The following is a 144,179-nucleotide window of genomic DNA, read 5'->3' on the forward strand; positions in this document are numbered from 1 at the left end:
TTCCTTGGCTCATGACCGTCTTCCATTTTCAAAGTGAGAAATGGCCTTTTGAGTCTTCTCAAGTTACGTCACTCTGACACTGACTCTTCCACTTTTAAGGACCCCTGTGATTCCATTTTGGGCCTGCTAGATTATTTTTTTTAGATAATCTAGAGTTGTCTCCCTATTTTAAGGTCACCTAATCAGGAACCTTAATTCCATCTGCAACCTTAATTCTCTTTTTCCATATAATATAATGTATTCATGTGTCCTGTGGATTAGAACATGGACATCTTTTGGAGGCCATTATTCTACTTACAACACAATCATGATGTATTTTACTTTGTATATATCACTGGATCCAGCTTTCTAAAGTTTTGTTAAGGCTCTCTGCCTCTAGGAGACGCTGGTGGTGTAGTGGTTAAGAGCTATGGCTGCTAACCAAAGATCAGCAGTTCAAATCCCCCAGGCACTCCTTGGAAACTCTATGGGGAAGTTCTACTCTGTTCTATAGGGTCACTGTGAGTCAGAATCGACTTGACGGCAATGGGTTTTTTTGGTTTACTGCCTCTTTGCTCCTGAAGGATATTGTTCCATACTTTTCTGTGCTTGTAATGCTCTTGTCCAGTTTTGATATCAGAGTGACTGTGGTGTAATAAAGTATGTTGGACAACGTTTCCTACACGTATATTTTCTGGAAGACTCTGTTCATAATTGATGCTATTTCTTACTTAAATTCTTGGAAGAATTTGCCAGTGAAGGTATCTGGGCCTGAAGGTTTGTTGCTGTTGTTGCTTCCATTTGTTTGGAGGTTTCTAACTATGGATCTTATTTCTGCAGTATATGTAGGACCTTTTGAGTTTATTTCTTTCTGAGTGAGCAATGGTAGTTTCTTTCAAAGAATTTGTTCATTTCATCTAAGTTATCTAGTTAATTGGCTTAAGTTGTTCAAAAATAGTTCTTTGTTATCCTGTTTAATTTCTATAAGATCCGTAGTGGTGCTTCTTCTTCCTCCTGAACACTGGTAATTTGTGTCTTCTTTTCTTTCTTCTTTAACCATCCAGCTTGAGGTTTATAAATATTATTGTTCTTGTCTCAGAACCAGGATTTGTATTCATTGATTTTTATTGTTTTTCTCTCATTGATTTGTTTTCTTTATATTTTCCTACCTTCTGCTGGGTTTTGGGTTTAATTTGCTCTTTTTTCTAGTTTCTTAAGCTAGAAGCATAAGTTATTGATTTGAAAGCTTTCTTCCTTTCTTATATAAGCTTATATGCTATAAATTTTTCTAAGTATGTTTTATGTGTGTCTCACATATTTTGATATGATGTGTTTTCATTTTGATTCAATTCAAAATATTTTCTGATTTTGTGACTTCTTTGACCCATGGATTTTTTTTTAGAATGGTGTTATTTAAGTTCCAATAATTGGGTATTTTCCAGAGTATCAATTTATAGTTTAATTCTGTTGTGGTCAGAGAAAATACTTTCTGTGACTTCAATTCTTTTATATTTATTGTGTTTTCTTTTATAGCCCAGGAAATAGGTTTTTTGGTGAATGCACCCTATGTACCCGAAACCAGTGCGTATTCTTCTGCTGTTGGGTGGAGTGTTCTATAAATGGTAGTTAGGTCAAGTTTTTTGATAGTTTGTACAGGTCTTCTATATCCTTATTTATTTTCTGCCTACTTGTTCTATTGTTAAATGAGGGAGAAATGTTGAAGTATCCAACTGCAATCATGTATTTGTCTTTTTCTACTTTCAGTTTTAACAGTTTTTATTGTGTTTTGGAACTCTGTTGCTAGGTACATATATATTTAGCATTATGATGCCTTCTTAATGAATTGAATCCTGTATCATTATGTAATGCCCCTCTTTATTCCTGGTAATATTGCTTGTTCTAAAATCTACTTGGTCTTATATTAATTATTACAGTCATTTCAACTTTGTTTGGGTTAAGATTTCATGGTATATCTCATTTTCTTTCATCTTACATTTCACTTACTGATATTTATATATTTACTGTGGGCTTCTTGTAAACTGCATATAGTTAAGCCTTGCTTTTGTATACAATCTGACAATATTTGCCTTTTTTGTTTAAACCACTTACATTTAATTGAATTATTTATATAGTTACATTTACTTCTATATCTTGCTATCTCTTCTCTATTAATCTGATCTGTTCTTTGTTTTTCCTCTTTTTTTGTCTTTGAGCAATATTTGTGGTTCCATTTTATTCCTCTATCGACTTATTTATACCTTTTTTCAAAATTTGTTTAGTGATTTCTCTAGGATTTACATTATACATCTTTAATTAAAGTCCAACTTCAAATAATATTATACAGCTTCACATATAGTGTAAGAACCTCACATCAATATAATTTCAATTTATCCCTCACATCTGTTGTACTATTGTTTTCATACATTTTACTTATACATATGTTATAAACCTCATAATACATTGTTATTATTTTTTCTTGAATTTGTCAATTACCTTTTAAAGAAATAAAAACTCATACCACTCAGAGTCTGAACACTGCCATTCACTTCTGCTTATGCATGGTCGGGGGTTGCCTTCTCTGAATCAGCCCCTGGGGGATCATAGAAGTACATATACTTGGAAGGAAGGACCCTTTGGTTCTGGTTCAGCCTATCTAAAGCTTCCTGAAGGATCAGGAACAAATAAGTACCTTCCTGCTCTGGATCTTAGCTCTACCCATTAAGAGGTTGGATGTTAAAGATCTCTAAGGTCCCTTCCACTCGGACATTCTATGATTACTGCTAAAAATGATTACTTCAAGTCCAACTGGATTATCAAGCACTAGGGAAAACACATAATAGATGTCTTCTCTGAGAAACGGAGTCCTTGTCATTTCCCTAGAGATTTGAAAAGGAAGAGAACTGACATTTAAAGAGTGTGTACTATGAGCCATGCACTCTCTGGTGGTACAGCGGTTAAGAGCTATGGCTGTTAACCAAAAGGCTGGCAGTTTGAATCTGCCAGTAGCTCCTTGGAATCCCTATGGGAAAGCTCTACTCTGTCCCATAGGGTTGCTATGAGTTGGAATCCACTCAATGACAATAGGTTTTGTTTTTTTTTTTGGGGTTTATTGTAATAGTAATACATAACTTGAAGAAATTTTGGGAGGTTAAAAGGGGTGTATATATGAAGTACCAAGTACAATGCCTGTCAAAAAGTACACACTCAATAATTGTGATTCCTTGGCTCATGCTTTGCCTCCTCTCCACCCACCTCATCACCCTTTAAAATGAGGGAGAAACGGAAACTCAGCAGGCATAAGTAACTTCCAAAGTTACCCAGGCTTTCAGCTCCAGAGGCCATGTATATCCTGTCATATTAAACTTCCTCTGGAGTTTAAAGTCTGCAGTTATTTCCTGTAAGGTCCTACTCTATTAGCATATGCACTTTGAAGGGTTTGCAAGGAGGCCTCTTACTCCGTGACCCAGTTCCCTTTTTTGACCCAAGGTCCGTGTTTGGGAGGTGGCTGCCCAGAAATTTCAGAGGCAGCACAGATTTCCCTATGCAAAATTATTGCTGGTCCCACGGAGCTTGAACTCTCCACCTTGGCCTCATTAACATCAGACTCTCAGCTTTGGGCCAACCATCCCCCAGGGAAATCCTCAGGTCACCGAGCAAGAATTCCCTGGAATGCCATACTTCTTTCATTTCTGTTACCCTGATGCAAGTATGGGAAGATGGTCTTGTGAGGGGAAAAACCAAAGGGACAATTTTGAAATAAAAGGCAAAGTAGGTTTACTTGCTCAGGAATGAATTCAGAAAATCATATCCATGACTGGTGGAATATTGAGAATTGGAGCAGGGTGGAGGATATGTGAGTAGCTACAGCCAGAGAAGAAAACGACTGCTGACCCTAGAGAAGAAAGTGGACTGGGGCTTGCCCACTCAGATGTGTGGTCTTTATGGTCTTTGGCCTATGTATTAAAGAAAAAAAAATGTATTAGTAGGGTTAAATGGGGTATGTTGCTGAGGTGAATTTCCATAAATTATCTCAGTAAAGGTTCACAACTCCCCTAGGAGACAGATACCAGGAGTATCCCTATTTTATAGATGAGGAAAATGGGGCTCGAAGAGGTTAAACTGATTTGCTCAACATCATAGAACATCCACTAATCTTGGAGGCAACTTTGTGACTTTAAAATAGTCTTCTTACGAGATCCATCAAGTCTATTCATTCTACAGTAACCTTTCTTGTATTGCCCTTCATTTAGCAGAAAGGGCTTTGGAGTTTTATCTTTAGTAGTGAAGAAAGATGGTTTTGCATGGGGCTTGCCGCACTCTGGTCTGTTACCCACTGAGTGCACACAACAGTCCTGCATTTAGAATGGCATCTATATGTATGTTTAGTACGAGAGTAGGCAGGTAGTTCAAAAATGCTGTTGCATGAAGGAGACTGCTAGACTTGATGGTTTCTTATGGTCCCTTCTGCCTTCAGAGTCACCAGATTTGAGCACTTCTTTCTCTCTGTCTCTCTCCTAGGCTACAGAGGTCAGCCCACTATTAAGTGGGGACCAGCACTCTGGGCTTCCTAGTGGTATCCAAGATGCTCCATCCAATATGACACATTGCTTTGCATTCAGAGGGACACAGTTTGCCTTCCAGAAGTAGCACAGTATTCTGGAAAGAGTGCATTCAGGCTTCAAAGACAGTCAAACCTAATTTGAAATCCAGGTTCTGCTATTTCCTAGCTCTGTGATGTGAGGAAAATCAATTTAACCTTCTCTAGTCCCATTTTCTTCATCTATAAAATAGGGATACTCCTGATATCTGTCTCCTAGGAGTGTTGTGAAGATTTACTGAGATAATTGATGGAAAGAATTTAGCATAGTGCTTGGCACAGAGCATGTGCTGAATGCATATGTGTTGAGTGAACGCAGGAGTGAATATCAGTGTCTTTCTTACTCTCACTTCTTTTTTTTTTTTCCTATGATGTGTTGAAGTGCTATTAAAAAGGCTTTTGCTATCCTTTAGTTAAGTGGCAAGCATATAGACGTAGAATTCAGTCAACTCAGGGTCTGCACTCTAACTCCATCATCTACTAGCTGCATTACCTTAGTTAGCATTAAAAAATTGCTAAGCCTTAATCGCCATGTGCATAAAATCTAGATTGTAAGGCCAAGTATGCAGAGCTCTTGTGGAGATTAAAGAAGATAATGTATGTGATAGCACACAATACAGGACCTGCATTGTACGTGAATAGTAATGCTAGGTCCCTTTCTCTCTTTTCCCCTGGGTACTTTCACATATGTGGGCTCATTTGTTGTTTTTGCGAGATATGTGTTATAATCATAACGAGATAATGTATGTGGATGAATCTGGTACAATACAATGCAAGTCGTCAATAAATGTTTGTTTCTTTCCTCTTCTTTCCCTTAATTAAGCCAATTATTATCCTGCCAACAATCGTGCTTTTGCATGAACCATGTGAATATTTTAAAGAATGGGGTGCTAATCTTATGTTGTTATCAATTTAGAAGGCAGTCTGGACACCTGGCCTATAATCAGAATTATGTTAATTTTAATAAGTGGACAAAAGATCACAGAGTTTATAGATATAAAGTGTTTGTGTAATTCCTGTTTTATTATTCTGAATTATGAATGGATTAATTTGATATTTCAAAATTTAACAATCATTAGGAGAACATTTTCATATAAATTATACTTTTACATATTAATGCCATGATTTCCTTAACATCTCAAAATGTTTATTGCTCACCAGGAGAAAAAAAATTTTGTTAAACTGGGGATTGGTTGGGGTTGAATACTTCTGACTTTAATCTGGCCTGTCACCTGGTCTCCCACCCTCCCCTTGAATCTGCACTATTTGGTGTGCTAGAATATGATTTGGAGAGGGCCACAGAGCTGCTTATATTGGTGCTTGGAACAAAGAACATCAGGCTGAAATAGAATCTGATCTATGGTTGCAAAAACCAAACCAAAACAAAACTGTTGCCGTTGAGTTGATTCCGACTCATAGAGGTTCTATAGGACAGAATAGAATTGCCCCATAGTGTTTCCAAGGAGTGGCTGGTGGATTTGAACTGCTGACCTTTTGGTTAGCAGCCCAAGCTCTTAACCACTGAGACACCAGGTCTCCAAATTGACTCTGAATGGCTCTGTTAGTAACCACAGCCAAGACATTTAAAATGTTTTTGCCTCAGTTTCATCATCTGCCAAAAGAAGATATTATACTTACATGGTGGGGTGGAAACCCTGATGGCGTAGGGGCTAAGTGCTACAGCTGCTAACCAAGGGGTTGGCAGTTCGAATCTGCCAGGAGCTCCTTGGAAACTCTATGGGGCAGTTCGTTTCAAGGATTAAGTAAAATAATTTATAAATAAATTAGTCCATGTAAAGACTTTATCATAGAGTTCACCATAGAACGAAAACTCAATAAATGTTAACAGTTGCTTCTGCTACTACCACCCACCACTGCCTCTACTATTACAATGACAATGATGTGGCAGAACCATTCCAGAATGGTTACAGAATTGAGTGTTCTGATTGAGCAGCATTCCAGATCTCTGAAGGATGGGCTAAGAACCTTCTTAATTTCAACGCCCATTTTTGAAACCTTCCCAAGGCAGCTGAGTTCACATTGCTTGAGTTACTGTGGAGTGTCTGGGCTCATCACTGAATCTTAATCCACTGAGACTCTTTCAGGAACATAGGAGGATCATTCATACCCTTTGTGACTATTGTCCAGTCAGTCAGCTGCAGAAAGTGTAGGAAACTGGGCTGAATGAGTTTTGAGTGAAGTTCTTTAAAAATTTTATAATTTGAATTGTGATTTCATCTTCTATTATATTTTTTCTCCCCTCAAAGCAGAGTATATTAAACTTTCTTTGTTGAGTCTCAACTAATCAGAATTTCATAAGAACTATTTCCATGTCTCTAAATAGACCAGAGAGCCTGTTATGCAGAGAGATTTCTCTAGGTCCCATGTATATGCAAGGAAGTAGAATGAAGGGAATACAAATAGGTTGATTGAGTTCTTTTGAAAATTGACCAGTTGTTTGGCTGCTCCGGGGACTGAATTAATCCAGGCAAATTTCCTAAGTAACATATTGTTAGCTCGGGTGGGAACAGTGAACCTGGATGTGTAGTCTGGAAATTTTCAATAAGTTACAGACCAGTGTGCAAGTATGACTTTACTGGCAATAAAAGTGGAAGGCAAAGGGAGCTGTGGAGCCTTTTGAGTGGTTCAAATAATCTCCTGTGAGAATGCAGAGGCCTGGACACCAGTGGTCTCTTATTGAAGCTCCAGGGCCTTAGGTTTCTAGAATGCCTTACTCCAACAATATTCCTTCTTTAGATGTTTTTCTTGGGAACCTCCTTCCTTCCCCCCTCCCTCCTTCCCTTCATTCCTTCCTTATAGTCCTTATACTTCTTTCTTCCCAAAATATTTACTGAGTGTGCATCAAATGCCTAGGCGCTGTACTAGCCATTGGGGTATCGTGTAATCAAGACAGACACGGCTCCTACTCTCAATGAGTTAAGGATTTATAATGTTCTGGGATGGATCTGATCGGATGGTAGGAAAAAGATAGCTCCTCAGTTGTGTTTGGGCTTTATACTATATATGCAAATTTCTTATGAATGAGTATTTCATCCTTTTCTTGAACTTACAGGCTTTAAGATCTTAGACAAAAGGAACATTTGTAGACTGGAGCTGACCAGGTTGAGGTAGCAGAGAACTGGGGCTAGTATGGGATTGAGGGTACGGACTTCTTGCCTCTGACCCAGCCTCATAACTGAAGCAGCTTAGGCATCTCTTGCTTGCTATGCTTACCCAAATTACAGAGAGGAGATGAGGTGTGTATAATTAAAACAAACAAGAAAACAAACAAACAGAATCACAAATTAAAACAAAACACCAAACCAAACAAAACACAGAAATAGAACAAACACACAAAACTCTTCTTTGTAGCTGGCCCCACAGAAGGTTTCTTTGTTTGGCTTTGAAGGGCTCACTACATTTTTTTAAAGTCACTTGATGTGGGGTTGAGACTGCAGCATTAACACCTAATAAGCAAATGAGAAGATCAACTCACTTGTGTCTAAAGGAGAATTTAGGACCAGGCTGCTTGATCTCCACCAGCCCCCTTCTCTTGGGGGGGAAAAAAAAAGGTTTATTTTGGCATCGCTTAAAAAAAAATTTTTTTTTTCCTGGTACTGGCCCAAAGAGCCTCAGGGTGCTGCCAGTCCCCTGAAAGTTTGTAAAATCTCCTCCTGGAAGACTAGAGGGACAAAGCCACGTGTGTCAGGATAGGCTGGAATCAGGCTTAAAATTCTGGGGCTTATCGTGCTAGAGCCATGGGACAGGACTTTGGAACTTAAGGCTGTCATGCTTAGGAAAAAGAAATTCTATGACAGATTTTCATCCACTGGGGTTATTCATGAGTACATCAGAAGGGTGTTAAAGACTGAGTAGTACTGGGAATAAGAGCGCAAACCCAAACGTCTTCTTTCACTTTTACAGACTCAACAAATACCATTTCTATGTTTTAACAACCTCCAAAGGGGACAGTAGCCATCAGTCAAGTAAACAATAATGTCGGGAGCAGAAGTTTCAGTTCACTGGTATTGTCCTTTTCCTCTTATTTAAGATCTTGTAAATTGATTGGTTTTCTTTTAGCCCAGAGAAGAGAAAATCTAGGTGTGGGGACGGAATGGGACCATGATCTCTGTCTTTGATGATATGAAAGGCTATGATGTATAGGATCAACAAGTACACTAATGACAAATGGGTAGAATTGAAAAGAATTTTGATTTAGCAATATTCCTAATAATTAGCTGTTCAACCATGGAATAGATGATCTTGAAAACTAATAATAACAAGAACAATAATAACTGTTATTAATGACTGTTATTGTCATTTCTGATGTACTTTGTATAGTGCTTTAAATAACTTAAAAAAAACATTGTGTCTCATTTAATTCTCACTACTAATTTCATATACCTAGTATAGGTAACATTATTGTTATTTTATAGACGAAGAAGCTGAGGCCCAGAGTGGTTAAGAATACTACTCAAGGTCACACAGCTAATATGGGATAAGCAGGAACTCAAATGAATATCTGATGATTGATCTTAAGGGGGTGCTTAAGGAAAGTTTCCCTTCTTTGGCTTGTTTCAGAGTGTAAAAAAGCTGTTTCCAGACAGAAAAGAATCAAATGGTGGCTCAGACTTCCAGTGAGGTAAGACCCGTTTACCAAGCCAGAGTCCAGTGTAGAAATACACTCTGCAAACCAGTCTGGATGACAGTGAACTATTTTGTTTATTGCCATTTCTATTTAAAGGTTGTGTTCTCTGATTTCAGTGTGAAAATGTAGGTCTTGGCAAGGGGATGCCATCAAGTACACCTTTCCCCTGATCTTTACAGTGACAACCCCACTGTTTCCTATGTGTACAGATATATGTCACTGAGCTCATATGAAATTACTTTCCAGTGCCTGTGAATACTCACAGGTTTCACAATTTGCCTAAAACAGTAAAGGTTGCCTTCAGAAAAGAACCAGGTTTTGCCCTTTTGTGCACAAAAACGAACAACCGAAATAATTCATTTGATTGACTTGTCCATTTTCCTAGTAGTTTTTTTTGGCATGTGGAAGACAAGTCCTCTGTGAGTGCAGCCCGGATGTGTGTGTGTGTGTGTGTGAGAGAGAGAGACCACCCTATAGCACTGTTTTAACATTTTCTCTTTTCTTTTAATATGTTTTTTAAAGTTCTGCCTGATAATCATGGATTGTATCTGGAGGCCCACTTGTTAAAAGCAGGTTGAGTCATAAGCAGATTGTAAGAGTCCAGGAGACCTGCAGTGATGACTAAGAGAGTCATTATTCGATAAAAAGGGGGGAAAATAGGTATTGGTTTGAAAGGAAGGCTGGGGGAGCATGAAGAACTTCTTGAACAGGGGAAAAAAAAAACCCACTTGGAAGCTAGCTGGCAGGGTGAGTGGGGACCGGAGAAAACCGGTCTTGTGCGGTAGGACTTGCTGCTGCATTTTAATCACATCTCTATGTGACTGTTTTTTTCCTCTCTCTGTTTTTTCATCAAGCGAAAAAGGCCACAGAAGGGATTTAGCAGTAACCTAGCTCTTCAAACTCTGTACTCTACTCCCTTGCACATTTTAATTTGAAATCTAACATTCTTCATAAGTTCAAATAGATGCCAACAGTATATTTTTGTCACCTTGTAAATATTGACAGTTTAAAATTAACCCTTACACCACTCTTTTAACTTCTTCAATGGATTTTAAATGCTACAGTATTTTTGATATTCCCTCTAATCCATTAATATATAAATGGACACATCCTCTAATAGTCGGACATTTAACACCATTTCTTTGTTTCTTGGGCTCATATTTCCATTAACTGTCCCGCAGGATTTTATTCTAATGTCATACATATTTTTATACTTGAAAGTCTTTTCTTGATCATCCCATCATACACTTCAACAAAAATATGCCTATAAAATGAAAATTTTAACTAAAAAAAAAATGTCATATGAAGATAAGGCTCCAAAGTGTTAAGATAGATTAAATAGATGATAGACAGCTAGCTAGCTAGGTGATAGGTACTTCCCAAAATTATACAGCTAGTAAGTGACACAATGTTGTTTAGAATCCTGGGTCTAAATTCAAAGTCCAAGATCTTATCCACTCTTCTGTTCTCTGAGGCCTCAAAGAAGAAAATGACTGCAGCCATGGTAAGACTGAAAATGGCAGAGGGGTAGATCTTTCTCTTGTAAAGTTGGAGAAGGGTAATTGTGAAAGGAGAGGAGAGAAAAGAGAACTGGAATGACTCTTCGACCTCAGACACATTCACAGCAGATCAATTTTAGAGAACAGTCCATATATAAATTGGAAATTAATTCTCTTAAAACTCTCCCTGTTGCCACACCTCCTTGAGAAGTCATTGTGTATCTCCAGGGCATGGTTTCTCAATCTTAGCACTATTGACATTTTGGGCCAGATAATTCTTTGTTGTAGGGGGCTCTCCTGTGCATTGTAGGATGGTTAGCAACATTGGTGGTCTCTATCTACTAGATGCCAGCAGCAGCCCCTTAGTTGTGACAATCAGAAACGTCTCTAGACATTGTCAGATATTTCTTGGGGGGCAAAATTGTTCCCAATTAAGAACCACTGATCTAGGGCTCTGCATACCCCACTTTGAAGATTACTTATCTAGCTTGTTAGGAACGTGAAAAAGGCCCAAACAGTCAAATGCTTTATTTGGGTTTTATTCAGAAAAAGAACAAAACCTGGTCATTTGCATTTAAATTCTCTTCCTGTTTTAAGGGTATACAATCCAAAAGTTACACACATCATTGCCATTCACACCCCACTGGCTCAACCTAGCTGCAAAGAAAATGTGGGTTTGGCTAGGCAGCCATGTATCCAGCTATGTTGTTGTTAGTAGCCACTGAGTGGACTCTGGCTCGTGGCGACCCCACGCGTGGGGGTCAGCAAACTACAGCCTGAGAGCCAGCAATGTTTTCGGATAAATAAAGGTTCATTGGCACACAGCCATGTGCATCTATTTATGTATGTCTATGCTGCTTTCTTGTGACAGAGACTTTATGACCATAAAGCCTGAAACACTATCTGGCCCTTTAAGAAAAAGTTTGCTGACTCCTGCTGTAGAAGAAGGAGAGAATGGATATTTGGGGACAACTTTAATAGGCCCTGTCACAATTCTTATTTAACAGATGAGGGAACTGAAGATTATAGGGGTCAAGTGAATTACCCAAGATCACATACTAACAAGTGGCAGAGCTAAGATCTGGACATGGCTCTGTTTGGCTCCAAAGGCAAAGCACTTTTCATTGTACCATACAGCTTCTCTACTTCATTCAGCAAGTATTTATTGTGTCTACTATGTACCAGGCACTGTTCTAGGTGCCAGGGATTCAGTAGTGAACAAAATAGAGGAAATTCCTGCTTTCGTGGAGCCCACATTAAAGGAGACAGACTATTAAAAAGAATCAAGTAAAATATAAGTCAGAGGTGATAGATGCAATAAATAAAAATAAAGCAGGAAACAAGAGAAGGCAGTGATAGAGCAGAGGTAGGAATTCATTTTTAAAAGGAATGGTTAAGGATGGCCAAGATAATTGTAGAAAGAAAGGAAGATGAGTCCGAGCCAAAGTTCTTGAGGAGGAAGGGGGAACCTGGGCTGAGGAGATTCCCCCTCAACCCAGCAAAAAAAAAAAAAAAATCCTGAGTTGCCCTGGAAGGAGCAGGGCCTAAAAGAAGAAGGTGAACCAAGAGCAGGAGCTGGGCAGGAACTGGAGCTAAAGGAAAAAAGAGTAGTAGGGGTGCCCATGGTTGGTGTGTGGTGGTGCAAGGTAAATGCGTAGGAAGAAGGATGGCTTAAAGGTACAAGATTAACGTGGAGAGTTTCCCTTCAATGCTTTTAGGCAGAATTGTAAAAGCCCTTTTCGCATAGACAAAGATGAGTATGCATGCATGTACACACATACATGTAAACAATAGCAGGCAGCGACTCAGCTTGGTGTGGTGGAAAGATCATGGGTGTTGGAGTCACACAGAGCAGTTTGAATCTCAGCTTTGCCACCTGCCTATTTGATGACTTTGGGCAACTTGTTAGTTCTACACATTATTAATATTAGTCATGATTTATTGAACATTTCCTATGTGACAGGCACTTTATATACATTATCTCATCTAACCCTTGCATAGCCCTATAGATCGATACTAGTGTTATGTTAAACTGTCTTTAAGTTATAAATTAAGCGGTGAAATTAAGCAGTGATAGGTAACACTGGGTTGGAGGTAACACTTAAGAAGTAATGAGAAATGTACAACTTTCCTTCAGTGCATTTACGGTGCTTGATATTATTTAAGTATATATATATATATATATAAAGATTATATATATATATAAATAAAATATAACTGGACAGCACTGGATTTTTTAAATTTATATATATAAAATATATATATAAATAAAAAAACAAACCCAGCGCTCTCGAGTCGGTTCCGACTCAAAGCGACCTTATAGGACAGAGTAGAACTGCCCCATAGAGTTTCCAAGGAGCACCTGGTGGATTCAAACTGCAGACCTTTTGGTTAGCAGCCGTAGCACTTAACCCCTACGCCACCAGGGTTTCTAGTTTTAAGTATAACAATTAGTGATGTTGTGTAATGCTTCTGTGGAGCGGTTTTTATAGATAATTTTATTATGTAAACGAAAACCTTTGATGCTTGTTTAGTGCTTACTTTGTGTCAGACAGTGTTCTAATTAGTTTACATGCATTTACTTCTCTAAACAACATTGCCAGGAGATGCTATTATTATCCTCATATTTCACGTGAGAAAAGTGAGGGACAGAGAAGTTAAGTAACTTGTCAAGGTCACACAGCCAGTAAATGTTGAGGCTGGAATTTAATCCCAGGAAGTCTGGCTCTGGAGGTCATATGTTTAATTATTAAATTAAACTGCCTCACAAAAAAAGGGCAAGAGTAAAATTGAACGAGAAAACATGCTGTTTTCTTTCCCACTGTCAATGATGTATATGGAAAGCCTGGTTATTTGGACCTTGTGATCTAACCCAGGGTCAATACCTCCCTAATGTTAGCATATCTGAATTACAAATATCTCACTTCTAGAAGGCTGCCCTGGGAAACCCAAATTTAAAAAGTGATGGCAAAGATGATGGCATGTGTGCCTTTTCTCTATGTATACCTATCTCTACCTGACTATGTAGTTTCAGATCCAGATGGGTGTGCGTGTGAGTGCATGTGCGTGCTTGTGCGTGTGGCTGTGGGTGTTTAGATATGTGCATGCGAATCTAACAAGTAGTTTTGGATGTCAGCTGCTGGGCTTTCTCCCCAGAAACCTAAAATCCAGCCTTTTCATGAAACTAGATTCAAAAATAAGAAACCCTTATTCCCTTCTAGGTTTTCCAGAATCTACTCTTTCTACAGAGGCTGCTGTTCTGTTATCTCAGGAATGTAGCCACCAAACAAGTATGAGTAATCCCGTAACATCAATGGAACGATTCTCTGCTTCAGTCTTGGCATTTCAGTCCCATCCCATGCTCTGATCACAGAAGGTTTTATGAATATGTTTTGCTATCTAGCCTGCCATTGCTTGAATTTTCTTAATATTTAAAAGAACATTCTTTGGGAATTTCTTTCGTCCAAAATGGCATGAAGAATTCCCAGCATGTGCTCTACCTGTATTCTTTGAATGATACATTTGGGGGTCTTGACTTGCCACCAAAGGAGCCCTGGTGGCACAGTGGTTAAGCACTTGGCTGCCAACCCAAAGCTCTGTGGTTCGAACCCACCTGCCACTCCGCAGGAGGAAGATGTGGCAGTCTGCCTCCATAAAGATTTACAGCCTTGTAAACCCTATGGGGAAGTTCTACTCTGTCCTATAAGTTCGCCATGAGTCGGAATCGACTTGATGGCAGTGGATTTTGAACTACCACCAGTAGGGTGGCACTCTGGACTGTTCCCTTAGGGATGGGGACATATTTTCACTGAATCATTCCTTCTCCCATTTAGTCTCCTCATTCCCCCCTCCACACCTTGACCAGATGATAGGTTCAGCTGATTCCTATAAAAGAGCTTTTCTGAGGGCAAATTTAACTGCTATGATGACGACCACCACAAGAAATGCCCTCATCGGCACAGAGCTCTAACCGCTGATAGAACTGGGCTATGTGAGAAATGTAAGTGGTAGAGTGACCGGACACAGAGTATGGAGAGGCTGACACTTCCGCTGGAATTTTTGTCTTCTGTGGGGCCAGGAAATGCCACTATGATGGTGACTGAGTTTATCATGCTGGGGTTTGGAGACCTCAAGAAACTGGGTCCTTTCCTCTTCCTGGTGCTTGGCATTGTATACCTAGCCACCATATCTGGGAATCTCCTCCTCGTGGTCCTGGTGAGCACTCAGCAGGGACTCCAGACACCGATGTACTTCTTTCTGGCAAACCTCTCATGCCTGGAGGTCTGTTATACATCAAACATTGCGCCTAGAATGCTGATGGACTTGCTGAGAGAGAACAAAGTGATTTCCATGGTAGGTTGTATTATTCAACTCTACTTCTTTGGGGCCCTGGGCAGCACTGAATGTTATCTTCTGGCAGTGATGTCATATGACCGGTACCTGGCTGTCTGCCGACCCTTACACTACCCAACACTAATGCATGGGATGATGTGTGTGGGGCTAGTAATTGGCTCATGGGTCAGTGGCTTCACAGTGGCAGCTGCATTCCAGGCTGCTATGGTGTCCAGCTTGACCTTCTGTGGTGACAATGAGATTGACCACTTCTTCTGTGACTTGGAACCTCTGCAGAAGCTCTCCTGCTCAGATCCCCATCTAGTCAGCCTGGTCTGCATGAGTCTAACAGTACTGGTAACCCTGGCCCCCTTTGGACTAACCCTAGCATCCTACTGGAGGATTCTTTCCACGGTGTTGCATATACCTTCCATGACTGGTAGGCAGAAGGCATTCTCCACCTGCTCCTCTCACCTAGTGGTTGTGACCTTGTTTTATGGAACCTTGATCCTGGTCTATGCTGTGCCCTTGGCTGGCCAGGTGCCAGCTCTCAACAAAACCTTCTCCTTGCTATATACAGTTGTCACTCCCATGTTTAACCCTCTTATATACAGCCTCAAAAACAAGAATGTCAAGGAGGCCCTGAGAAAGCTGAGAAGTTGATCCTACAATGATGAGCTGCATTCAACTCACAACAGTTATGGCAGTATGAAAGTCAAGGCACTTTCCCCATCCTCTGGGGACTCCCAGTCTGATTAGAAAAGCATAGGATAGATAGTAATTTTTATAACCCCAAATATTGGCTAATCCCGAAATCATCTCTTTATTTGATTTGAGGGAAGAGTACCTTTGTCTTGGTTAAAGTCTCCTTAAAATGATTGGGTTTTACTTGAACATATTTACACTGTGGGAGGAAAGAAGGAATTTCTAACTGATTGGAGGGGAACCATTCTGGGATAGATAATAAATAATTTCTGCATACAACCCTCCAAAAAACTCAATACTGAGGGGAAGAATTTGTAGGTATGCTTTAGTTGTGTTTCTCTTCCTCTGTGTGTGTGTGTGTTCTTTTTAAAAATAATTATATAATTAATGGAAAACAACCTAATGTAAAGACCTAACGAAGTTTATAGTAGGAAATATGAACAAACACACATGCTCAAAATGTGTTTTAATGCCCCTGCTTAGCTAAATTCACCCCATTTTGTCCTTCATGGCCCAGCTCAAGCCCTATCTTCTCTTGGAACCCTCCCTGACTTTCTGCTTATGCCATTTCTTCCCCAGAGAAGTACATTATTCCTTTTCATTTGACGTGTAGCTCTGCCCTTTTTATGTATATATACTATCATCACAGAAAAAATGTAAACCTTTCGATGGCAGAGACAGGGAGTCATTTCTATCTGTATCTTCAAGTACCCAGCATAATGCCCTACACACAATAGATATTTAATTCCTGACTTCACAGGATTAAAACCCAAGCTTCTCAGCATAGGATTTGAGACTTTCCATGACCTTGCTCTTGTGTCCTTCTCCAATCTTATCTCCCACTAGGCTCCATCTCACAACTTACCTTATCACACCTGTGTATCCTTACTCATGCCCTCTGCCTGGAAAATCCTGCCCCTACTGGTTTTTCACCTGGCTAATGATTTTTTGTCCTTTACTACTCAGATCCACCATCATCCTCTCCAGAAAGTCTTGCCTGACTGTCTTGTCCCATCCAAATATATTGAACCAAGTGATGCTCTCCTGTGTCTCCATAGGATTCATTGTGGACCTGGGTTTAAGCAGTGTCATGGATTGAATTATGTCCCCCCCAAAATGTGTGTATCAATTTGGCTAGGCCATGATTCCCTGTATTGTGTGATTTTCCTATATGTTGTATATCCCTGCCTCTATGATGTTAATGAGGGAGGATGGATGGTAGTTGTGTTAGTGAGGGAGGGCTCAGCCTACAAGATTGGATTGTGTCTTGAGGCAGTCTTTTGAGATAGAAAAGATAGAAGCAAGCAGAGGGACAGGGGGACCTTATACCACCAAGAATGCAGTGCTGGGACCAGAGGGAGTCCTTGTCCCTGCTCGAGGAAGCTCCTAGTCCGGGGGAAGATTGATAAGGCCAACAGAGAGAGAAAGCCTTACCCTGGAGCTGATGCCCTAAGTTCAGACTTTTATCTTACTTTACTGTGAGGAAATAAATTTCTCTTTGTTAAAACCATCCATTTGTGATACTTCTGTTATAGCAGCACTAGATGACTGAGACAAGCAGTTATCACATTATCTGGTTATTTGCCACTTTGTCTTCAGAGCCTAGTTGAGTGCTTGGCATATAGTAGGCACTCAGTGAATGTTTGTTGAGTGAATGGCTGAAAGGTTATGTGTCTTCCTCCCTTACCAGACTGTGGTTATTTCTTCAGCTGCTAGGAAGGCTTATAACAAGGATATCTAAATCGGTTTGAGTTGGGAGCATCATAGAAGGCTTCTCTGAGAATGTGACAGGTGAACAGGAACCTGAAACATAAATAGGAGAAACAGGCCAGAGAAAGACAGGCTATAAGAAAGGGTAGGATAGGGAAGGATTTCAACAGAGGGACTAGCTAGAAGCAAGGCCTTGCAGTGGTAAAGATCTCGGAGAGTTTTGGGAACATAGAAAAAGGTGGTGTGGTTGGAACGTACCGATTGAGGGAGAACATCTCATAGATAGGGCTGGGAAGGTAATTAGGAACCAGATAATGCAGGACATCACTGGATTTCATTATAGGTGAGACTGGAACTCTTTGGTTTTCAGTAGAGTGACATGACTCATTTAATGTTTTAAGATCACTCCAGCTGCTATGTGGAAAATGACTTTTGAAGAAAATGGAGGGCTACTGAATATTGGGAAATCAGGACACTATTACAATGTTACTGGTGAGAGGTGATAGTGGCATGAAATAGGAGAGTCATGGCACAGATGATGAGAACTGAATTGATCTAGATACATTCAGAGGTAAAACTGAATGGATTTGGTGATGGATTCAGAGGAAGGGCATCATTAATAATTTTCAGGTTCATGAATTTCAGGTTCATGAATTGAAACTGTACTTGTATCACTCACTAAGATGGGAGAACCCTGGAATAGGGCCAGGTTTGGAGGAAAGAAGGAGAAATAATGAAATCAATTTTGTACAAAAGGATTCTGAAGTCAAGCAGGTAGTTACATATATACTGGTTTGGAACCCAGAAGAGATATCTGGGATAGAAATATAATTTTAGAAGCCATCAGCATGTAGGTGGCATTTAAAATCATGAAAGTAGGGAGTTTAGGCAGAGAAACAGTTTAGAGGGAGAAGAGTAGAGAGCCCAGAATGGAACCCTGGGAATTCCATCATTTAGAGGTCATGTAGATGGAAAAAAAAAAAAAAAGTAACCAGCAAATGAGACTGAGGAGGGGATAGAGAGACAGGAGGAAAACCATGAGTGTGTAGGCTCCTGCAAGTAGAGGCAAGAGAGTGTTTCAAGGAGGGGAGCCTGGCAAATTATCCTGAAGGCTATTGACAAGAGGAGTAGGCAGAATCCATTGTATCTGGTAACATGCAGGACATCGATGACTTCAGTAAAAGGACCTTTGGTAAAGTGATCAACCCAGAAACCATATTGGAGTGAGATAAGGAATAGAGAAAAGGTGAGGAAGGGAAGTCACCAAGTGCAGATAATTCTTTGGAGGAATCTGGCTCTGAAAGGAAATAGATTTGCTGAGAGCTTGAGCATGGAGCTTAAGGGAGGCTGTTTGTTTTTACAATACAAAACAGTAAAAAATATTTGAATACTGTTAGGAAGAAGGATTCTTTAGAGAGGGAGAAGTTGAAGATGCAGGAGACAGGAGGGATATGGAGTTGTATCATCCCTGAGAAAACAGGAGGGTCCAGGGTCCAGGGTCCAGAGCACATGTGAAGGGATTGGCTGCTGATCAAAGGAGTGACATTTCTTTTACTGTAATAAATACGTACTTGGTACCTATTATGTCTTTGGTTTGTGTAAAGTACTAAGGATGCAACAGTGAATAAATTATGGTCCCTTCCTTCAGAGCTCACAGTGTGGTGAGAGAGACAGATAAGTAAGCAATTACAATCAGGTTGATTAGTGATATAATAAGTACAGGGTCCTATAGAAGCAATGGGGGAAACGCATCCAAACCAATCTGGAAGGGGGGGTACGGTCAGGCTAAAGGAAGGCTTCCCAGAGGAGGTGTTATCTGAGTTGGATCTATATAAATGAGTAGAATTTCATGGGTGAGTCCTGGGGAGGCCATTCCATGTAAAGTTAACATCATCTGAAGTGGCTTGGATACTGCAAGTAATCCTATGTGACTGGATGTATAGGGTGTGGGCCATAGTGATAAGAACTGTGACTTGAGAGGCTGGAGCCAATTCATGAGGGACCTTATATTCCAAGTCAAGAAATATTTATTCCCTTCCCCTCTTTATTCACCTGGATAACTCCCATTTTTTTTCCCAGAAAGCCTTCTCTTACATCTATCGTGGCACTTCTCACACAGAATAGCGAACAAGAATTTGCTTGTTGATCTCCTTAAACATACAGCAAGCTCCTTGAGGGCAGGGGCTGTGTCCTGTTTACTGAGCTATGCCCAGTGCCTGGCAAATGTTTGGCATATAGTGAAAATAGGCCCTCAATAAATGACTGGTATGTTCTTTGGGGCAGCATTGGAACTTCCTGTCTCTCTTGGACTGATAGTCCAGGACACTCCATATTTTGCATTTACTTTTCTCTTCGCTTTGTTCCTCTACTGATGACCCAGTACCCTCAACACTTGGCTCTTATCCCATTTCTCCACATGGTTTTCCCTTTGGACCAAGGCCCCTGGGAGCTTCAGGTGTGTTTACTTTCACCCAAAAGCAGCAGTCCCCCACTTCAGGCAGCCTCTCATGTATCCAGGTTCCTGCTGTCCCTAAGGAAGCCTGGTTCATACCATGTGAAGTCTTGCAGTCCAACCTTGTCACCTTGCTTCTGCCCCTGGTTCTGCCAGGACTAGTGCTTAACTTAGCCTAAGCAGGGTCATTAGGTCAGTTTCAAGGAAGTAGCTCTGGCTGGAATGGACCAAAGAACAGGTGGCAGCTCTGGCAAAAGGATGCAGTTGAGGCTACAGAATGGGGTAATGGGGTTGCTGTGCTCAACAGGTGGGCAGGGTCAGATAATCCAAGAAATCTCCAACTGAGCCAAATTTGACCCATGGGATGCCTGTTGAAGAAAGCAACACAGGGCAGTAGAACAAGAAACCAGGAAGAATGATGGTCAAAGCCAGATGAAGGGCAGAAACAATGTGTTTGCATTAGATTCAATTTATTTAAAAAAAAAGTACATTCCTTCACACCTGCCCATTTCTACATGCATGAACAACCCCAACTTGAGCATATGTATGCACGTGCACGCACACAAACACACACACATTCCAAAGACACAAAATGCTGACACAGACCTATACCCATGCTGGCAGAACCTAGTGTGACATGCTTTTCTTGGCAGATACTGTGACACCTGTTTGGCATTGGCAGGGAAGGAGGTGTTGTTCTTATGCAAGTGTATGTCCCGAAAATAATAGAAGCATCCCTTGAAGCTACCAAGTCCTTTTCATTGTAATTGTTTCAAATGGATAGCTTTCTTTCTTCTTATATAAGTGAACTGGATACAAATTAACTTCTTCTGCATGATTCCAAGCCATCTTTATGGACACTGATTATTGGGCTGGGCTGAGATATAGGGTGCTATCTTGAGGTGTATTGAACTCTTTGCCCCTCCACTAAATGGCTTCATTGCAAACACCCTATTTACACAGAGACACATTTTACCCATGTATATGTGTGTATATACATATATGTATATATATAATATGAATATACCCCCTAAACATACACAATCTTTCATGTAAATGTCTCCATACAAGATGTACACACAAATCATAATAGTATAGATACATACATAATCCAGTTACTTACAATCTACCTATGCACTCCGCGCAGCTAAGCACATAAGTGTCTCCCTTTTCTATAGCCAATAGCCTGCTTCTTTTTGTCATTGCCCTTCCTTCCTTTGCACACTAATTGTTGAGAGTGAGAAGTTAGTGCCTTATCACTGCGGAGCTGATGATTTTAATTGGTTGCACCTGACATAGTTAAAGAGGCATTTTAACTACAAAGACATTCACTGGGGGATGGGCCCAGGGGGAGTTATTAAAAGCAAGTATATAAACTTTTTTTTTCTATATAACAGCTCCTTGGGAGGCCATTATTTTGCATTTCTCCCCTCCCTAGTCCCCCTACCCCCTCAGAGGATCATCACAGGAATGTTTCTTATTGGTAACAAGGTGAGAGAAAATTCCCTGACTTCGTTAGAAACCTGGAAAAATGACTTTTCCTTGCCAATACCTTCCTTTCTTACTGGAACATATTTCTTCTGGTAGATGCTATGGCAAAATGGCCTGCCCCAAGCATCGTTTTTGTTTAAAGGGCAGCCTTAATAAACTCCCTGGAGCTTCAGAACTTATCCCTGAAGAACGTCCTCACACACATGCACACCCACACCCACACCCACACACAAAACAAAACAGTCACCTCATTAACTTAAAGTTGGAAATAACTAGGCTTGTGACATTCGCATGTGTGCCACCTGGGACATTCACAAACATTTGACTAGCATTTGTTTTATATGTATAAATGTGCTCATCACAAATTCTTATCTGTTCATTGAACCCAGGCTGGCAGAACCTAGTATGACATGCCTTGGTTGGCAGATACCATAACACCTGACCTGTTTGGCATTGACTGGGAAAGAGATGTTTGCAAATGCATGTCCCAAATAATAGAAGTTTCCTTTGAAGTGGTCACGTCCTTTTCATTGTAATTATCTCAAATGGATAGGTCTCTGTCTTTCATACCAAGTAAACTTGACACAATTTGGTCTTTCCAGGTTGATTTCATGTCATCTTTACCAACACTAATCATTGGGTTGGGCTGGGATGTAGGAGTGTCCTTAGGAGCTATCTTGAGGTGTATCAGACTGTTTAATTCTCCACTAAATGGCCCCGGGCTGTCAATTTTTTTTAAGAAGTATTCTATCTTCTTTTTAAAGTCTTTGCTTGCTGATAACATTGTTTATGTCTCCAGTAATCCTTTGACATTTTCTCTTCTACCCTAGGCTCAGAAACCATACTGTGTAACAACTGTATGTAAAGTAGTATTGAGCACTTTAGGAATTTTCTGTAAGTAGTCTGCATGAGTTTTGGTGCACGGATTTTGTATCATCTCTTTCAGCTGCTCTAAGGTCTTAAAGGTTAATTCTTAGTTTTTAGCTCTGTGAGTACTAGACAATTCTGGTTTCCAGAAAGGGAACCTTCAGCTAAGTGATATCATTGTTTTTTTTTTTTTAAGTGATATCATTGTAGTTAGGATTAACATACATAAAGTAAACCTCATTAATTTCACTTCACTAGTTCAGAATGGACTGTCTTATTCATGGACTAGACTTTGTAGTTTGCCATTTCACCAACTACAAAAAGAAAGGGTATGTTTGATAGACTAATACCTTAAATAAAACTACAAGAGTAGAAAAGCTTCATTACATATGAAACACTGATGTACTTATTTATTCACTAATATGGATCCCATTAAGAATTTGCTTGGCAATACAATTCACTGTATATATTTGGAAGTAACGATAGCAAACAACAATAAATACTTCAATTAATAAATCCATTGAGAACAAGTTCATTTGGACAAAGTCAACCCAGCTACACAGAGAATTACGGAAGCTCTTTGTCCTTTTGTCCTTTGTTAAAAGTGATGGCAGCTTAAGAAGAGAGTCAAAGACTTTTTAGTGGGAAAGCTACAGGTCTTGCTTGGGTGCCTTCAGTTCAGGATTAACTGGGTATGGTATCATGTCCCAAGGAAATAGAAATATATCCCACAGGCCTGAGCTCTAGAGCCACAGCCTCCCCTTGGACATGGCTGAAGTGGAATATCGTTTCACGTATCACTCTCTGAAGGCAGTTTCCGAGCAAGAAGAACCAATATTAATAATTGTGTTACTTTATATAGCTTTGAAAAATATTCTGATTTTTCACTAATAGTCTCACCAATTAATAGTAACTAATAAAGACGCTTACATTTACTAAGTGCACAATATGCCAGGTACCATGCTAAGTGTTTTATATGAGTTATATCATTTAGGTCTCATGAACCTTGAAAGGTGGATGTTATTTCCATTGTAAAGATAAGGAAACTGTGGCTCAGTGAAAGCAAATGATTCACTTGATCAAGTTAGCGAATGGTTGAGTTTCCCACCCAATTTTAAGTTCAGAGTCGACGATCTTCACTACTACCATATACTGTAATTACTCAAGATATTGGATGACAAATATTCTAGAATGCTGTAATGGGTACATGCCAGCAACTAAGCTAAGACTCAGGCCGAGCATTCCTCCCAAAGATGTGGTAATCTGCTTCTGTAAAGATTTACAGCCTCGGAAACACTGTGGGGCAGTTCACTCTGTCTTATAGGGTCGCTATGAGTTGGAATCAACTCCACAGCAATGGGTTTTGTTTTGTTTTATTATTTAGAGCAAAGGATCAATATCAAATATTATGTGAAATGAATTTGCAAGTGAGATACTTTGTCTTAAGAGACACTTATGAGGGGATGAATAATGTCAAGAGCAAGAATTGGGACTACCATGAAATGTTTAGGAAAGGTGTCTATGATGATGCATCATTTGGTCATCTAGTCATCCACAGGACTGATGAAAATATTGAAAAGGTCAGAGATTTGCTTCATTAAATGTCTTAATGCCTTGAAACTGTAAGAATGATGGCTGAAGAATCCAATTTGAATGAAGAAGCTGACTTGTTCTCATAGAAAACCTAAACAGAAGCGAAGTTTCTGTAAAGATGTCAGTGCATTTTGAGTGATGAATGAAAACAGGGAAGACTTGACATTTGTTTTGAACTTTCAAGGGAAGCTGGACAAAATAAGGTGTTTTTGAGCAGAATAGTAACCAGGGTGAAAAACGGTTTTCCTAGTATGACCAAGCGACAAAAGTGCTAGAACCTTCACAGGCTAACTTCAGCGTGACAAGAAAAAAGAAAGGAACCAAACCGGTTGTCGTGGAGTCGATTCCAACTCATAAGACTCAGGGTAGAACTGTCTCATAGGGTTTCCAAGGCTGTAATCTTTATGGAAGGAGACTGATACATCTTTTTCCTACCAAGTGGCTGGTGAGTTTGAACCACTGACCTTTCGATTAGCAGCCTGAGCGCTTAACCACTGCCCCACCAGGGCTCCTTAGAGATGCAAGAATGAGTGCAAAACCCAACTACGAATGAATATAATGGAGTTGTGCTCTTTGCTAACAACAATGATGATGATGCTGTCAGAGCAGAATTCAACTCACAAAGGCAAACAATCAGGCTGATAGTATAGATATTCTAAAGCACTAGAGAGATTATTTAGTTGGCTTCTTCAATACAATAGCGGAGCAGCGTTGCAATTTGCAATTTTAGTTGTGTCTGGGGCCACTCAATAATCCTTTAGGGTTCAGCTCTATCCTAGGCTCTTGGAACAATCATAGCCTTACACAAGGGAAATATGAGAAATTCAGGTTATTCTGACTTTGTTATCTTTACTTTGTTAACTTTACTTAGGGTCTTACATGATTTCCTCTACCTTTCTTCTAGAACCTGGATATCTTGTTTGGTTCCCCAACTGATCAGCTCCAGTCCCCCTGAGACTAGGGCTCTGATTTGCCTCTTTACAGGCCTTTTAATCCTTACTTTGACACTCCACCTCTATCTACTCTTAAGACTCCTAGATTTCCTCTGCCTATTTCTTGCCTTGACCTCCACTATCGTCCCTCTTGAGCTTGCTCCATAACACTTAGGTCTCTCTTAGAGCTTATCCCAACCCTGTTGGTCTAACTGATATTTAGATCCTGTTTATCCCTGATTTGACCCAAGGGCTTGACTAACTTTTACTGGTTTATAACTGTAAAAAAAAAAGTATGAGCATTGGTGGTTCAGTGATAGAATTCTCACCTTCCATGTGGGAAATCTGGGTTCAGTTCCAGGCCAATACAGCTTGTGTGTAGCCACGACCCATCTGTCAGTGGAGGCTTACATGTTGCTATGATGCTGAATAGGCTTCAGCAAAGCTTCTAGACTAAGATGGACTAGGAAGAAACGCTTGGCAATCTACTTCTGAAAATCATCCAATGAAAAGCCTACGGATCACAAGGGTCTGACCCTCAGCCAATCATGGGAATGATGCAGGACCAGGCAGCATTTTGTTTCCTTGTGCATGGGGTCACCATAAGTGCAAGCCAACTCAATGGCAGTGAACAACAACAACAAGGACTGTAAAAAAAAAAAAAAAGGTAAATAATCCAGCATTTTTGAATGGTACTGCTCAATTTAACCTCCAATGTTATTTAACAGACCAAGCTAAAAAAGACTTTTGGCAATTCTAGAATGCAAATCCATTGTCAAAAGATGAAAGTCAACCTCAACCGAGGAGATCTAAAGAAAATGTTATCTAAGAATCTAAAGAAAATACTTAAAAAGAAGCTCCAGCAATTTTGTGATTTTTTTTTTTTTTAGCATCAATGGAATAAGCGTACAGTTTTCCAGGGGACTTGAGTGGAGGAATAACTCTCAGTTAAATATATAAACTCTGATGGGTTTGTCACACAGTCCCTTCTAATTACTTTAGTATTATTGTGAAACACTGTTCAATATCAGCTTTGTTAAACCCAGGAGCCCCGGTAGCATAGTGGTTAAGAGTTTGGCTGTTAACCAAGAGGTCAGCAGTTCCAATCCAGCAGGTGATCCTCAGAAACCATATGCGGCGGTTCTACTCTGTCCTGTAGGGTCTCTATGAGTCAGAATTGACTTGATGGCAACAGGTTTGTCAATGAGTTTTGTTAAACCCAATCTTGACCAGCTAAAAGAGTATTGAGACTGTCTTGGTCATCTAGTGCTGCTATAGCAGAGATACCACAAGTGGATGGCTTTAACAAGGGGAAGTTTATTCTCTCACAGTCCAGTAGGCTAGAAGTCCAAATTCAGGGCGCTGGCTCCAGGGGAAGGCTTTCTTTCTCTGTCAGCTCTGAAGGAAGGTCCTTGTGATGCATCAGTCTCCCCTTGGCCTGGGAGCATCTCAGCACAGGAACCTCAGGCCCAAAGGATGTGCTCTGCTTCCAGTGCTGCTTTCTTGGTGGTGTGAGGTCCTCATGTCTCTCTGCTCACTTCTCTCTTGTATATCTCAAAACAGATTGGCTTAAAACACTGCCTAATCTTGTAGGCCTCATTGATATAATTGCCACTAATCCATCTTATTACAACATAGTGATAGGGTTTACAACATATAGGGAAATCACATCAGAAGATAAAATGGTAGACAATCATACAATCATACAAGGGAATCATGACCTAGCCAAGTTGATAGATATTTCTGGGGAACACAATTCAGTCTATGACAGAGACCAAACACCATGTCCCCATGCTCTGACTCTCCATTCATATTTACCCCTGCAATGATCTTGTACTACAGATAGAATTAGGGATAGGAGGGAAACTTGTGGAGCCTGTAGATATTTATAAGAGTAAGAAATAGAGAATGGATTAAAGTTTAGAAGTCTTAGAATCCTCTGCAGTATGTCCTGAATGTAGTTAGCCCCTATTCAAAAAAAAAATTCTTTTTTTTACTACAATTATCCTCTGAACTCCAATTCATTTGGCACTATTCCTGATACCTACCTAGCTCTCGGCAGTCCCTTCTTACTAAAGGCCTGGTCTCTGCCTCTAGGCCCTCTCTCTGGAGTTCTCCTTCCAAGTACACTGCTCTGGAGCACAATTATAGCTTTTCACCTGAAAATGAATAATACCACTGCCCTGAAAGCCATATTATCTTCCCTATTTCCCAGACTGGTAGTCCCTTTGTATAGAAATGCTACCATAGATGGGCCCCTTATGTTGACAGATACTGTAGGCAATTCTCATTTAGGTCAGGTCTGAAACCCATTTTGCCTCTTCTTACCACAGACTTGCCCATTCCAGGTTTCTTCTCCCTCTTTCTTGAGTAACCACTGAGATACCAGCAAGCCATGTGGCCAAAACAGTGGGGGTTATGGTTGAAACAATTTGAAACTGGAGTTCTTCTAATGTTGTATGACAGCTTGTACTGATCAGGTCAATGGGCATAATTTCTCTTTGGCTTTTACAGAGACATGAAAATTTAATCTGATTTTCTGTTAATTACTCTGTCCAATCATTAATATAATGTTTTGCTAAATAGAGAAAAATCTATTCACGTTGCAGAAGGAAGTATATCAACCAAAGCACAATAATAGCCAAGTGTTGCCGTTTGTATTCAGCAGGGAAGCTGTACTACCACTGTGAGCAGACACACACTTTGACATGTTTCTCACCAGTAGGGCTGGGCTTCCGGAGCCATCTCTCCTCCAGTTCCCTCAGGGGAATTACATTAATTTGTGACATGACTGGCAGGGGATACAGAGGTAGACTGTAGTTTTGAGAACAGAGTGAAACTAATTGGCCCACAAGATTGATAATCATATCTTGAGTGATAGCAACATAATGCCTTATCAAATAAGTGAAATGATTTTAGATAGCTTTTTTTGTTCTTTTATTAGTAAGTGTTGGTTGAACAATTTTTCAGTGTTAAGTACGGCATTGGGTGCTGGGAACGTTGTCTTCAAACAACATAGAAACAAGTCCTGGCTTTGTGGAGTTTACAGTTCAGATAGAGGAGAGAGACATAAAATCATCCAGCTAATTATTTAATTACAGTTGTGAGAAATTTATAAAGAATAAGTCAGGGTGTTTTGAGAGCATATCCTAAGAGAATTGGATGGGACCCAAAGAGTTATTCAGGTGAAAAGTGGGGTGGAGGAAGGGGAAAAAGAACAACATTATAGGAAAAAAGGGGCCCAGTCAGTGGGTTTGAGGAACTTAAAGAAAGCCAGGGAGGCAGGTGTTCAGAGAGCAAGAAAGAGGCAAAAGAGTGGAGATTTAGACAAGAGTTAGATCTTTGTAAGCCATGAATGCACTGTAAATGGGCTACATGCCCTTGGATGTTGTGACAGGTAATATTTGTCACTTTGGTGGAACACTTGGACTTTATCCTAAAAACAATGGGAAGTCATTAAAGGTTTGTAAGTTTAGTTGATCTTGGACTAGTAGATATTTTTAAATTTCCCAGTGGACAACACACTAAATAAACCCTTCAACCTCCCTCAGAATCCTGGAGTAAAAAAAAAAAAAAGACATGTATGGATGGAGCAGATGAAGCTTTTCTACTCTGCATCCACACAGAAGGCGAGGCAGAACCCCTGAGAGCTGAAAAGTAATTACACTTCTACTCTGGATCCATGTCTTAACCACAAGGAGTGTGTTCTGCAGGATCTATTTCATAATTGACGGTAATTACAAGAAGTTAAAACTAGATTAGAGACAATTAGACCCTATACAACAGGGAGCTCTGTGGGTGGTCGGGAAAGGAGTAGGAAGAACCAGAGGGGAAAGAGTTTCCCAAACTGCTTGGCATTCCTTGACTTGCATGGTAGGGGTGGGGATGTTTTTTGGGGGGTGAGGGGTTCTACCTGTGCTTCTATTGTCCCTTCACAGCTAGAGCACGTGGGCAGATGAAATGAGGTCAAGAACCACAGAACTGACAGCCAATCAAGGTTATCTTTAACCTCAATTCAAAGTGTTTCATAGATCAGAAGCCAATATGGAAGCAAAGAGGAAAGGAAGGTGAGGGTTGCATTTAAATTCGATTGGAGAAGTCTTATTTGGGCAACTATGCTTTTGTCCTGTTCTAGATCTAGATATTATGAAGGAAGCATAGCAATCATATGATTTTTTTCTTCAAGAAACTTCTAAGTCTAGTTAAGAAGATGATTTATTTCACACTCTTTATCTACCAAACATCCATTGCTTTGACTAGTCATTGATTCATTTAATCAAGAAATAATGTTGCATCTACTCTGTGCAGATAGCCTTTCTAGAGGACATTAAGAGAAGTAAGGATGATATTATTCCAGTCTTCTAGGGGCTGGATTAACTGTTAAAGTGAGTGGAACAGTCAATAGCTGCCCTAGGGATAAATGGTTCTGATCTGTGGAGAGGCATATGATTGAAGAAACAACAGACAGTGAAGTGTAGTAGCAGGAATGTGCGTGAACTCTGAGGAGAGGCATAGTGAAGAACACTGCTAGGCAGAAGCTGAAGGGTCATGATAGGAAGTACTAGAGGATAAGGGTGAATGGGTACAGCAACATTATGTGCATGTAGATGTATAAGTGGGAGGGTGTGTGCAAACATGGGCATGTGTACATAACGCAGTCCCAATCCCGGGCACCAATAGATATTTTTGTATTGCACACACACACACACACACACACACACACACACACACACACAGAGGCTTTTGTGACACAAAGCTATTGCTGCATGGGTGGGTCTTTCTAATTTTTCCTTAAAAAGTATCTATATATGGTAGTGTAACTTGATGGATTCACATTTGTCTTGATAATCTTACCATGTAGGGATTAACCTGGAACTCCCAAGGATATTATGCTGTAGTACCTGAGGGAGGGCCTCTGCTCTGCTGCCCATTTCCCTGGAAGGAGAGAGCAGCAGTAGCCCCAAGTACTCAGCTAGTGATCGGCCTCCTTAAGAGAATCCTAGGAAGCTCTGAGAAAAGGGACTCGCTGGGGACGGTGAGGGCTATTAGGTCCCCTTAGCATATGCCCACTGATTCGTGAGCCTCCTCACTGCCTTAACATCCTTGTTTTGCAGGCTGCACACAAAGGGGTTGATCATGGGGGTGACAACAGTGTAGAGTAAGGAGAAAACTTTGTTAATGTCAGCAGCCTGAGTTGCTGTAGGAATGGCATACGCTGTCCCCAGTGTTCTATAGTACAGCATGACCACAATACGGTGGGAAGAGCAGGTGGAGAAGGCCCATTGCTTTCCTGCAGCTGATGGGATCCTGAAGACAGCAGCAACAATGTGGATATAGGAGACTATGGTGAGCGGGAAGGGCACCACTGTGATGAAGGAAGCCAGGAGGCAAGTGGTTCTCTCCACTGTCTCAGGATCAGAACAGGCCAGCTTTAGCACAGGCGCCAGGTCACAAAAGAAGTGGTCAATCTCATAGGCTGCACAGAATGGCAGCTGGTGACAGTGACAATAGGGGTTAGGAACCCATCCAGCCAAGATCCACTTGCAAGCAGGATACATGTGTGGAGGTTCATGAGGGCTGGGTACCGGAGGGGCTGCAGATGGCAAGGTAGCGGTCATAAGACATGGCAGCCAGCAGAAAGCACTCAACAACTGCCATGGAACCAAAGAAGCAAAACTGGGCCACACAGCCTGCAAAAGACAGCACCTCAGGACTTGATAGGAGGGTCATCAGCATCTTGGGGGCAATGGAGGTAGTATATCAGATCTCAAGGAAGGAGAAATTGGACAGAAAGAAGTACATGGGGGTTTGGAGGCTGTGGCTGAAAGAAATGACTGTAAGGATGAGAATGTTTCTAAGCAAAGTCACTACATAGATTTCCAGAAATATCCCCAAAAAGAAAAACTGCAACCGATGGAGACTCCCAAATCCCAGGAGGAGAAATTCTTTGATTGTGGTCAGATTTCCCGTATCTGTGAGAGTCAGGCATCAGACCTGAGAAAAAGAAAGAATATAGCCAATTGGAGAAAAGGCCGTGCTACTGAAGGGGAACAATACCACCAGGAATGCCACAGAGTAAATAATTCAAAGGTCCTGTCTTTTCTCTCCTGGAATTCGTTTTCTGGTTTGTTCTACTAGGTGTATTTACTGAAGAGTTGTAGTGGAATCCGAAACTATGCCCTGGAGAATGAACAGAGGTTTCCTCTCTGTTCTTTCCTATTCTTTCCCTTGACATAAGTGGTGATGAATCTACCTCTGGGGGGCCTCACAGTGAGAGTCAAACACCTCCTAGTAGGTGCATGCCCCAGAAGCTTCTGTGAACCTAATATTGTCTGAATTTCTGAAACTTGACCTTTTAGACTCAATAGAAATGTGAAGCTAAAATCCTAAATAACGGTGGAATCAGACCACCCCATGTCCCACTGAACCCTTAAATCAGGGTGGGCTTCACTAGGAACATTATTGGAAGGAGAAGGGAAATTCAGAGCTATTGATCTTCAAGTACCTGTAAGAAAAATAAGAGTTTCTGCCAGGCTCAGGGGACGTGTAGCTGATTGCTTCCATGGCATCAAATTCCTATGGAAATTGGCGGGAAATGTATGTAAAGTTATTCACTTGAAATGTTAGAGAAAAATAATGTTCCATCCTTCATAAATGAAAATGACATTCCTGACTCACAGGCAGTAGGATGTGCATTTGGAGTCATTTTTTTTTCCAGCAGCGGGGATGGGTTAGTAGTGAGTCATGGATGCATCTCCCCCACTCCCCACAAGCCCCCCATGGCACTTGAGGACCCAGATTTGTGAGATGGCTGTCTGGCCTTAGTATCTCGGCTGTGAGAGAATTACAAATCAGTCCATGCTGTGGTGTAGGTTAGGGGTAGGTGTGAGGCCAGTGTTAGGGGCTCAGTTCAGTTGGTATTCTAGGTTGAAGACTCAGTCTATGGCCAGGAAAAAAAGTAAAGCCATCTTTGCTGCTTTGCTTTGGATAATGACAATGCGCCCCTAAAATGTTGCAGTTATGTCACAATTTTGCCAATAAAATCCTATTTTAAATCCATTCAGGCAGCTGGCTATTCAAAGGAATATTACTGAGAATACTTCTGCGAAGGAAAAGAATTCCTCCACAATTTACCCTTTTAAGCCAACCTGGATTGTTAATACATACGCAAGGCTGCATAAAGGAAAGTCCACCTCTAATGGGAGTAGCCAGGACATTTAGGGTGCTAAGGCGGTTCTGAATATGATACAGTGTATAAAGAAAATCAATAAGCAACTAGAGCTGCCCCTGGGGGCGACAGCTGTCCCCTAATTAGAGAATTAAACTGCAGTGTCCCATTGCCACCTTACCTTGTCTTCAGAGGTGCCAAGCCAACACTCAGAACAGACATTAACATCGTTAGATTTTATCATTCAGTCCCACGTCTTATTAATTAATAATGGAATAAATTTGATTTTCCCTTTTGGCCTACAGTTGTGCTCCGTGGAGCCTCCAGATTCAAAGGCACACTATCTACTTTTTTGCAGGGAGGAAACATTAAGGTACATGCAAAATAGAGGCACCCACTTGGGACTTCATTCATTCATTTATTTACCACATAGTTTCGGATACGTACTATGTGTCATGTTTTGCACTAGATAGGCATTAGGTGGAGGGCATTGCTAGTTTAGTGATAGAATTCTCTCCTTTCATGTGGGAGACCTGGGTCTGAGTCTCAGCTAACGCATCTCACGCACAGCCACCACGTCTGTCAGTGGAAGCCTGCGTGTTGCTATGATGCAGAACAGGTTTCAGTGGAGCTTCCAGACTAAGACAGACTAGGAAGCAAGGCCTGGAGATCTGCTTCTGAAAGTCAGCCAATGAAAACCCTATGAATCTTAAGGGTCTGATCCACAACCAGTCATGGGGATGATGCAGGACCAGGTTCTGTTGTGCATGGGGTCGCTCTAAGTTGGGGGCTGACTCTAAGACAGCTAACATCAACAGGCATTGGGGATAAAATCATGAATAAGAGAGACATAGCCCTGATGTTTCCAGAGCTTGCTTTCTAGTGATGGAGATAGATATTAATCATGATTTCACATATAACTGTGAAGTTACTATTGTGATAAATGTGATGGAGGAGAAATACAGGGTCCTGATACAAAGACTGATATGTGTGTAGGGAGACCTAGTTTTGATGGAATGGTCAAGGAAGATCTCTTTGATGAGAAAGTAATATTTAAGCAGAGTTCTGATGAGTAAGGAGTAGCCAGCTATGAGAAGGATCCAGGGGAAGTGTTACAAGTAGAGAGACAGCTGTGCAAAGGTCCTGAGTGGGACAAGCATCTGGTCTAGTGGAAGAACTAAAACCAACAACAAAACATCCAATGTGGCTGGAGGGCAGCAGGAGAGGCATGCGGGTAAGGTTGTAGTATCAGGCATGATCTGATTTACATTTTGAAGAGCTCCCTTGGGCTTCCATGTGGAGAATGGACTTTTAAGGGCTAAGAGGGAAAGCTAGAAAACTGGTGAGGAAGCTAATACAGTAGTCCAGGCAAGAGATGGTGGCAAAAATCAAGCTGGAATGGAGTGAAATGGATTAATTTATTGTTTTCTACCTAGTAGAACTGACAAGTCTTGGTGTGCTTTTCTCTATGCATATTATACCTTAATAAAATGTTTGTTGTTGTTATTGTTGGCTGCAGTTCACCCCCAACTCATGGCGGCCCCATGCACAAAGGAACCAAATGCTATCCAGTTCTATACCATCCCCATGGTCAGTTGGGGATTGAACCATTGTGATCCATAGGATTTTCACTGGCTGACTTTCAGAAGTAGATCACTAGGTCTTTCTTCCTAGCCTGTCTTAGTCTGGAAGCTCCACTGAAACCTGTTCAGCATCATAGCAACACGCAAGTCTCCAATGACAGATGGGTGGTGGCTGTGCTTGAGGTACATTGGCTGGGAATCAAACCTTGGTCTCCAGCATGGAAGGAGAGAATTCTACTCTGAACCACCACTGTCCGCAGTAAAAAGTTAATTTAACAAAATGAAATGTATTGCAGATGAATTGCATTAGGAAAGAACATGAAGGAAAGGAATGAGTTAAGGACAAATCCCAGATTTTTGGCTTGAGCAACTGCATGGGTGATCGTGCCTTTTGCTGAAATGGGAAAGACCAAGTAGGTAATTTACTTTTGGGGAAATTTTTCTTCCCTTCCCTTTATCCTTTATTTCTTCCTTCATACTTTTCTTTCTTTCTTTCTCATTATTCCTTCTTTCCTCCATTCCGTTCCTTCCTTCCTCCCTCCCTCTCTTTCTTTCTCTCTCTTTCTCTCTTTCTGTCAGATCTAGTGGGTTAAAATCCACTGCTGGGATGACAGGGTTAATCCTCATATTCGTCAGTAACCTGGTAAGAGATAGAGCCCCAGCCCTGAGAGACACAGCTCTCACTGAGCCCGCAGAACAAGCTCTTAAGCAAAGGTCTCACAGATTCTTGCCCTTGGTCTCAAAAGAGAACGGAAAAGAGAGTGGATGAGTCAGTGCACCCTTTACTCATCCTTTGTAAATTGCTCAAACCTCAGGCGTAGCAACCGTGTATGAGTATAGTCTTTGCATATGAAGCACAGGAAAGCACAATTGGATGGGGATTGTTGTACTCACTTTGATGTCAGTCTCTAAAAAACCTTCATTAGTGGCAATCGAACTACCCAGAGCTTTCAATTATCTGAGATTTTTTTTTAAATTGTGTTTTGTCCCATTTTACTTTTGCATGAAAGAGACGACAATGAAATGAGCTCAGTCAAGAAAATAATTTTCAGGGGCTGTCCTGGGGTTGGAATACACTTAATCCTACACTTTCTCCCTTCTCCATCTTTATTTATAGTTCTGGCCAACCCGAGCCAATGCTCAGAATTATGGCCAGAGGCTCTGAAAGATCCTCAATCAGTAAAGAGTGATTCAAATACATTATTACACTTGATTACTAAGTTGGGCCAGTGGACTCAGATATCTTAACAATTTTTTTTTTGTCAATAGCAATGAAAACAGTTTTGTTCTTAACCTTCAATTATCCAGAAAATCTAATTAACCATATCCCCTCTGCCCCTTTTCCTTGGTGTTCCCTTAATCTGGATTTGCCTTGGTATTAATTTTCCTATGTCATTATAATCACCAAAAATTATTCATTAGCATAAAAAGCTGTTTGATGGACAATGTAAAATAAGATCCCAAAATTCTACCTCTCGCCATCATCTCTGACATGTTTACAGTTGCAAAAGTAAAATCATAAATTGGAAAGTATAACAGCATAATTAGGGGGTGAAAGACTACCTATAGAAGACCAAACTCATTACCTCTTCTATAGCCAATCCAGGGAAACCTCTTGGAACAAGGGGTAGTAAAGAGGAATCCAGAGAACAGGTGAGGGTTGACTGCCAGAAGGGAGATGTGTACAGTTTGATAAGAAAAGTGATGATCTGATGGCACCAGTCAGGTACGTAGTGTTCTTCCTCCCTTTCAGCCTCATCTCTATTCATTAAAAAACATTAAATGACAAACAAATAACATGCAAATGTGCTCATAGATCTTTACTCCCCCCAAAGTGCAGATCAGCAAAAGCTGGTGAGTACAGATCATCTTGGTACCTCAAGCTCTCTGTTTAGGTCATCTCTTGCTCCAAATATATATCAGCCTGCTCCTGAAAGTGATCTGTGAGAGAGGCTAGTCTGGTGAGCAGAAAAAATACCCTGAGACCGAGGCTTTGAAAGAGCAGAGAGGAGAAGAATATTAGCTCTCCTACCAGTGGAGGAAGTTGATTTTTGGTCAACTCTCTAAAAGTAGTATTTTTCTTAAATAATTCAAGTTGGTGTCATGCAGCAGGATAATTTAGCAAAAAGTTTCTTCTTCCTTAGAGCACAGCTTGTGGAATATTGTAGACAGCTCACCCTTTAAAGCAATTACACATAGATATGAGAAATCCTTTGGTGTCCAGGGTAATGATTTTGTTATTTGTGTTTTTGCACCTTGAGACCTGAAGACAAGCATTATTGAAACCTGGAGACAGGCATTACTGAGATGCCTGAGACAGACATTATTGAGACCCAGAAACAGACTGGGAGATAGGCATTATTGAGACCTGGTGACAGATACTTCTAATTCAACTATATTCTTTGGTGCCAAATACTTTTTTTTTTTTTCCTATTCTGTTCCATTTGTCAACATGACAGACAATGAAACAGGCCAGGAAATATCTTGGGCCCAATGATATGTGATGTGTCATTATGTGACATGCCTAGCCTAAATGTGAAGAATGGCAATAATTATCCAGATAAGTTGTGCAAAGGGTAATGAACTCATACTTTTGATCCCAACTGTCTAGATATCTCATATAAAAAAATTTGGGGGTCTAACTAATCTGGATAAATATCTAAGGTTATCTTATTAATGGTTACCAGGGTTGGGAGGGAAGGGGAAAGGGAGAGTTATTGCTTAGGGTGTATTGAATTTATGTTAATTGTGGTGGAATAATTTGGAAAAAGATAGCGAGAACGTTTGCACAACTTGAAGAATGTAATCAAAGCAATTATCCATGTAGAGATTGTTGAATTAGCTTATGTTTTGTCATGCATATTTTCACAGCAATTTAAAAAATAAACAAACCTGGTTTATCATTTACCCTACAAATATAGACTCCAGTTCTGGCAATTACTTTATAGCAAAAAATTCAAAATAGATTGAATTCAGAAAAAAATCCAGTCAATAAACCATTCTAGAAAAAAATTGGCTTGCACAATGCCAAATACATAGTTTGAATGAGTTTACTTTTTAACCAGTTATATTTTTCTAATTGGCTTCTTATGCTCATCTTGTCCTCTTAGTCAAGAAATAGTATTTGCTAGACTTTATATGCCTGCTGCATTTCCTTACATTCATGAGAACTGAAACAGTTTGACCCATCATTCTAATACTTATCTGCTCCTATCCTCATGATGTTAGGCACCTGAATAGTGGGGAAATTTATTTTCTTGTATCTTTCACTCTTTGTCCTGGTGTTTGGCTATGACAATAGAGAAAACCTCAGCACCCCTCCTACTTGATGCTCTCTAATCGCCACCCTGTAGTACTCAAGAGCTCTATCACCACTCGCATTTTCCTTTTGAAGCTTTCTGCTAGACTCTTTTTCTTCCCTGATGGTGTCAAGTTTACAGTTGGTAGGAAGCAGCAATAGTCATAGTAGATAAGGTTAATGGTATTTTGGTCTCTACTAGATGGTTTATCATGTCACAGGGAAGTCGTAAATTGTAGCATTTAGGAGCATGAGCTTTAGTGTCAGGTAGACCTGAGTTTGAGTTCTGGTTCCACCACTATCTGTGTGACTCTGGGAAAGTCACTTAACATCTCAGTGTTTCTGATTTCTCAGCTGTAAAACAGAGAATAATTAAAATAATATACCTTATAGTGTTATTATGAATATTGATTGAGATAGTCCATATACAATGCTGACAAGGTACCCAGAACTCTGTAAGTGCTTAATCTCATTCTTGTTTTACAATTTGTGTGTTTATGTGTGAACACTATTAGTCTTAAAACATTTCATGTGTCTTTGCCCTCAGAAGATTTTGAGTGTCTCAAAAGTAGGTGCGATCTTGTAGTTATTCTATTGTTCTCCTCTGGTTTTCTTCACATATACAGCACAAGAAATGAGTTCTCAGTAGTAGCTTAGTAAATAAATGTTTATTGGTGTTACTTTTTTTCCCCCATCCCAGCTAAAATCTGTATTATTATTATTTTTTTTGGTTACTGTTGATAGAAATCCAGATAGATTTTTCTTACCTTTTATTGCCCTTTTCTTTCCCAGGAGGGCTGGCCGCCACAACCTATGGTCTGGATGCTTTGTTCATTTGGACAGAGAATCAGGATCCACCTTCAAGGGCATTCTCAATCTAACTGCTGCTCTAAATGCCCAACTTAATATTCTCCTATTAGGGAATCAGGTCCTGCCTATTTGCTCAATATGTTGCTCTCATGAAAATCAATTTCCCTTAAGCCTGTTTCCCAAGGGTAATATTTTCCCCTTCCACAGGGAAAGTTAAATAAAATGGTAGAATATACAAAGAGCATCCAGAATGTTTCTCCCTAACAGATTTCTCACAAGACCTTGAGCTCTGGAGTTTGTGAGTTTAGAGGAGCCAATTTCTACTCTGAAAGTCAACCTTCCCATTTATAATGAACATGGCCAGCCCTTAGCAACACAGAGGTATTGGGGAAGTTTATCTGCAACTGTGTTTCCTCTCTCTTTCTCCACCCCACTCCGCCTTAGAAGATTCTAGTTTCATGCTGTGCCTGAACCCTTTTCTCCTGTCTCTACCGCAAGTTCACTACTCCTAGGAGTTCCTTTCCAAATATTATTTAGTCTTTTATTTGTAGCTAAACGTATATCCATTTATAAGAAATACCCTTTTATAAAACTGAAGATATATTTGTGGTGGAAATCTTTGCCTATAGTAGGTACTCAATATTTGCTGACTATATAATAAAACAAAAATCCAGAAATAGAATTATTCCTTCTTGAGTATGCTCAGTAATGAATCAAGAATTTAAAAGCCTGTTTTCAAACTCCCACACCCCTTCCTCCCATCACCCTCAGTTCAATACTCTTAGGAAGCTCTTTCAAACAGGCTTTGATTTGTAGCTAAATTTCTTGAATTTGGGATCCTTTAAACGAGGAGCTACAGAGCCTCATGACTGCACTGCTTAGCTATGAAAAAGAGTTTATTGAGCAAATTAATATTGTAAACAAGGTTAAAGGGATCGTGCTTAACTTCCTCCAGAAAACTGAGCACACCTAATATAAATCAATACTGATGATTATGATTTATGTCTATTCATTAAAGCAGATATCACAGGTCTTTGACAACCTTTCTTAAGTTGTTAATTTAAGTTATTGAATATACTCAAGAGGAAAATCACTGCATTTTAGATTCTCATTCTATTATTCAATCAGCAAATCTTTACTAAATGACTGCTACGTGTATAGCATATGCATAGCATATGGGCATATCTTGAATTGTATAATAATTGTGCCCTTTAAAAAGTGTATATCTTTCAACTTTTATAAAACAGCTCCAATTTCAAATGAAATAGGAGATCTTTCTAATAAAAGAAATCCTGTAACAAATTTTGGAAGAGAGAGGAATATTTTCTAATATGATTACCTGTCTGCTTCCTAAAGTCTCAGTTTTATAAGTTTAGATTTCTATGTTGTAGAGCTTCTTAAAGTGAGTTATCCCTTCAAGTTAGACAGGTCTTCATTCCCAATTATTATAATCTGGTAAGGTGGGTGTTGGTAAGGTGGGACCCTAGATTTTCTTAGGGTTTCAGATAGTATTAGGGAAACATCTAACAATATATCCGTAAAACGTTTTTGGTAAGGCTGATTCAAAGAACATACTTCCATTCCGCCAATACAGGAAGAACTCTTCTTCTAAGGAAGACATTAGGAAGAAACGCTGGCTTCATTCTTCACAGAATGTGTCACTGGAGAATTCACTAAACAGTGCTAGATGCATTTTTTTCAGAGTCTTTCCTATGTCCTTGTACCTTACAGTAAAAATGAGAGGATTCAATCTGGGGGGTAAGCACAAGTAGATAAGACAGACAGTGAAGTTCCCAGATGGGATGCCCATACAGAGGACTCAGCTCAGAGTGAATGGAGAAAGCATACTGACCCAGTGGTGATGGGGGATCACAGGATGGATGGCGATGCGGACATTTGATACCAGCGACTATAGGAAAGTGCCCACATCTACTGTACAAAGTGTCAAGAGAAAGGGATTGCCTCTGGAGTGCAGGTATTGATATTGATTCACATCAGGATGGCAGTGAATGCAGTGGCGTGGAGAGAGCACACACTTTGGGGGCAGAAAAAGCCCAACAAATCCCAACTTGCCCTATTACTAGTTGAGCGATCTTGGGCAAGATTTGTAAGCTCACTGCATGTCAGCTATCTCATCTGTAAAATGGGCACAGTATCCACCTCGTAATGTTGCTGTGTGGTTTAAATGCAAGTGTCTGGTATGTAAAGTGCCTACTAAAATAGCTTCTCAATAAATGATAGTTCCCTTCCCTCTCTCCTCTTCTGTTTATTTGATAAGAAAAAAAAAGAATGGACTTCACTCATAGCAAAGAAAGGCAGTTGGAATGTCAGAGTGACGTTGATTGAGATTAGGAGTCAGGAATTGAGAAAACCAATATTTTTCAGCAAGTGGCATGTAAAGTTTTGAGCTCATAAAAGTCTCATTTACTAGACTATACATTTCTTGGGGACAAAGGGCTGACCATATCTTATTTGTCTCTATATTATAGCAATCCCACAGTGGGCATAACTTTGCACTTAGCAGGACTTACTTAGGGGACACCAAGGAAGGAAAGTTTGAAAATTGGATGACTAGTTCTCAAAGTTTAGTCTGTGTTCTAAAAGGAAAGTTTAGGCTAGGCAATCTTCAAGAACCAAAAAATCTTACTGATATAGAGTGATGACTGGTATCTGGGCAAGCTAGTGAGTGCCGTTACATAAAAGAGTCTAATTTCCTGCTCTGTATTTTCATCACAGGTTCCAGCTGGAGAATTGGATCATAAGTTTAATGAACCCCTCTTGTAAGAATTTGTAATAGATAGAAGGGTGGTTTTCATCAAAGCTTAAGTGGTAAGGACAAAGGGACACGATCTGAGGTTGTCATAGGAACCTCTTTCTCCTCAAGGGCCATCAGCAGGATTAAATAATGGCCATGGGACACACTGGCAAGATGAAGGACCATGCAGTCGTGAGAAGAACAAGGCAAAAAACAAAAACAAAAACAAAAAAAAACGAGTGGGAGTAGGAGACAGGGAAAGAGAGGAAGAAAAGAAGAGGGGTGCTAGTGCCATTACTAGCAACTTTGATCACTCCATAGTCCTGGTTTACCAACCTCTGAACCCTCTCTGTCTTCTTTACTTGCCACTCGAGCATTAATTCTCCAGCCACAGTCAGGTAATGGATATTTACGAAGTGCCAGGTACTGTGGTGGGTCCTGTGAGTGATACAGGGATGATAAGAACATGGTTAGCATAGAAACGGGTCTTGAGCTTGTCACAGAAGACAGATGGTTTTATTCCAAGGTGAGATAAAAATGCCAAGAGAGGAGTTCAAGTAAAATGCTGGAGTTAGAGAAAGCAAGAAAAAGCTTCCTAGAGGAGGTAGTATTTGAGTTGGGCCTTGAGAGGCGCAAAGGACTATAAAAAAAAACCAAAAACCAAACCGAGTGCCGTCGAGTCGATTCCGACTCATAGCGACCCTATAGGACAGAGTAGAACTGCCCCATAGAGTTTTGAAGGAGCGCCTGGCGGATCTGAACTGCCGACCCTTTGGTTAGTAGCCACAGCACTTAACAACCTTGCCACCAGGGTTTCCGTAAAAGACTGTAGTAGATGGTAATTAGGAGGACATTCAATGCAGAAGGAATGCATTGGGCAAAGGGACAGAGTAGGAGAGTATAATATGAAAAATATTATAGCAAACTTTTTTGGTTGCTGTTGCTGTTTTCAATGCACCAGGAACCCTGCTAAGCACTCTAGATGCATTACCTCATTTAATCCTTGTAACAATTCCATGAGGCAGGATTCCATTATTATCCCTATATTACAGATAAGAAAGCTGAGGCCAGAGATGTTATATAATGTGCTCAATGTCACATAACTATGAAATGGCAGAGCTAAATTTCTGACTGGAGCTATCTGAATCCAGAGCTCATGCATTCAATGAGCCAATACACTATATTGCAAACTGGGTCATGGAAAAGAGTGGAAGCATAGTGTGGCCGAGCACAGATTTTATGTGGAAAGCAGGAACGGAAGAGGAGTTTGGAAAGGCAGCTGCGACCAAACTGTAGAGCATCTTTCCTGGCAGCCTAAGGAATGGGATCAGGGGTGTGGATTATGCAACAGGCAAGGTAAACACACTGCTTACCTTGCTTACCAGGTCATCTGTAGTGAACAATTTCACTACGGATTAGTAAGCAAGCTCAATTAAGGCCGTGCTTACCTTGCTTGCTGGGTCATCTGCCCCTGTCAGGGACTGTAAATCTAAAAAGAACGTTCGGTTCTGCAGGAAGGGGCTGTGGGGTTGGGGGAGAGACAGATGCCTGACATAGAAGCAGAGCCTTTGATGTGGTCAAAAAATGTGAAATTTTTCACTACAGACAATCTGGTAAGCAAGGCAAACACTGTGTTTACCTTGTCTATTGGATAATCTGCCCCCAAATGGGGGCTGGGTCTTCTCAACAATGGGAAACTATTGGAAATTTTTAAAGTAGTAGAGTGACAGTCAAAGTGGTGCTTTAAGAAGATTAATCTGTCAGCAGTGCGTAGGATGGATGGGAGAGGGGAGAGACTGGAGGCAGTTAAGAGACTACTGCAATACAATAGTCCGGGTGTAAGGTAGTGTATTAAGCACTTGAATTAGGAAAGCCATAGCAGGAACAGACAGAATAGAGACATTGTGAAAGGAAAATAAATAGAAGTTCGTGACTAACTAGATGTGGGGGTGAGAGAGGGAGAGAGAGGTTGGAAATGAATAAGGGCCACTGAGGTTTGGAGCCTATGAGACTAAAAAAACTAGAAGAATGATAATGCCAGTGAAGGAGTTGTGGGACTGCTGTCTTGGAGAAAAGTCTGGACTTGAATAGAAAATGGTAGATATTTCTAAAAAGTGGTCCTTCCAACGATGGCAATGAATGAGATCAACTTGGGAAGAGAGGAAGTCTAAAGGCAAAAGCTTGGGGTGTGCCTTTTTGGAGTTGGCGGGACAAGGAGGGACAGTAAGTAATGGGGCTAGGCAACAGAAGTCAGACAGGGGAAGAAACAGGAAATTGTGAGAAGGGAATTTCAAGAATGTCGAATGATCAGCACTGCAAATATGGTTAAGGGGTCAGAGAAAAAGGAGGATGGGAAAACACTAACGATTTTGGTGATCTGCAAGGAGCGGTTCCAGGATAGAGCCAGATATTAGAGGGTGAAGAAGAAACAGAATAGGGGTGACAAATTAGAGACAGTGAGTATATAAAATGCTCAGAATAATTTTGTGGTGAAATTAAAGAGCAAAACACACTTGTAAGGGTGCTAGGACCACTGAAAAGTCTCCTTAAGATAAGGATAAAGTAAGCACATTTGTTAGCTGAAGGGAAGAGTGGAGATATAAAGGTGTGGGGTAAGGGCAAGGGTGATAGTGGCTGGAAGAAGATCCTGATGAAGGTGATAAGGAATAGGATCAAGAGCTAAGTGGAATATTTGCTTTGGCAAACGTGAGGGTGGTCTCTTACTTGGAAAATGAAAAGAGAAAAAAAGGTAGACTGATGATACAGAGGAAACCCTGGTGGTGTAGTGGTTAAGTGCTATGGCTGCTAACCAAACGGTCGGCAGCTCAAATTCACTGGGCGCTCCTTGGAAACTCTATGGGACAGTTCTACTCTGACCTGTAGGGTCGCTATGAATCGGAATCAACTTGATGGCAATGTGTTTGGTTTTGTTTTTTTGATGATACAGAAACATTTGCAGATGGAGATGAGGGTATGAAAGTAGAAACATGGATTTTCAAGGAAGGAAGTCTGTGGTGTATGCACTGGTTGGTTTTGCAGTAGATTATATGCAGAAGGGAGAGAGTGAACATGGGACTGAGAACTTCAGGAGCATGTGTCCTCAGAACCTGGCACAGTGCCTGGCACATACAAAATGTTCAATAGATATTTGTTGCATAAATGAGTGGATATGATTTAGAACAGCCAGTATGAGACCTGAGCTATTCTGTTATAGAAAGTGAATAAAAGGATTGCAGAACAATACTCAACCAGAATGGCTAAGATGGTAAAGATAAATGATACCAGAGTTGGCTAGGATGTGGAACACCTGGATTGTTCATACAATGCTGGTGGAAATGTAAATTGGTACAACCACTTTGAAAAACTTTTTGGCGGGCAATGTCTACTAAAGCTAAATATAGGTAGGCCCTGTACCCCAGCAATTCCGCTCATAGATATGTTCCCAAGATAAGTGAGTGCAGAAGACAAAAGACATAAAAAAGAATTTCCATAGCAGCTCTGTTTACAGTAGATCCAAACTGGAGGCAATCTAAATGGACTAGCACCAGTTGAATGGATGAAAAAAATGGCAGGTCATATTCATTGTTGTAGTTAGGTGCCATCAGGTCAGTTCCAACTCATAGCGACCCTATATACAACATCCTCATAGTCATTGTTATGCTTGAGCCATTGTTGTAGCCACTGTGTCAACCCATCTCTTTGAAGGTCCTTCTCTTTTTCACTGACTCTCTACTTTACCAAGCATGATGTATTTCTCCATGGACTGGTCCCTCTTGACAACATGTCTAAAGTGTGTGAGATGAAGTCTCACCATCCTTGCTTCTAAGGAGCATTCTGGCTGTACTTCTTCCAAGACAGATTTGCTCATTCTTCTGGAAGTCCACGGGGGTATTCAATATTCTTCACAAATACCATAATTCAAAGACGTCAGTTCTTTGGTCTTCCTTATTCACTGTCCGGCTTTCCCATGCATAAGAGGCTATTAAAAACACCATGACTTGGGTCAGGCGCAGCTTAGTCCTTAAAGTGACATCTTTGCTTTTTAACACTTTAAAGAGGTCTTTTGCAGCAAATTGGCCCAATGCAATGCGTCATTTGATTTCTTGACTGCTGCCTCCATGGCATTGATTGTGGATCCATCTAAGGTGAAATTCTTGACTTTAATCTTTTCTCCGTTTATCATGATGTTGCTTATTGATCCAGTTGTGAGGATTTTTGTTTTCTTTATGTTGAGGTGTAATCCGTACTGAAGGCTGTGGTCCTTGATCTTCATTAGTGCTTTCAAATCCTCTTCACTTTCAGCAAGCAAGGTTGTGTCATCTGTGTATCACCGGTTCTTAATGAGTCTTCCCCCAGTCCTGATGCCCTCCCTGGTCTTCTTCCCATAGTCCAGCTTCTTGTATTATTTGTTCAGCATACAGATTGAATAAGTATGGTGAAAGGATACAACCTTGACACACACCTTTCCTGACTTTTAACCACACACTATCTCCTTGTTCTATTCCAGCAACTGCCTCTTGGCTTATGTATAGGTTCCTCAGGAGCACAATTAAGTGCTCTGGAATTCCCATTCTTCACAATGTTATCCAAAATTTGTTATGATCCACACAGTTGAATGCCTTTGCATAACTGATAAAACGCAGGTAAACATCTTTCTGGTATTCTCTGCCTTCAGCCAAGATTCATCTGACATTAGCAATGATATCCTTGTTCCAGGTCCTCTTCTGAATCTGGCTTGAATTCCTGGCAGTTCCCTGTTGATCTAGTGCTGCAGCTGCTTTTGAATGATCTTCAGCAAAATTTTACTTGGTGTGTGATATTAGTGATACTGTTGGATAATTTCCACATTCTGTTGGATCACCTTTCTTGGGAATAGGCATAAATATGGATCTCTTCCAGGCAGTTGGCCAGGTGGATGTCTTCCAAATTTCTTGGCATAGGCCAGTGAGAGCTTCCAAAACTGCATCAGTTTCTTGAAACATCTCAACTGGTATTCCATCAATTCCTGGAGCCTTGTTTTTAGCCAATGTCTTTAGTGCAGCTTGGACTTCTTCCTTCACTACCATCAGTTCTTGATCACATGCTACCTCCTGAAATGACTGAACATCAACCAATTCTTTTTGGTACAGTGACTCTGTGTATTCCTTCCATCTTCTTTTGATGCTTCCTGAGTCTTTAATATTTTTCTTGTAGAATTCTTCAACATTACAACTTGAGGCTTGGATTTTTTCTTCAGCTCTTTCAACTTGAGAAATACCAAGTGCGTTCTTCCCTTTTGGTTTTCTATCTCCTGGTCTTTGCACATGTCATCATAATACTTTACTTTCCTTCTCAAGCTGCCCTTTGAAATCTTCTGTTTAGCTCTTTTACTTCATCATTTCTTCCTTTGGCTTTAGCTACTTTAGGTTCAAGAGCAAGTTTCAGAGTCTCTTCTGACATCCATTTTGGTCTATTCAGCATTGTCATTTTTAGACGATGAAATACTCTACAACAATCAGAATGAACGAACTACAACCGTGTGCAATAATTTGGATGGAGCTCAAAAACAAAATGATAAGTGAAAGAAGCCAGACACAGAAGAGCACATCCTGTATAATTCCTTACATATAGAGTGCAAAAACAGGCAAACCTAACCTATGTTGTTAGAGGTCAGGATAGTGGTTGGCCTTTGGGGTTAATGAATAGGAGGGTGCATGAAAGGGATTCCTGGAATGCTGATAATATTCGGATTCTTCACCTAGGTGCTGGTTACAAGTGCCTGGTCAGTTTGTGGAAATTAAATTGCTTATTTTTCTGTATATAGTGTTATACTTCAATACTTCTTTTCAAATGCAGAACATTTGATGGAGCCCTGTTCAGTTTGGAGAGCACATGGTGCATGGATCCAGTGTGGTGTGCTGGGAATAATGTAGCCATATTTAGACTGGGCTTGGCTACTTACTAGCTGTGAGATTTGGGTAACTTGTTAAACTCTATAACTCTATCCCCTTGTCTTTCTAATGGAGGTAATAATAACAGCTACACCTTATATAGCACTGGCTACATGCCCGACATTGTTCTAAATACGTTATTAACTTGCTTGCACCTAACAACAACCACAACAATAATACCTCACAACAACCTTATGAGTTAGGTACTATTCTCATTCTCTAGGTGAAGAAATTTAGGCATGTTGTTGTTGTTTTTAGATGCCGTCAAGTCTGTTCCGACTCATAGCTACCCTATGTACAACAGAACGAGACACTGCCAGGTCCTGCACCATCCTCACAATTGTTGTTATGCTTAAGCCCATTGTTGCAGCCACTGTGTCAATCCATCTCACTGAGGGTCTTCTTCTTTTTCTCTGACTCTTTACTTTACCAAGCATGATGTCCTTCTCCAGGGACTGGTCCGTCCTGGTAACATGTCCAAAGTACGTGAGACATAAGTCTCACCATCCATGCTTCTAAGGAACATTCTGATTGTACTTCTTCCAAAAAAGATTTGTTTGCTCTTCTGGCAGTCCATGGTATATTCAATATTCTTCACCAACACTGCAATTTGAAGGCATCAGTTCTTCTTTGGTCTTCCTTATTCATTGTCCAGGTTTCCCATGCATATGAGGTGATTGAAAATATCATGGCTTGGGTCAGGTGCACCTTAGACTTCAAGGTGACATCTTTGCTTTTGAACACTTTAAAGAGGTCTTTTGTAGCAGTTTATCCCAATGCAATGCATCATTTGATTTCTTGACCTCTGCTTCCATGGGTGTTGATTGTGGATCCAAGTAAAATGAAATCCTTGACAACTTCAATCTCTTCTCCATTTATCGTGATGTTGCTTATTGGTCCAGTTGTGAGGATTTTTGTTTTCTGTGTGTTGAGACATAATCCATACTGAAGGTTGTGATCTTTGATTTTCATCAGTAAGTGCTTCAAGTCCTCTTCACTTTCAGCAAGCAGGTTGTGTCATCTGTGTATCATAGGTTCTTAATGAGTTTTCCTGCAATCCTGATGCCCCGTTCTTTTTCATATAGTCTGGCTTCTCAGATTATTTGCTCAGCATACAGATTGAATAAGTATGGTGAAAGGATACAACCCTGACACACACCTATCCTGACTTTAAACCAATCAGTATCCCCTTGTTCTGTATAAACAACTGCCTCTTGGTCTATGTACAGGTTCCTCATGAGCACAATTAAGTGCTGTGGAATTCTCATTCTTTGCAATGTTATCCATAATTTGTTATGATCCACAGAGTCAAATGCCTTCGCATGATTGATAAAACACAGGTAAACATCTTTCTGGTATCCCCTGCTTTCAGCCAGGATCCATCTGACATCAGCAGTGATATTCCTCATTCCACACCCTCTTCTGAATTTGGCTTGAACTTTTGGCAATTTCCTGTTGATGTATGGTTGCAACCGCTTTTAAATGATCTTAAGCAAAATTTTACTTGTGTGTGATATTGATGATATTGTTTGATATTTTCCACATTCTGTTGGATCATTTTTCTTTGGAATAGGCATAAATATGGATCTCTTCCAGTCAGTTGGCCAGGTAGCTGTCTTCCAAATTTCTTGGCATAGACGAGTGGGTACTTCCAGTGCTGCATATGTTTCTTGAAACATCTCGATTGGATAGGGAGATTATCCAGGTAGGCCTGATCTAATCACATGAGCCTTTAAAAGGAGAGAGCTTTCTCTGGATGGTGGCATGAGACAAAGTCAAAGAAATGGGAAATCTGAGGAGGATTTGATGTGCTATTGTTACATTGAAGATGGAGGGTGACATGTGAGAAGGAATGTGGTTGGTGTTTAGGGGCTGAGGGCAGATTCAGGATGACAGCCAGCAATAAAATGTGGGCTTTGTTCCTATATTCACAAGGAACTGGATTTTTCCTGAAGGATCTTGAAAGTGGATTCTTCCCCAGAGCCTCAGATAAGAGCACATCCCTGCTAGTACCTTAATTTTGGACTTTTGAGGCACTAAACAGAAAATCCAGCCAAGCCCACACAGACTTCTGATCTAGAGAAGAAATAATAAATGCGTGTTGTTTGTGTGGTAATTTGTTACACAGTAATAGAAAACTAATACACTATTAGAGGTTAAATTGCCTGCCCCAAATCATGAGTAGGATTTGAAATCAAGGCTTTCTCACTGCAACACCTATGTATTTGCTTCTAAATCACATTGGCTTCCATTTATTATGTCCAGCAATTTATGTACATTGTTGCTAATCTTCACACTCTTGAAATATGGGTATTGTTACTCTCATTTTATGGATTAGTAAACCAAGGGCCAGAGAGATTAAGGTGCTTTCCCAAAGTCACACAGCTAGCAAATGGTGGATATATTTTTTCCAAAGCTTAGATGTGAACTCAGGTTTTCCTGACTCCAAATTCATGCTTTTTCTCTTTCATCAGGGAATGGAGGATGTTCTCAAGCTTTGAGAAGCTTGAAGAAGGATGTGCAATGGGCAGGTAGGGCTCAGTGAAAGAGTCCTGGCTAGCCTGGTCTTCATTGCCCAAAAGACAAAGACCAAAGCCATAGCGAAGTAATGTCCACGCCTTTCTTCCATCTGTGACCATTCAGAACACTCACTTTATTATAAGACCCTGGGAGCCAAGGCTCTAGACATATCGGTGAAATAGAAAACTATTGTTTTAGCACTAACCACTCATCTTTTTCAACCCTCTCACCTAGCGTAGATAACCCTCTCACAATATATTTCACACATACACACACACACACACACACCTCTAAAACTGTTTCCTTAACAATCTATCTCCTCATTGCAGAGCATTTGTTAAATGCACAAAGGAGTGCTCATGCTGAGGTGACTTAGTGGCTTTTGTCATCCAGTACAGGGATACATATCAAGAACTATCTCCACTCACCCGAGTTTCAGCTCCAACTCCCTTTTTTGGGAAATTTTTGGCAAGTATCTTGAACCGTCATGGTGATCACATATGTGTCGTAGTAGAATTGTTCTCCATAGGGCTTTCAATAGCTAATTTTTTGGACTCCCAGGTCATTCTTCTGAGGCACCTCTGGGTGAACTCGAACTTGCAACCTTTCAATTAGCAGCCAAGCACATTAACTGTGTGTACCACCCAGGGACACATGGGGTTGCCATGAGTTGGAACAGACTTAACAGCAACTGGTTTGATTATGTTTTGTTTTGTTTTTATTTCAGACTCTAGTTCTTCCTCATACAAGAGAGCCAGAGCACCCCTAGTATAACCCAAATTTCCCAGAGCTTAATATCTTCTCTGCCCAAATCCCCTCCCAACCTCTAATTATTAGTATCTAATTTTTAATAAAATGGGAGGAGAGATCCTACCAAGGGGGACTAATCCCAACATGGCAAATCAAGTTCTGAGGACATCAGTTGGGTGCAGAGGCTCTGACCTTTGCCAGTTCTTCCATTACTCGTATTTTCCTGCAGTACAAGCCCTATTGCTCTCTCTATTCTTCCCTTCTCCCTCCCTCCCTCCCCAAGAGTCAGGTGTTTCAGACTCAGAAGATGAGAATTAGTTGCCATGGTAACCTGTAACTGTGCCCAATAGCTTCTTCTCTCAGCCAGTTCTAGGCCCCGGACATCTGTTCTGGGTTCACCTCTTCTAATGTTCCGAAACCTAAGCCGAGGGGTATATGCCAAGTCGCACAGTATTTGTGTGTAGGTGACACAGAGGCCCTCACCCACATCCAAGGCAAAAGAAACAAGAAAGGAGATAATGGAGCATCAGGAAAGCAGAGTGCTTCAAAGGACTTCTTAGGACAAGGAGGCCAGGGCCACTAATTAAAGTTAATTGCGGATCATTCGCACTAATGCCACATCCCTTATTTCATTTAATTCTCTTCAACAACCATATAAAATATTATTTCCACTATAAGGAGGAGGGAAATGGAAGCTCAGAGAGACTATGTGACTTGCCTGACATTGCACAGCTGTGATTTCAGCTCAGTCCTTTTCTTAGTTTTCAAAACTCAATCTCTTTGCATTACACCAATTTTTAGTTCTTCATTCTTTTGAAAGAAATGTAAGAATTTCAGAGCACTCTTTCCTCAGTCCATGTGCCTATGAATCCTTCAGAGCCTTCCTCCAGGAATAGGCTCTGCCCTTCAAACATAGCCCCTGTTCAGATACCTCCTTCTCCTTTGTAGACTCTTCCTTCTCTCTTCGGTAGCCACTTTCTACCCTCCAGAGGTTCTCTGCAATTTCCCTCTGGCCAAATCCTCACATTTCCCACATTTTCAGATAGATCCTTAGCTTTTTCTTTCCTACGGGACATTTTTTTGTGGTGTGGGAGGACGAATGAGATGGGTTCATTTTCCTGACACAGGCGGCACAGAGGGCATCTGTATTAGTTTCCTATGGCTGCTATAACAAATTACCACAAAATTAGTGACTCAAAACCACTCAAAATTATTCTCTTACAGAAGTATGAAACCTGTTTTACTGGGTTAAAGTCCAGGTGTTGGTAGGGCCATGCTCCCCACAGAGTCTCTAGTGGAGAATCTGTTTCTTTGCCTTTCCAGCTTCTAGAGCTGCATTCCTTGCATCCCTTGGCTCATGATCCCTTCTTCCATATTCAAAGCCAGCACCACAGCATTTTCAAATCTCGCTCTGTTACATCACACCACTTTCTCCTCTGTGGTCAAATATCTCTCTTCCTCCTTCTTACATGGACTCTTGTGATTACATTTATGGCCCACGTGCATAATCCGGGATAATCTACCCATCTCAAGATTCTTAACTTACTCACATCTACAAAGTCTCTTTTGCTGTATAAAGTAAGAGTCACAGGTTCCAGGAATTAGAACCTGGATATCTCTAGAGGCCATTATGCAGCCTATCACAGCACCCAAGACACACACTGCTAGGGGGAACTAAGGAGCCTTGGTGGCACAATGGTTAAGTGCTCGGCTGCTAACCAAAAGGTCGGCTGTTTGAACCCACCCAGCGGCTCCATGGGAAAAAGACCCAGCAATCTGCTCCTTAAAAGATTACAGCCTAGGAAACCTTATGGGGCAGTTTTACTCTGTTATATCGACAGCACTGGGTTGGGTTATAGGGTCTCTATGAGTCAGAATCCACTCAATGGCCCACAAAACAACAACAGAGGGAACTAGTTGTTCTCCATTTCTAGAGTGAATGATACAGGACCTCAGGAGTCAAATATAGAATAGAGGGCATAAGCATGGGAAAACAATATAAACTTGAATTTTGCTGAAAAGAGGCTGAGCATGCAGCAAATGATTCCTTCTCTCTGGTGAGAGGTCTCTTTACTTGCACACTGCCCCTGTATAGAAAAGAAGGTAAGACTTAGAGGTGAAGGCTTCTTCCCCTCCCCTTTTCAAAATTGTTGTCTTATTATTCTTCTCTCTTGTCTGGGCGGTTTCTCTGGCAGAGGAAAGTTGAGTAAAGGGTGAGACTCTGGCTCCTAAAACAAGGGGAGGAGGCTAGATTCTCTCCCTAGTTGACCTCTACTCTCTCTTGCCACCTCCATATTCAATCTTCTCTTCCCCTCCTTGGTTGCCCGTTGGACACCTCGTGTTTTTGGGAAATGAAGCTACAGTAAGAGAAACCCCCTTGTCCATACACCTCAGACCAGAGAAAGTCTTCCCCTTTAGTCAGGCTCAAGATGTGGGGCATTTGGGATGGTTGCCAAGCCAAGTGACCAAAAGTTACAGGGCTGTTCCTAGGTAATCATTAACTTCTCTTCCTTGCCACAGAGTATTGACTAGATTTTTGCTATCTAGAATGTGTAGACCCTAAAAAAACTCCTTTCTACAAGGTTCTAGCTGAGGAACAGTTTTAATTATACCTGAAAGGCCTGAGATAAGGCCTGGTAAAGAGGGTGAAGAATGGGCATTTGGAAGTTCAGATTCTGAGAAACATGGAAAGGCTTGTTGGGATGGGAGGGTGGGGGCATGCCTGACCCTGAGCTAAATTTTCATGGTCTTGGAGTGTAAGCCACAGCAGCAGAAGCTCAGCAAGGCTTTGATTTATGAGCAGCAGATGCAGAGTTGTGAACCAATGTTTTGTAGAGTTAGCAGCTGACTCCCATATTTTGTTCCTGTTCCAGGATATCATCTATTATATTGTTCAATGTTCCTCCTTATATAAAGACTCATGACAAATTCTTCTCCAATATTGGGGCCAGGAAAGAGTTTGTTTCTCCTGGTGAACATGTCAGATTCTGCTAGACAATGAAAGCAATGAAACTGGTCATACAGAGGCATCGCCCCTCTTCCACATTCCAGCCAGGGGGTTGACATAACCTCTCCAGCTCTATGAGTTTTGAGCCTGCTGAGAAGAAAAGTGTCAGAAGTGAGGAGGAAGCCAAGGGGAACTCATAGAGCTCACTCAAAATTAGAGGAAGTCTAGCAAGTCACAATTCCTGAAGGGATGGACGGTATACCAAGACCAAACAGAGGATCAGAGAGCTCCCTGGCAGGCATGAGCACCAATAATGGCACCATCAACTTCTAAGCTGAACCATGCTAAGAAATTCTCTAGCAGAAAAATAGGAGCTAGACCTGGCTGCTGTGGTTAGAGACAGCAGGGAAGTGTAGGAAACACACCTCAGACAGGTCTTCCCCTTGGGTATCACTGGTCTGGAAGACAAAGAAGGTCTTGAAACTGATGGTACTTGGGCAAAGAGAAGGCCTATTTTTCCATTTTTCTGATGGCTCCGTAGAAGTGCACTGAACCTTCTGTGACTGGGCCCGAGAAAGATTTGGCTTTCTAAATCCTACTAACTCCCTAGGCCAGTTTGAATTATACTTTCCTGCTACTCTTTTTAACTGACCATGAGACAAATATGTTATGTTTTATAGAAATCTGTGTGTAGACAAGCACGAAAGGTACAATTACACACAAAAACAAGGCAGTGGTTAACACCGTGTTTGGATTTTCACCTTGGTTTCCAGGAAACTCAGTTCTAAATTGTATGCTCAATTGTTTTAACATTCTAGAGGCATGAAAGGAGAGTTCAGTATATTTTCTTCCCTTTGTGCTACTTTTATAGTTTGTTAACCAAGTTTGCTCTAATTGTATCAAGAATTTACCAACTGTAAGTTTCATCAAATCCTTTTTGAAGATAGGTGTGAAATAAATAACCATATAGCTATATGATATATGATATTTTCTTTGTAGGCTTGTCAAATTCTTCATATGCCCTTTCTTGGGTTTAATGTGGTAGGGCTATTGACCTTGACTCAAGCTATGCTCATTTTTGTTCTGAAGCCCTGTTACTATTGACCATGAGGGGGCCTGGGCCAGTGTATGTCCTGCTAGCTGTCCGTGGAGTCATTGTCAAAAAGGAAAGAAAGTACCTCATTTTGTTAGATGCTTTTATTTTCCATGGCATTGCAATAACACTTTCCTCAGGTTCCTTGCCTTGGGAACACCTAATGGCAAGATGCTTTTGGTACTTCAGTAACTAAAGCTCCTTTAATGGGGTCCATGATGGACCTACCTTGTTTTGTTCTGTAGTGAAAAATGTTATAAGGAAATCTCAGTATATATTTTGTTGGAAACGATGCCTTAAGCTATTAAGGCCATTTGTTATTTTCTGAAAACAAGAGAGATAATGCTCACTAATAAAATTCACTGCACTGCGGGTAGCTCTAAGTTCCTTTCTTACAAAGTGCTCCAAAGGTCTCATAGGTCAGCCTCCCTCCTTCATCTTTCTTATGTCCTGTATAAGATGGGGAGGGGGCACAGCTCTTTTAGTGCTAGGGAAATGGACTCTGTCTAAATCAAAAATAAGTCATGAATAAGAGCCAGCTTAATGCAAACTCCACCTTCTTTTGAAGTCCCCTCTCCTGGCCCTGGCTCCTCTGTTTGCCTCTCCCTGTCTCCAGAGTCCAGCCTCCCTGGGCCACTGATTCTGTCATCTCCTTGAAGACCCTGTCCCTCACTCAATTCCTACTCCCTATCTACGATTCAGGCATTGAAGTTCCCCTTAACCCAATTTCTCCCCGGATTGAAAATGCAAATGTGTCTGCTTTGTTGTCTGTACATATTAAGCGTCTACAAGAGGCTTTGTGCTAGGCACAATGCTCTGTATGGGGAAGTACAGGAAGGTGGGGGTAGGGGAGCAGAATGGCCTCTGAACAGCCTGGGGTCAGCAGCAGGAGTGTTTTGCACTATTAAGGCCTCTGATTCTAGAGGAGAGCAGGCGAGCTGGATGGGGACAGAAGCAGGGAGAAGCACTGTGAACTCCTTCATGGGAAAAAAAAAATGGAGCCAGGGTGAATTGAGAGCCATCTCAGGGAAAGGAAGCTGTAATTTCCATCTTATGACAAATCTCTGGGCGTAAAATCCTCTTCACAATTCCAGTGCTATTAGGACTTCAGCTCCTAGTAATGAGAGAAAAGGTTGTGGCGGGGGAAAAAGGCTGTGGGTTTCCCACCTCCCTTCTATACCAAATCTAAGACATCAGAAAAATGTACTTTTCCTCAGATCCAGTGCTGTGTGATGTTACACACAGGGACCTATGGCCTGTTTCACATGGGCAGGACTCTCTGACAACTTTGTGTGCTAATAGGTCTCCTGCAATACTGGTATTCATTCAAGATGTTTGTTTTTTCTAGTTTCTACTTTAAAAAATGACTGGAAGTTTGACAATATAAAAATTTGAACTTTGACATCTGAAGGATTAAACTCACATTAAACAAAACAAAAAAAAATTTTTTTTTATTTTAAACCCATTGAGTAGATTCTGACTCAGAGCAACACTGTAGGACACGGTACAACTGCTCTATAAGGTTTCCAAGGCTGTAAATCTCTACGGAAGCAGACTGCCACATCTTTATCCTGTGGAGCCTCTGGTTTCAAACTGCCAGCCTTTTGGTTAGCAGTTGATCACTTTAACCACTGCGCCACCAGGGCTCCTTAAACCCCACATTAAAAAAAAAAACCCACATTAGAGGGCTGTAATTTTATTCTTGCTATCTGACTGGACTCAAGTGTCTTAAAAACATAGGTTTTCACAGGGACAGGCAGAGATGGTAGCAGTATGCAATACATGGATCAACAACCAGCTTCTTTTAACAAAACATAAAAGCTATTTCCAGCTGAAATTCTCAGAAACACTATAGGAAATTAGTATAACTGATTGATGTGCTCTCATCTAATAGAAATGGGAGTTGAAGCTTTATCCCTCTAGAACAGGTGATTAGAGGCAAATGAGGGGCAGGTTCCCATGGCAACCATTTGGCTATCTCAGACCTGAAGGAGGCCTCTGAAGGGGAAGCTTTGAGAAGGAATATGGGTTTTCAAAGGGAGGAAATATTAGACCTTTGTCTTTTAGGGACACACTGGATTGCTTAGGGTATTAAGATGATGTGGGAACAAAGTCTAGGCTTTTTCTGTGAGTGTTGGAGAAAGATCTTAGATGTTGTTCCAGTCACTGGAAGCCAGGGGGATTACTCTTCCATTTGGTTTCTCTTCTCATTCCAACCTCTAGTGAAAGGAAGCAGGTTGTCTCCGGACATAAGATGACATGACTTCCAGTGTGGTTGTGGTCATGGTGGGTGTGGGGGTGTCAGGTGAGTCCGTCGTAACCAGACTGTTTCATTCTCCCCATAGATCTGCCCTCTCGTGGTGAAATCATAACCAACTATTCTAGCCTATGATGGATCTGGAGAATCTTTGAGGTGGCAGTGCTTGGGTTGAGGGAGGTGTGGCAGGATATCGAACCTCCTTTTGTGAAGAGGTGTGGCTGAAAGCTTCCTGCTGACTGCCTTTTAGTAAAGGTAAGGCCCTACTTCTCGACAGCCCTTAGGGGATAGGGGTTCAAACCAAAGTCAAGGAGTGTTGCTCTTACTCTGGAGACTTTTCCAGCCTAAGGTACAATCTCTGCCTGACCTCTCTCTCCCCTTTTCCTCCTTTCTCTCATAAATAAAGTGTTACAAGGTCTTCTGTTATTTTCTTTCCCTAGCTATTTTTACTTCTCCTTGGTTCCATCCCCCACCCTAGCCCATCCCCCTCCCCACCCCCCACACTCCCAAGGCCTTTGCTGATACCAGAGATGTCAGATTTGATGAAATGTCTGTCTGCCCCTGGAATCACAGAGGACCTAAGAGATTCCTTATCTAGGCCAACAATACCAATGAAGGACAGTGATAAATAGGGACAGAGTATAACATTTTTTAAATCCCTACTGTGTGCTTTGATATATGCTGTCTTGCTGAATCTGCAAAATAGCCCAGCAGAGTAGACTTATTAATCATTCCCATTCTGAAGGTGATGAAACTGTGGCTCACAATATTCAAGTGACTTGGACTAGTGATTAGAGCTTGTAAGTGGCAGAATTAGGATTTAAAACCAGGTCTTCTGGCTTTAAATCTGGTTCTTTTTCCACTCAACTAGGAGAGTGTGGGAGCTTGAGGACCACATGTTCCTGGGAGCTGATGTTGTGGGCTCCTGGAGGCTGTTGGAGAGTAGAAGGGAGCCTTTAAAGATTCGATTCTGTTTGGCTGCTACAACCCCAGGGGCTTTGCAACCTTGGCGTTTCTGATCTGTTTTTACACTGAAAAACACCTCGTTTCTACCACAAGCTTGGTCATTAGGATGACATAAGCCAGAATTTCTCTCCACCTTGGGTTCTTTATTTCCATCATTTGTTCTTCCACCAATTCATTCATTCACTCATTCATTTATTTGTTCAACTTTATTGAGTACCTCTTAGGTGCTAGACACTATGCAAAAAGCTGAGGATCTATTGATGATGAAGCCATAGTTTCTGTTCTTCTGTAGCTTGTAGTCTCCCGGAGAATTCAGAGACTCTAAAAAAAAAAAAAAAAAACAACCAAACCCACTGCCTTTGAGAGACTCCATAGATAGTGGAATTGCAATATGGTAAAAGCAGTGATAGAGCTATGGACTGATTTGTAGCATGGAAGCTGTGACCAGAGTGGGGCAATGAGGGTTTATTTTTGTAGGGATCAACCTTTCCTGGGTCCTAGTTACCCCCTTCACATTATTTTCCTTCCTTATTTAGGTTCCAGAGAGTAGCAAATACTAGAAGTTGCCATTATTGTTGTTAGGTGCCGTCGAGTCATTTTCAACTCATAGTGACACCATGTGACAGAGTAGAACTGCCCCATAGGGTTTTCTTAGCTGTAATCTTGGAACAGATCGCCAAATCTTTCTCCTGCAGAGCCTCTGGGTGGGTTCAAACAGTCGACCTTTCAGCTAACAGTGCTTTGTCGTTTGCACTGCCAATATTCCTTTACAATATGTATAATATATGTTTAATATAGATAGAAAGAAAGATAAAACCATAGGCTGCTCTAGTAGCACAGGGTACAGTCCCCTAAGCCAGACTGTAGATTGGAGTTGGACGGGGGAGGCTTACTGGAAGGAGGTAGCATCTGTAATGAATTTTGATATATGAGTAAGAATTAGGTGAAAAAGACAGGTACAGTGGTTATTCTAGGTAGAGGGAACAATAACATATAGAAGTAGTTGCTTTGGGCTGGAGTGCTGTGTACCTGGATGAGGGTGGTGAATGGGGAGTGAGAGCAATTGAGGCTAGAGAGGGAGATAGGGATTAGAGATTATGAAGGGCTCTGCTTGCCGTGCTAACTACATTAGACCAAAATCTCAGAGACTAGTTTTCTTGGAAATGGTGAACTAAAAGATTCACACTGTGGTGTAAATGAATCAAGACAGGTATTTACATCTTAATAAAGGACAGAATGTTCCAAAGGTCAGATTTCAAGCATTAGTAATTAGGAAAGTGGAATCTCCCTCATGTCCCTCAATTCACACATTTATGAGAAAATGACACATCTGGTTGTCTGGGTACTAGACTGTTCTACTCAGTGGGGAATCTGCCACCCTACTGAAGATGGGTTTCTATTTTCCAGAGGATTCTATATTCTAGAAGCCCCTTTGTTCAGGATTGGTGATAAGAGTCTGGGGAGAAGGGGTAGCTCCCATGATAACCAGTCATTTTTGCCCAGAACTCTGCGGAACTTGTCACTGAGAAGGACTAGAAGACAAACAGGTGCCCTAACCAGCTAGATTGGCTGGTTTCCCTCCATTGCCACTGCATAATACAGGGGAAAGTGCACAGGTTTGGGAGTCACACGGACCTGGATTTTCATACCAGCTTTAACACTTGCTAGCTCTGTGACCTTGGACATGTTACTTAAACTCTCTGAGTCACGATTTCCTTGTACGGCTTTGTGAAATAATACATGTAAAGCCCTTAACACAATGAACATGCACGGTGTACTCAACAAGTGTTAGCTCTTATTATCATGATTATTCCCTCTTCCACGTGAGCCTGCTAAGGATTACTATTACTGTTGTCTTATTAGGGTTATAACTATCATTTCCCCTTCTTATCCCGTGAGTTCTCCCAGACTATTGTTGTTGCTGTAGTTACTTCCTCTCCCCCCATGGGCCCACCAGATATTACTATTATTGTTATTGTTATTGCTATTCCTTCTTCCTTATGAGCCTCCCACAGATTATTGTCCTTGTTGCCATTATCGTTATGGGTGTCATTGATGTTATTATTTGCTCTTTCCCATGAACCCTCCTAGGATTAGACACCTCACCATCTCCACATAATGACTTCTCCAGGCCCTGCCACTGGAGGGAGCTGCAGATCTAAGGCACCACATCCCGTGCTCCCTTTAAGAGCTGCCCAGCTAGCTTTCACCAGGTGGAGGAAAAAGAGAAGGGGCCAAGAAGGCAGAATTGAAAGAATTCCCTCTCTCTGCCTCCCACCCTGACCCTCCTTCACCCCTCCCCTTCAGACTCTCAGGGTCTCCAAAGGTTTGGGGTTTGTTTCCTCTGGTCCTTTCCTCCTTGGTGGAGTGATTGAAATAAGTAAGCTCGACTGGTAGGTGGAAATAAGTCATCTTAAGTTTTCCCAAAAAGAAAAGGAGAAACTAAGAGTAAAGAGAAGGTGAAAGGACCAAAGGACTCCTCAGATGTGCATGGAATCCATGAACACCAGATCCAGAAATCTCGAGAAGTGTTGAGCACAAGATAATGAGAACAACTTCTTTTTACCGAGCTCTCGTACTGTGCTAAGCAAATTACATCCTTACCACACTGATATGAGTTAAGTACTCTTATAGTCCCCTCCAGCAGATGAGGAAAATGAGGCCCAGAGAAAGTACAGGACTTGTCCAAAATCATGGAGCTGGTAAGGGACAGTACTGGGATATGATCCCAGTCTCGTCTCACTCCTGGACCTGGGGCTTTAACCTCTATGTTAGACTGTAGATTTAAAAGAAAAAACTTGAAGTCGAGCAAGTCTGGGGAAGAGACAGCTCAAGGTTGTTTCTATTCATATTTCAGTGATTACCACAGGTTGTGATTATTATAATTTTCCTCTTGTAGTTTTCTTTTAAATTGTTGTGACTTCGTAGCCTTCACCTTTTGTTTGCCGTTAGTACGGTTTAAACCTCACTAGTTGTTTTCTCTATAATTTCTAGTGGAAAAGACTGTAGAAAAAAAAGGTAAAGCCACCATTTATTAATCACCTACTGGATGCCAGGCACTTTACATACATCATAGCTAATCTTCATGAAATGCCTTGGAATTGGGTACTGTTATTATTCACTTCCATCTTACATAAAGAAAGGCTGCGATTCAACAAGTTTTAGTGATTTGCCCATGCAGCCGGTAAGTGGCAAAGTGGGGTTTCAAACCCTGAGCCCCCTCACTCCCAGGTTAGTAGCCACCACATCATACTATCAGCTGCTTGCGTACCATGTTGCCTCAAAATGATTCAGGGCTTGCTTTTGGCCAGAAAAGGTGAAAGAGAAGTATCATTTTTCATTAGCCTTGGGAGAATGAGTGGGGACAATCTAACTGAGAGCACAGGACAATGCCTAGGGCCCGTGGAAGAAAGGGGGTGAATGGTGAGCAGACTAAGAAGTCTCCCCAGGGGGTTTGAGTCAACAAACTCCTCAGCCTGATCCTAGAACCACTGAGTGGCATCTGGAACTAAGATGTGGTGCAAGGAGTTTTCTTTCTCTCTGAGACTGCCAGGTTGAGAGATTTGGAAGAAGTTTTGAAGGAGGCAAAGACTAGGGACAAGCTCAATTCCAGAGTCTTGTTTTTTTTTTTTGAATGAATGAATAAATGAATTTTATTTCTTTTTTCCCATCATCAATATTTATTGCCCATTTACAGTGTACTAGGCACAACAGGAAACCCTGGCGGCGTAGTGATTAAGTGCTAAGGCTGCTAACCAAAGGGTCGGTAGTTTGAATCTACCAGGTGCTCCTTGGAAACTCTATGGTGCAGTTCTACTCTGTCCTATAGGGTCGTTATGAGTTGGAATCGACTCAACGGCACTGGGTTTGGTTTTTTTTGGTTTAGGCACAACAGGGTCACTATGAGTCAGAATTGACTTGATGACAAAGGGTTTTTTTTTTTTTTTGGCATAATAGAACATACAGAAAGCAAGCATTGTCCCTGCTCTTGGGGAGCTTACATTCTAAAAAAAAAAAAAAAAAATACGCCTCTTAAAAAAATTTTTTTTTTCTTGTGTTTTCTGCAAGGTACTGAGGAAATATTCTGTAGGGTGAGCTTTGAGTATAACTTAGTCCCATCATTATTTGGACAATAGAGCTAGAGAGGAAGACCCGCAACCAGATGGGCTGATACAGTGGCTGCAACAATGGGTTCAAGCTTAACAACAATTGTGAGGATAGCATAGGATTGGGCAGTGTTTCTTTCTGCTGTACATAGGGCTGCTATGAGTCGGAACTGACTCAATGGCATACAACAACAACTACAACAGAGCAAGAGAAAAGATTTAAAGGCAGACAATGACAGACCATTGAGGATAAAAAAATTGAGGATAGGTAGGGTCAATTCTGAATTCTTGTCTCTTCTTTTTCTCCAGGAGGTTTTCCAGGAGAAGATGAGTTATTAGAAACCTTCCTGTCAGCGGCCTTGCTGAAAAGCACTCAAGGAACCACAAATTCTCCCTACCAGGTTGTCCCTTTTTGTAGACCCACTGATGTATGACCAGTGTGTAAAGAGAAGGGAGTTGCTGAAAGTTGACTCTCTAGTGTTGGAAAATGAGCAGTAGTGTAATAATGGTGACCCTATTAGCATGCCTCGAAGTGGCCCTTTTACATGTTGTCCCAAAGGATTGTCAGGTCTGGCGCCAGCAAGAATTGCTGGCGAGGGAGGATTCTTGCCTAGAACTTTTTTGAGACCTGCCACCATCCAGTCTGCTCTTTGTTCCCCTTTGAGCTTGGCCTCATTTGGCTGTTCTCCCTCTGGTATGCCCCTAGCTGGAGTGCCAGCCAAGCCGTTGCCCTTCACACACCCCACCCGCAGACCGATATGCTTTCTCCCTTTGCTTGGCTGCCAGGGAGAGGATTTATATCAGGATTGCTCAACTAAGAAATGCCTAGCTCTGTAAAATTCCGATGCTTGCTCTCTATTACATTTTTGTTCTTTAGTAGTGTTGATCCTTAACCTTCATGTTGGGGAATCTTCACGAAAGATTCTACCGTTGAATGATTTGTCTTTGAGTCTTAGGTTTAGTATTCTGTGTCTCAAATTCTTTTAGTTGCCTGGGCTATCCCGCCTCCGCACTCATTGACCCACTGTCAATAAAGACAGGGTTTGCTTAATAAAGCATATTCTGTTTTACATGTGTACTCACTCTGATCAAAGGAGGCATGTTTACTATAAGTGGAGCTGTCTATGGGGATTCAGATAAACCACAACCAGGCCATGTCTATAACACTTTCTAAATTGTTGTACAAGTGGTGGCATATAAAATCACCCACTGGAGGAAAGTGAGTTTTTATTTCTACAAAACTATTTCTAACCTAAACTTCCTCCCAGGCATGCAGCAGTAGGAAAGCAAAAGTAACCCCAAAATCGCCAACATTGAAAAGCAGTCTCTTATGGCTTACAATACTCAGTCCTCTTGGTTAACAACTTTTTACCAAAAAGAGGGTGTCTTTATGCAGGGGCCTGTACTAGGCAGATGAGAAACTTCCTTTGAGTGACTTCAGCAGCTGCAGGAACCAGGGAATAATTTTTGAGTTCTTCCGAGGACTATTAGCCAAAAGATTAAAGCTAACTAGACTTAGAACAGCATTCTCAAGCTTGCCTGCACATTGGAATAACCTGAGGAGATTTACTAATTCCTGGGCCCCACACCCAGAGATTCTGCTTTATTTGTTATGGGATGCAGCTTGATCATGGGGATTGTTAAAAGCTCTTCAGGTGATTCTATTGGGTACTCAAGGTCTAGAACCATTCATTGATCTAGCACCTCGCTACAAAAAGTGTGGTCTGTGTACCAACAGTATGGGCATCATCTGGGAGCTCGTTAGAAATGCAGAATCTTAGTCCCCACACCAGACCTACTGAATCAAAATATGCCTTTAAAGAAGACCCACTGGTGATTCATATATGCATTAAAGTTTGAGAATCACTATTCTACAAGTGTCTGCTCTTGTAAAGCACTCCTTGGGAAAACAAACAAACAAACAAATGCTTTTGCATAGTCAACAGACCAATAACAAAGCTGCCCACTGACATTCTGGATTGTCTAAAATATGGCATATAAACCATGTGACCTCAATTGCAGGGAGTCATGTCTACAACTGCCTAACAAAGATGAATTCTCCTGCTTCAGAAAAATGAAGAACAGCGATGGACAGCCTGTTGTCTAGCATTGTTTCTTCTGGTCTGTCTTATAAGCTTGGAACCTCTGTTAGTCGTTTTTGAGGATTTATGGATAAAAAGAGAGGTGCCAAAAGACTAAATAAAACAATGATTTTTTTTTCCCCACAAAGCAAGGAGAATCCACAAATGTGATTTCCAGAAAACGTCTAGGGTGGATTATTAAGAAGATGATTTCTCCATTCTCTCTTTTCGTGTCTATTCGGCCAGCTTCTGACCCCTCTGCCCTCCCATCTCTCCTCCAGACAGGAGATGCCAACATAGTCTCATGTGCCTACTTGATCCAAGAAGCTCACTCTTCACCAGTATCATTTTCTATCCCATTGTCCAGTCCAATCCCTGTCTGAAGAGTTGGCTTTGGGAATGGTTCCTATCTTGGGCTAACAGAAGGTCTGGGGACCATGACCACCGGGGTCCTTCTAGTCTCAGTCAGACCATTAAGTCTGGTCTTTATACGAGAATTTGGGGCCTGCATCCCACTGCTCTCCTTCTCCCTCAGGGGTTCTCTGTTGTGTTCCCTGTCAGAGCAGTCATCATTTGTAGCCGGGCACCATCTAGTTCTTCTTGTTTTGGGCTGATGGAGTCTCTGGTCTTATGTGGCCCTTTCTGTCTCTCGGGCTCATAATTACCTTGTGTCTTTGGTGTTCTTCGTTCTCCTTTGCCCCAGGTGGGTTGAGGCCAATTGATGCATCTTAGATAGCTGCTTGCTAGCGTTTTAGATCCTAGACGCCACTCTCCGAAGTGGGATGCAGAATGTTATCTTAATAGGCTTAATTATGCCAACTGACTTAGAAGTCCCCAGAAACCATGGTCCCCAAACCCCCACCCCTGCTATTCTGGGCTTTGAAGCATTCACTTTATTCAGGAAACTTCTTTGCTTTTGGTTTAGTCCAGTTGTGCTGACCTCTCTTGTATTGTGTGTTGTCTCATTAGGGGGAGAGCAATTAGGAGTATATAGCAAGGTGTGTATAAATTTTTGTATGAGAGGCTGATTTGATTTGTAAACTTTCACTTAAAGCACAATAAAAATTAAAAAAAAGATGATTTCTGAGCCCTTAGAAGGGGACTTACTAATCACTAGGAACCAGCATGGGTTCATTAAGATTAAGTCATGCCAGACTAAACTCATTTCCTTTCGGATGGGCTTACAAGAGGAAGCTGCAAAAATTATTTACCTGGGCTCCAGCAAGGATCTTGACAAATACTTCTGTAATGGTTCTTTCAAACAAGGTGGCGAAATAGGGGCTAGTTGACAGTATGGGCATTGTATGTTTAACTGGTAAAATGATCATATACAAAATGTATAGATTTAACAAATTATTGTTAACCTAGAAAGAAGTGTACTTTTCAACATTTGGATAAAGATAAGGATGAGATGTTGAGAAAACTTGGCACAAAGGCCAAGCTTACAAGGATATTGTATTGTATATATTGTACAACAGAAAATAACAATCACCATCGAGGTCATCTTCAGGCCTTATATTCACATGATACGTTTTTAATTACAAAGCACTTTCATACCTATTATTGCATTTGATTCTTAGCACAACCCTGAAAATTGAAAATAGTGATTATCTCCATTTCACACATATGAAAACTGAAGTTGAAAGATTCAGTAACTTGTGAAGGGGTCAAATAGTTGTGAAGGTGAACATAAAAAAAACAACTCTTATTCTAATGTAGTTGGGGCAAACATGAAGTTTTATATTCTAGCTCTAAAGTTAACTGCTCAAACTCAGAGCGAAGGCAAGGCTTAACAGCACTTCTGTAAAAGGCACAGGGGTTTCACTTAGCTCCAAACTAAGTATGAGTCCATAGGGTTAAGTAGTTGCTAAATATGCTATTGAGATCTCAGGGGTGTATTAATAGAAGTATAGTGTCCATCACATTGGAGGTGATAATTTTTCTGTATTCCACGTTGGTTAGAGCATCTCTAAGGTATTATGTTTCACTGCATTTGAAGAAAATGGAAATGTGTCACTCTACTTGAAGAAAATGAAGATGTTTTATTTGACTAAAAGAAGACTTAGGGAAGGATTTTGTGTTAGACATTTTCTGTGGGCCAGTGGGTGGAAGCTGGAAAAAGGCAGCTGTCAGAACATTCTAAGCATTTCCTCACCATTATAGCTACCTGATAATTGAAAGGGAAACCTCTCCTCATAGGTATTAAGTCTCCCATCCCAAAAGGTTCAAGAAGAGACTAGCTGCCTAAGGACTAATGTAATTTTAGATGGCATTAATAGAAATGGTGAGTTGAGATTGCAGAAAGTAATCGCTTCACTGTACTGTGTGCTGGTCAGATCATTGCAGACATACAGGACTGCATGTTGCGTACATTATTTCTGGATAAACAAACTGTTATGGAGTCAATCTATCTCATTGAGGATCTTCCTCTTTTTCGCTGACCCTGTGTTCAGAGGCAGTGAACTGGGTGGTTAGGGATTGGAAAACATTTTTCTTGAGGGTAAGATTAAAATAAACCAAGGAAGGAAACACTAAGGCAATATCTGAAACAGTTCTTTCTCTTAATGAAAATGTTTGTAGAACACACCCCGTATCCAATCTGCCAGCAAATCCTGTTGGCTCTTTCTTCAAATTATATCAATAATCTATCCATTTCTCATCACTTCTTCTGCTATTATCCTGATGTAACCCACCCTCTCTTTCCTGAATTGTTGCAATAGTTCCTAGCAGATCTCTCTGCTTCCCCCCTTGCCATCAGTCTATTCTTCTCTCAGAATTCTGGATGGCCCTATTAAAATGGGAGTCCAATTCAATCATGTCACTGCCGTGATTTCTTATCTGGTTGAGAGTATAAGTCAAAGTCCTTACCATGACCTATAGGGTCTTACTTGGCCTAGCCAACATTACCTCTCTGACCTTATCTCCTTCTACTCTCCCTTTGCTCCCTCTGCTCCAGCCATGCTAGCAGTTCCCAAAACCAACTAGTCATTCTTCTATTTCAAGGCTTTTGAACTTGCTGTCCTTTCTGCCCAGAGCCCACTTTCCTTAGATATCTGGATAGCTTGTTCCTTCATGTCTTTCAAATCTTCCAGCCATATGTCACCTTCTCAGTGAGGTCTTCCCAGGGACCCTCTTAAAATTGCAACAATCTCTTCCCCCAGTGCACACACCTCCTTACCTTCTTTCTTTGCTTTATTTTTAAATAATTTATCACCATCTAATATCCTTTTTTTTTAAATATCCTATATAGTTTGCTTATTGATGATATTGTCTGTCCTCCCACACTAGAAAGGCAGAGATTTGTGTCTGTCTCACTCACTATTGTATCCCCAGCGCCCAGAACAGTGCCTGGTACATAGAAGGCAGCCAATATTCATCAGTAGAAAAACTGATATATGAAATATATAAAAGAGCTGCCGCTGTTCTGGTTGGATCTGGCAGGAGTGGGGTAGTCATGAACTCTGCCCTCTGCAAAGCCTGGATTGTTGGGAGTTACCATTGAGATAGATTTCCAAACAAACCTTCGCCAGACCCTGAAAGCACCCCGGAAGGAGATCTATGGACTCAGGGAGGGTAGCCCACATTTTCAAACTTTGTATGCACAATGATGTGTAAGAAGTAGACTTCATCTGAGTCAGAACTAGAGCCAGAGACTACAAAAGAATTACACACAGGCAGATATGGGATCAGTAGAACAATGTGAGTTTCTCAGGTCGTCTCACGAAGTGGTGCGTTCCCATCCCTGGAGGTGTACAAGAAGAGGCTATGTGCTTACCAGTCAGTTCTGCTATAAAGCAGATCCTGTACTGTGTGGGGAGATTTGACCACATGGCCTCAACAATCTTCGTAGCTCTAAGACGCTAGGACCAAAGGTGTGTGAGCCCAAGGATCAGGGGTAATTTACACTTGTTTTTTAGTACTGGGGAGAGAATCTTTGACCTTTCTTCCTGGAGTACCAGAGACAAATTCTCTTTTCAAAAGTCCATTCCACCCTAATTGAGATTCCATTTCCCAGAATTTACCTGATGCTGGGCTGATGATTAGAGCCCAGCCAGGGGTAAAGGGACTGATTCCCATGGCAACCAGGTTGAAAAAACAAACCATGTGAAGCATTGTCAGCAACAAGCTATGTTTGCATTATAAATAGATATTTAATTCATTGAGATAGTTTGTGATGACTTCTGCATTAAAAATAGATATTTAATTCATTGAGATAGCTCTGACAGGGAGCAGGATAGTTAAATCCCAAAGCCACTCTTTCTCTTTAAGTATTTCACCGTTAATTGACACCTATTTTTTCCCTTCTAGTTTTTTAAAACATGTAGAACTTGGTTTTCTAAGTGAAAGAATGGTATATGCGAGTACTTTTAGAAAGCCAACTAACAGTCCAGTGTCACAGTATTTCTCACTATTTGTTTCTCACTGAAAGGTTTATCAGAATTTTCCTTGATTGCGTCAGTATCTTTACTTGAAGCTTTTGGACACAGGAGTTCCCAGGTTCAATGTCTGGATTTCACAAGAGTCTTTTTCTGTCATGTTTGCCTCATCCTCTTGCTTTTCTAACTCTGAGGCTTCTCTCAATTTCAGTCCTTGGCCCTCTGCTCTTATCTTCCCACTTCTCTGTCCCTTGGTGAACAGATAAAACAATCAGGCTAACTTTCACAGCCCTAACACTAGCCTTGACAACATATACTTTGGAACACCCAGCGATTGGGAAGCAAAATCAGACCTGTTCAAAGGACTTCTATCCTGAAATCAAGGACCAAGGGCGGGCCTCCCTCCTGTGTTCAGATTGTACAGCTTGATTGAGGGTTAGGAATGGAGAGTTTGAAGGCAGAGAGTGTGTTCAATAGAAAGCAGCAATTAGGTTTGGCTAAACTCAAATAAAAAAGCACTTTTGAAATTCAATTTTTAGAATCACTTTTTTATAAGAAATTAGTATGAGCGACTAATATAATCTCAACAAATGGAAATTGGAGTGGGACTTTGTACCTCTACATTCCAAAGAGTTTAATACAAATTAGTCTATAGTACTCAGAGTGTTTCATTCTGTAAGGATTAAGGGAAGTGGGATGCATTTTTTCAAATTAAGTTTCTGGGTAAATAAGCTTCCTAATGCCAGAAATATAGGGGTTGCTCTCTAAACTTTACAACCAGGGATAAATAACTCACTGTGTTTGGCAGTCTTGTACCTTGCTTTTTTGAACAGTGTTAGCCTAAAATTAAATAGTGTAGAAGACGAGGAACTTTAGGGACAGGTTTGAAGAGGTTATAACCTTCTCTAGGACCCATAGTTCAACTCTTCTGAGACCTTGGACAGGTTCAAGGAATTAGGTAAATCTCCTTCCTCAGTCCAGCTTCCCTAATGTGTACTGAATTTATAATGATCAAGGACTGAAGGTTCCTGCTCAAACCACCCATCTCACCTACTTACTCACTCCTTGAGATCCCATCACTAGAGACCCATTCTTTTGGGAAAACAGGGCTTTCTTTAAGGAAGGTCAAAGTATTCAGCTTTAAAGTGTGAATGAATTTATACCCTATAATTGCCAGGTAAAGGCCAGCCACAAAGCTCAACTTTGCCCGTTTCAAAGTTTTGCAGAGGGGTGCTCCTGATGTTTTAAATCAGGTATACTGTGGACTTAGAAGTAACATGTAAAAACATGTAACTTCAATGTTTGTCCTCAGGCTCAGCTTGGAGACAACATTGCTGTTCATTCATTCATTCATTCATTCAACAACGAGGTGGAAGCACAACAGGAACTCTGTTCAGTGGCCATGTCTCAAGCCAAATTGGGAAGTAGCTATTTTGGAGCCCTCCGTCCTTCTCCCTCCCTCAGTTCCCATCCTTGAGCTCCTTTCTTTGCACCAATAGCCCTGTGCTGTTTTGTTTTTCCATGGAGATCAGCTCCAATACACCGTTCTCACTAAGTTGAAAGTAGAGAACAGACCAATGGAAGACCACTGACATAGTTGTTGCAGTTAAATAGTGAATACTCTCTTTATTCAGAAGAATACATTTTTAATAGAATTTCATGCACCAGTAAATCAGTACAGTGAGGAGTTATAGGGTAGGGAACCTCTCTTCAGGAAACATCTCACTCTGGGAGAGCCCTCACCTCCCAGAATTCCTTTGACCCAACTCAGGTGATTACAGGCCAAGGAACAGTAGGTGGGGCTATCTCCCAGGGAAACCAGTTGGATTTGTAGGTAAAAGAGAGGAGAGGAAAGTTCTTGTAAATGAGGAGGTTATTATATTGGGACTGGCAGTTCCTCTGAGGTCCCCTGAGAGATGGATGAGGGAGAGTTGGTAGTAGTGCCTAGTTCTATTTCTTGGTTACACTCTTCAAGGGCTATGGACTGGTCTCTTCCATCTGTGTCTGAGCCCCTGCGTAGAGAAAAAGACAGGACTAAGGGAAGATCCAGAACCATCAATCTGAAAACAGGTTGCATTGTGGGACTTAGATGCTAAGGGAATATTTGGACCATTAAACCCAGCAGCTCCATGTTCACAGAAGGAGGCTGAGATATGACATTTACCTGGTTCGGAGTCGGGGCCATTTCTTCCACTCTATGGCTAGCACCACCCCCAATGCTACAACAACCACCACAATCAGGGTACTTCGCACAATGTTACCCACAGTGCACTCCTGAGCAACAGGCCCTGTGATGATAAAAAAGCAGAAACAAAGGCCGTGGAGGTCAGCACATATATGTTTCCCTTGATTTCTTGTTGACCTCTTACTCTGGTCTCCACCAGGCTTCATTTGGGAGCCATGTGTTGAGACTGAAAAGAGGGTGGTTAGTGGCAGTGCTTATGCTGAAGCAGAAGCAGCCATCTTTTTTTTTGTGGGGAAGGACCGTTGAAAGCATCCTGCTCACTTTCTCTGAGTGAATATGAGGTCTCATATCTTCATCACCCCTAAGAGAAAGATGACCAAACTTGAGGGCTCTGACTCCAAAGCACCCCTCCCCTCTCTGTGTTTGGGCTGTCTCTATGAGGACTGTTTCTGAGATTCCAGGTGTGTCATGGCAGGCTCATGGAGGGATTATTCTCTCACCTGCTGCCCCCACCAGCTCCAGGGGATCACTAGGTTCTGACCAGATGTCAGGGTTGGCCTGGAGGCGGTAGCTGCAGCTGTAGTTTCCAATGCCTTTCCCTTCCACGTTATTGATGACAAAGTCTCCAATCTCTGAGAATTGCTGGGGTGCTTCTTCTCCATCATGTTCCAGGACAAATTCAACACCTGGCAGGGGTCCTCGGCACTGAAGGGTGATATCTTTCCCCAGCTTGAACACAGTGCTGGGCCACGCTGACAGAGAGGGTTTGGGGGGCTTATCTGCAACCAACCAGGACAGAGAGTTAGAAGTAACCCTGAGTCCAGCTCTTTCCCCCTTTATGGCTAACTACTAAAAACCATGAAATATAGATTCTTACTGATGTCCCCAGAATCTTACCAGTCACCCAGATCTCCAGAGGATCACTGTGATTGGAAGCTACGAAGGGAGCAGAGTCCAAATAATAAACACAGCTATAGATTCCAGAATCTTCACCTCTCACTGCTGGCATCCAGAAGTCAGCCCTGTACCCGCTTGGCCTCTGTTGCTCTAAGGGCTGTTGAGCCCCCTCCTTCACCAGAACAAATGTTGAGTCTGGCAGTTCCCCTTGGCACTGAAGAGTTATGTTTTCTCCAGGAGCCACCATGGGACCAGGCTGGGCTAACAGGCTGGGCTTGGGGAGCAAACCTGGAAGAAATGAATAGCTAGTCAGAGAGTAGAGGCCCCTTTCTAGTACATTATCCCTGAAGTCTCTGTTCCTTAAACAAGAAAGACTATTGTTTTGCCCTCTTTGAGATCTTTGGAAACCATCTCCCATGATCCAGGCTATTCCTTGCTTCCACACTCTCACCCCCACTGCAGGGCATCTTCCCCTTACCTGTGACTATGAGTTCCAGAGTGTTGCTAGGCTGTATCTTGATAGGGCTTGTCCAGTCAGGGTGGTAGCAGCAGCTGTAACGCCCAATGCTAGCACCAGATATATTGGTGATGAGAAATGCGCCATCATCACTGCTGGATCCCCACAGCTGCATTGAAGTGGCCTCTCCTTCCTTGTGCAGAATGTACCCTACTTCATGGACTGGCCCTTGGCACCAGAGAGTAACATTTTGCCCCAAGGGAATCACAGAACTGGGTTCAGCATATAACCAGGGCTTGGGAAATGTGTCTAGGAAGAGGCCAAAGATGTAAAGTGGTGAGTATGGGAACTTATCGCTCCCTGAATTAACCCTTTATCTTTCTCCTCCTGGATACAGCAGTTGCCCTCCATGACTTAGCCTAGCCTTCCAGGAGGGATCATTTTCCCTAACCCCTACTCCGATTGTTTCTATCCTAGTCCCAGATCTTGTCTGTCCTTACCAGTTACCCAAATCATGATGGGCATGCTGAGATGTGATCCCCTGTTGGACATGGTCGTCTCATAGTAGACACAGCTATAGTTTCCAGAGTCCTCTGCTCCAACAGTGTGGAGGATGAAGTCAGCCGAGTTTCCTGAGGCACTCTGGAACTGTAAAGGATCCTGGGTTCCCTCCTGCAAGAGGGCAAATCTCATACCCTGGAAGGCCCCTTGGCAGTGCAGGGTCACATTCTTCCCAGGAAGCACCACAGGACCTGGCTGTGCCAGGAGAGTGGGTTTGGGGTAGAATTCTGAAATTAAAGAGACCACAACATGAATGCCCTCCACCCCACCCCCCATGTTTTGCAAAGAACAATACATATTTATTGTAGAAAATTAGAAAATACGGAGAAAACCTAAAGAAAACACAATTCAACCACTCAAAGATAAGCACTCCTTAAATATTTTCTACATTTCCATTTTTTCTTCCTCTATATGCCCACATGGATACAATGAGAACCATTTACATAATTGGGATCCTACTGCATGCACAGTTGTGTAGTTTGATTTTGTTCACTCAACTTTATGTTGTAAATATTTTCCTATGATGTTAAATAGCCTTTGGAAAGTATCATTTGTAATGGCAGCATAATATGCAGCTGACATTTCAAGGTCTTCTCCCTTTCTCTGAGGGCCATCCAGCCCACCAATCTCTCACATTCCAGCTAAAGACAAAGTAGACATTGAGTCTAAAGCTCAAGGGCAAGCCACAAAAGGATTTTAGAAATAGGGCTGCTGGAGTGTGGCTCTTGGGATCGGACATCCCCCATCTTACTCTCCTCTTCCCCCTGTGAATGACTTGCCCTCCTCCCTCTCCTTCGTCTCTTTTCGTAGTAATATAAGCAGCTGCCTAGAGTGAACTGCTTACCAGATGCCAGGCACTGTCCTAAGCCCTTGCTGCGTGTCTTCTCATTCCGGAAGGAACACTTCTCCCTTTCCCACTGACCACTCTTCCACCCACCGTCCCAGGGTCAGCACTGCCTCTACCTGGATTCCCCCTCCTCCTTCTGACCTGTCACCACAAGCTCCACAGGGTCGCTGGGCTCAGACCAGACAGCAAAGTCGTAATAGCGGCAGGTGTAATTCCCCCCATCGCCAGTGCCCACGGAAACGAGCAGAAAGTGAGCTGCACTGGCCCCTGGACTTGCCCAAGACCCATCACTGGATGCAATTTCACTTCCGTCTTTGTAAAGAATAAAGCTCATGTGCTGCTGGGGAGTCGAGCAATTGAAAGTCACTTGGGCACCAAGGGTGACCACCGGGCTGGCCCATGTCTTGAAGAAGGGTTTGGGGTACATTTCTAGAAAGCAAAGACAGAACACAAAACCAAATTCAGGAAAAAAAAAAAAGGAAGAAAGCAAATATAAATATTGGTTCTGGGAAGCTGCTCTGCTTTCTCTAGTATCTCATTAAAAGTGTGTGCACTAAAACCCGAGGTGACTCCACCTTGCAGACGGACTTCTCGCACAGGGACCCCTTCTCTTCCCTTTATATCCCCCCAAAGATGCCTCACTGTCGTCTAGGCAGGCAGTGGAGGCTAGCTAAAAGAGAATTGTCATCAGGGTTTTGCTGGTTCTCTGAGCCTCAGTTTGCCCATTTGGACAAGAAGGGGAAATGGTACCTGCTTCACCTCCCTTGAAGATTTGTTGCTTCGCTAAATGAGACAATTGATGTGAAAATAATTAGAAAAATTAAATCACCCTCCACAAACCCAAGCTATTAATAACAATTATGGCTATTAATATCATGCAGCCAGAGGCCCTGGCACTCCCAGCGCCACGCCTGCCTGGCTCTAAGATTGGACACAGGCTCCTAGGACCAGCAGCAAAGTTTGCTGTTGGGAGAGGAGCGTCCGATTCCAAGCTTTACCGCCCCCTCCTCCCTCACACACCCTTTTCAGCTCTACCTTTTATGACAAGCTCCAGGGGCTCACTGGGCTCAGACCACTTGAAGGGGCGCTTTTCAGTGTGAGTACGGCAGCTGTAATTGCCTTCGTCTTTATCCTCCATTCTTTGGATTGTAAAGAAGGCTTCTTTCCCAACGGCACCAAGTTGCTGGACAGGTTCCTGCTCTCCCTCCTTATACAGAGCAAATCCCATGCCTGCCAGCCATCCTTTACACTGGATTTGTAGTTCTTGGCCCCGGATTGGGGGGGAAGCAGAAATGACAGGTTTGGGGAGGATGTCTGGAAAGGAAAATGGGGGGGGGGAAGGGGAGTCAGAAGTTTGGAAGTGTCCAGATGGGACACTCAGAGTCACTTTGTCAGCAAAAAGAGAAATCCATTCTTGGCCGGCCTGTGGCTCTTCCTGACAGTTTCTTCTGACTCTCTGTCCCCTTCTTATCCCCCCATTCAGTCTCCTCCAATCCTACCTGCAGCACAAAGGTCTCCGGGGGCTCTGGGCATTTCCCCCATTCCCAGGGAACAGTGTTGGAGTTCTGGGGTACCGCGGCTCGCTCCGGGAGAACCCTGTGCCTTTTCTTACCAGTCCCCACCAGCTCAAGCGCCTCACTGGGCTCCGACACGGCCATCTCTTCCCAGGAATGGCAGTGGTAACTCCCGATGTGGCTCTGGGTCAGGGCACCAAGGGGGAAGGCAGCCCGGACCAGCTCTGAGGCTGGGCGAGTTGCGATCCACCCGGTCCCGTCCTTCAGCAACACAAACTCCTTAGTTGAGCTAGAAGGGCTTCTGCACCAGAGGGTTAAGTTCTTCCACGGGGCCAGAGGAAAGTTGGTCTCTGCCCACAGCTCAGGCTTAGGGGTTGGCATGATTATTTCTAGAAACAGCAGAGTTAATGAAGCCACCCCCCCTCCTCCCTCCCGCTTCCCCTTTCCATGAAGCTGTCTCTCCTGTCCTTGAACCCCCTACCCAAATCATGCTGCTTACCTCCTCTTTCACCCCCAATCCAAACAAACCCTTCCCTTCCTTCCGCAGGTGCTGGGGAAAGGGAAAGCTGATGTCTCAGCTAAGCCTCAGAAAAGTGCAGAAGCTTGGGGGAAATTTTGCAGGCAGTAAAGCAGAGTTGGAAGCTGAATTTTGCCAGCAGCTTTAGCAAGTGCCCCTTCCTGGCTGTCCTTCCCTCCCAACCAGTCACTCCCTGGCCACTGACACTGACGCTCTGTAGTTATTTCGGATCTCCAGGGAGGAATGTCCCAGTCTGGAGCAGGAAAAACTCACCAGTCTGTTCTGTCAATACCCCATTACACAGTCCTGCAAAAGAAATTCCTGCCAGGGCTCTGCCCCCTCCCCCACGGACTTCACCCCGGGCTTCTGCCCAGGCCCCTTCCCCACCCCCTTGTACTCACCACAGCAGAGAAGGGCCGTGACTATGAAGAGCATGGTGACCCCTTGAGCTGTTCTCAGCAACCAGGCTTCTCTAGCGAGACCAGAAAAGAGATGAGAGTAGTTGCTGGGATTAGGGGGAGGGCGGAGAGAAGGGGGCGGCAATTTATGTCATTGGCTTACTCACCACCCAATAGGGATTGGATGTGGCCAGGATAATGGGATACAATCTTTTCTGACATCGATGACTTTTCCTTTTGAGGGCCTCACCACCTACAGCCCCCTTGCTCTTTCAGGATCCACGTGCCCCCCGCCTCCTCCCCCCTCCCCAGCTTATATCATATGTCAGCTTCCCATGCCCCCTGATTAGGCTGTTGCTGAAATTGAGATGTCAGATGTGAAAATGCTTTTGTGTCTCCAGCTCTCAGAACCCCGGAAGCTCAGAGTGATCGGCAGCTCAGGGTGCTGGGGGTGGGGGTGGAGGGAGAATTTCTCCATCATCAAATTCAAGTTTGGAAGCAGTTGTTATTGTGGCAGCATAGGTCCTCAGACCAACCTGCCTCATTTGCCTTTGTTATGGAAGGGTTGCCTAGGCAGCCGCTGTGAATTACTAGAGGGTTGTCGGTGCTGAGCTAAGCTTGTCAGAGAGTGGGATCCCCTCCCCCCACCCAGATTATGACTAGAAATGTGTGGTGGCTTTGGGTTATGGGTCCTGTAATATTAGATGATATTAAGCCAAAATCCTTTTCACAATTTTTACTTAGAAAACACTGACCCTCCTTCCTGGTTGCTAAACATGCTTTTCAAGCTGCTTTCTCTGAAATCTGATTTTTGATCTCATTCTTTGATGCAGTGGTCCTGGGCTGGGGTGGAGAACATGAAGCTACATTTTTTTTTTTTTTCCTAACTGCTGGCTTGGAGGTTACCTCAATGTGTTGTGGGAATCAGGGCAGATTCTAGGAAGAATTAGCAACTAACACCCACTGATATTTTTGAAAACTCAAGGGGTGGTGGTTTCTGCAGAAGGCTTAGGTAGCTCCCCTCCCATGACCCAGGCACTCCGCCCCTCAGTGGAAAACAGACGCACGCACACATAATCATAGTTATCATCCATTGAGTACTGAATACTCTCAGACACACAAAGGCTTATGGGTGGGGGGTACAGCCAAAGGCAGAGAGTGGGAGGCAGTGGGCAAGGCATTCAGGAGCTGAGGCCCCCACCAGGCTAGGAGCTGTCATTTCTTTTCTCATTGCCAAGCAGAGTAGTCTGAGCAGAAGCCATGGGGATCAGGGAGAGAGGGGCATGCCCTAAAAGACACCGAAAGATCAAAGGAAATGAACGGCAGGAGAATCTGTTTGGCTCACCATGTTGTGGGTCAGAGGAAATAGTCTGATTTCCCTGGCCTTATTTATTGCCTAACTACTTGCCTACCCAGGTTAAGATCATATTCCCAGAATGCTCTGCCCAGGTGGTTGGAGGCCAGAGAGAGGCAACTAGGATGGACCACAAGGCTCTCAAGCCTTTGAGAACTAGGGCTTCAGGTGAAAAGTTGGGGTAGGGATTGGATAACAACACGAGACACAGGACAACATGACTTCTTACAAGAGAAAAAGTTCAAACCAAGGTAATGGGGGACACATCAATCTTCTGTGAGGGGCAGGGTGGTTTGAAGGAGATTTGGGCACTGTCCTGGGGGGATCAGTGAATGAGGTTCTGATTACTTCTCCAGCCTCTGAGAATTACTCATTTTTTTCACCCTCTGGCTCAGGTACTGACCCCTCTGTGAGGTGAAAGAGAAACGGCTGGGGTGAGAAAGTCTTGTCCCCTAATCCCAGAAGGTGGGGAATATACAGTGTGCCCCTGTGGCTTGTCTCACCTGGGGCATGGCCCATTCCTTAGACTCTGAGGAGACTGGGCTCAGCTAGGTTGAGGAAAAAGGGGCTGGGACAAGACAGTTACCTGATTCGGAGTCTCCGGCATTTCCACCTTATCCACAGCACTACCGACAGCAAGGCAACAAACTGCGTGATTAGGGATAACCTGATCGCTTCATTCAGAACGTAATTCCAGGTGAGAGAGCCTGTGGCCAGAGAAGACGAGAAGCAGGGGCCTTGATGGGAACACGGGCAGGCAAATACATTCATGGAGGGGGTGGGGAGAGGTGATTACTAAGAGTGCTTATATTGGGAAGGCAGACGTGGCCTTCCTTTTCTTAGGGTATGGGAGCCTTGAAAGCACCCTGCTCACTGCCTTTGAGTGATTGTGAGACCCCACTTCACCACCCAGGGGAAGGGTGCCCAAACCCAAGGGCCCTGACTTCCAAGTCCCTGACTCGTCATTCTATATCTCCCAGGGGTATCATGGCCAAAGCCATGGAAGAGGTTCTTATGAAGAGTTGTCCTCTCACCTGCTGGCCCCATCAGCTTCAGAGGCTCACTGCGATGTGACCAGATGTCAGGGTGTGCCTCTACACGATAGCTGCAACTGTAGGTTCCTGCGCCTTTCCCTTCAACATTACTGATGATGAAGTCTCCATCCACCGAAAATTTTTGGGATGTCGCTCCATCTTCCCGTTCCAGGGAAAATTCTAGTACTAGATGAGGTACTCGGCACTGAAGGGTGATGGTTTTTCCCAGCTTGAACATGGTGCTGGGCCAAGCTGACAGAGAGGGTTTGGGAGGCTTATCTGGAACCAATTCAGAGACCAGAGTTAGAAGAGGTGACCTTGAACCCAGTACCCCTACCCCCAGTCCAGCATTTCTCAGCTCCCTATTTGGTCTTCTCCTCCTTGTCATTTCCACTAAATTGGTGGCTTCCAAATTTGACTGTGCATCAGAATCCCTTTGCCCACTCCTTGGTGCTTTAAGGACTTCTGAGTCCATGCCTTTAATCAGGTAGACTTCATACCTGTAATCTACCCTGGCCCTGAAGGAAAATACCATTTACAGGGGCCACAATGGGGCTGGGCCATATTTAGAGGTAGGGCTTGAGGAACAGTCCTGGGAGAGAAGGTTCCTAAATTTTGTGGAGAAAGTCCTTCACCACACTCCTGGTGTATTTTTCCTGGGACCATATCTTTGAGACGGGACAAGGCCACTAGTTCCTTCTTAACCAGTTAACTAGTTGCGATCAAGTTGATTCTGACTCAAGGTGACCCCCTGGGTAATTACGATAAAAACAAACAACAATTGTTAGCACTTGTCTACAACCACAAGCTCCATAGTGTTGTATGCTATCATTCTGATGGAGCTCTTCCAGGTGAGGAGATAGTGGCAGCTATAGATGCCAGCATCACTGTAGGTCACATTGTTGAGGAAGAATGAATCGTCACCATCAATGTTGGTGGCATCCAAGAGCTGAAGTGGTTTGTCTTCTCTCTTATAGAGTGTTAGCCCCACTCCATCCACTGGCCCTTGACAACACAGGCTCACATTTTGACCCATTTGAACCACAGGACTGGGCTGAGCAAGTAGCCATGGTTTGGGGGGAAGTGTCTAGGTTGAGATCCAAAATAGAAAGGGCTAATGGTCTGATCTCCTCCTCCCACTAAAGGTTTTTTTTTCCTGTCTCTTCTAAATGCCTTTCACCAGTCCCCCTTTAGAAAATCCTTGCTAAGCTCAGTTGGACACAGTCTGTACCCTTCCCCACTATTAGTCCTGCCTGCATGATTAGATTTTCCAGGGGACCAGAGGGAGTTTCATATCCTTAGCCCCTACGATATGTCTCTTGCTCTCCCCTTTTCTTACCAGTTACCCAGATTTTCAGGATATCACTAAGGAGTGAACCCCTATATGACCCATCATAGTAAAAACAGAGGTAATGTCCAGCATCGTTGATTTTCAGAGCCCGGAAGGAGAAATATGCCTCATTTTTTGTTGGCCTCTTGTGGTGAAAGGACTTCTCCAAGTCTTCAAGCCTCATCAAAGCAAAAGTCATTCCATAGATTGGCCCTTGGCACCTGAGATTCAGGCTTTCTCCAGGTGCTAGGATGAGCCCAGGATAGGCTGTCAGAGTTGGTTTGGGGTAGAGTCCTAGAAAGGGAAGAAACCCTGAAGTTAGAGATGGAGTGATCCTTCCCCATTATCTTTCATTTTTATATTCCTAGTCTCTTTGGACAGGTAAGTTTTACCCTCCCCTCCTTTTCCCACCCTTTGATCCTTACTTCCCCCAGGAGGTAATCAAGAATTGGTCCCACTTATGCTCCTGCTCTCTTACCAGATTCTCTCAGTTCCACTAAGCTATAACCATGTGTAGGGGTGTCTCTCAGTGGAATATCTATAGCTGTAATTCCCTGCATCTTCAGGTCCCCAGAATGCCAAATGTCATCCTCCCAACCACCCGAGAAACCAAACTTCTGAAAATGGCTTTGATTCCATCTTTTGTAGAGCATGAATATTACTACAGTATTAAGCATGACTTTTGAGCACATTAAGTCCATGTAAGACCCTACTTTCAACATGGGATTGGAGGAAGCCAATAAAGAGGGTTTGGCCAGTGAGTCTGCAACCCAAAGTAATCTCTATTAATGGGGCCGCATGCTGATTTCCATGATTGTTCTTCCAAAGAGACCATACTATGAAGCAGGGGACAAATCTCACACCCAAACCATCCCTTCTTACCCCAACCCTAAGTCCAGGTAGACCCACTCATCCATTATGGATGATCAGCTCCATCATATGCTCACTGAGCATTTAGGATGTGTCAGGCATGGTGTAATGTAGGATTACACAGGTAAAGACAGAGTTCCTGCCAGAAAAAAGCTCATGGCCTAGTGGTGGATACTGATGAACAGATAACTACAGAAGTGTGTGTTAGTGGAATCTATGCTAGAATGACAGACACACAACAGACACCCATATACATAGTTCAAACAGTCCTTTGTTCTTTGGTCCTCAATAAAGGCTGTAGTAATGGAATTAATATCTACCATTTATTGAGAATTTATATGCCAGACACTGTACATATATTTAGGGAATTCCTCACAACAACCCTGTGAGGTAGGCATTATTATTATACCCATTTTGCAGATCAAGAGACTGAGGAACAGAGAGGCACGGAGTAGGTTGGATAGATAATATTATCCCATTTTAGAGTTGAAGGAACCAAAATACAGAGAGGTGCAGTGACTTGCTCAAGATCACACAGGGAGGCAGTGTCAGAGGTGGAACTAGAAACCAGGATTAGTGCTCTTAAGTCCGGCGTACTTTCTATAGCACCACAGCTGCCCCAAGCTTATTAAGCCTGGTAGAAGGACTAAAGCAAATGTGGCCAATTTTGCCAAGAAGCATCCAGGCCATGGGGTTAGGGAGATGGGACTAGAGTGTGTGTCTGGCATTTGGGACATTTTGAGAAGCCTTCGGCTGTGTTTAGAGATTGGTACGGCCTTAATAGATGTATAGATATGGGACTAAACTGATTTATAAAGCCATTTCTAAAATATGAACTATCACTTTTCTTGTCCTTGTTTTTTTATTTTTATTATTAGCACTAGTAATTGGTTCCATTTTCCACACTTAAAGATAATAATGATAAATAAAATAAAAATACATTAAAGAAAACAGTTTATAAAACTGCAGTGGCAGTGCCTGGATCATATTAGGTGCTCAATAAATATTAGTTGAATGAATGAATGCATGCATGATATTCAACAGGTAGAGAACAAAAAGATGTGATGAGCTGAAGCTGCTGGGCAGTTGGCTGGGCTCATCTGCCAGCCAAGTGATTGGATCCCACATACCTGACTTGAAGTATGTGTGATTCTAATTTGCATCTCAGTAGAAGTTAAATGACTCTAGTTCACGGACCTTGCAGGGCCTAGGAACTGGCTGAGGAAAATAAAATCACAAACCCTGGTTCACCCAGCCATGATCCCTGGAACAATGATTGTCAGACCCCAGCAGCCATAGCCACACCCACCTGCTATAATCAGCTTCAGGGGGTTGCTGGGCTCTGACCACAGAGTGGGGAGAATCTGGATATGAGTGCGGCAGATGTAAACCCCTTCATTCTCAGGTGTCATGTTGTCAATGGAGAATATAGCCACTGTCCCAGTTGGGACTTGGTAATCCACAGGCTCAGCATATCCCTCTTTAAACAGCAGGTATACCAAATCCTGTAGCCATCCGTGGCAGAACACATTAACGTTACATCCAGGAAGAGTGGAGCTCTCGGCCAGGATCCAGAAGATGGGCTTGGGAAGTTGGCCTGGAAGAAAAGAATGAACTGGAATTCAGGTAGAGCAAGGGCAGTGCTGCCCAGGGAGAAGTAGATGAGAGCTCTACTTTAGATAAGGCATCCCTGTATGATCCTTACTTGCCAACAACCCTCCTTCCCCCAACTCTGAGCCTCCCCTTTATTGAGAGCTTTCTCTCTAAATCTGTTCCAGAGTCTACATCTCCACCATGCGCTGCATAATACAGAGTAGGCACTTATTTAATATCTGTGGAATGCATGCATCCAGGTACTTGAGATAAACGAAGGAATGAGTTAAACAAACCCTGTCCTGGGATGACAGGTTGAGTCCCAGGAGCTGGAGTTTATTCTTGAGTATCTATTGCTTCTTACCTGGTGCCTCCAACTCCAGAATTTTACTGGGCTTTGACCAGCCTGTCTCCTGCCAGTAGCAGCACCTATAAAGACCTGTATTGGACTCATTAAGGGCACCTATGGGGAATGAAACTTGAAAGGTCTTGTAGGTAGGCTGGACCCAGGTCATCTGTGTCTTATCCTTCAGCAGCAGAAACTGGCTAGATATCTGAGAAGGGCTTCTGCACCAGAGTGTGATGTTCTCCCAAGGGGCCTGGGGGTAGTTGGTCTCTATCCACAGCTCCGGTTGAGATTCCATCACTGTCATTTTGAAAGACCACAAAGATATGAGTAGTTCAACCCTCTCTCTCCCATCAGGTGCTTTCCCCATGTTCCTTAAAATTAGCCCCAACTTAGATCCCTCTTTTTATGTTAGAATCGACTCGATGGCTATGGGTTTTTGTGCTTTGGGGATAGGAGTGTCTACTCGTCTGGGGGAATGGGATAAGGATCCCAGAGTGTTTTTTCAAGGAGTCCAGGTGAGTTGGGGGAATAAAGGGCAAGTCTGGGTTCCTTTCCATCTGAGATAAAGCTTTTCACTATTCCATGGGAAACCAAGTCATGAATAAGGGGCTCTGATTCCCAACCAGCTCAATCTGGGAATTGTCTCTGGGATCTCAAGGCAGTAATGTCCAGGGGCATGGAGGCAGGCCAATGCGTTGGAGCCTGTAGGAAGTAAGGTACTTGAGGTAGCACAGGACTCACTTACCCATCTGTGTCATATCCAGACTCAGCCCTGCAAAGAGAGATTGTGGTAAAGGAGAGCCCCCTCCATGCTCCCACTCTATCCTCAAACTCCAAAGCTCTTTTCTCCCTCCCCAAGCTTCCTACTCCCCTACCCTTATGGCAGGGTGATTTGTCCCTCATTTGCCTCTCACCCCCTCCCTTGTACTCACACATGCAGAAGAGCAAGAGAGTGAATGTCTGCAGCATGGTGGCCCTCGCCCTTGAACTGTCCAGGGTTGTGGGCCTCTGGTGCTCACTGTGGGCTTTGAGTCTTGAGGAGTTTTGCCCTTCAGCAGATGATGGAGTCTGAAAACAGAGCTGTTTTTACTCAGGGGACTTATTCTGCTCCTTAAAATTTAGTTTAGATCGCTCAGTTGCACTTAACAACTCTATCCTCCACTCCCTCACAGGCACACAAAGTATTACAAAGTTCTACTTCCCCATCCTCCCACCCAAGTTCTTTGCACGTATCTAAGATTTGTTAAAATGTTTGTTTGTCCCTGGGATCTCAGAGGCCCAGAGGACTACCTAACCTAATCCAGGCCTGCAGAAGCCCTCATGGGATGGGAGAGATGGAAAGTGCTGTGCGTCACCTTTTCAGATCTTTTATACGCGCACACACACACACACACACACACACACACTGAGTCCTCCAACAAAACATTCCTACATCCCCATTTTGCTGATGAGAAAATTGAGCCTTGGAGAGAATATATAATTTACTCAAGGTCAAAGATACTAAATATCAGAGCCAAAATTCAAATCCAGGTTTGAAGCCAATACCCATACTCTAAAACCATTATTTAAACTTCCGGAGGCAACCCATGCCCCGTTTCTCACCCTCTTTCACCCCCTCCCATCTCATCCCATCCAGGCCTTCACTTCTATGGAATGCTTCAGATGCAGTGTTACTCTCATTCTTACCTCTTACCCCAAAAGCTCAGTAACTCCATTTCAATTAGGTGTAAGTGAATCAAGCTGCTTGAACTAATTCATAAAATTAATAATTCACATAAGGTGTAAATGATTTATTGAGTGCTCTTAACCTTCCAAGAATTTTTGTTTGTTGCCCATAGGGAAAATGGAATTGGTTGAATCTCAGGGAGTATGGTGAAGTATGGAGGCCTGCCCCTTTTCCCAGAAATCACTAGTGACTATAGGCCCTGCATGTACTAAGGTAGGCCCCTGAGTTTTTGTGCCCCCAGGGCATCCTTTTGCCAAAGGAAGATGCACCCTCAACACACAAACTCAGCCTAACTACCCCACCAGGTCTCTATTCAGAGCCTGAGGTCCTGGCTGCCCCCAGCAATTTAATCCCTACTTCAGGAGACTGGGTTAGAGGCAGCTCCCAGAACAGAGAAATGGGCTGCTTTCACTTCTCCAAACTGACTCTAGGACTCCAGCCCCTAACTTGTTCCAGCGCCAACACCAAGTGGGGTGCAGGAGCTAGAAGAGATTCATTTTCAAAGCACCTGGGCTTCAGGAAGCAGCTGGACAGTCAGAGATCCAGGAAGTCACAGCTCCTTTCCGTATTGGTCACTTTTCATTTAAGGATGCTCAAATTACCCTCTCTAAACTTTATAAAGTGGGGAGAATGATATCTACCTAGAATCGTTGTTGTTGTGTTGTATTAGAGATGCACGGTGCCAGGCACATTGTGAACATTTCATAAAAAGGTGGCTGTTTTCTTTTTTATTCTTCCCAAAGGGGGCATCAAACTGGTGTAGGACCCTAAAGATGCTCTCTTCATCTCAGCTCTTACAGCCCCTTGGCCCCTCTTCCCTCAGGCCAGGCCAAGGCTTTGTTGCTTTGTTCCTCTGGGGCCTGTTGCTTTGTTTCTCTGGGGCCTTGGGCCAGGGCTTATTGGGGAAGTCCAGTTCTACTGCCAAGGGAAAGGTCCCACCTGGAATTCCACACAGGAAATGCCATCTGAGGTTCTAGCCTTGTCCCTTGGGCCCCCAGTCTAGGGTCTTTGCCTCTTGAGTATTTGAATGGAGTCAGAGCAGCTGGGCTTCTCAGCATGGCTGACCCCTTCCCAATCATAAGGAAACTACCATTTATATACAGCCACACTGATGAATTTTATGCCCCGGGAGCACCCTCAAGCTTCAGGAATGAAGAGGGACGTTAGCCACACCCATCTTTGCCTTTCACCACCCCCCCATCTCAGCTCTCAAGCGATTTTACCCTCTCCTTCTACTCCAACTCAAGCACTTTCCCCGCCCTTAGGCAGCGCTGCAGTGCTTTTTGAGGGTGGCATACTCCGAAATGTCTAATGGCTCGCCCCCTGCATAGTTTAGAGGGCTCCAGGAATTAAAGGGGTTGGGCTCGGCGGGGTGCGGGGTACAAGCACCGCTGAATGTTTGGAGGGAACACTGAGAAGGAAAAGGGAAGAAAGGTATCTACAGTGTCCAGAGATTCCCAGCGAGGCAGGGCTGGGATCCCGGGAGGGAAAGAGAAAAGGAGGGATGAAAGGGGGTGGCGGGGGGACAGACTGGGAAGCAGTTTAATTTACGGCAATTAATTACAACAAGGAGACTCTTTCGGGGGTTTTGTTTAGGATCTGGTGGCTGATATTTAGCCTTCAGCCACTGGACTATGCGCTCATTTGCAGGTACTTACGGTAGCTGAAGACCCGCTCCGCTGCTGGAGATTCTCCAGTGAGCTCCTCCAGATGCAGCAAACTGCCCGGCATGGGAAGAACTGGCTAAGGACAGCCTCTTGTGCTCTGGCCCCGCCTCCCAGTGTCCCCAGCCCGCCCGCCGGCCCGCCCCAACCTCCACTCCTCCCTCCGCTAGGCCTTGGTAGCCCACCTACACCAACTCTGCGGGCCACCTGCAGTCCTCTGACGACCGGGATTTCTACGCGCCTCCCAGCTGCCCGCCTCTCTCCAGACTCCCTGCAGAGGCCTTTGGAGCCAAATTCTGGCCCCAGCCCCCTCGCCTGCTGGTGGCTCAGAGTTTCACTGGGAGAGGTCCAGCTCTTGCCAAAGCTGTAGATCCCTTCTCTCCAGCGCCCCAGTGCCTTCCAAGGGATCTCAGATCTTTCATTGCCTATTTAATGCCCTCTTTATGCATAAAGATCCTCACCACGATTTAAATGCCTACTATGTGCTGCTAGGCCCTGAGCATATATTATTTCTAATCTTCATAGCAACCCTACAAGTGTTATTTCCCCCAGTTTTACAGATGAGGAAACCAAAGCTCTGAGAGGGTTAAGTAACTTGGAGAGCCTTCAAACTCCAGTTTGGGATAAAAGCCCAGGTTTTAGAGACATACAAACTTGGGTTTCAGTCCAGGTTCCACTATTTCATAGCGGTGTGACCTCAAGCAAGTGACTCTCTGAGTCCCAGTTTCCTCATCTGTAAAATGAAGAAAACAACAGAACAGGGCTTCAATGGGATAATGTAAGTAAAACTCACAGCACAGTGCCTGGCACAGTTGGTGCTCAATGAATGATTGCTGCTTCTGCTGCTGCTACTACTATTAATCTGTAAAGCCTCCCCCAACAGCTCAAGAGTAACATGATTTTGATGATGTAGAGCAACCTTTCACAAATTCAGTTGGCTGTGAAAAAATTTAAAAAATGATAATGTATGAATAAGACACTAGCCGAAGCTTTTGAGATATGACATGTGATGGGATTAAAGTACCACATCCAGTGGGCTCATAGATCAATAGATTTTCATAAGAAATAACCAAAGTTTTAATGATGTGTATTTGGAATACATTTTTATTGCAGTAAATATGTAGGTACAAAACAGTTACCATTTCACATGTACAGTTCAGTGACATTAGATATGCTCCTCATGTCGTTCAAGCATCACAATTAACTGTTCCCAAATAAAAACTTGATGACCATCACCCTTAATATGTGTGTTTTTTACCATCATAAAAGATTACAGATTATCTAATGAAAAATACTTTAAGAACAAATTATATAAAAATAAAACAGCTCTTTTGATGGGCCAATTGAATATCATATCTTCATGCATCAGGTGATCTCCGTTGTGGATTCCTGGCATCTTTGACTACTATGCACCATTATAAACTGCAGATTATATGTATAATGAATAGAACAATCATGTTGTTGTTCAGTGCCGTCAAGTTGATTTCAACTCATATCGACCCTGTGTACAACAGAACGAAACTGCACAGTCCTGTGCCATCCTCAAACAATTGTTGTTATGCTTGAGCCTATCATTGCAGCCACTGTGTCAATCCATCTCCTTGAGGGTCTTCCTTTCTTTCACTGACCCTCTATTTTACCAAGCACGATGTCCTTCTCCAGTGACTGGTCCCTCCTGATCACATGTCCAAAGTATGTCAGATGTAGCCTCGCCATCCTTGCTTCTAAGGGGCATTGTGGCAGTGCTTCTTGCAAGACATATTTGTTGATTCTCCTGGCAGTCCATGGTATAATTCAAAGGCATCGATTCTTCCTAGGTCTTCCTTATTTATTGTCCAGCTTTCTCATGCATATGAAGTGATTGAAAATACCCTGGCTTGGATCAGGGTTATCTTAGTCCTCAAAGTGACATCTTTGCTTTTCAACACTAGAGAGGTCTTTTGCAGCAGATTTGTCCAATGCAATATGTCGTTTGATTTCCTGACTGTGGCTTCCATGGGCATTGATTGTGGACCCAAGTAAAATGAAAACCTTGGCAACTTCATTTTTTTTCTCTGTTTATCATGATGTTGCTTATTGGTCCAGTTGTGAAGATTTTTGTTTTCCCTCTGTTGAGATGTAATCCATACTGAAGGCTGTAGCCTTTGATCTTCATCAGTGAGTGCTTCAAATCCTCTTTGCTGTTAGCAAGCAAGGTTGTGTCACCTGCATATCTCAAGTTGTTAATGAGCCTTCTTCCAATCCCGATGCCACACTCTTCTTCATATAGTCAAGGTTCTCTGAGTATTTGCTCAGCATACAGATTGAATAAGTATGTGGAAAGCATACAACCCTGACACACACCTTTCCTGACTTTAACCCACACACTATCCTCTTGTTCTGTTCGAATGACTGCCTCTTTGCCTATGTACAGGTTCCTCATGAGCACAATTAAGTGTTCTGGAATTCCCATTTTTCACAATATTATCCATAATTTGCATGGTCCACACAGTCGAATGCCTTTGAGTAGTCAACAAAATACAGGTAATCATTTTTCTGGTATTCTCTTCCTGCCAGGATCCGTCTGACATCACCAATGATATCCCTTGTTCCTCATCCTCTTCTGAATCCAGCTTGAAATTCTTACAGTTCCTTGTCGATGCATTGCTGTATCCACTTTTGAATGATCTTCAGCAAAATTTTACTTGCGCTTGATATTAATGATACTGTTCGATAATTTGCACATTCTGTTGGATCACCTTTTTTTGGAATATGCACAAATATGAATCTCTTCCAGTTGTTTGGCCATGTAGCTGTCTTCCAAATTTCTTGGCATAGACGAATGAGCCCTTCCAGCACTGCATACGCTTGTTGAAACATCTCAGTGGGTATTCCGTCAATTCCTGGAGCCTTGTTTTTCGCCAACTCCTTCAGTGCAGCTTGGACTTCTTCCTTCACTATCATTGGCTCTTCAATAATACATGTAGCTCAACCACATATAAGAGACTAAATGGGCACACCAGCTCAGGGGCAAGGATGAGAAGGCAGGAGAGGACAGGAAAGCTGGACGAATGGAAACAGGGAATCCAAGATCAAGAAGGGGAGAGTGTTGACATGTTGTGGGCTTGGCAACCAATGTCACTAAACATTGTGTATTAATTGTTTAATGAGAAACTAATTTGTTCTGTAAACCGTCATCTAAAGCACAATAAAAAAAGAAAAAAAGTATCGTCGGTTCTTGATCATGTGCTACCTCCTGAAATGGTTGAACATCGACCATAGGAATATACATATATGTATCTGGGCAAGTTATTTAGTCTATGAGCCTCAGTTTTCTTATTCATAAAATGGGGAAAATTGCATTTACTAATACACAGGGTTTTGGGCAGGATTGAATGAATTCCCCCCCCACCTCCCCCCCGCCCCGCTTGCATAAACCACTACATAGTGCCTGGGACATAGCAGGCATCCATTAATTAAACAAATGTTTATTGAGTACTTTCTTTTTGCCAGGCATTGCTCTAGATCCTAAAGATTTAGGAAGAATGTCAGTTTCTGCTCTTAAGGAGTTGGTAGTCTGTAGACAGATAGTGATAGAAACAGACAATAAAGTGAGTGAAAGCTTCCTGGAGGAGAAGATACTGTTGCGAGTTAGCCAGGGAAGGGGGAGCTATGAGAGGTGAAGAGGATTGAAATAGGAAAGACCACTAAGAAAAGTATAGCAGTTTGTGCTCAGACAACTGCAAGCAGTTTGCTGTTGCTGTGTGTCTGTGTGACGAAACTAGGGCAGTTGAAACAGAGAAGGAAGGAAGAATAAGGGTTCCCCAAACGTTTTGGAGGTAAAATTAGCTAGATTCGATGCTTATTTGGGACCCAGTAGCAATAGTTGTTGTCTTTGTCAAATTGGAAGCATCTATGCCAATTTTCAAAACATTTACATAGAAATCACATAACAGTATCAGGCACTAAATGGTTTATAAATATTAACTCATATTTTCCCTATAGCAACACTATGGGTTCGCTACCATTATCAGTCCATTTTACAGATAAGGAATCTGAAACACAGAGCCATTAAGCAAATTGCCCAAGGCCAACATAGTCATCAAGTGGCAGAACTACGATTCAAATTCAGGCGCTCTGTATCTAGAGTCCTTATTCTTAACCACTACCCTATGCTGACTCTGCATTGGATGGTTGGAATGATAAAACTAAAAACAAAGATGTAAAGAACAGGCAAATATATAGAAACCAAAGTTTATAAGTGGTTTCCAGGGGTGGGAGGGAGGGCAAAATGGAGGGGGAGTTGCCGCTAATGGAGAACATAGTTTCAATTTATGGCGATGGAAAAGTCATATTGATTAAGGGTAAATGTTGCACAGCCAATTAATGTAAGTGCTGTCAATAAGTCGTACACCAAGAAAAAAAAAACAAAAAACAACTCGTACACCTGTAAAAGTTGAATTGGCAAAAGTTGTGTGATAGACATATTTACATATTTACCTCCTAATTCATTGTATAGTGTCTAGGGTGTTAAAAGCCTTCGAGCAATTATCCAAGATACAACAATTGTTCTCTATTCACCTGGAGCAACAGAAGACAAGGAAAGTCAAGAAGAGAAGGAGGAAATGGAATGTATGGCTAATTGTCCCCTTTGCCATGGGACCAGAAGAAGATAAAATACTTAGGAATAAATCTAACCAGAGACATAAAAGACCTATAAAAAGAAAACTACAAGACACTACTGCAAGAAACCAAAAGAGACCTATATGAGTGGAAAAACATACCTTGCTCATGGATAGGAAGACTCAACGTTGTGAAAATGTCTATTCTACTCAAAGCCATCTACAGATATAATGCAATCCCGATCCAAATTCCAATGGTACTTTTTAATGAGATGGAAAAACAAATCACCAACTTCATATGGAAAGGGAAGAGGCCCTGGGTAAGTAAAGCATCACTGAAGAAGAACAAAGTGGGAAGCCTCACACTACCTGATTTTAGAACCTATTATACCACCCCGGTAGTCAAAACAGCCTGGTACTGGTACAATAACAGATACATACACCAGTGGAACAGAATTGAGAATCCAGGCATAAATTCATTCACCAATGAGCAGCTGATATTTGACAAAGGCCCAAAACCTGTTAAATGGGGAAAAGACTGTCTCTTTAACAAATGGTGCTGGCATAACTGGATATCCATCTACAAAAAATGAAACAAGACCTATACCTCACACCATGCACAAAAACTAACTCAAAATGGATCAAAGACCTAAATATAAAATCTAAAACGATAAAGATCATGGAAGAAAAGATAGGGACAATGTGGCATAAACAGTATACAAAACATTACTAACAATGCACAAACACCAGAAGAGAAACTAGACAACCGGGAGCTCCTAAAAATCAAACACTTATGCTCATCCAAAGACTTCACCAAAAGAGTAAAAAGACAACCTACAGACTGGGAAAAAAATTTTGGCTACGGCAAATCTGATTAGCATCTAATCTAAAAAATCTACAAGATACTGCAAAACCTCAACAACGAAAAGACAAATAACCCAGTTCAAAAGTGGGCAAAGGATATGAACAGACACTTCACTAAAGAAGACATCCAGGCCGCTAACAGATACATGAGGAAATGCTCATGATCATTAGCCATTAGAGAAATGCAAATCAAAACTACAATGAGATTCCATCTCACCCCAACAAGGCTGGTATGAATCCAAAATCACAAAATGACAAATGCTGCAGAGGATGTGGAGAGACTGGAAGATTATACACTGCTGGTGGGAATGTAAAAAGTACAACCACTTTGGAAATCGATTTGGAGCTTCCTTAAAAAGCTAGAAATAGAACTACCATATGATCCAGGAATCCCACTGTTTGGAATATTTCCTAGAGAAATAAGAGCCCTCACATGAATAGTTATATGCACACCCATGTTCATTCCAGCAGTGTTTACCATAGCAAAAAGATGGAAACAACCAGGGGCCCATCAGCAGATGAACAGATAAACGAATTATGGTACATTCACACAATGGAATACTAACCCAAAAAACTATGCAATGATAAAGAACAACAATGAGTCCATGAAACATCTCATAACAGGGAGGAATCTGCAAGGCGTTATGCTGAGTGAAATTGTTGTTGTTAGGTGCCGTTAAGTCGATACCGACTCAGCGACCTTATGCACAAGAGAACAAAACACTGCCTGGCCCTGAGCCATCCTTACAATCGTTACGCTTGAGCTCATTGTTGCAGCCACTGTGTCAATCCACCTCGTTGAGGGTCTTCCTCTTTTCTGCTGACCCTCTACTCTGCCAAGTATGATGTCCTTCTCCATGGACTGATCCCTCCTGACAACATGTCCAAAGTATGTAAGATGCAGTCTTGCCATCCTTGCCTCTAAGGAGCATTCTGGCTGTACTTCTTCTAATACAGATTTGTTCGTTCTTTTGGCAGTCCAACACCACAATTCAAAGGCATCAATTCTTCTTCGGTCTTATTCATTGTCCAGCTTTCACATGCTTATGATGCGATTGAAAATACCATGGCTTGGGTCAGGTGCACCTTAGTCTTCAAGGTGACATCTTTGCTCTTCAATGCTTTAAAGAGGTCCTTTGCAGCAGATTTACCCAATGCAATGCATCTTTTGATTTCTTGACTGCTGCTTCCATGGCTGTTGATGGTGGATCCAAGTAAAATGAAATGCTTGACAACTTCAATCTTTTCTCCATTTATAATGATGTTGCTCATTGGTCCAGTTGTGAGGATTTTTGTTTTCTTTATGTTGAGGTGCAATCCATACTGAAGGCTGTGCTCTTTGATCTTCATCAGTAAGTGCTTCAAGTCCTTTTCACTTTCAGCAAGCAAGGTTGTGTCATCTGCATAATGCAGGTTGTTAATGAGTCTTCCTCCAATCCCGATGCCCTGTTCTTCTTCATATAGTTCAGCTTCTCGTATTATTTGCTCAGCAAACAGATTGAATAGGTATGGTGAAAGAATACAACACTGACGCACAGCTTTCCTGACTTTAAACCAATCAGTATCCCTTGTTCTGTTCCAACAACTGCCTCTTGATCTATGTAAATGTTCCTCATGAGCACAATTAAGTGTTTTGGAATTCCCATTCTTCACAATGTTATCCATAATTTATTACGATCCACACAGTCGAATGCCTTTGCATAGTCAATAAAACACAGGAAAACATCCTTCTGGTATTCTCTGCTTTCATCTAGGATCCATCTGACATCGGCAATGATATTCCTGATTCCACATCCTTTTCTGAAACCATCGCAAAAGGACAAATATCGTATAAGACCACTATTATAAAAACTCAAGAAAAGGTTTAAACACAGAAGAAAATATTCTTTGATGGTTATGAGGGTGGGGGAGACGAGAGATTGGTATTCACTAACTAGATGGTAGACCAGAATTATCTTAGGTGAAGGGAAGGGCAACACACAATACAGGGGAAGTCAGCACAACTGGACTAAACCAAAAGCTAAGAGTTTCCTGAATATAACCAAACACTTCGACGGACAGAGTAGCAGAGGTGGGGGTTTGGGGACCGTGGTTTCAGGGGACATCTAGGTCAACTGGCATAACAAAATGTATTCAGAAAATGTTTCTCATCCCGACTTTGGGGAGCAGTATCTGGTGTCTTAAAAGCTAGCAAGCTGCCATTTAAGGTGCATTAATTGCTCTCAACCCATGTGGAGCAAAGGAGAATGAAGAACACCAAAGACACAAGGAAAATATGAGCCCAAGAGAAAGGGCCACATAAACCAGACTCCATCAGCTTGAGACGGGAAGAACTAGATGGTCCCCAGCTACCAACAATGACTGCCCTGACAAGGAACACAACAGAGAATTCCTGATAGAGCAGGAAAAAAGTGGGATGCAGACCTCAAATTCTAGTGAAAAGAACAGACTTAATGGTCTGACTGAAACTGGAGGGACCCCAGAACACACAGCCCCCTGACTCTGTTAACCCAGAACTGAAACCATTCCCTTGGCCAACTCTTCAGACAAAGATTAGACTGAACCATAAGACATAAAATGATACTGGTGAGGAGTGTGCTTCTTAGATCACGTAGACACATGAGACTATGTGGGCACCTCCTGTCTGGAGATGAGATGAGAAACCAGAGGGGGACAGGAGTTGGTTGAACGGGCACGGGAAATACAGGGTGGAGAGGAGTGTGCTGTCACATTGTAGGGAGAACGAGTATAGTCACATGACAATGTGTGCATAAGTTTTTGTATGAGAAACTGACTTGAACTGTAAACTTTCACTTAAAGCACACACACATAAAAGAATACCTGCCTTGAGCGTTGTGCTCTTTTAAGAACTATCTATACGGAATCCCATTGATAACAGCAACTCGAAAGATTAGATAGGAAGCTTAAGGGGTAGTGAGTTTATGTTAATGGTAGAGGAACAACTCAGAAAAGGAGAGTGAGAATGGTTGCACAACTTGAAGAGCATAATCAATGTTACTGAATTGTACATGCAAAAATTGTTGAATTGGTGTATGTTCTGCTGTGTATATTTTCAAGTACAACAACAAAAAGAAATTTTAGGAAAAGATGTGAAAGCACTTAGTAAAACAGAAAAGCAATGATCAGATACACTGTTAATAATGTGGAAAAATGCAACGATCTCGTCAGCAGGCACTCTGCAAGTCCTTGGACTGAAGCTTGTGCTCTTGGACAAGTGACCTGCATCTGGGTCCCAGGATTCTCATCCCCTGGCTCTGAAAGCCTGAGAATATCTTGAGGCTGTGTGAGTGAGAATACCACTCACTTATGCTTTTTGCTCTGGAACATTATGAAGGCTTCCAAGGGACTTATTATTCAGGCTTCAAAGAAGGTCCTTATTTAAGCTATAACTAGTAATTGAGATCCCAAAATCTCCATATCTAGACTGCCTCTGTGGTCTTGCACCTGCAGGAGGAGACACATTCTCCGACCAACCTCCCTGGAGAAACCTTGAGTGGCCCAGTATCATGAAGCGGGGGGGGGAGCCAATGTGGGACAGGGTCTGGGGCTGGGGCTCAGCTGACATGACGTTCTTGCCATTGGTTCTACTGACCTTTCCCCATCAAGAACCTGGAAGGCTTGTGGCTCTGCATAAACTCTGTACTTTTTTCTTATACACACACACACTCACACACACACACACACACACACACACTCCAAGAAGCCTGAGCTTCTCTCCTGGTTTATTACTTCAAAGTTGGCTGATATTAAGCAATTTCCTTTCAGGAAATATTTTGAGAAGATAGTATGACCTATCTTGTTCCTAATAGCCAGTCCCCTCTGACTCTCCATCCCCTATACAAGGTGGGGTGGAGAGGAGGGGGTTAGTGTGGGAGCTCCCACCCTCATCGTCCTCCTGGGAGGTGTTGCTCTTGTTGTTGTTAGGTGCCGTCGAGTCGGTTCCAACTCACAGCGACCCTATTCAGGACAGAACGAAACACTGCCTGGTCCTGCTGCATCCTCGCAATAGTTGCTATGCTTGAGCTCATTGTTGCAGCCACTGTGTCAATCCACCTCGTTGAGGGTCTTCGTCTTTTCTGCTGATCCTGTACTCTGCTAAGCGTGATGTCCTTCTCCAGGGCCTGATTCCTCCTGACAACATGTCCAAAGTTTGTAAGATGCAGTCTCACCATCTTTGCTTCTAAGGAGCATCCTGGTTGTACTGCTTCTAAGACAGATTTGTTCGTTCTTTTGGCAGTCGATGGTATCTTCAATATTCTTCTCCAACACCACAATTCAAATGCGTCAATTCTTCAGTCTTCCTTATTCATTGCCCAGTTTCCACAAGCATATGATGGCATTGAAAATACCATGGATTAGGTCAGGTGCACCTTAGTCTTCAGGGTGACATCTTTGCCCTTCAACACTTTAAAGAGGTCCTTTGCAGCAGATTTACCCAATACAATGCGTCTTTTGATTTCTTGACTGCTGCTTCCATGGCTGTTGATGGTGGATCCAAGTAAAATGAAATGCTTGACAACTTCAGTCTTTTCTCCATTTATAATGATGTTGCTCATTGGTCCAGTTGTGAGGATTTTTGTTTTCTTTATGTTGAGGTGCAATCCATACTGAAGGCTGTGCTCTTTGATCTTCATCAGTAAGTGCTTCAAGTCCTTTTCACTTTCAGCAAGCAAGGTTGTGTCATCTGCATAATGCAGGTTGTTAATGAGTCTTCCTCCAATCCCAATGCCCTGTTCTTCTTCATATAGTCCAGCTTCTCGTATTATTTGCTCAGCAAACAGATTGAATAGGTATGGTGAAAGAATACAACACTGACGCACAGCTTTCCTGACTTTAAACCAATCAGTATCCCCTTGTTCTGTTCAAACAATTGCCTCTTGATCTATGTAAATGTTCCTCACGAGCACAATTAAGTGTTCTGGAATTCCCATTCTTCACAATGTTATCCATAATTTATTACAATCCACACAGTCGAATGCCTTTGCATGGTCAATGAACACAGGTAAACATCCTTCTGGTATTCTCTGCTTTCAGCCAGGATCCATCTGACATCAGCAATGATATCCCTGGTTCCACATCCTCTTCTGAAACTGGCCTGAATTTCTGGCAGTTCCCTGTCGATATACTGCTGCAGCCGTTTTTTGAATGATCTTCAGCAAAATTTTGCTTGCGTGTGATATTAATGGTATTGCTCTATAATTTCCACATTCGGTTGGATCACCTTTCTTGGGAATAGGCATAAATATGGATCTCTTCCAGTCAGTTGGCCAGGAAGCTGTCTTCCATATTTCTTGGCATAGACGAGTGAGCACCTCCAGCGTTGCATCAGTTTGTTGAAACATGTCAGTTGGTATTTCATCAGTTCCTGGAGACTTGTTTTTCACCAATGCCTTCACAGTAGCTTGGGGTTCTTCCTTCTGTACCATCGGTCCCTGATCATGTGCTACCTCTTGAAATGGTTGGGCATTGACTAATTCTTTTTGGTATAATGACTCTGTGTATTCCTTCCATCTCCTTTTAATGCTTCCTGCGTCCTTTAATTTTTTCCCCATCGAATCCTTCACTATTGCAACTCGAGGGTTGAATTTTTTCTTCAGTTCTTTCAGCTTGAGAAACGCCGAGCGTGTTCTTCCCTTTTGGTTTTCCATCTCCAGCTCTTTCCACGTGTCATTATAATACTTTGTCTTCTCAAGCTGCCCTTTGAAATCTTCTGTTCACTTCTTTTACTTCATCAATTCTTCCTTTTGCTTTAGCTGCTCGACGCTCAACAGCAAGTTTCAGAGTCTCCTCTGACATCCATCTTGGTCTTTTCTTTCTTTCCTGTGTTTTCCTGTCTTTTCAGTGACCTCTTGCATCATGGGTGATATCCTTGATGTCATTCCACAACTCGTCTGGTCTTCAGTCACTAGTGTTCAATGTGTCAAATCTATTCTTGAGATGGTTTCTAAATTCAGGTGGGATATACTCAAGGTCATATTTTGGTTCTCGTGAACTTGCTCTGATTTTCTTCAGTTTCAGCTTAAACTTGCATATGAGCAATTGATGGTCTGTTTCACAGTCGGCCCCTGGCCTTGTTCTGACTGTTGGTATTGAGGTTTTCCATTGTCTCTTTCCGCAGATGTAGTCAATTTGATCCATGTGTGTTCCATCTGGTGAGGTCCATGTGTATAGTTGCCGTTTACGTTGGTGAAAGAAGGTATTTCCAATGAGGAAGTCGTTGGTCTTGCAAAATTCTAATATTCGATCTCCGGCATTGTTTGTATCACTAAGGCCATATTTTCCAACTGCTTATCCTTCTTCTTTGTTTCCAACTTTCGCACTCCAATCACCAGTAATTATCAATGTGTCTTGATTGCATGTTCGATCAATTTCAGACTGCAGCAGCTCATAAAAATCTTCTATTTCTTCATCTTTGGCTCTAGTGGTTGTCATTCCCAGCGTAGTAGACTGTGTGATTGTCTGATTCAAAATGGCCAATACCAGTCCATTTCAGCTGACTAATGCCTAGGATATCGATGTTTATGTATTCCATTTCATTTTTGACGATTTCTTTAATTTTCCTAGATTCATACTTCGTACATTCCAGGTTCTGATTATTAATGGATGTTTGCAGCTCTTTCTTCTCATTTTGAGTCGTGCCACATCAGCAAATGAATGTCCCAAAAGCTTTACTTCATCCACGTCATTAAGATTGACTCTACTTTGTGGAGGCAGTTCTTCCCCCGTCATCTTTTGAGTGCCGTCCAACCTGGGGGGCTCATCTTCCAGCACTATATCAGTCAATGTTCTGCTGCTATTCACAAGGTTTTCACTGGCTAATTCTTTTCAGAAGTAGACTGCTGGGTCCTTCTTCCTAGTCTGTCTTAGTCTGGAAGCTGAAACCTGCCCTCCATGGGTGACCCTGCTGGTATCTGAATACTGGTGGCATAGCTTCCAGCATCACAGCAACACCCAAGCCCCCACCTGTCTGTCAGTTTGTTGTACTGTGGGGGCTTGCGTGTTGCTGTTGCTGGGACGTGTGGATACCAGCAAGTACTCCTGGACTACACCCCTTTTCATATTCAGACCTTGAGCACAGGGGCTGAGAGGATTCCTACCAGAAAAACTTCAGAGTCACATCTTGTATATTGTGAGACAACTATTAAACTCAATATTATATTGAGTATATACTAAACATGTTGAAATAGGACTGGTGGGATGGAAAGGAAGGAATAAAGTGATTTGTTAGGCAGGGCTCCTGAGCTCCAAGGACCCTGAGTCTAAAGAGAAGAAAAGTGATAACAGAGTTCCAAAAAGGTTGAGCTCCAAGGAGATGGAGCATCAGGAGTAATGTATGTACACAGGTTAGTCTGGGGAGTCTTTCTCCTTGAGTCCAGTGTAGGATGATGAGATTTTTTTTAGCTGAACCTGTCTTATAGCATCCCAGCCCAGAGAAGCACAGGGCTAATGTGGTCACTTCCTAGGGATGTGCTAGAGCTAGCTAACGCTGGCTCAGGAGAGCTGAATATATCCATCTTATCCCAGCTTGGCATTCCGTGACATCATGTTGGTAGCTTGAAATTGGCCATGGTGGGAGAATTTACACCACTGAAATAAGCAAATGCTACAAACCAGTTTTTCCCCCAGAGAGCTGGTTATGAAATATTTACTACCACACCACTTTCTTCCAATTCTTATTCAAAAGCAGGGACTTTTCCAAACTACTCAAGAATTCTGAAAATTTTCATATACTTTTAGTGGAGTTAAGAGAATCATGTTCAACTCTGCTTCCCCCTTTCACTGCTATGGTGAGCTAGCTAGGACGGTGTCAGACCCTTCAGGTGTCTGGTGCATGCAAATGTTGATAATGTGTTTTTGCACCCCTCCCCAGCCAACGTCCTTTTCTGTAATGGAGAGGGGATGTGAAGCATACAAGCGAGGAACTCAGAGATGGGAATAAACAAGTGGTCTGCTGGGACAGTGAAGAGGACTAACCAGACAGGTTAAGTTCCAACAGCAAGACTTGGTATAGGGATAGAATTGTTGGTCGTTGGAGGCGGAGCCTCTCTCAGTGTTGTGCTGGAGTTTGCTAACTCTGGCTCAGAAGAAGGGAAGCTGGGGCCATCCCACAGAGCTTGGGTTTCAACTTACCCTTTGTCAAGCATTTCAATTATTAAGGGCACAGTTTGGGGAACTAAGCCACTTCCAGAAGCTATAACTGAGGATATTTTCAGGACTGTGGAGGAATCTTCCTAGAATAAATTAAATGCAAGTGATGAAGCCAGAACTGAAACTTATTTAAACAAAACACTCATCTCATCATGAGCCATAAGGCATAGATAGAGGTTTGCATGATCAGGCTTCTGGGTGCCCGTCACAGAGCAAAAAAATAGTGTGATTACCTAAGTGAATTTAACTTGAGGTTAATGGGTGGATACAGAAAATGAAAATTTGTTGTATCCAATCTAGCAGGACCACAAGGTTCTGTTTGGCTTACATACCATTTACCAAAAAGGTAAACTACTGGTCCACTGTCTCCAAGTGACAATACTCCTAGCATCACAAGATGCCTTTTGTTTATATGAAGAACAACATGATGTATGTGTGTGTGAGTGCGTGTCTGACTGCATGAGGAGAAATCAGGGATGCACCTTTATAGTGCACGAGGACTCTGAAGTTGGGCTGCACTGCTTCAGAATCCCCTTTTCCTGTGTTAGATGAAGTTGGTGGTCCCAGAGGGAAAGCAGCTGAGTTTACCCCACTGCCTGGGGCAAGCGAGCAGAGAGCCTCCTATGAGCTGTTTAGGCCTCACCCAGGTGGGAAGCTTGAAAGTGCCAGCACCAGGAAAGCTTTTTCTGCTTCGGAGTCTGACTTGCCTCCAGCATGTCCAAGTCGTAGGCATTTTCATGGGGCAGGGGTGGAGGGATGGAATGGGGAGTGGAGTGCCATTCACGAATTTACAAATGGTCTCTTTCAAATATTTATTTACTTTTAATCACTTGTCCAAAGCAAGTCTAGAAGTCAAGAATTAAGGTTTTCATCACAGTAGTCAAAACAGCCTGGTACTGGTACAACAACAAATGTATAGACCAATGGAACAGAATTGAGAATCCAGACATAAATCCATCCACATATGAGCAGCTGATATTTGACAAAGGCCCAAAGTCAGTTAATTGGGGAAAAGACAGTCTTTTTAACAAGTGGTGCTGGTATGACTGGATATCCATCTGCAAAAAAATGAAACAAGACCCATACCTCACTCCATGCACAAAAACTAACTCAAAATGGATCAAAGACCTAAATATAAAATCTAAAACAATAAAGACCATGGAGGAAAAAATAGGGACAACGTTAGGAGCCCTAATACATGGCATAAACAGTATACAAAACATTATTAAGAATGCAGAAGAAAAACTAGATAACTGGGAGCTCCTAAAAATCAAACCCCTATGCTCATCCAAAGACTTCACCAAAAGAGTAAAAAGATTACTTACAGACCGGGAAAATGTTTTTAGCTATGACATTGCCGTTCAGTGCCTAATGTGGAAAATCTAGGTGATACTGCAAAAACTCAACATCAAAAAGACAAATAACCCAATTAAAAAATGGGCAAAAGATATGAACAGACACTTCACTAAAGAAGACATTCAGGTAGCTAACAGATACATGAGGAAATGCTCACGATCATAAGCCATTAGAGGAATGCAAGTCAAAACTACAATGAGATTCTGTCTCACTCCAACAAGGCTGGCATTAATCCAAAAAACACAAAATAATAAATGTTGGAGAGGCTGTGGAGAGATTGGAACACTTATAAATGGTACAGCCACTTTGGAAATCGATTTGGCACTTCCTTAAAAAGCTCGAAATAGAACTACCATATGATCCAGCAATCCCACTCCTTGGAATATATCCTAGAGAAATAAGAGCCTTTACATGAACAGATATATGCACACTCATATTCATTGCAGCACCGTTTATAACGGTAAAAAGATGGAAGCAACCAAGGTGTCCATCAATGGATGAATGGATAAATAAATTATGGTATATTCACACAATGGAATACTACGCATTGATAAAGAACAGTGAGGAATCTGTGAAACATTTCATAACATGGAGGAACCTGGAAGGCATTATGCTGAGTGATATTAGTCTGTTGCAAAAGGACAAATATTGTATAAGACCACTGTTATAAGAAATGGAGAAATAGTTTAAACCGAGAAGGAAATATTCTTTGATGGTTATGAGAGGGGAGAGGGAGGGAGGGTGGGAGAGGGATCTTCACTAATTAGATAGTAGATAAGTCTTATTTTTGGTGAAGGGAAAGGCAGCACACAATACAGGCGAGGTCAGCATCACTGGACTAAACCAAAAGCAAAGAAGTTTCCTGAATAAGCTGAATGCTTTGAAGGCTAGCATATCAGGGGAGAGGGTTTGGGGAACATGGTTTCAGGGGACATCTAAGTCAATTGGTGTAATAAAATCTATTAAGAGGAGGCAAAGTAAGATGGCAGAATAGTCAGCGATTCCAGCGAGCCCTCTTTACAATAAAGACCGGAAAAAACAAGTGAAACGAATATATTTGTGACAATCTGGGAGCCCTGAGCATCAAAGGCAAGCTTAGACAACGAACTGAGGGGCAGGGGAAGGAAGAGGCTGTTCAGAATTGGAGAGGAGTTACCGGACCTGAAACGCGGGGAGCCCTCAGGCACCATTCCCAGAGTGGCAGCAGCGGCGGCGGCGGGCAGGTACTAGTGTTCGGCCGCAGGTTCCTCAGGGAGAAGCAGCTAGGCACACAGCCTACTCACACCTCCGGAACCTGAGGAGAACGGTGCTCTAGGCAAAACCTAAGTACTTGCGTATATTTTACCACGCCCCCCCCCCCCCCAAGCCGGCTTCAGCGGCTGAATCCCTGGGACTGAGATAGGCCGTGTTGAGCACCAAGAGCCATCCTCCCGGCCTTGGGGAAGGAAAAAAACTGCAACTGGGGGGAAAAGATAATCTGCTAGCTCCATTAACTGGGGGAACTCAGGACAGAAGCAGCTCCTGTCCAGGCATAAACCGTCTGTAGGCCTTGAGCACTTTCCTTTCTGCAAGGACCTGTGTGGGCCTATTTTGGAGAGAATACACCCTTGTTGGCAAACTTCAATCATTTCAGCTGTGCGGTGGACGGTGGGTGTCTGATGTATGACATTGCTTTGCCTATTAAACAAGGTCCTCACCTACCCACATCAGGGACCTAAGGACTGGTAGCTCCACTCAGGTCACCCAGTCACCTATGGCAGGGGTCCAGAGATAACTGGCACCTCCCAGTCCTTACAACCAAAAGCTTTGGGTGCCCAAGGTCCATCTACAGAACCCACCCACCCGCACGCTCTTGGGAACAGAGGTGCTTTTTCCTCAGAGACACTTGGGGGCCAGTTCTCAGTCCCCTGCCTTGTTCAGAGTGTGACCCCCTGCTGCAATCAGATACCGGTATATATGCCAATCACCTCTGTCCCTCTAAGACTGTAGGACAGACCCTGTACCACACACTTGATGATGAGCTACCTAGAAAGATGAGCTGAATTCATACAAGAAAACTGAATGGACTCCTACACTGATATACCTGATAACAGCTCTAGCCAGCTGGGGACAGGACACCAGAGCTCCAAAGGTGAAAATAATCAAGCTAGCTCACTCAAGCAACCCATAGGGATATACCAAAACAAAACAAAGCAAGTAGCTATGACACAGGAAGCAAGCATAAACTAATACAATAACTTACAGACGACTCAGAGACAACAGTCAATATCAAGTCACATAAAGAAACAGGCCATGATCACCTCAACAGGCTCTCAAAACAAAGAATCTCGGGATCTTCTAGATGAAAGTGCATTCTTGGAATTACCAGACGCAGAATACAAAAGCTTAATATACAGAACCTTCAAGACATCAGGAAGGAAATGAGGCAATACGCAGAACGAGCCAAGGAACACACAGATAAAGCAACTGAAGAAATCAGAAAGATTATTCAGGAACATAATGAAAAGTTTAATAAGCTGGAAAAATCCATAGAGAGACAGCAATCAGAAATTCAGAGGATTAACAATAAAATTACAGAATTAGACAACTCAAAAGAAAGTGAGAGGAGCAGAATTGAGCAAGTAGAAGCTAGAATTTCTGAACTCGAAGATAAATCACTTGGCACTAATATATTTGAAGAAGAATCACACAAAAGAATTTAAAAAATGGAGAAAACTTAACAATCATGTGGGGCTCTATCAAGAGAAATAACCTACGAGCGACTGGAGTACCAGAACAGGGAGGGATAACAGAAAATACAGAAGGAATTGTTGGAGATTTGTTGGCAGAAAACTTCCCTGATATTGTGAAAGATGAGAAGATATCTACCCAAGATGCTCATCGAACTCCACATAAGGTAGATCTGAAAAGAAAGTCACTAAGACATATTATAATCAAACTTGCCAAAACCAAAGATAAAGAGAGAAGTATAAGAGCAGCGAGGGATAAACAAAAAGTCACATACAAAGGAGAGTCAATAAGAATAAACTCAAACTACTTGGCAGAAACCACGCAGGCAAGAAGGCGATGGGATGACATATTTAAAAAAATTGAAGGATAAAATTGCCTGCCAAGAATCATATATCCAGCAAAACTGTCTCTTAAATATGAAGGTGAAATTAAAACATTTCCAGATAAACACAAGTTGAGGGAATTCGTAAAAACCAAACCAAAACTACAAGAAATACTAAAGGGAGTTCTTTGCTTAGAAAATCAATAATATCAGGTATCAACCCAAGTCTGGAACACTGGGCAGAGCAACCAGAAGTCAACCCAGACAGGGAAATAAAAAAAAAAAAAAAAAAGCAAGATTATATTAAAAAAAAAACTCAGAACAGGGTAACAGCAATGGTATTATATAAAGAAAACAACATTAAAATAATAAAGAGGGACTAAGAAATGTAATCATACATCTTCCATATGGAGAGGAAGATACGGCAATACAAAGAAATAAAAGTTAGTTTTAAATTTAGAAAAATAGGGGTAAATAATAAGGTAACCACAAAGGAGACAAACTACCCTGCTCACCAAAATAAAATACAAGGGAAAAGTACAGGCTAAGTAGGAAGAAAATCATCAACAACAAATATGAGGAAAGGACAATATATAAAGATAATCTACTCAGCGCATAAAGTTAAGTGGGAAAAAGAAACTGTCAACGACACAAAAAAAGACATCGAAATGATAGCACTAAATTCATACCTATCCATAATTACTCTGAAAGTAAATGGACTAAGTGCACCAATAAAGAGACAGAGAGTGGCAGAATGGATTAAAAAACAAGATCCATCTATATGCTACCTACAAGAGACACACCTTAGACTTACAGACACAAACAAACTAAAACTCAAAGCATGGAAAAAAATATATCAAGCAAACAACAATCAAAAAAGAGCAGGAATGGCAATACTAATTTCTGACAAAATAGACTTTAAAGTTAAATCCATCAGAAAGGATAACGAAGGACACTATATAATGATTAAAGATACAATACACCAAGAAGATATAACCATATTAAATATTTATGCACCCAATGACAGGGCTGCAAGATACATAAAGCAAACTCTATCAGCATTGAAAAGTGAGATAGACAGCTCCACAATAATGCTAGGAGACTTCAGCACACCACTTTGGGTGAAGGACAGGACATCTAGAAAGAAGCTCAATAAAGACACGGAAGATCTAAATGCCACAATCAACCAACGTGACCTGGTAAACATATACAGAACACTCCACCCAGCAGCAACCAAATATACTTTCTTTTCTAGTGCACATGGAACATTCTCTAGAATAGACCACATATTATGTCACAAAGCAAGGCTTAGCAGAATCCAAAACACTGAAATATTACAAAGCTTTTTCTCTGACCATAAGGCCATAAAAGTGGAAATCAATAACAGGAAAAGTAGGGAAAAGAAATCAAACTCTTGGAAACTGAACAATACCCTGCTCAAAAAAGACTGGATTGTAGAAGACATTAAGGATGGGATAAATAAATTCAGAGAATCCAATGACAATGGAAACACTTCCTATCAGAACCTTTGGGACACAGCAAAAGTGGTGCTCAGAGGCCAATTTATAGCAATAAATGCACACATCCAAAAAGAAGAAAGGGCCAAAATCAAAGAATTATCCCTACGACTTGAACAAATAGAAAGAGAGCAACAAAAGAAACCCACAGGCACCAGAAGAAAACAAATAGTAAAAATTAGAGCTGAACTAAATGAAATAGAAAACAGAAAAAACAATTGAAAGAATTAACAAGACCAGAAGCTGGTTTTTTTGAAAAAATCAACAAAATTGATAAACCACTGGCCAAACTGACAAAAGAAAAACAGGAGGGGAAGCAAATAACCCAAATAAGAAATGAGATGGGTGATATTACAACAGATCCAACTGAAATTAAAAGAATTATATCAGATTACTACGAAAAACTGTACTCTAACGAAGTTGAAAACCTAGAAGAAATGGATGAATTCCTAGAAACACACTACCTACCTAAACTAACGCAAACAGAGGTAGAACAACTAAATAGACCCATAATAAAAGAAGAGATCGAAAAGGTAATTAAAAAAACTCCCAACAACAACAACAAAAGCCCTGGTCTGGAGGGCTTCACTGCAGAGTTCTACCAAACTTTCAGAGAAGAGTTAACACCACTACTACTAAAGGTATTTCAGAGAATAGAGAAGGATGGAATACTACCAAACTCCTTCTATGAAGTCACCATATCCCTGATACCAAAACCAGGTAAAGACACCACAGATGCAAAAATCCTCACCAAAATTCTAGCCAATAAAATTCAACAACATATCAAAAAAAAATTGACCATGGCCAAGTGGGATTCATACGAGGCATGCAGGGATGGTTCAACATTAGAAAAACAATTAATGTAATCCACCACATAAATGAAACAAAAGACAAGAATTACATGATTTCATCAATTGATGCAGAAAAGGCATTTGACAAAGTTCAACGCTTATTCATGATAAAAACTCTCAGCAAAAGAGGAATAGAAGGAAAATTCCTCAGCATAATAAACGGCATTTATACAAAGCCAACAGCCAATATCACCCTAAATGGACAGAGCCTGAAAGCATTCCCGTTGAAATCGGGAACCAAACAAGGATGGCCTTTATCACCGCTCTTATTCAACATTTTGTTGGAGGTTCTAGCCAGAGCAATTAGGCTAGATAAAGAAATAAAGGGCATCCAGATTGGTAAGGAAGAAGTAAAAGTGTCTCTACTTGCAGATGACATGATCTTATACACAGAAAACCCTAAGGAATCCTCTAGAAAACTACTGAAACTAATAGAAGAGTTCAGCAGACTATCAGGATACAAGATAAACATACAAAAATCAGCTGGATTCCTCTATACCAATAAAAAGAACATCGAAGAGGAAATTACCGAATCAACTCCATTTACAGTACCCCCCAAGAAGATAAAATACTTAGGAATAAATCTTACCAGAGATGCAAAAGACTTATACAAAGAAAACTACAGTACACTTCTGCAAGAAACGAAAAGAGACTTACATAAGTGGAAAAACATACCTTGCTCATGGATAGGAAGACTTAACATTATAAAAATGTCTATTCTACCCAAAGTAATCTACACATTTAATTCAATTTCGATCTAAATTCCAAAGATGTTCTTTAATGAGATGGAGAAACAAATCACCCACTTCATATGGAAGGGAAAGAGGCCCCGGATAAATAAGGCATTACTGAAAAAGAATAACAAAGTGGGAGGCCTTACTTTACCTGATTTCAGAACCTATTATACCGCCACAGTAGTCAAAACAGCCTGGTACTGGTACAACAACAAATGTATAGACCAATGGAACAGAATTGAGAATCCAGACATAAACCCATCCACACATGAGCAGTTGATATTTGACAAATGCCCCAAAACAGTTAAATGGGGAAAAGGCAGTCTTTTTAACAAATGGTGCTGGCATAACTGGATATCCACTTGCAAAAAAATGAAACAAGGCCCATACCTCACTCCATGCACAAAAACTAACTCAAAATGGATCAAAGACCTAAATATAAAATCTAAAATAATAAAGATCATGGAGGAAAAAATAGGGACAACGTTAGGAGCCCTAATACATGGCATAAACAGTATACAAAACATTATTAAGAATGCAGAAGAAAAACTAGATAACTGGGAGCTCCTAAAAATCAAACCCCTATGCTCATCCAAAGACTTCACCAAAAGAGTAAAAAGACTACCTTTGGACTGGGGAAAAGTTTTTAGCTATGACATTTCTGATCATCGCCTGATCTCTAAAATCTGCATGATACTGCAAAATCTCAACTACAAAAAGACAAATAACTCAATTAAAAAATGGGCAAAAGATACGAATAGACACTTCACTAAAGAGCACATTCGGGTAGCTAACAGATATATGAGGAAACTTTCATGATCATTGGCCATTAGAGAAATGCAGATCAAAAGTACAATGAGATTTTGTCTCACTCTAACAAGGCTGGCATTAATCCAAAAAACACGAAAGAATAAATGTTGGAGAGGCTGTGGAGAGGTTGGAACACTTATACACTGCTGGTGGGAATGTCAAATGGTACAACCACTTTGGAAATCAATTTGGCGCTTCCTTAAAAAGCTCGAAATAGAACTACCATATGATCCAGCAATCCCACTCCTTGGAATATATCCTAGAGAAATAAGAACCTTTACACGAACAGATATATGCACACCCATGTTTATTGCAGCACTGTTTACAACAGCAAAAAGATGGAAGCAACCAAGGTACCCATCAGGGAATGAATGGATAAAGAAATGATGGTATGTTCACACAATGCAATACTATGCATCGATAAAGAACAGTGAGGAATCTGTGAAACATTTCATAACATGGAGGAATCTGCAGGGCATTACGCTGAGTGAAATTAGTCAGTTACAAAAGGGCAAATATTGTATAAGTCCACTATTATAAGAACTTGAGAAATAGTTTAAGCTGAGAAGAAAACATTCTTTTGTGGTTACAAGAGAGGGGAGGGAGGGAGGGTGGGAGAGGGGCATTCACTAATTAGATAGTAGATAAGAACTACTTTAGGTGAAGGGAAAGACAACACACAATACAGGGGAGGTCAGCACAATTGGGGTAAACCAAAAGCAAAGAAGTTTCCTGAATAAACTGAATGCTTCGAAGGCCAGTGTAGCAGGGGCAGGGGTCTGGAGACCATGGTTTCAGGGGACATCTAAATCATTTGGGGTAGTAAAATCTATTAAGAAAACGTTCTGCATCCCACTTTGAAGAGTGGCGTCTGGGGTCTTAAACGCTAGCAAGCAGCCATCTAAGATGCATCAATTGGTCTCAACCCACCTGGATCAAAGGAGAATGAAGAACACCAAGGACACAAGGCGATTACGAGCCCAAGAAACAGAAGGGGCCACATGAACCAGAGACTACATCAGCCTGAGACCAGAAGAACTAGATGGTGCTTGGCTATAACCGATGACTGCCCTGACAGGGAACACAACAGAGAACCCCTCAGGGAGCAGGAGAGCAGTGGGAGGTAGACCCCAAATTCTCATAAGACCAGACTTAATGATCTGACTGAGACTGGAAGGACCCTGGTGGTCATGGCCCCCAGACCTTCTGTTGGCCCAGGACAGGAACCATTCCCGAAGCCAACTCACCAGACATGGATTGGACTGGACAACGGGTTGGAGAGGGATGCTGGTGTGGAGTGAGCTTCTTGCATCAGATGGACACTTGAGACTATGTTGGCATCTCCTGCCTGGAGGGGAGATGAGAGGGTGGAGGGGCTTAGAAGCTGGTGAAAAGGACACGAAAAGAGAGAGTGGAGGGAGAGAGCAGGCTGTTTCATTAGGGGGATGGTAATTGGGAGTGTGTAGCAAGGTGTATATAGGCTTTTGTGTGAGAGACTGACTTGATTTGTAAACTTTCCCTTAAAGCACACTAAAAATTATTAAAAAAAAAACCTGTCTGCATCCTACTTTGGAGAGTGGCTCCTGGGGTCTTAAACATTAGCAAGCAGCCATCTAAGATGCATCAATTGGTCTTAACCCACCTGGAGTAAGTAAGAATGAAGAACACCAAAGACACAAGGTAATTATGAGCCCAAGAGACAGAAAGGGCCATATAAACCAGAGGCTACATCAGCCTGAGACCAGAAGAACCAGATAGTGCCTGGCCACAACTGATGACTGCCCTGACAGGGAACGCAACAGAGAACCCCTGAGGGAGCAGGAGAGCAGTGGGATGCAGACCTCAAATTCTCGTAAAAAGACCAGATGTAATTGTCAGACTGAGACTAGAAGGACCCCGGTGGTCATGGTCCCCAGACCTTCTGTTAGCCCAAGACAGGAACCATTCTCAAAGCCAACTCTTCAGACTGGGATTGGACTGGACAAAGGGTTAGAAAATGATACTGGTGAAGAACGAACTTCTTGGCTCAAGTAGACACATGAGAGTATGTTGGCATCTCCTGTTTGGAGGGGAGATAAGAGGGCAGAGGGGGCCAGAAGCTGCCCGAATGGACAGGAGGAGAGAGAGTGGAGGGGAAAAGTGTGCTGTCTCATTAGGGGGAGAGCAATTAGGAGTGTAGAGCAAGGTGTAGATAAATTTTTGTATGAGAGACTGACTTGATTTATAAACTTTCACTTAAAGCACAATAAAAATTAATAATAAAAATGAATTGGGGGTTTTCCCCCATTTATTGTGTGATTAATGAATTATGTAATTAAAGTTAAACCAAAAAGAAAATGAAACACACCCATCGGCGTCCAGTCGATTCCAACTCATAGTGACCCTATAGGACAGAGTAGAACTGCCCCATAGGGTTTCTAAGGAGCGCCTGGTGGATTTGAACTGCTGACCTTTTGGTTAGCAGCCTTAACACTTAACCACTTAGAGTCGTCTAAATTGGAATAGCAACAAGCGTTAATAATTTAAAATCACATCACTGCAACATTATTCACTGTTTACAATGTTTTTAAAAATCTCAGTTTACAGGCAATCATTTCAATATATACGCATCTCTTCCGGTGCTACATTTTTCATGCCCTAGCATGTGGTCAAATTTTCTAATACATCCATGTACCCTTGACAGATGAGGGGTGGGGGAAGGGAGAGACTTTCTCTAAACAAATCTGTTACTTTCATATCATTGATTGGTGTGAAGATTGACAAAAAATTGTCGTTATTATTTGAGGTACCATATCCCCATGTCTCCCTATCCCACAACCCTTAGTTATCATTTTACTTTATTCACATCCTTATTCCCATTTATCCCTCCTTATCCCTTACCATTTTCTTTTCTCTTCCTCTCTTCCCATGCAGTGTGCATGTGTGTTTGCACACGCATGTGCACACCTGTCTGGTAACATAATAACAACTTGGTGCAACATTACATTTTTTCTTCCTTTTCCACTAACTACCCTGGCAAAAATACAATTAATCATAAAAAATAAAATCTACATCCTAGCAAGAAACCTGGCTTTGTAAGTGAATTTAGTCACTTATCTCCAGGAGCACCCTCTCCCTGGGCTGTAGCTGTTTGCACTAAAGCCTGTAGTTTCAGAGTTTTGTTGACAAATGCCTGGAAGTCATCTTGATTATTAAAGATTCTTCTCTCATCTTCAGAGAGGAAAGAGAGCTTGGCTGGATAGTTCACCTGGGGCTTCAGATCCAGGACCTTCAGCTGATAACAGATTTTGCTCCAACTTTGTCTCTCTTCTACTGTTAGTAAGGCATAGTCAGGAGTCATTCCTACCTTCACCTTGTTGAAAATCAGTTCTTTTTTCTGAGCAGTTTGTAGGATGATTTCCTTTTCTTTTAAGTTTAAGAATTGTACAGTTATGTGCCTTGGGCTTTTAGATTGAGAGGCACATTTGAGTGGGGTCCTATAAATTCTCTCTGTATGTAAGCTAAATTCTATGTTTAGCTCTGGAAAATTTTGATCAATAATTTTCTTAATAATGGTTTCAAGGCTACTGTCATTTTCTGTACCTTCAGGGATGCTGGATACACGAATATTATGCCTCCTTAATTTGTTTTCAAGATCCATCACCTTTTCTTGCACTGTGAAGAGCTGCTTGTTTAAAATGTTTATCTTTTGGGACTGAAGCTTGATTTGGTCCTCATTTGTACTGATTCTCTCTTCAATGATAATTGTTCAGCAGTTTTCCTCTCACAGAGTCTCCTTCAGTCCTGCAACCTCATTTGTCAGTGCCCCGAAGTCTTTGATGAGCTTTTCCTGTGTGCTCTTTAAAATGTCCACTTGTTCCTGCATCATTTTCAGGGTAGAAAGCATCAGGTCCCTCATGCTGGCCCTTTCCCTGGGTTCTGCCCGATGCTCCTCCAGACCAGCCATACCTCCTGAACTCTCTGAAGTCTCTGCTTCCTTCCTGGCATTGCAGTACTTCTTGCTTGCTCCTAGGCTTGTTTTCATCATTTTTCTCATCCTCTTTGAAGTTTATGTTGTTTTATTTTCTTTTTTCCCACTGTCATACCTGAGGCTTCTGCTGGCTTGGAGGTATTTCTGTAGCTCAGCAATTTGGTTTTACACACGGCGGCTCTGCTCTCTGTTCTTTCCCCTAGAAGCTTGAGAGCTGGGATCTTTTAATCAAAATGCAAGACCTCTTTTAAGCTGAAATCCTCAGAAACACTATAGGAAACTAAGGTATAAACAACTGATGTGCTCTCATCTAATAGCATTGGGAATAAGAGCCTCATAAAAAAGGTAAGATAAAGAAATACATAAATGCATAAATAAAAAATAAACATGCACACATATAAATACACAAGTACACTAAATATCTGAATATATAAATATACAAATACAAAAAAGACTATAAATAAATATTCAAATACATAAACAGGGAAATAAATATGCACATAAAATGAGCCTCATGTGTTCAGAATATTTAGCTTTCTGCCTGGCGGAGGGTACCTAGGATATGTTTATGATTAAGTTATAGGTGCATTCAAAACATAAAGCAGAGAGAGGAATTCATCTAAATGTTTTGGTGATTGTGGAAGGAGATTTTGACTGTATGTCAGGGGACTTGAATTTCAGTTCTGGCAGAGCCACTTAATAGCTGCGTAACTGTGTGACACTTGGCAAACCACTGAAAGTTATTTGAGTCTCCCTTTGCTCATCACTAAAATGAGTATTCAATAAGTATGAGTTAAATTTGAATATAGAACTCCGTTTGCCTCAGCCTAATCGTTTTTGTTTTATTTTCAATATCTTCAGCAGTATAAATCTGAGATATCTATTACTGATGATGGGTAGATGTGGAGAGAGGACAATGGTAGGGAGGGGGATATATGAGTCTCAAATGGATCTGCTTCTACATCCCACAGCGTGATTTGTCTTCCTTTTTGAACAATTAAATATATATATATTTTATATATATATATATTCCACTTGATTTTACCCAAATTATTGTAGAAAGTAAAAAAAAAATTTTTTTTAAATTGTAGAAAGTGTTGCAAGAGATGTGGAAATAAAGATAAACTCTGCCTTCAAGATTATGATCTACTGGGAGGTACGACCATGTTCACAGCTACCTACAATGTAATGCAGACCATGGTAAACTTTGAAAGAGTCAAACAAAGTATTATGGAAGCATGGAGGAGAAAGCAGTTAATTCTGATTGGCAGCACTTAGGAGTTCTTCATCCAAGTCCCCCAGATTCAAGCATCCCCATCATCGGGCATGGTGAGGGTACATATGAAGCCTCCTGCTCCAAAACATCTGCTTCCCCACCTCGCATCTCCCCGGCATTCCACCATATGCCTTATTTCTTTGGGAATACAGGGCAAAAAAAAAAAAAAAAATGCAAAGTATGGTGGTGCAAGGTGTGGGGAAAGTGGTTGGAAATGAGGCTGGAGGCATAGACAGGAGTCAGATCATTAAAGGCCATGTGTGCTCCATAGCACTTTTAAAAAAGATTTCATATATGTGCCAAATAGGAAGGCCAAGACTTGGTCTAGGTCCAAAGGGATGGCTTCTAACAAGCAGAAAGTGACCTTCCCTAGCTCCTAATGCTCCCTGATGTTAGTTATGCTATCCTGGGCACAGATCCTAAGGGACAGGGCTTGAAGGCGACTTTATGAGCTGAGAGTCCACCTGTCTCTCTAATTCAGGCTCTCAGTAGTTCAAGCTTCTGTTCCAAAAGAAAATGAAAACTGGAGATGGGGTAGTTTACCATTAGAGTCACACATTTTAAACGCCAATATATGAAAATGTTGACTCTTTTTAGAGATCTGGTAATTTTAAAATCAAGGTCTATCTTGGACTCCAATGTGTCCAAGCAGATAACTTTTAATGGGGTTTTCAGGAGGACAGTTTAGAAGGAGAGATGGTCTGTAAGGGTAAAATACAAATCAGGTCCAGTAAGTTCAAATGCAAAAGGTGTTTTCATCTGAAATACTCAGAATTGCTATAGGAAATTAATATAAACCCCTGATGGTATTTGTTTAACAAAATTAGAACAAGTACTTGGTACCTCTATATTCAAAACAACTTAAAAAAAAGTCTATAGTACTCAGAGTGTTTACGTATTGTGAGATCTTCAGCAAATGAGGTTCATTCATTCATGCATTTATTAAAAAATATTGATTTCACACCTCCTTTGCTTTCTAGTTCTGAGAATACATCAATGAACAGAACAAAAAGCAACACATATTACTTAGTGCATTTTTACGAATTATCTGAGTGAATACGTTTTCTAATACTTGAATATAAAGAGCTATTTTACATAATTTACTGTTAACAACGACTCGATAGCACTATTTTTTTTTTTTGTTTTTTACTGTTAACAAAAAAGACTTTTGCTGCAAACTATGGCAACCGAATTTTTGGACGCCTTGTAGTATTGTCTGGAATTGTTTGGGGTGTAGATGACTCTGAAGAGATTTTGGGATGACCCTATCAAATCTCCTTTCCCTGAACCCCTCTATTCAGAATCAAGTGTAGGAAAAACTTATGAAAAGCCCTCTACATGTTTAAAAAGGGGTAGAGAAAAAGGTTTGGCCACTTGGTATTAAAGATCCTTTTGGTTAACTGTGTGGCTTTTACCTACAGAAGATTGTTTCTTAGCATTTTTAACAAGATCTCCAAAAGTTTAGGATGACATGATCCAGTGAGGAAATTGGAATGCCAAGGAAATCTGCACTACAATTGACATTAGGCACTATGATGTTAAAAATATATATTAACTAATGGGAATAGTGCTGAACACTAATTAAAGTATCCAAACGACTTGTCATTATTAATAACTCAGGACTTGAACAAGGAGCACTTGCTGTGGAAGTTCTGTGACTATCCTGGGCCTGGCATGACAATATTTTAAAAATATGTACACCATGAAAGAATCCCACTTGAAATAGCTGTAAGATGGTGCCAAAAGTTACCAAGTGTAACAACACAGACTCGAAATGAAGCAGAAAGTCATCCTTATGACTTCAAGAAGTAGTTTAAATCTTACGCTTTTTAAAAAAATATATAGCAGATTTAATAATACTTTCTTTAATTCTAGGGCTTAACTCCAATGCTTATTCACTTAACCAACCTCTATTGAATATCTACAAGAAACAAGAAGTCTGCAAATATTTAGTGGAATAATATGGGTAATGGATGGAATGAAGGACAAATGAATGCAAAACCTTCTGCTCATACATTGAAGCTGCACGATGAACAAAACACGTTCACTGCCATTCTAGGAGCTGAAGGTCTAGAAGGGGAGCAAAAATATGCAAAACAACTAAAAATAAAAAGTCCAATGTGTTAAAGTTTGATAAGAAAAGTACAGAAAAGTGGTCATGGAAGTTTAGTAAAAGGCAATATTCTTTCCAGCTGAGGAAATCAGTGAAAACCTCATGGAGAAGGTCACATTAGGACTGAAATCTGAAGTTTGGTCAGATTAATCTGGTAGCTACAAGTACTAGATGGGGTTAGTTCTCCAAGAGCAGAGAGTGTGATTTATTCATCTGTGTATCTCATATGCTTAATAGAGAAATGATGCTAAAAATAGCTGTCATTTATTAAGTACTATTTGACTGGCATCTGTTAAGCATTTTACATACATTATCACATTTGACCTCTACCACACTCCTGTGGAGAGCTTATAACAACAACAGCAGCAGCAGCAGAATTTATTGAATGCTGACTACGAGCCAGACATTGCTCTAAGAGCTTTATATCATTAATAGCATCCCCTTCTTACAGATTAAAAAACTGAGACTCAGAGAAGTTACGTAACCTGCCCAAGCTACTCAAAGGTAGAGCTAAATTTGAATTTAACTACAAATTCCAGGTCATCTGATTCCAAAGCCCATATTATCGTGGTTCAGTACCTGCTACCTAGGAAGGAGTTAGGAATTTTGAACAGATAAGTGAATGAAAATGGAAAGAGGAAGTAAGAGAGACATTGTAAGATAGAAACCACTGAACTTGAAAACTGGAAGAGAAAGGGAAAGAAAAAGAGGCAAAACTGTCACTGTACTTTCATCCTATGGTTAAAAAAATGTAAAGATTTTTCTCTATAAAAGATGAGTATCATGTACTAAACCTGTTGCCCTTGAGTCCATTCCAAATCATAGCAACCTAGGACAGAGTAGAACTGCTCCACAGAGTTCCCAAGGAGCCCTGATGGGGCAGTGGTTAAAGCAATTGACTGCTAATGGAAAGGTTGGCAGTTTGAAACCACCAGTGGCTCTACGGGAGAAAGATGTGGCAGTCTGCTTCCTTAGAGATTTACAGCCTTGGAAACCCTATGGTGTCGCTATGAGTTGGAATCGACTCCATGGCAGTGGGTTTTAATCTTTACAGAAGCAGACGGTCACATCTTTCTCCCGACGTGCAACTGGTGGGTTGGACCCACTGACCTTTCCATTGGCAATTGAGTGCTTACCCATTCAGCTACCAGGGCTTCTCATCATGTACTAGATTTTTAAAAATTATTTTTATACAGCATTGGTGAAATGTTATAATTTTAAGTGTATGTAGTAATATTCCATAAAGTTTACCTAGAAAAAATACTTAAAAGAAAATACTACAATGTACTTGTTGGTTATTTCTGTGTTTTAGAGAATTATTGGTGACACTATTCTTTTTTTCTTCATATGTGTATTTTCTATGGTGACAACAAATTATTTATGATTAAAAAAAGGACTTTCAAGAAGTTGGGTAACAATTTAAAATCGATAGAATTACTTATTTTGAGAAAACACACACTTAAATATTTAAGAGTGAAGTGGGTATTATATTTTCAACTAACTTTTAAATGGTTTGGAAAAGTGTATACATATATATAGAGAGAGAGAGAGAAAGTGAGCAAGTGAGCAAATGTACTAAAATGTCAAAATTTAGAGAATCTGGGAGAACAGTATCTGGCAATTTTTATACTATTCTCACAATATTTCTGTAAGTCTGAATTTATGTGAAAAAATTTTTCAAACTCACTAATTTGAATAAAAAAAAGATAAGGCAAAAAAAACCCCAGAGGGAATACCTTGAAGTGTTAACATTGTGTGTGGTAAAGGTTGAAGTGGATATTTTTTGGATGTCTTTATTGAAGAAATTTTCTTGTATGATTAACTATACAAATGTGTACATGTATGTACAATGTATGTATATGCATATACATGTTTAAATATACAATTTTAGAAATAAGAAAAATATCATTGGAACCATAAAATTTCTATTCTTCCTATAGCACTTACTGCTGTTGATTTTCCTTTGTTTAGCATTACCAACCTGTCCTACCTAAAATTATTAGCTGTACCAAAAGAAACCCAGTTCCAGTTCACACAATTGGTCATGTTACCCACAATATCATTTCAAAGTCTAGTTTCTGTTCAACTGCTGCAAAATTATCTCAAAGACAGTCAAGTCTTAGAGTTTGACCATTTTTACTGAGCTAACTAGTGGTTTATTTGGATTGAGTTAGATGTTTGGTTAAATAGACAGTTGGTAGGGGGTTTTTGGGGAGTGGGGAGGAGAGAAGGGTTGGACTAATTGGGGGCAATTAACCAAAAAGGTGAGCCTTTGATGCAAATAGATTGCCATGGAAACAAACAAACAAAAAAAGATAGTTATGAAGGGTTTGTGAAATTGGCTTTAATTCTGCTGTCCAATTTCCATTAGGTCAGAGCTGATGATTGTTATTATTTTTATTATAATTCCTTATCTATGTGTAGCACTGTTCTTTCTTTCACGCCAAAGTGCTCATGGATGCATTTTGTCAATTTACCTCCACAACAATGCTGTTAAGTAGAGCCAGGGTACAGAGGGCTAATGCTTATTTTCTTAGATAGCTTAGTACTAGCACCTAATTGCAGAAACACAGTCTATTCAGAGGTGATGGTACTTTGGAACTGAATGCTGATATGTCATATATAATATAGCCATTATAATATATAATGGACATAATAGCTTACGATACTTTTGAAAAATGTTTTTGAATAGTATTCTTAGCAGTTATAAAAGACTAGGCATAAGCTGAGGAGAACTGAAAATATATTTAATTCCGCATCCTAGACTGAGAAAGTTTTCTTTGAATTTGTGTTCCCTCAGAGTTTGGGGAGAGAAATAAAACCTAACAACAACCTGATTTTTTCCTTAAAACCAGAAGACCATTCTGTGATTTTGTAAATCCCTCACTTTATAACTCAATGCCATTTTCTGCAAATAATTCAAAAGCAAAACATCAACAGAGAGATTTTTCTAAGACTCATGTTCAACACAAGGTAAGAAGGTTAGATTGAGTTCTTTTAGTGTAATTTTAATTTTCATTCTAAATAATTTGTGTCTCTTCCAAGGTTAAAAACACAGAAAGTACATGTAAACACTAAGTGATATCTAAAAATTTCCTGAAATACATTAGCCATTCCATTTATATAACAAAAACCTTGTTTATGACTGTTTCAGCATTAAGCTAAATAAGTAGATGCAGAAATGAAGGGAATCGGATTTGTGACTCTGTCCATTGCCCAGCAACGAGGGACTATGGTTGTTTTTGCAGCATTGCACCATTTCAAGAGGCTGGGGACAGTCTAGGCATATGCCACTTTTTGTTTCCACCTTAGACAGCAAAATGAAGAATAAAAATCTATCACATGTCAACAGGTAAGATTTGGGGACATTTTAAAGATGAATTTCAAAAACCTAAATGTCCTTGAATGCTTAATTATCTTAATTTTCAGAATGAAAACAAAACAAAATAGAACATTTACTTGACAACAAAATTGATGACAGTTACTTTCAAAAATCTCTGAAATAAGCTTAACAATGCATTCATCTAAAAATAATTTTTAAATGTTCACAAACTGTGGAACATAAATCTAACACCCTGCATTTTGGGTCCAGAAACAACCAGATGCACAAGCAAAGGGTGAGATGTGGTTAAGTAGCAACACATGTAAAAAAGATTTAGGAGTTTTCAGGGACTGTAAGATCAATATTATTCAGTCGAATGTTGTGGCTTCACAGAAAACTAAATCCATCTTCATCTGCATTAATAGAAAGAAAGAGTTGGAAACAAGGGAGCAATAGCACAGGCCAGCTCTATGCTTGGCTCTATGAGTTGGCAGACCTGTACTTGAAGTATTCAGTGAAAATAGGAAGATGGCGGGGGGGGCATTTGGGTAGCGGCCACAAGCAAAATGCATCTAAAGAGAGAAAGAGGGCAGGATGGGGGTGGGTCTGGAAACCATGCTGGGGAGGGACCTCTGAGACACCTGGGCTTGCTTAGCCTGGAAATGGGAATTTTTGAGGAGGAAGGGGAAGGCAGAGGATGTTATTGAATCCTCTCTCTCCATTGTTTCCAACTCCCTCCTTTTTGCCCTCTCCTTTACCCCATCTCCTCTTCCCCCTTTCTTTCTCCTGTCCTTCCTCCCTAAAGCTATTTGCCAAGATAAAAACGTTCTAATTTGGTTCTTTGACACTGGTATTATTTCTACGAATACCCTAAACACCACACTTCTCTGCAGCCCCTTTTCATTTCCGCCTTGGTCTTGTGCCTCTCCACTCGCAGCCAGTAGAATTGGACCACAGTAAGCCTTCCCCCATACCACCCCCCCCCCACATTTCTTTTTTAGGAAGGGCTTCATGCACCCTGGGAAAGGAAGCAGAATGTGAGTGAACTAGCACAGACCCTTAAGCCGAGGCCCTGTGAAAAATGGCCTAGTTACAAAAGAAGCAATTCTAATAAAGCTATAAAATGAACTTCTTTAGTCCCACTAATGCTCACTGGCATTAGACACAGGAATTTGAGCACAAATCCTCATGGGTGGGCTGAAAGTTCACCTGTAACACTAATCCAGGATGCTTAAATATCAAGTTCCTATTTAACAAGAAAAAGAAAAGGCGGAGTTTGGTAATACAAAAGTTTGAACATAGAACATCGCCGCCTGAATGATTAAACCTATTTCAGAGGGCTGAAATACTAATGACTCCAATTTGTCAAAACATAGGAGTTTTAATGAGGGCAGGAAGGGTTGGCAGTGGTATGTGGCATAGGAATCAACAACTGCATAGTTTAAAGTGAAACATAAAAGCTCTATCCAGCTGAAATTCTCAGAAAACACTATAGGAAATTAGTTGTAATTGACTGATGTGCTCTCATGTAATAGAAATGGGGCTGACTGCTTAGTATCCTCACAGTTAAAACAAGTAAATAAAATGAGTTGGCAGTACACAAAATGCTTATAGTGTGTAAGAGTGCATGTAAATTGGCCACATCCTTTATTTAAATATTTTGTAAATACAAATTTCTATGCTAAAAGAAGACAGATGGAAGAGGGAAAGGAAGGGGGGAAAACAGAAGGGAGGAGGTGCAAAGGAAAGGGAAGGATAGGTAGAAAATATAGAGAGAAGGAAAAGGGAAGATAAGAGAAAGAGGAGGAGAAAAGAGGCACAGAAATAGAGGAAAAAATAAATTTAAAAAGGAAAATAGAGAAAACAGGAAGGACAGAGAGAAGATGCAAAGATGTGGGTCACTACTATGAATCTGTATTTACCAAAATTTTTCAAGAGGAATATATGTTTTTTTTCTTTCAGTTTGAGATTACCAATAACAACATTCTTATAATGATGTAAATGAATTAGACAGGGTGGATGGGGAGAGGAGGGTGAGTTCTGATGGGTCCGTGGACCAACAGCCTCTTCTAAGATCCATTCATCTTGTACCAGACATCTTTGCTCTGATTTAAGGGGCTAGACAAGCACACTGCCACTGCTATTTGGATATTCACAGTGACTTTATTCATAATAGCTCCAAACTGGAAACATTTCAAATGTCCATCAACTGATGACTGGATAAACAAATTGTGTTACATCTATACTGCAGAACACTACTCAGCAAAAAGCAAACAAACAAAACAAAACAACATACTACGGATACGTGTAATAATATAGATGAATCCTAAAGGCTAAGTGAATGAAACCAGACCTAAAAGGCTTTATATTGTATGACTCTATTTATATGACCTTCTAGAAAAGGCAAAACTTTGGGGATGAAGAACATATCAGTGGTTGCCAGGGGCTGCTGTTGAGGGTAGAGGATTTCTGAGAAAAAGGGAACTTTTGGGGATGAAGGAAATGTTCTTTATCTTGATTGTGGTGGTGGTTACATGTTTTTGTATATTTGCCACAATTCATAGAAGTATATGCTTGTTTTTGTTGTTAAGCGCACTCAAGTCAGTTTCGACTCATAGCAGCCCTATAAGAACATTAACAGAACGAAACTTGCCCAGTCCTGTGCCATCCTCACAATCGTTACTGTTTGATCCCATTGTTGCAGCCACTGTGTCAATTCATTTCCTTGAGGGTCTTCGTCTTCTTTGCTAATCTTCTACCTTACCAAGCATGATGTCCTTCTCCAGAAACTTGTCCCTCCGGATAACATATTCAAAGTACACAAGACGAAGTCTTGCCATCCTTGCTGCTAATGAGCATTCTGGCTGTACTTCTTCCAAGACAGATTTGTTCATTCTTCTGGCAGCACATGGTATATTTAATGGTCTTTGCCAACACCATAATTCAAAGTCATCAATTCTTCCTTGGTCTTCCTTACTCATAGTCCAGCTGCCTCATGCACATGAGCGAATGAAAATTACATGGCTTGGGTCAGGCACACCTTAGTCCTTAAAGTGACATCTTTCCCTTTCAACACTTCAAAGAGGTCATTTGTGACAGATTTGCCCAATGCAATATGTCCTTTGATTTCCTGACTGCTCTTTTCATGGGTGTTGATTGTGAATCCAAGTAAAATGAAATCCTTGACAACTTCAATCTTTTCTCTGTTTATCATGATGCTGTTTATTGGTCCAGTTGTGAAGATTTTTGTTTTCTTTATGTTAAAGTGATATCCATACTGAAGGCTGTAGTCTTTGATCTTCATCAGTGCTTCAAGTCCTCTTCACTTTCAGCAAGCAAGGTTGTGTCATCTGTATAACAAAGGTTATTAATGAGTCTTCCTCCAATCCTGATGCCCTGTTCTTCTTCATATGGTCTAGCTTCTCAGATTATTTGCTCAGCGTACAGATTGAATAAGTGTGGTGAAAGGATACAGCCCTGACGCACACCTTTCCTGGGTTTAAACCAAACAGTATCCCCTTGTTCTGTTTGAACAACTTCCTCTTGGTCTTTATACAGGTTCCTCATGAGCACAGTTAAGTGTTCTGCAATTCCTGTTCTTCTGCAATGTTATCCATAATTTGTTATGATCCACATAGCCAAATGCCTTTGCGTAGTCAATAAAACAGGTAAACATCTTTCCAGTATTCTCTCCTTTCAGCCAAGATTCACCTGATATCAGCAATGATGTCCTCCTTCCACATCCTCTTTAGAATCTGGCCTGAATTCCTGGCAGTTCCCTGTCAATATACAACTCCAACCATTTTTGAATTATCTTCAGCAAAGTTTTACTTGTGTATCAATACTGGGGAAGCCAGCACAACTTGTTCAGGATAAGGTAATGGAAGCTGCATGGACAAACCTAAACTCCCTTAGGGACCGAATTACTGGGCTGAGGACTGTGTGGACCATGGTCTCAGGGAACATCTAGCTCAACTGACATAACATAGTTTATAAGGAATATGTTCTACATTCTACTTTGGTGTGTAGCATCTGGGGTCTTAAAAGCCTGTGAGTGGCCATCTAGGATACTCCATTGGCCTCACCCCTTTGGGAGCAAGGAATAATGAAGAAAACTAAAGATACAAGGGAAATATTAGTCCAAAGGACTAATGGACCACATCTACCATGGTCCCCACCAGACTGAGTCCAGTACAATGAGACGGTCCCTGGCTACCACCACTGACTGCCCTGACAGCGATCACAATAGAGGATCCCAGGCAGAGCTAGAGAAAAATGTGGGACAAAATTCTAACTCAAAAAAAAAAAGACCAGACTTATTGGCCTAGCAGAGACTGAAGAAACCCTGACAGTATGGCCCCTGGACATCCTTTAAGCTCAGTAATGAAGTCACTCCAGAGGTTCACTTTTTAGCCAAAGATTAGACAGACCCATAGGACAAAACAAGTCTAATGGGGCACAACAGCTCAGGGACAAGGACTAGAAAGTAGGAGGGAACAGGAAATCTGGTAACAGGGAACCCAAGGTAGAGATGGGAGAGTGTTGACATGTTGTGGGGTTGTTAACCAATGTCATAAAACAATATATGAACTAACTTTTTAATGAGAAGCTAGTTTGTTCTGTGAACCTTCATCTAAAGTAAAAGAAAAAAAGTTTACTTGTGTGTGATATTAATGATATTGTTTGATAATTTCTGAATTCTGTTGGACCACTTTTCTTTGAAATGAACACAAATATGGATCTTTTCCAGTTGGTTGCCCAGGTAGCTGTCTTCCAAATTTCTTGGCATAGATGAGTGAGTGCTTCCAGTGCTTATAATAGGTGAATTCTACTGTATGTAAATGATACCTGAATAAGGCTGATGAAAACAATCAAATAAACAAAAATAAAAGCTTATCCATAGTCACCCTTCTACTAAGTAGTGCCACCCTTGCTTCTTTTCTCTGTATCACAGGAGGATCAGTGTGTAGAAAACACAAGGGTCCAAAGAGTTTTAAACATGCTTCTTTATAGAATGCCTCATTGCCTTGTTCATCAAGTTGAAATTCCTCACTCTGGCATTCAAGGTTCTCTATAATCTGACCCCGTTCTGCCTCTCCAACTTTAACTGCCACCATTCTGCTCACTTCACACGCCATGTCCCCTCTGTCTATTCCTCTGGCATACCATGCTTATTTTAATCTCTTTGCTTTTGTTGATACTGCTTTCCTTCCATGTTCTGACATGCCTCACCCTCATTTATTCAACAACTATTTATTGAGTGCCTACTATGTGCCAAGCGAAGTGCTAATAATTGGATATACACTAACACCACTACACTCTCTGCCCTCACACAGCTCATAGGCTGATGGAGTACATAGACAAGTAAAGGGGCCATTACACTGTAATACAGAAAGGGTCAAATGATAGATGAAAATATGAGGTGTTAGTATCACATAGGAAAGGCACCAACCCCAGGCTTCAGAGGGCATGGTCAGGAATGGTTCCTTAAAGGAAGATTTGCATGAGGAGGAGACTTGAAAGACGCTTTGGGATTCTCCAGGAACAAGGGGAAGAGTTCTCCAGATGAGAGGAACCAGAATGTACAGGTCTGGAGGTGAGTAAGAACAAGGGAAGAAAATTCAGGATCTAAAATGATTTATGTATGGCAGGAACTTAGAGGGTAAGAGAGGCAAGAGATGATGCTGGAGAGAGAGGTAGGGGGCCACATTATGAAGGGCTTTCTGCACCATATCAAGGAGTGTTGTGGGATAAAGAATTTAGCTTTATCCAAAGAATTTGGTCTCTATCCTCGGCTCCTGAGAGATAACCTTTAAAACCTTGGAATTTCCTGGGTGACTGAAGTGTCTGAAGTGCTCCAGACCATACTCACCTTGCAGGTTAGGAGGGCTGGCCAGGCCAGAAAAAGCTTATCATGTGATATCAGCCTGATCTCAGGAGACGGGGTGGGAGGGGGGACTAGAGATTGATTCAATCAATCATGCCTATATAATGAGGCTCCGATAAAGTTCCATGGCTTCTTACTTGATGATAGACATCAAAGCATTGGGAGGGTAGAGAGTACATTTTTAGGTCATGGAAGCATCATGTTGGGGAACCCCCACAGACCTCTCCCCATGCATCACTTCATTTGTGTCCTTTTTGTAAATTCTGTGAGTCATTCTAGCAAATTATCAAACCCAAGAGAGTAGTAGGAGCTTATGTCTGGTATCCTGAGGAGGTAGAGGGAACCCCCAAATTTGTATCCAGCAGGTCAGAAGTAAGGATGTCATGGAGCATCCCATGCTTGCATTTGGTGCCTAAAGTCTTGGGCTAACTTGGCAGTCTGGAGGATTGTGCCCTTTAACTTGAAATCTGACCTAGTTCTGGTGGTTAGGGACAGAGGAAGTAGTACTGCATGGGCAACTGGATTGAATCGAAATAAATTTGATTTTCCCAGCAAGTGTGAAATTTATTCTAGGAGAACTGAGACACCAATGAATGGGTTTGAGTAAAAAAATGACACTTTCATGTTTGAGTTGAAAAAGATCATTCTTTCTACAGCATGGACAATGAATAGGAAAAGGAGAGGCAGGGAGACTAGTTAGTAGAGGTTGCAGTTGACCAGGCCCGACATAAATGCATCCTTGACAATGGTGGTGTAATAGAGAATAAATATTTAAGAGACAGAGGTAAAATTGACATTATCTACTAATAGACTTACTGATTTAGGTGGAGGAGGTAGGGTGGTATCAAGGATGACTCAAGTTTCTACTTGGAAAACTTGGTGCACAGTGTTGCCATAGCTTGCTCAATGTCATTGGTGATTAGGAAAATGCAAATCATAATGGGATACCACTTCATATTCTTTAGGATGGCTATTATCATAAAAACATAATAAAATGTTGGTGAGAATATGGAGAAATTTGAGCTCTTATCCACTGATAATGGGAATGTAAAATGGTGCAGCTGGTATGGAAAACATTTTCCTGGTTCCTCAAAAAGTTAAGCATAGAATTACCATATTACCCAGAAATTCCACTCCTAACTGTATACCCAAAAGATTTCAAAGCAGCAACATAAACAGACACTTGTACACCAATATTCATTGCAGCATAATTCACAACAGCTGAAAGCTGGAAACAATCCAAATGGCCATCAACAAATGATAGATAAACAAAATGTGGTATATACATAAAATGGAATATTATTCATCTATAAAGAGAAAATAAAGCTCTGATACATGCCACAACAGGGATAAACCTTGGAAACATTATGCTGAGTGAAAAAAGTCAGACACAAAAGGGTAAATACTATATGATCTCCCATATATGAAATAACTAGAATAGTCAGGTGTATACAGACAAAGGTTTATTAGTGATTATCAGGGGCTGGGGATTGGGGGTAGGGAGTTATTGCTTAAAGGGTAATGAATTTCTGTTTGGGATGATGAAAAACTTTTGGAATGTATAGTGATGACGGTAGCACAACATGGAGAGTGCAATTAATGTTACTGAATTGTGAACTTAAAAATGGTTAAAATGATAAACTTTTTGTTATGTATATTTAACCACAATAAAAAATTTTTTTTAGATCTTCCTACAAAGAAAAGCCCAGGGCCAAATGGCTTCACTGTTGCATTCTACCAAACATCTAAAAAGATTGACACCAATCCTCACAAACTCTTCCAAAAAATTGAAGAGGAAACCATACTTCCCAACTCATTCTATAAGGGCAGTATTTACCTGATACGAAAGCAAACAAGGACGTCACAAGAAAGGGAAACTACAGATCAATATCCCTTATGAATATAGATGCAAATATCTGCAACAAAATACTAGCAAAGTGTATCAAGCAGCATTTAAAAACAATTACACACCATGATCAAGGAGAATTTATCTCATGAATGCATGGTTGGTTTAATATATGAAAATCAGTCAATGCAATAAACCATAGATAAAAGGACAAAAAACACATAATCATTTCAATAGACATTCAGAAAGCATTTGACAAAATTAAACACCCTTTCATGATAAAAACACTTAACAATCTAGAAAACTCCCTCAAACTAATAAAGGACATCTATGAAAAACTCACAGTAAAGTCATATTTAATGGCAAAGGACTGAATGCTTCCTCCTAAGATCAGGAACATGGAAAGGATGTCAACTTTTGCCATTTCTGTTCAACATTGTACAGTAGCTTCTAGCCAGGGCAAGGAGGCAAGAAAATAAAATAGAAAGTATTCAGATGGAAAGGAAGAAGCAAAGCTCTCTAGATAACGTGCTATTGTATACAGAAAATCCTAAGGAATTCACTAGGGAACTATTAGAACTAATAAACAAGTTCAACATGGTTGCACCATACAAGAGCAACATAAAAAATCAATTGCATTTCTATATAGTAAAAATTTTTTTTTTTTTATAGTAGCAATGAACAAATAGAAAGTGAAATTAGGAAAACATTTCCCTATACAACAACATTCAAAACAAAATACTTAGGTATAAATCTAACAAAATTTATATAAAGTCTCTATGTGAATAGCTAAAATACTGATGAACAAAATCATCTAGATCTGAACAAATGGATATAGATTCTGTGTTCATGGCTTGGAAGACTCCAAAGATGTCAAGTCTCCCCAACTTGATCTATAGATTCAGTACAACCCCAGTCAAAATTTCAAAAAGCTATTTTGTAGGTATTGACAAACTGATTCTAAATTTTATATGGAAATCAAAGAATCTAGAATGGCCAACATGATACTGAAGAAGAACAAAGTTGGGGAATTCACACTACTCAATCTCAAAATTTACTATTATTGTAGTTGTATGTCGTTGAGTTGATTCCAGCTCACAGCGACTCTAGAGAACAGAGTAGAACTGCCCCATAGGATTTCCAAGGCTTAATCTTTATGGAAGCAGTCTACCACATCTTTCTCCTGAGGAGGGGCTGATGGGTTTGAACAGCTGACGTTTTGGTTAGCAGTCAAGTACTTAATCACCACGCCAGCAGGGCACCTTTGGATTTACTATTAGGCCACAATAATCAAGATAGCATGGTACTGGTGAAAGAATAGACACAGTTACCCCAGAAATAAAGCCAAAATCAGTTGCTGTAGAGTTGATTCTGACTCATGGCAACCCCATGTGTGTCAGAGTAGAACTGTGCTCCATAGGATTTTCAATGGCTGATTTTTCAGAAGCACATCATCAGGCGTTTCTCCTGAAGCGCCTCTGCGTGGACTTGAACCTCCGATCTTTCAGTTAGCAGCTGTGTTAACCATTTCCACTACTCGGGGACTCTACACGAATATACACACACACACATATGGTCAACTGATTTTTAAAAAAGGTGCAAAGGCAGTTGAATGGAAGGATCATATTTTCAACAAATGGTATGGGAGAAATTGGATGTCCATATATAAAAAAAAGAACCTACACACAGACCTTACACCTTTCAAAAAACCAACTCAAAAGAGATCATAGATCTAAACATAAAATGCAAAAATTTCAGAGAAAATCTGAATGACCTTTTGTTTTGTGATGAGTTTTAAATATAACACCAAAAACACAACTCATAAGAGGAAAAAAAAAAAAAACTCTGATCTGCATAAGACACTGCTAAGAGAATGAAAATACAAGCTATGGACTGGTAGGAAATATTTGTAACTTTGATATCTGATAAAATGTTTGATCCACAATATACAAAGAAATCTTAAAGGACAACAATAAGAAAACAAACAACTGAATTAAAAATTGAACAAACTATCTGAACAAATATCTCACCAAAGAAGATATACAGATGGCAAGTAAGCATATGAAAAAATACTCCAAATCATTTGTTATTAGGGAAATGCAAATTTAAGCAATAACACAATACAACTACACCTATATTAAAAAAAATCTGACAATACCCATTGCTGATGAGAATGTGAGGCAACAGGAATTTATTTCATTCATTTCTTATGGGAATGCAAAACGGTATAGTAATTTTTCAAGATAATTTGCAGTTTCTTATAAAGCTAAACATTGTTTTACCATATGATTCAGCAATTGTGCTCTTAGGTTTTCATCCAACTGATTTTAAAACTTACATTCATACAAGAACCTGCATGTTTAGGTCAGTTTTTTCATAACTGCGAAAACAACCAACATGTCCTTCAAAGGTAAATGGATAAAAATAAATGTGATACATATATATAGTGCAATATAACTCTGCAGTAAAAAAGAGAATGAACCATAAATCCACACAACATCATGTATAAATCTTAAGTACATATTTCTAAGTGAAAGAAGGTGGCCTGACATTCTGGAAAATGTAAAACTATAGAGACAGGAAACGGGTAGTGTTTCCTAGAGGTTTGAGGGGGCATTGATTAATGAAGGAAAAGAAATTGCTTTAGGACAGGGAAATTATTCTGTGTATGCTGTATATATACTGTATATACTATACTGTAAAAATGGACACATGGCATAATGTATTTGTCAAATGCCATAGAATGTTATAGCACAAAGTGTGAATCTTAATGTATGAGAATTAAAAAAAGATCAATTAGGAGGTCAGAGGATCCCAGGATGAAATTCAAACCACAACAAAACAATCTAATTGCATTAGAGGTGTATGACACAACCACAGTGAAAGGGGTTGGTGGGGGGAGAGCTGCTGTCCTCAATAACTCTGGAAATAAATGGAGACTGTGGGCAGTTCTACTCTGTCCTATAGCGTCGGTATGAATCGGAATTGACTCGGGGGCAATGGGTAAGACTACAGACAAATTAAACTGTACAAACACGCTAGTTAATAAAGTTGTTTTTCATGGGGTACAGGTTAACAATCCTGAAACTACTATAAACAACAGAACATGTATACTGTTGTTGTTGTTGTTAGGTTAAATCGAGCTGGTTCCGATAGGGTCCCTATGTACAACAGAACAAAACACTGCCCGTTTCTGCGCCACCCTCACAATCGTTGTTGTACTTGAGCTCATTGTTGCAGCCGCTGTGTCAGTCCACCTCGTTGAGGGTCTTCCTCTTTTCCGCTGACCCTGTACTCTGCCAAGCATGATGTGCTTCTCCAGGGACTGATCCCTCCTGACAACATGTCCAAAGTATGTAAGATTTTGAATGATCTTCAGCAAAATTTCACTTGCATGTGATATTGATATTGTTCTGTAATTTTCACATTCTGTTGGATCACTTTTCTTTGAAATGGGCACAAATATGTATCTTTAGCTGTCTTCCAAATTTCTTGGCATAGATGAGTAAGCACCTCCAGCACTGCGTCCCTACTGTGTCCTTTGTTGAAACATCTTAATTGGTATCCCATCAATTCCTGGAGCCTTGTTTTTCACCGGAAACCCTGATGGAGTAGTGTTTAAGTGCTACAACTGCTAACCAAAAGGTTACCAGTTCAAATACACCATGTGCTCCTTGGAAACTCTATGGGGCAGTTCTACTCTGTCCTATAGGGTCACTATGAGTCAGAATTGACTGGACAGCAGCAGGTTTGGTTTGTTTGTTTATCACCAATGCCTTCAGTGCAGCTTGGACTTTTTCCTTCAATACCATTGGTTCTTTATCATATGCTACCTCCTGAAATGACTGAACGTTGATCAATTATTTTTGGTACAGTGACTGTATTCCTTCTATCTTCTTTTGCTACTTCCTGCATCATTCACTGTTTTGCCCATAGAATCCTTCAAAATTGCCACATGAAACCTGAATTTTTTCTTCAGTTTTTTTCAGCTTGAGAAATGCTGAATGTGTTATTCCCTTTTGGTTTTCTAACTCCAGGTCTTTGTACATGTCATCATAATACTTCGTTTTCTAGAGGTGTCCTTTGAACTCTTTCTTTCGTTCAGCTCTTTTACTCCATCATATCTTCCATTAGCTTTAGCTACTCTACATTCAAGAGCAAGTTTCAGAGTCTCTTCTGACACCCATTTCGGTCTTTTTTTCTTTCCTGTTTTTTTTTTTTAATGACCTTTTGCTTTCTTCATGTATGATATCCTTGATGTCATTGCACAACTCGTCTGGTCTTTGGTCATTAGTGTTAAATGCATCAAGTCTATTGTTGAGATGGTCTCTAAAGACAGGTAGATTATATTTAAGGTCATACTTTGGCTCTCGTGGACTTGTCCTAATTTTCTTCAGCTTCAACTTGAAGTTGCACGTGAGCAGTTGATGGTCTGTTCTGCAGTCGGCCCCTGGCCTTGTTTTGACAGATGATATTTAGCTTTTCCATTGTCTCTTTCCACAGAAGTAGTGGATTTGATTCCTGCGTGTTTCATCTGGTGAGGTCCACGTGTATGGTTGATACAGATACACATGAATAATAATAGATATGTGTGTATACATGGGTTGGTATACACTCATATATTTGCAAGCTCTGTGCACTGAGAGGGCCTGAAAGCAACAACTCACAAGCAGCAAAGAGCACACATCACCTAGATCTTGGTTTCTGATACTGTTCTCCAATAAAAGGGACCAGGACTCCTTTGAGAAATGGCCAATTCTAGTCTGGGATAGGAAATATGCAAAATGAACCTGGAGCACTTTTAGTTCTAGAAAGTATGGAAGTGCTGAAAACAAAAACGAGACCCTACCATGATGAAGACATGTCAAAGAGATAGAGGATTCAACAGAAACAGTTCTAATGGCCGAAGCTGGAAATATTTGAGTAACAAAATAAATAACATAGCATTAGATTATAAGCTGAAGTATAAGAGAAACATTCAGGATTCCATGCTGATATAAAAACAATTGACTGAATAAATGAATGCATGAATGCATAAAGGAGAATAATCTTCTACATAGAAAAATTCTAAATAATTTCTATAGATTCTGCCCCCTCCAGGAGGTGGAACAGAACTCCCCATCTTTTATAAGTGGGATGTGTATAATGACTTCTTTCCAAAGAATCCTATATGGAAAGGGGGAAAAAGAAGTTTATAGTATAGAAACTTGATAACTACTACTTCAGCCATGTGATCAAGTTTAACATCTTCAGTTATAAATTGGGTTGATAGCCTGTACCCCTGATATGACGTGATGAAACGGCACTTTATCTCTGTGGTCTTCATTCCAAAAAGCCATAACACTGGCCTGATCATGAGAAAACAAACTTCAATTGAGGGCCATTCTACAAAATACCTGACCAGTACTCTTCAAAGCTGCCATGGTCATCAAAAACAAGGAAAGTCTGAAAAACTGTCACAGTCAGGAGGCACCTAAGGAGACATGACAATCAAATTTACTATGGTATCCTTTATGAGATCCTGGGACAGAAAAAAGGACATCAGGTAATACCAAGGAAATCCAAAGAAAACATGGAATTATAGTTAATAATGTCGCAATATTGGCCCAATAGTTTGGCAAATGTATGAACCTAATGTAAGATATTAACTATAGAGGAAACCGAGTATGAGGTATGTGGCAGCCATTTGTACTCAAATTTTCTGAATCTAAAATAAAAACTATAATAGAAAATACATGTAGTCATGTATAATGTTATCTTAACGGGTTAATTTGGATTTTTAAATAATTTCTATCTCATCTGTTTTCTATTTTACCAATTTCTGCTTATGTCTTTATTATTTCCTTTCTTCTACTTACCTTGAATTTACTTCATTCTTATTATAAATGAGAACTATATTATACATTGTGTGTGCATGTGCGTGTGTGTAGGATAAATTGATCAATATGGTTTCAAAGTTTCTGCGTATTTTAAGAAGTGGTACAATGTTAACTAAGTAGTCTGTGACATGTTAAGCCTGTATAGGGTAATACTTAGAGCGACCACTAAAAAAAAAAAAAAAAAAAAAAAAAAAAAAAAACCTTGCAAAAAGATATAAGTAAAAAGTAAGTAAATTAAAATTGAATATAAAGACTATTGAAATAATCTAATAGAAGGCAAGAATGGAGTAACAGAGGACCAAAACACAAATGGGAAAAATGGAAAACAAATAGTAAAATGTTTTACTTAATGCCTATCATATCAATAATTACATAAAACATGAATGGAATAAACAAACCATTTAAAAGCAGAGATTGTCAGAATAGATTTAAAAGCTTGAATCAACTCTATGTTTTCTACAATAGTCGATATTTAAAGTTTCAGTTTAATTACAAAGACACAGATAGCTTGAAAGTAAATGTATGGAAAATATATGACATGAATATAGCGAGCATAACAGGCTGTAATGCTACATTAAACTCAGAAAAATAGACATTATGACAAACAGTATTTCTAGAGACAAAGAGGATTATTTCATAATAATAAAAAAGTTAATTCTGTAAATTATTGAAATCTAATTGTATATGTGCCTAGTAAACAACAACAACAGAAAAAGCAAATCCACTGCTGTTGAATCAATTCTGATGCATAGCAACCCTACAGGACAGAGTAGAACTGTCTCATAGAGTTTCTAAGGACTGCCTGGTGGACTCGAACTGACAAACTCTTGGTTAGCAGCCATAGTACTTAACTACTATGCCACCAGGGTTTCCTATGTGCCTAATAACAGCACTCAAAATACATGAAGCAATAACGTCAAACTAAAGGGAAAAATAGACAATTCCACAAAAATAATTGGAGATTTTGACTCTACTCTTTTTGCATTTGATAGAACTTTTAGACAAAAATGAGAAAAGATATGTTGACCTGATCAATTACATAATGTAACTGATATATATTCAACAAATACAGAGTATCTATTACTTCTAAATGCACATGACATATTTACAAAGATAGATGCTGAGCCATAAAACAAGTACCAATAAATTTTAAAATAATTAAAATCTTACAGAATATGTTCTCTGACCAAGATAAAATTAAACTAGAGATCATTAATAATTTATGTAGGAAAATCTACATATTTGGAAATTAAATACACTTTTAAATAATGCATGGGTCAGAAATAAAACCACAATGCAAATTATAAAATATTATGAGCCAAATGATATTAGAATTATAGCATACCAAAATTCGTCCTATTCTAATGCAGTATTTAGAGGGCTATTTATAGCTTTAAATGGTTACTTTAGAAAAAGAAGAAAGGTCTAAAATAAATGAACTAAGGCTCTACCTTAAGAGGCTAGAATAATAAGAGTGAAGTAAATTCAAGGTAAGTTGAAGGAAGGAAATAATAAATATATGAACAGAGATTAGTAAGAACAGTAAGCTTTGTGACATGTTAACTTGCCATATCCGCATTCCCTTCTCCTTAGCTCCATGGTATCCTTAAAAATCAACAGACTTTCAACTATGGTATCTGTGAATACCAACAGCCTAGCAGCCAGGGGACAGGGAAGAATGGGTTTGGAGTTCCACAAAAGGCCCATTCCTAGAGAACTGTCATTACTTGTCCTTTCTGGCAGCAAGCTGGAAATCCTCACTCAGAGGATTCATCTTTATTTGACCTAAATTAGAGATCACTTATTGTAAAGTCTTTTCCTGGGTTATTTGTTAAAAACCATTTGTAGTGGTTGTCTAACATAAGGCAGGGATAACACTTGGAGGGAAACAAGAAGATGAGGAAAACATTTAAAAGGAAAAGCTGGGGGAATAAGATGTCAGTAGGGGCTTTTGAAAAACTTGGACATATTCCTGGGATTCCAGGATACCTTGTGCATGTGCAGGGCTGTGCACATTTACAGGAAAGGTCTGTGAAGGCCCTTAACTCTTACCTCTTGCTGACCTCGAGGCTCTGCCTACATTGAGACCCGTCAGAAGCAGGTAATGAAGGCTAAGATATACTTGTAAACTGCTGGAGAATTGAAGGCATGATGGAATGCACACACATAGCCCATCACCAAACTGGGAGAATTATTGGTGTAAGGTATTTAAGGAAATCTCTGTCCAATCAATATATGAAAAGTAAGCTAACTGAACATAGACTTTAGTGGGCACACATGACAGAGGATACACACTTTACAGAATTAGTCCAGTGGAGTTACTAAATAATCGCAGCAACAACAACAAACCCTGGGGATCTGGAGGAATCTAATTTCCAGAATTGCCACATTACATTATTTAAAATGTCCAGTTTTCATCAACAAAAATATGAGACACAGAAAGAAACAGGAAAGTATGGCTCACACACAGGAAAAATGGCAAATGATAGAATTGTCCCTGCAGAAGTTCAGATGTTGGACTTACTAGGTAAACACTTTAAATCAGCTATTATAACTATGTTCAAACAACTAAGGAAAATCATGTGAAAGAACTAAAGGAAAGTGTTAGAATGACAACTCACCAAATAGAGAATATCAATAAGGTGATAGAAATGATAAAGAAGAACCAAATAAAAATTCTGAAGTTGGGAAGTAGCGTAACTAAAATGAAAAATTCATTGGAATGGCTCAACTTCAAACTTAAACTGGCAGAAGAAATAATCAGCAAACTTGAAAGAAGGTCCAGTGAGATTACCCAGCCTGAGGAGCAGAAATAAATAATAAGAAAAATGAACAGAGTCTCAGACACCTGTGGGACACCATCACCTTACCAAAACATAATGGGAGGGCTGGGAGGAGAGGAGAGAGAGAGAGGTAAAATGAATATATGAAGAAATAATGACCTAAAACCTTCCGAATTTGATTTAAAAAGGTAACCTACATATCCAAGAAGCTCAAATAAATCCAAGTGGGATAAATAAAAGAGATCCACACCTAGATACATGGTAATCACTCTGTCAAAAGCCAAAGATAAAAAGAGAATCTTGAAAGCAGCAAGAGTTCATCACCTACAAGGATCCACAATAAAATTAACATCTAATTTCTAACCAGAACCATGGAGAGAGTCAGTCAGTGGGATAACATGCTTAAAATGCAGAAAGAAAAAACGTAAACCAGAAATTCTATTTCCAGCAATATTATTCTCCAAAAATGAAGGAGAAATTAAGTAAGACATTGCCAGATAAACAAAAAACCAAGACATTTTTTGACTAGTGGACCTGCCATATAAGAAATACGAAAGTGAGTCCCTCAGGCTGAAAGAAAATGAAACTTGACATAAATTCAAATCAACACCAGTAAAGATACCTAACTAAGTAAATACAAATAACAGTACTATTTGTTTGTAACTCTTTTCTTCTCTTATCTGATATAGAAGAAAACCGCACAAAGCAATAATTATAAAACTGCATTGATGGGCTTATAATATATAAAGACGTAATTTGTATGACAATAATAGCACAAAGGATGGAGGAGACGAAACTATACAAGAACAAAGTTTTTAAAATTAAATTAGCATTAATTTGAATTATGTTGTTATAAATTAGGATGTTAATTGTAATCCCCAGTAAAACTATTAAGAAAATAACTGAAAAGCATACTAAAAGAAAGGACAAGGATATTAAAGGGGTACACTCGAAAATAGCTACCACTAAAAGGCAGTGATAGAGGAATAGAGGAACAAGAATACATAAGGCGCAGAAACCGAAAAGGAAAATGGCAGATGAAAATCCTACCTTACCATTAATAAATGGATTAAACACTCTGATTAAAAGGCAGAGATCAGTAAAATGGATTTAAAATCATTTCCAAGATGCCACAGGACTGGGCAACATTTTGTTCTGTTATACATAAGATCACCATGAGTTGGAGCTGACTCATTGACAACCAACAACAACAACAGCAATAATGCTGTGAAGAACTGGTATTATTTCCACAATGGAAATAAATTTGACATCAACAACAGAAAGAAACATGGGGAGTACTCAAATATTTGGAAATTAAACAACACACTTCTAAATAACCTATGAGTCAAAGAAGAAATCACGAGTAAAATTAAAAATATTCAGAGCTAAATGAAAATTAAAACTCAACATGTAAAAATTTATGAGATGCAATTAAAGCAACACTTAGAGGGAAATTTATATCTTTAAATGACTGTATCAGAAAAGAAAAAGTCACAAACCAGTAACCTATGCTTCTATCTTAGAAAACTAGAAAAAGGAGAGAAAACTAACTTCAAAGCAAGAAAAAGGAAGAAAATAAACATTAGCACAGAAAAAAAAAATAGAGAAAATCAATGAAACCAAAGTTTTTTCTTAAGGTCAAGAAAATGAAAAACTTGTAGGAGACTGACCAAGTACAGAAACTGAAATAGAAATTAAATTTTCCCACAAAGAAAAGCCCATGCTCAGATGGATTAACTGGTGACTGAGGGGTGGGAGAGGGTGAGGGAGGGAAATTAAAGGCATTTAATTTAGATTGGATAAAGAAGAGTAAAGCTGTCTTTATCCACACATGACATGATTCTATATGTAGAAAACAAAAAATTCCAAGGAATCAACAAAAATATGTGCTAGAAGTAATCAACGAGTTTGGCAAAGTCACAAAATACAAGCTTGTTATTGAAAAATCAATATATTTCTATATACTGGCAATAAAAAATAAGCAATGTAAAATAAAATCTAAAAACATTCTCTTCACAATAGCATCAAAAATAAAATAATTCAGAATAAATTTAACAATAGAAAAATTAAAGGTGATCTAAATTAGGTTTGGCAAGCTATGTTGTTGTATGCTGTCAAGTTGATACAATTCCTAACAACCCTATATGACAGAGTAAAACTGCCCCATAGGGTTTCCTAGGCTGTAACCTTCACAGGAGCAGATCACCAGCTCTTTCTCTTGTGGTGAAGCTGGTGGGTTCCTACCACCGACCTTCCTGTTAGCAGCCGAGCACTTCATCATTGTGCCACCAAAGCAAACTATGGCCCATGGTTAAATCTGGCCTACGCTCTTTTTATTTTTTTTGTAAATAAAGTTTAATTAGAACACAGCTGTGCCCATTTTGATTACATATTGTGTATGGCTGCTTTTGCGCCAAGAATGGCAGAAAGTGAATGGTTTTGACAGAGACCATATTTCCTGCACAAACAAAAATATTTACTATCTGGCCTTTACAGAAAAAAGTTTGCCAGTGCCTGAAAAACTGAGAGCTATTTTATGCCCCTGGATTGGAAGACCCAATATTGTCAAGATGGCAATCCTCTCCGAATTGATTTTTACATTTAATGTAATCCCTATGAAAAAAAAAAAATTAGTTTTTTTTTTTTTCTATCAAGATTCCAGGAAGCTTTCTTTGTAGAAATTGTCCAGCTGGTCTTTTTATTTTTATATATAATATTTTATTGTGTTTTTGGTGAAAGTTTACACAGCACATTAGGTTTCCATTTAACAATTTCTATATGTAAGGTTGCTATGAGTAAAAAAAAAAAAAAATTTTTTTTTTTTTATGAGTAGGAATTGACTCAATGGCACTGGGTTATGTGTTTTACTGGGTATACATATTGTTAAGTGACGTTGGTTACATTTTTCACAATGTGTCAACATTCTCATTATTTCTGCACTGGATGTTCTGTTTCCATTAATCTAGCTTCCCCACCCCACCTTGCCCCCCTTATCTTTTCATCTTTGCATTAGGGCAACGGTTAACTGTTTGGTCTCATATAGGTGATTTTTTAAAAGGAGCACAGTACTCATGGGCAATATTGTTTATTTTATGAGCCAATCTGTTATTTAGGTTTCAATTCAATCACTAATGTAAAAGATGAAGAAATTGAAGGTTTTATGAACTTCTTCAGCCAGAAAATGATCAAACATGCAATGCGATCAAGATGCATTGATAATTACTGGTGATCAGAATGTGAAAGTTGGAAACAAAGAAGAATCAGTAGTTGGAAAATACTGTCTTGGTGATAGGATGATGCTGGAGATGGCATGAAAGAATTCTGTTAAGACCAATGACTTATTCATTGCAAATACCTTTTTTCCACCACACAAATGGTGACTATACATGTGGACTTCACCAGATGGAATACACAGGAATCAAATCCACTACATCTGTGGAAAGAGAAAAGCTCAATATCATCAGTCAGAACAAGGCCAAGGGTTGACTGCAGAACAGACCATCAATTGCTCATATGCAAGTTGAAGTTGAAGCTGAAAAAAAATTAAAACAAATCCACGAGAGTCAAAATATGACCTTGAGTATATCCCACATGATTTTGGAGACCATCTCAAAAAATGGATTTGACGCATTTAACATTAATGATCAGAGACCAGACGAATTGTGGAATGACATCAAGGACATCATATATGAAGAAAGCAAAGGGTCATTAAAAAGAGAGGAAAGAAAGAAAAGACCTAAATGGATGTCAGAAGAGACTCTGAAACTCGCTCTTGAACATTGAGTAGCTAAAGCAAATGGAAGAAATGAAGTAAAATAGCTGAACAGAAGATTTCAAAGGGCGGCTCTAGAAAGCAAAGTATTATAATGAAATGTGCAAACACCCTGGAGTTAGAAAAACGAAAGGGGAGAACACACTAGGCATTTCTCAAACTGAAAGGATTTAAGAAATAATTCAAGCCTTGGGTTTCAATTTTGAAAATTCTATGGGCAAAATATTGAACTACACAGGAATCATCAAAAGAAGATGGAACGAATACACAGAGTCACTGTACCAAAAAGAATTGTTCAACAATCAACCATTTCAGGAGGTAACATATGATCAAGAACCTATGGCACTGAAGAAAAAGACCAAGCTGCACTGAAGGCATTAGCAAAACACAAGGTTCCAGGAATTGAAGGAATACCAACTGAGATGTTTCAAAAAATGGATGCAGTGCTGGAGGTCCACACTCATCTAGGCCAAGAAATTTGGAAAGCAGCTACCTGACCAACTGACTGGAAGAGATCCATATTTGTGCCCATTCCAAAGAAAGGTGATCCAACAGAATGCAGAAATTGTCAAACAATATCATTAAGATCACATGCAAGTAAAATTTTGCTGAAGATCATTCCAAAATGGTTGCAGCAGTACAGGGAACTGCCAAAACATTAAGCCAAATTCAGAAGATGACATGGAATGAAGGATATCATTGCTGAAGTTAGACAGAACCTGGCTGAGAGCAGAGAATACCAGAAATATATTTACCTGCATTTTATTGATTATGCAAATGAATAGGACTGTGTGGATCATAACAAACTATGAATAACATTGGGAAGAATGAGAATTTCAGAACACTTAATTGTGCTCATGAGGAACCTGTACATAGAACAAGAGGCAGTTGTTCGAAGAGAACAAGCAGATAACTGCATGGTTTAAAATCAGGAAAGGTGTGCATCAAGGTTGTATCCTTCCACCATTCTTATTCAATCTGTATGATGAGCAAATAATCCAAGAATCTGGACTATATGAAGAAGAACATGGCATCAGGATTGGTGGAAGACTCCTAACAACCAGCAGTATGCAGAAGACCAACCTTGCTTGCTGAAAGTGAACAGGACTTGAAGCACTTATTGATGAAGATCAAAGATTACAGCCTTCAGTATGTCTTATGCTTCAGCATAAAGAAAACAAAAATCCTCACAACTGGACCAATAAACAACATCATGATAAACAGAGAAAAGATTGAAGTTGTCAAGGATTTCATTTTACTTAGATCCACAGTCAATGCCCATGGAATCGGCAGTCAAGAAATCACACGATGCATTGCATTGGGCAAATCTGTTGCAAGAGATCTCTTTAATTGTTGAAAAGTTGAAAAGCAAAGATGTCGCTTTGAGGACTAACATATGCCTGACCCAAGCCATGGTATTTTCCATCGCCTTATATGCATGCAAAAGCTGTACAATGAATAAGGAAGATTGAAGAAGAATTGATGCCTTTGAATTATCATATTGGTAAAGAATATACCATGGACTGCCAAAAGAATGAACAAATCTGTCTTGGAAGAAGTACAGCTAGAATGCTCCTTGGAAACAAGAATGATGAGACTTTGTCTCACATACTTAGGGCATGTTATCAGGAGGGGCCAGTCCCCGGAGAAGGACATAATACTTGGTAAGGTAGAGCATCAGCCAAAAATGAGGAAGAGCCTAGATGGGATGGATCTTCACGGTGGCTGAAACAATAGGCTCAAACATAGCAACAATTTGGAGGATAGTGTACAAACTGGCAGTGTTCTGTTCTGTTATACATAGAGTCACTGTGACTCCAAAATGACTCAATGACGCCTAACAACTGTCTGGTGTGTAATTTCCCCTCCCTCCCCCTCCCATCCTTCTTAACTACCAATGAGCATTGATTTCTGTATGTATGTATACCTATTTTTTTGTGTGTGTGTGTGCTTTAAGTGAAAGTTTACTGAACAGATTAGTTTCTCATTAAACAATTAATACACATATTGTTTTGTGACATTGGTTGCCAACCCCACCGTGTGTCAACAGTCTTCCCTTCTCCACCTGGGTTCCCTGTTTCCATTTGTCCATTTTTCCTGTCCCTTTCTGCCTTCTCATCTTTGTTTTGGGGCTGGTGTGCCTATTTAGTCTCACATACATGATTGAACTAGGAAGCATGTTCCTCATGTATGTTTTATAGATATTTCTAATCTTTGGCTGCCCCCACGCATCTGTCAGTTTGTCATACTGTGGGGGCTTGTGTGTTGTTGTGATGGTGGAAGCTATGCCACTGGTATTCAGATACCAGCAGGATCGCCGATGGTGGACAGGTTTCAGCTGAGCTTCCAGACTAAGACAGACTAGGAGTCTATTTCCGAAAAGAATTAGCCAGTGAAAAGCTTATGAATACCAGAGGAACATTGTCTGATATAGTGCTGGAAGATGAGCCCCTCAGGTTGGAAGGTACTCAAAATATGACTGGGGAAGAGCTGTCTCCTTAAAGTAGAGTTGCCCTTAATGAAGTGGAAGGAGTCAAGCTTTCCAGACTTTCATTTGCTGATGTGGCATGACTCAAAATGAGAAGAAACAGCTGCAAACATCCATTAATAACTGGAATGTGGAATGTATGAAATATGAATCCAGGAAAATTGGAAATCATCAAAAATGAAATGGAATAAATAAACATCAATATCCTAGGCATTACAAAAAAAGTGGTCTGGTATTGGCCATATTGAATCAGACAATCATATGATCTATTATGCCAGGAGCAACAACTTGAAGAGGAATGGCATTGCATTCATCGTCAAAAAGAACATTTCAAGATCTATCCTGAAGCACAATGCTGTCAGTGATAGGATAATATCCGTACGACTACAAGGAAGACCAGTTAATACAACTATTATTCAAATTTGTGTACCAACCACTAAGGCCAAAGATGAAGAAATTGAAGATTTTTTAAACCAACTTCTGCAGTCTGAAATTGATCAAACATGCAATCAGGACACACTGATAATTACTGGTGACTGGAATGCTAAAGTTGGAAACAAAGAAGAAGGATCAGTAGTTGGAAAATAAGGCCTTGATGATAGAAATGAAGATGGAGATCACATGATAGAATTTTGCAAGACCAAGGACTTCTTCATTGCAAATATCTTTTTTCACCAACGTAAACGGCAACATGGACCTCACTAGATGGAATACACATGAATCAAATCGACTACATCTGTGGAAAGAAATGGTGGAAAAGCTCAATATCATCAGTCAGAACAAGGCCAGGGACTGACTGTGGAACAGACCTTCAATTGCTCATATGCAAGTTCAAATTGAAACTAAGGAAAATTAGAACTAGTCCATGAGACTCAAAGTACGACCTTCAGTATATCCCACATGAATAATAATGGTCTCAAAAGTATTTGTCCTTTTGCGATTGACTTATTTCACTCAGCATAATGCCCTCCAAATTCATCCATGTTAAGAGATGTTTCGCAGATTCATCTTATTCTTTATCGTTGCATAGTATTCCACTGTATGTAAGTACCACAGTATGTTTATCCATTCATCTGTTAATGGGCACTTAGGTTGTTTCCACCTTTTTGCTATTGTGAATAATGCTTCAATGATCATTGTTGTACATATGACAGCTGTTATTTCTCTAGAATATATTCCTAGGAGTGGGATTGCTGGATCATATGGTATTTCTATTTTTAGCTTTTTAAGGAGGCCCTATATCATTTTCCAAAGTTGTTGTACCATTTTACATTCCCACCAGCAGACCATAAGTGTTTCAATCTCTCCACAACCTCTCCAACATTTGTTACTTTCTGTTTTTTCAATTAGTGCCAGTAATGTTGGGGTGAAATGGTACCTCATGGTAGTTTTTATTTGCATTTTTTAATGGTTAGTGATCACGAGCATTTCCTTATGTCTCTGTTAGCTGCCTGAATGTCTTTTTTGGTGAAGTGTCTGTTCATTTCCTTTGTCCATTTTTTAAATGGATTATTTGTCTTTTCATTGTAGAGGTAGTGAGTTTTCTTATAGATTTTAGAGATTAGGCCTTTGTTGGATGCATCATAGCCAAACATTTTTTTCCCAGTCGGTAGGTTCTCTTTTTACTCTTTGATGAGTGTAAGTGTTTAATGTTTAGAAGATCCTAGTTATCTAGCTTATCGTCTAGTATTTGTGTATTGTTAGGTATGGTTTGTATCCTATTTATGCTGTATGTTAGGGCCTCTAGAGTTGACCCTAGAGGGTCGCTATGAGTTGGAACTGACTCAACAGCAATGGGTTTGGTTTTTGGTGTTTTAGAGTTGACCCTATTTTTTTCTTCCATGATCTTCATAGTTTTTTATTTTTGTGTAGGTCTTTGATCCATTTTGAATTAGATCTTTTGTATAGTGTGAGGTATAGGTCCTGTTTCATTTTTTTTTACAGGTGGACATCAAGTTTTGCCAGCGCCGTTTGTTAAAAAGACTGCCTTTTCCTCAAATAATGCACTTTGGGCCTTTATCAAAGATCAGGTGACCACAGGTGGATTCATTTACATCTGGGTTCTGGATTCTGTTTCATTGGTCAATGTGTCTGTTGTTGTACCAGTACCAGGCTGTTTTGACTGCCATAGCTGTATATAGTAGGTTCTGAGGTCAGGTAGTGTGAGGCCCCCCTACTTTGTTCTTCTTCAATAATGCTTTACTTATCTGGGGCCTCTTTACTTTCCATATAAAATTAATGATTAGTTTTTCCACCTTGTTAAAGAATGCTCTTGGTATTTGGATAGGGATTGCATTATATTTGTATATCGCTTTGTATACGATTGACATTTTTCACAATGTCGAGTCTACCTATGCCTGAGCATGATATGTTTTTCCATGTAGGTCACTTGGTTTCTTGCAGCAGTCTTTTGTAGTTTTCTTTGTATAAGCCTTTTACATTCCTGGTTAGATTTATTCTTAAGTATTTTATTTTTTTAGGGTCTAGTATAAATGGTATTGCTTTCCTGACTTCCTTTTCTTAGTTCCCTTTATTGGTGTATAGGACCCAATTGATTTTTATATGTTTATCTTGTAACCTGCTACTCTGCTGAATTTTTATTAGTTCCAGTAGTTTTCTAGTGAAGTCTTTAGGGTTCTCTATGTATAGTATCATATCATCCACAAATAGGGGTAGTTTTACTTCTTCCTTACCAATTTGGACACTTTCATATTGTAGTTTTGATTTGAATCTCGAATTGGAATCTACTCAACAGCAAAGGGTAATGGCTAACGGCAGCCCTGGTGGCGCAGTGATTAAGAGCTTGGCTGCTAAACAAAAGGTCAGCAGTTCAAATTCACCTCCACTCCTTGGAAACCCTGTAGGGCAGTTCTATTTCTGTCCTATAGCGTTGCTACCCCTGAGTCGGAATCTACGGCAACGGCAACAGATTTGGTGTGTTTTTTAATAGCTAATGACTGAAAACATCTTTTTCATGTGTTGGCAGCTTGAATGTCCTCTTTGGTGAAATGTCTGTTTATGTCCTTTTTCCATTTTCTTAATTAGGCTGTTTGTCTTTTTGTTGTTGAGTTGTTCAAGTTTTCTATGTATTTTAGAGTTTAGACCCTTATTGGATATATCATTCTTGAAGATTTTTTCCCAGTCTGTAGGTTGTCTTTTTACTCTTTTGATAAAGTCTTTTGATGAGCATAAGTATTTAATTTTTATGAGGTCTGGGTTATCTAATTTGTTTTCTGATGTTCATTCATTTATTGTGTTTGATTGTTTATTTAAAAAAAAATTTAAGTTCCATAGTTTTGTCCCTTAGTTTTTTCCAAGAACTTTATAGTTCTAGGTTTAACATTTAGGTCTTTGATCCATTTTAAGCTAGTTTTTGTGTATGGTGTGAGATATGGATCCTGTTTCATTTCTCTACAGGTGGATATCCAATTTTGCCAGCACCATTTTGTGAAGAGACTGTTTCTTCCCTATTAAACAGACTTTAATGAAAATCAGTTGTTCATAGGTGAATAGACTTATTTCTGAGTTCTCAATTCTATTCCATTGGTCTGTGTGTCTATCAATGAACCAGTACCAGGCTATTTTGATAACTATGGCTGTATTGTATGTTTTGAGGTCAGGGAATGTGAGACCTTCTACTTTGCTGTTCTTCAATATTGTTTTGGCTATTTGGAGCTTATTTCCATATAAAATTGGTGATTAGTTTTATTTAATAATATTTTATTGTGTTTTAGGTGAAAGTTTACACAGCAAATTAGGTCCCCCTTTAGAAATCTTTATACAGATTGCTCTGTGCCATTGGCTACAATTTTTACCATATGTCAGTGTTCTCATTATTTCCATTCTGTTTGTTCTGTTCCTATTGATCTAGCTTCCCTTCCCCTCCTTGCCTTCTCACTTTTGCTTTTGGGTGAATGGTGACATTTGGTCTCATATAGTTAATTGCTTAAGGGAGCACGTTACTCACTGGTGATATTGTTTATTTTATAAGTCAATCTATTACTTGGCTGAAAGGTGACTTACAGAAATAGATTCAAATCCAAGTTAAAAGGTTATCTTAGGGTGACAGTCTTGGAGGTTCCTCTAGTGTCTATAGGCCCAGTAAGTCTGGCCATTTGGGGGAATTTGAGTTTTGTTCCACATTTTCT

General features: G+C 40.8%; 2 protein-coding genes across 2 annotated transcripts; one reads left to right on the forward strand and one right to left on the reverse strand.

Moving 5' to 3' along the window:
• Positions 1 to 14,812: 14,812 nt before the first annotated feature.
• On the forward strand, positions 14,813 to 15,718 carry LOC100667635 (olfactory receptor 11A1-like). The gene has a single exon (XM_003420857.1). It carries the CDS (start codon positions 14,813 to 14,815, stop codon positions 15,716 to 15,718), a length of 906 nt encoding a protein of 301 aa, XP_003420905.1.
• A 14,132-nt stretch (positions 15,719 to 29,850) lies between these two features.
• Positions 29,851 to 81,655, reverse strand: IGSF1 (immunoglobulin superfamily member 1). The gene is given in 17 exon segments (XM_064278477.1): positions 29,851 to 30,302; positions 30,305 to 30,400; positions 30,403 to 30,794; positions 69,610 to 69,733; positions 70,131 to 70,409; positions 70,528 to 70,815; positions 71,006 to 71,212; positions 71,485 to 71,772; positions 72,534 to 72,821; positions 73,428 to 73,706; positions 74,005 to 74,167; positions 74,406 to 74,456; positions 74,724 to 74,895; positions 76,762 to 76,882; positions 77,210 to 77,488; positions 80,719 to 81,006; positions 81,367 to 81,655. Coding segments are annotated over 17 exon segments (4,056 nt in total).
• Positions 81,656 to 144,179: the final 62,524 nt, after the last annotated feature.

This window comes from Loxodonta africana, chromosome X (assembly GCF_030014295.1).
Source record: "Loxodonta africana isolate mLoxAfr1 chromosome X, mLoxAfr1.hap2, whole genome shotgun sequence".
In the NCBI taxonomy this organism is placed as follows: domain Eukaryota; kingdom Metazoa; phylum Chordata; class Mammalia; order Proboscidea; family Elephantidae; genus Loxodonta; species Loxodonta africana.

Excerpts from the sequence above, each read along its gene's own strand:
- LOC100667635 (XM_003420857.1), top strand. The coding sequence starts at position 14,813 with ATGATGGTGACTGAGTTTATCATGCTGGGGTTTGGAGACCTCAAGAAA.